Source organism: Phyllobates terribilis, unplaced genomic scaffold (genome assembly GCF_046119375.1).
Source record: "Phyllobates terribilis strain yellow unplaced genomic scaffold, ASM4611937v1 Scaffold_1__5_contigs__length_1240528914, whole genome shotgun sequence".
NCBI lineage: Eukaryota > Metazoa > Chordata > Amphibia > Anura > Dendrobatidae > Phyllobates > Phyllobates terribilis.
The window spans coordinates 35,620,967-35,742,862 of record NW_027362761.1 but is presented as its reverse complement, the minus strand read 5'-3'; the positions used below and the strand labels follow the sequence as shown (position 1 = coordinate 35,742,862).

At 43.7% G+C, this 121,896-nt stretch overlaps 1 protein-coding gene across 2 annotated transcripts; it reads left to right on the top strand.

The window, feature by feature from the left end:
• The first annotated feature begins 8,430 nt into the window (after nt 1-8,430).
• On the top strand, nt 8,431-76,464 carry CERS1 (ceramide synthase 1). Of its 2 annotated transcripts, XM_073651537.1 has the most exons (8): nt 8,431-8,766; nt 8,944-9,191; nt 23,403-23,562; nt 29,085-29,265; nt 33,754-33,915; nt 33,996-34,143; nt 56,111-56,259; nt 76,149-76,464. In XM_073651537.1, exons 2-8 carry the CDS (start codon nt 8,946-8,948, stop codon nt 76,189-76,191), a joined length of 1,089 nt encoding a protein of 362 aa, XP_073507638.1. In that variant the 5' UTR covers nt 8,431-8,766; nt 8,944-8,945; the 3' UTR covers nt 76,192-76,464. The 2 variants fall into 2 exon arrangements, with proteins under 2 accessions (XP_073507638.1, XP_073507631.1); XM_073651530.1 differs by having other exon boundaries at nt 8,432-9,191.
• The last annotated feature ends 45,432 nt before the right edge of the window (nt 76,465-121,896 follow it).

Genomic DNA, 121,896 nt, shown 5'->3' with positions numbered 1-121,896 from the left:
AAAGTACACATATTTGATATCATCACGTCCATAACGACCTTACCTATAAAACTGTCCCACTAGTTAAACCCTTTAGTGAACATGGTAAAAAAATATATAAAAATTGAAGCAAAAAGCAATGCTTTATCATCATACCGTCAAACAAAAAATGGAATAAAACACGATCAAAAAGACGAATGTAAATAAAAATGGTACCATTATAGTATAGAGTTATAGCTCTCAAAATAAAGCAATGCAAAAAAAAATTTTTTTTATATGAAATAGTTTTTATTGTGTAAAAGCGCCAAAACATAAAAAACTATAGAAATATAGTATAGCTGTAAATGTACTGACCCGAAGAATAAAGCTGCCTCATCAATTTTACCACGGCATAAAAAAAAAAAATCCTGAATTGTTGGTTTTTGTTCATTCTGCCTCCCAAAAATCGGAATAGAAAGCGATCAAAAATGTTATTTGCCCGAAAATGGCACCAATAAAAACGTCAACTTGTCCCGCAAAAAACAAGCCCTTACATGACTCTGTTGGCCGAAATATAGAAAAATTATTTTAAAAAAATAGTCTGAAAAAAAGCGTCTTTTCGTGTGTGACAGCTGCCAAAAATAAAAACCAGATATGAATCTGGTATCGCTGTAATCGCACCAACCCGAAGAATAAAATCGTCTAATCACTTATATCGCACGAGGAACAGCTTAAAAAATAAACTCTAGGGTTAGGGTTGTGTTGGGGTTGGGATTTTTTCAAAAGTAAAGAAAAAAAAAATTATGACGATATGGCGACTAGTGTTGAGTGCAAGTGCTCGCTATTTGAGTTTGCATCGGGTGCTTGGGTATGCCAAAAAAACCACTCGGGGATTGCCTGCCATGCACGAGCAATCCCCGCATGTTTTTTTTTTGAGTGTCTAACAACCGTGAAACATGCGGGGCGGGGACTCGAGCATGTCACTGAAGCACCCACTATACATGGTGCATACCCACTATACATGGTGCATACCCAAGTACCCAATGCAAACTCAAGTAGCGAGCACTTGCGCTCAAGACTAATGACAACTCATTCAATATGATGACCTAATGTTATCAAATTTTGTGTCATACCTCTGGGTTCAAAATGTTCACTATACCCATTGATAAAATCTTTGAAGGGTCTAGTTTCCAAAATGGGGCCACTTGTGGGGGGGTTTCCACTTTTTAGGTGCATCAGGGGCTCTCCAAACGCAACATGGCTTCCGCTCTCAATTCCAGCCAATTTTGCGTTTAAAAAGTCACACAGTGCTCCTTCCTCTCTGAACCCTGCCTTGAGCCCATACAGTGTATTTTCCCCACATATGGGTTATCTGCGTACTCAGGAGAAATTACACAACAGTTTTTGACATCCATTTTCTCCTCTTACCCTTGTGAAAATAAAAAAAATTGGGGCTAAAAGATAATTTTTTTAGAAAAAGTTTGATTTCTTTATTTTCACGGCTCTACGTTATAAAATTCTGTGAAGCACCTGGGGGTTCAGGGTGCTCACCACACATCTAGAGAAGTTTATTGAGGGGTCTAATTTCCAAAATGTGGTCAGTTGTGGGCGGTTTCCACTGTTTAGGCACATCAGGGACACTCCAAACGCGACATGGCATCCGCTAATTATTCAAAAAAAATTTAAATTCAAAATGTCAAATGGCTCCTTCCCTTCCGAACCCTGCCGTGCACCCAAACAGTGGTTTTCCCTCCCATATGGGGTATCAGCTTCTCAAAAGAAATTGCACAACAAATGGTATGGTGCAATTTCTCCTGTTACCCTTATGAAAATGCAAAATTGGGGGCTGAAAAACTTTTTTGTGGGAAAAATGTGAAAATTTTATTTTTACGGCTCAATGTTATAAACTTCTGTGAAGCACCTGGGAGTTCAAGGTGCTCACCACACATATAGATAAGTTCCCTGAGGGGTGTAGTTTCCAAAATGGTGTCACTTGTGGGGGGTTTCCACTGTTTAGGCACATCAGGGACTCCCCAAACGCTACATGGCATCCACTAATTATTCAAGCAAATTTTACATTCAAAAAGTCAAATGGCGCTCCTTCCCTTCTGAGCCCTGCCTTGTGCCCAAACAGTGGTTGTCCCCCCCATATGGGGTATCGGCGTGCTCAGGAGAAATTGCACAACAAATTTAGTGGTCCATTTTTTCCTGTTACCCTTGCAAAAATAAAAAAAAACATTAAAAATAAATAAAAAGTAGCATTTTTGTGAAAAAAGTAAAATGTTCATTGTTTTATTCCATATTCCAAAAATTCCTGTGAAGCACCTGATGGGTTAATAAACTTATTGAATGTGGTTTTGAGCAACTTGAGGGGTGCAGTTTTTAGAATGATGTCACTTTTGGGTATTTTCTGTCATAAAGGCCCCTCAAAGTCACTTCAAATGTGATGTGGTCCCTAAAAAATGGTTTTGTAAATTTTGTTGGAAAAATTAGAAATCACTGGTCAACTTTTAATCCTTATAACTTCCTAACAAAAAAATTTGGTTCCAAGATTGTGCTGATATAAAGTAGACATGTGGGAAATGTTATTTATTAACTATTTTGTGTGACATATCTCTCTGATTTAAGGGCATGAAAATTCAAAGTTTGAAAATTGCAAAATTTTCGCCAAATTTCCAATTATTTCACAAAGTAACACAAGTCATATCGAAGAAATTTTATCACTATCATGAAAAAAACAATCTCCGAATCAGGGGGATCCGTTGAAGCGTTCGAGTTATTACCTCATAAAGTGACAGTGGTAAAAATTGTAAAAATTGGCCTGGTCATTAACGTGCAAACCACCTTCGGGTGTAAAGGGGTTAAATGCCAATAATTCTCCAGTGTAAATGTACCCTTAGATCCAGGTGCCCTATAGGTAACCTATTGCTCTGATTAGAGTTGTTCTCATCCCATCCTTTTTATCTGGTCTTGATGTCATGATGACTTTTCACAGCCAGAGCTCCTGTCTGCAAACTTCTCTCATCTTTGGTCTGCAGAACACCCCGACGTGGTGCCCTTAAAAATTACAGTGTCTTTATTATGCCGCCTGAGTAAAAATAACTATCCATTATGTGCCCTAGGCCATGCCCCTGAAAAAATACTTGGTCCTCACTGTGCTACCTACACAAAAAATAACCCCCACACTGTCCATCTTATGGTACATGGCATTCACACTATCCTATAAAATATTCCCACCATACCTCCACCCTTAAATACTAAGACCGCCACACCATTCCCCTTAGATACTATGACCGCCACAATGTCCACTTTTGTGAACCATGACCGCAACATCGCCTCTGTAAGGTGTCTGCCGGACACGTACTTGATGGGAGGTATGTATCACAGGGGTGGTTGTCCTCTGTGATGTATACCTGGAATAATTCTCTGCAAAAAGTATTGAAATTAATCCAGCAGCTATGGGCAGTAGAATTTTTTCTTTTTTAAAAACGTTCAGTTTATTTAGTACCCATTAAAATACAGTACAGCATGTTGCAGCCACAGGCTAGACTTAAAGAACAACAATCCTATGCGTTTCAGCTATAGTAAACCTTAGTCATGGATGTCCATGACTGCGCATGCCCGGAAGTCAGGGAACACAGTGCACGTCACAGGGCCTGTCACAGGGCCCTGTGACGTGCAGGGGAGGGGGGATATGATAACTAAGCAGAGAGGCAGGGATTTGGGGGAATAATAAGCAGATAGGAGGGGATTTCTTGGCGTCCCCCGGATGCCAAGCCTGTGGAAAAAAGAATTGATTAAAGCACTTTACTCTGCAATCAGACCTCTAGTATGAGCCATACTGGTATGTATAGATTTACTTTTCTATACCCTGTATGGCCATAGTAGAGGTCTGATATCGCCCAGGGGGGTGACAGATTCCCTTTGAATAAACCGGTCGGACTTGTAAATAGAAACAGTTCTTGTGATACCTTATCCCACCCCCAAGTGAGTTGCATCACCACACCTCCTTATAAACTGAAATCTACATAATGAATTATATCCACCACACCTTCCTCAAGTATGAACTATGATCTCCACACTGTCCCCAACCCATGCTGCCTCTCTTCACACGGTCCCCCTCATGTTGCCCCCACTGACTGCTGAGCCCTCTTTTCAACTATCCCCCACACTGCCCCCTTTCTATACTGTGGCCCCACATTGCTCCCTCTTCATACTAAGCCTACTCTTCACATTGTGTGCCCCATATTGCCCCTTCTCCATACTGAACCCCCACTTCAAACCTTGACCCCCACACACAATCTATTCCTATGTCTAAATTGACTGCAGCATCTAAGGATTTACATGCGAGGGACATGAGCTATCAAACATTACAGCAGATTGTCAGCAGTTACATGCAGCTGACACTGACTGTCTATGGGGCAAGCTCAGCTACTGAGCACACTCCATTAACTACCTTGCACTGTAAATATATGGCAGATGGTGCCAATGGGTTAGAGTCACAGACAAGATAAAATATGGGAAGGGAATGGCTTGTTCATATAAACCGTCCAATACAGGACCATCAAGGACACAAAGTGAGTCTATCAACCATAAAAAATATGACACTCTACAGCAGTTGGGAAATGAGTTTTTGTCCTTTTAACCCCTTGCCACAAATTGATGTAACTGTACGTTTGGATCGCAAGTAGTATCCCGGAATCCGCTGAACAGTTAGTTCTTAGGAATGTCAGTTACAAGCCTTTGGAAATTTACCCTTAGGCCTCTTTACAAACAATTCTTTTCAGATTTTTTTTTCTTGAATTTTCTTACAAATGTGTATGTTTTTTTTTTAACTAACATTTATGGTAGGCATTTTATCTGCTGTTTTCTCATGCCTTATGGGAAACACAGGAAACAATAGTATAATATGCTATGTTTTGAAAAATAACCAACATGGATTGTATAAGCGATGGGTCAATCGCCAGTTAAAGTCTCCTGAGGGGACAAAAAAATAGAGTTAAAAATATAAATTATTTAAAAAATATAAAAATTATAACCACTCATTTTTTCCCCCATTAAAAAATAAATAATAATAAAGAAAATGTTTGTATCATTAGGTCTCTTCCAGTCTGATCTATCAAAATATATAAATAATTAACCTGATCTGTAAACACCGTAACAAGAAAAAATTAAACTGCCAGAATTGCAGTTTTTCGGTCTTTACATTTCCCTAAAAAATGCAATAAAAAGCGATCAAACTGTTGAATGTACCCAGAAAAGTATTAATAAAAACGTCTGCTCACCATTCTATAAAAAAGCTTTTATTGTGTAAAAGCCCCCACCAAAAAAAGAAAAACGATATAAATGTGGTACTGCTGTAAACGTACTGACCCGAAGAATAAAGCTGCCCTATCAATTTTACCACATGCGGAACAGCATAAAAAATTTTTTTTTTGAAAAAAAAAACAATTCCTGAATTGTTGGATTTTGTTTATTCTTCCTCCCAAAAATCAGAATAGAAAGCGATCAAAAAATGTCCCGTGCCTGAAAATGTCAACTCGTCCCGCAAAAAACAAGCTGTCACATGACTCTGTCGGACAAAATATGGAAAAATTATAGCTCTCAAAATATGGTGATGCAAAAACTAGTCTTTGCAAAAAAAAAAAAAGTGTATTTTAGTGTGTGACAGCTGTCAATCATAAATACCCGATATGATTCTGGTATCGCTGTAATCGCACCGACCCGAAGAATAAAGTCGTCTAGTCACTTATACCGCACGAGGAACGGTGTAAAAAATAAACGTTAGGGTTAGGGTTGTGCTAGGGTTAGGATTGTGCAAGGGTTAGGGTTGTGCTAGGGTTAGGGTTGGGATTTTTTAAAAAATAAAGCAAAAAAAATGATGACGATATGGCGACTAGTGTTGAGCGCAAGTGCTCGCTACTTGAGTTTGCATCGGGTGCTTGGGTATGCACTGAGTATCGCGGGTGCTCGAGTGACATGCTCGAGTCTCCGCCCCATATGCTTTGCGGGCAAAAACAACCTTGCGGGGATTGCCTGCCATGCACGAGTGATCCCTGCATGTTTTTTTTTTGGTGTCTAACAACCGTGAAACATGCAGGGCGGGGACTCGAGCATGTCACTAGAGTACCCGCTATATATGGTGCATACCTGAGTACCCGGTGCAAACTCAAGTAGCGAGCACTTGCGCTCAAGACTAATGACAACTTATTCAATATGATGACCTAATGTTATCAATTTCTGTGTCGTACCTCTGGGTTAAAAATGTTCACCATACCCCTTGATAAAATCCTTGAGGGGTCTAGTTTCCAAAATGGGGTCACTTGAGGGGGGTTTCCACTATTTAGGCACATCAGGGGCTCTCCAAACGCGACATGGCGTCTGCTCTCGATTCCAGCCAATTTTGTGTTCAAAAAGTCATACAGTGCTCCTTCCCTTCTGAACCCTGTCATGCACCCAAACACTGTATTTTCCCCACATATGGGGTATCAGTGTACTCAGGAGAAATTGCACAAAAGTTTTTGGGGTCCATTTTCTCCTCTTACCGTTGTGAAAATAAAAAGTTTGAGGCTAAAAGATCATTTTTGTGGAAAAAGTTAGATTTTTTTATCTTTACGGCTCAATGTTATAAACTTCTGTGAAGCACCTGGGGGTGCAAGGTGCTCACCGCACATCTAGATAAGTTCCCTGAGGAGTCTAGTTTCCAAAATGGTGTCACTTGTGGGGGGGTTTCCACTGTTTAGGCACACAGGAGCTCTCCAAATGCAACATGGCGTCCGCTAATTATTCAAGCAAATTTTGCATTCAAAAAGTCTAATGGCGCTCCTTCCCTTCCGAACCCTGCCGTGTGCCCAAACAGTGGTTTTCTCCACCATATGGGGTATCGGCGTGCTCAGGAGAAATTGCACAACAAATTTTGGGGTCCATTTTTTCCTGTTATCTTTGCAAAAATAAAAATATTGGGTGGGGTCTAAAGAAATATTTTTGTGAAAAAAAATAAATGTTCATTTTTTTCTTCCACGTTCCAAAAATTCCTGTGAAGCACCTGAAGGGTTAATAAAGTTCTTGAATGTGGTTTTGAGCACCTTGAGGGGTGCAGTTTTTAGAATGGTGTCACTTTTGGGTATTTTCTGTCATAAAGGCCCCTCAAAGTCACTTCAAATGTGATGTGGTCCCTAAAAAAAATGGTTTTGTAAGTTTTGTTGTAAGAATGAGAAATCACTGGTCAACTTTTAACCCTTATAGCTCCCTAAGAAAAAAAAATGTTGGTTCCAAAATTGTGCTGATGTAAAGTAGGCATGTGGGAAATGTTATTAACTATTTTCTCTTCTCTGATTTAAGGGCATGAAAATTCAAAGTTTGAAAATTTGCGAAATTTCTGATTTTTTCACAAATAAACGCAAGTGATATCGAAGAAATTTTACCACAATCATGAAGTACAATATGTCACGAAAAACAATCTCAGAATCAGGGGGATCCGTTAAAGCGTTCCAGAGTAATTACCTCATAAAGTGCAAATTTAATATCACCGTAATTGTTCTGACCTGAAGAATAAAGTTAGTATATAATAAATGCTGTAAAAACAAAAAAGAGTGGCAGAATTTTCTTTTTTTCATCTCATTTGGAATCTTTTTCTCATTATTCTGTACATTGTATAGTAAGATGATTGGTGTCATTAAGAACTACAGCTCGTTTCGCAAAAAAACAAACAAGCCCTCATACGGCTATGCTAAAGGGAAATGAAAGGAAAAAAATGAAAAGGTAAAAACCAAAAAATTGCCTTGGATGGGAAGGGGCTAAATGACCGCTGATAGGATTGCGTGTAGATGATCGTCAGTCGCCTAATAGCCGCAGCCAGCCATTCTAAATGGGCCTATGTGTAGGTCCACCGGTGAAGGATATGCTGTGGATTTTTCACATTTGGTGATGGAAAATCCACAGCGTATCACAAAACCAGTGCATTTTACCCAAACCCATTCACACAGAGCGTAATATACCTGTGGTGCAGATTTTAGGTCTGTAACGTGTCATAGGACAATAAGCCCTGAATAATCACTGTGTACAGCTTGCGGTTCTCTGAAGCGGATGCTTTTTGAATGAATATTCACCAGATAAACCACGCCGCGGTCGCTTTCTCACCAGCGGTTTTGATGATGCGGTTTTTGAAACCAAAGTCCTGAGTGGATTTGGAAGGGGGGAGTGGAATCTTTCTTATGGATGTCCCTTTCTCCACTAGTCATTCTTAACATTGGCGTCAAATACTGCATTAAATACAGGTCATGTGTGAGAGCCAAGGCTATTATACTCTGGCACTGAAGGGGTAAATGAAACGAGTGTGGCAGACACTAACGGCAGGTGTGGACGATGCCTGTGAGTGGAGGGCACGGGCACACGCATCTCATGCCCATTACATGACTGAGGAGTAACTTGAAGGATCTGACATCACTTGGGCGCCGGTGATTGGTCGCCCGACAATCCGTCCCTCTTCTCCCCTCCCTCCATTCAAACGTGCTGTGACTAGCTAGCTAGCAAGGCTGCGCTGACAGCTGTGCGGACCCCTGCGCCCTGATGCACCATCCTCTCCGGCGCCCGGTGCCCATCCGCGGCCATTCCTCCTAGTGGATCTGACCTCTCCTCCCTGCTGGATCCTGCCAATCAGGGAGATTCACTGCACCAGCTGCCCCCTCCTCCCCCAGCTCCAGAAAGCCTGGGGGCTGCTGCTGAGCGGAACTCCCCATCTTCCATAGGCATCATCCTGTCTGCCTGGCCCCCTGTATCACATATAGCCATCTTCCAGATGTGCAGAAGGTAAGGCCGGGAAGGGGCACCCACTTACTGCCCAAGGCAGCTGATGCCAGGGCCACCCCTCTATCCTTCATGCAAGGGTAGGTCTTCATGGACATCCTTGTCTTTACAGCAATTCATGTGTTAATCCTAAAAGGAGCGGGCGTTTCATAATAATATCATTCTAAATTCTTCTGCCAGTCATGGAGCCAGGACATAAAATACAACATGTGGAGATGCCATCTTCTCTGGGTTATGTGGACCTTCTCATTCAAAGTGGTAGACAATTCATTGGAGCCTTGCAGGAATGCAAAGACTGTGGCTTGGCATCATCATGGGACATATTACAAGCTCATGCCAATTTCACCTGGATGGAGCTGTTGGGTGTCATTTTATGTGCCCTGGCATGGACTGGTCTGCGCATGGCAACTACGACATGGATCTTCCAAGTAAGTGTGGTTATATGAGCCATGTGTCCGAGAGCTGAGAGTTCATGTGTGAGGACAGGAGCAGTAGGCACATGTGCCAACACAGAGCTTTAGGTCGCCATCCTCCTCAGTCACACTGGTATAGTACAGAACTGTATGTTTGCTTCTCTTATGTGTACCTGAAGAGTAGACCTTGGTGGCACACCCTACAATACCGCCTAATAAAACACTACAGTACTTACTGCCACCAAGCTCATTATATGACAGAACTCATGGAATTGCCCACTTCATGGCGCTCGGATGACTAAACACCTACTAATACAAAGTTACCAGGGCTTTGTCCATGTGTAGGCGCCATCTCACTAGCTACTTAATACAGACCTGGTCCTACACCTGTTATTTTCTGCTAGACACACATCGGGACTCCTTAGGGTATGTTCACACATGGTATTTTTGCTGCGTTTTTTACCTAAGTGTATTTGGTGTGTTAAATATGGAGTGTTTCACAGTACCAACATAATCAGATCTCAGAAATCTGTTTTTTTTTTCCCATATGTATTCCTCCCTGCTGTGTTTTTGCTAAGGCGCAGCATGTCAATTCTTTCAGCACTTTTCACTTATTTAAATGTATGGGTATAAAACATTGGGGAAAATGGAAAAACGATGCAAATAATGGATGTAAACCGCAGGAATCTTAATAACAAATTTTCCTGCCACCACTCAGATTTTTGGTGCAGACCCTCCTCCCCCACCAGCTTTAAAAGATTTCATATTTTGCATTTGACTGCAGACTTGTGAATCCTCACATTGTGCATAGCGTACGCTGTGAGGATTCTCCTTTGCCAGGAGCGGGCGGTCATGTAACTGAAAGTATGTGATGTTCGGTCACATTCCGACTAGACATGCACGGCTTCGCTCAATATAAGTGAATTGAGTGAGGCAGCACGTCTAGTCGGAATGAGGACAAAAGTATGCATATCTTTTATTTGCGGTCTCATGACCGTCCAGTCTCGCTGCCGGAACCGGAGATTCCTGACAGCATGCACTATGCACAATGTGAGGATTCACAACACTATAGTTACATACAGTGACTGAAGACTTTCGTGCTAAACCTGGACAACCCCTTTAATGCAGGCGTCACTGATGCTCCGCTGCATTTTACTATGGATGATTGTATGCCCTAAAGAATGCGGTCTCACACTAGCTAGTGGGAGCACAGTGTTTAGGGCAGAAAATGCTTTGGGGGCCATTGTTATACTTTATTAATACAAGTGTCACTGACGCTCCGCTGCTCTTCACTTTGCATGTCTGTCAATTAGAGATGAGCAGATAATTTTTGCAAGCTCAGTCCACGGTCCAGGTCAGTGCTCTCTGGCTGTGGACCGGAGTTGCCCGAATCACTTCAGGATCCCAGGCTGAGCTTATGATTAGCCGGGCTGGCGAGACACCACCTGTGCACCGTAGAGATGAGGTCATGCCAGGCCGGCGGATCAAACGCCATGATGGGGAATCTGGAAGCTTAGGAAATTTGCGCAGCTCCTATCCACAGCCAGAGAGCACTGACCTGGACCGTGGACCGAGCTTGCAATAATGATCTGCTCATCTCTAATTGACAGGCACAAAGCCATTCGCCCATATGTACACTCAATACTCTAAAGTGAGCTCTCGGCCTTTAACAGCGCGATCTCGATGTTATAACGTACAGAGCAGTGTTTAGAAGGGTGGCAAGCATCAGTGACACCTGTATTAGTAAAGTAAAACTATGGCCTCCAGCAGGGCAACAACTACTACTGTGTAGAACAGAGAGAGCGGTATTTGGACGAATGACAGGAGAAGAGTGCATGCGCATTAGAAGGACGCGCAGAGAAGAGAGAACCCGGAGAAGTTGTGCCAACCACAAGATACTTCTTTGGAAGAAACAAGGTGATATAAAAAAAGGGTTTTGGATAGATACTGACTTTCAAAGAGGCCTCTATCGATCCAAAACAACTAGTCAAAATAATGGATTAGTTACTACTAGAAAGTTACATTTGGTGATAGTTCCTCTTTAAAGGGCCTGACTGCTGAATCTTGACAGCATGTGGTGCACACTGTCACGATTCCTTGTGCTAGTTGTTGGTCATGTGACTGGATGTATGCGATTTACACACGTGCGGTCATGGGACGGCTTGTCTCACCCGGCTGCTCTCTATTGAAGTGAATTGAGAGAAGACGGATGAGAGTGGGCACGTGACCACATTCATGCGGGAACGATTTGGCACATAGAGTGACTGTAGATTTTTGTCTGAAGGATGGACGACCCCTTTAATAAGGTTCTCTATCTCTTGCAGCTTCAATCTATTCTGCACCTCTATTCTTCACTTTGCAAAAAAAAAGTGTTCCCTTCTTCTCAACCTTCACCTTAGTTCTGGTTTCAAAAGTAATGGACACCTGACAGAACTGACCATTATGATAGTGTGAACAGAAGCACCGGGCACATATATATTTTTTTAAAATGTGTCTATATATGTATATACAATGTAATGGATCCATTTTGTGATCTCATTTAGCTTGGATGTACACAGATTGCAAGAATGTTCTCTATTTTGATGAAGCCTTGTATTGCCATTCCGTACATACATGTGCCATCCATGTGTCGACTTGGCACGGGTCTGGTAAATTTGACATCATGTATGTGCCCCATTATCTCTCATGTATTACAGCAGAGAGTGATGCACAGATATTACACATCTAAATTCAGAACAACATCCTGACTCATTAGAAAACATGGCCAAGTATTTGTAATGTCATTGTCCTTTATTCAGTCTTTAAAACCCGGGCATGACTGTTCTTCCTTGTCCTCGCATAGACAAATGTGAATTCCTGCCCTCTTACTACTTTGTGCACAGAAGCATAGCAAGACTTTCACCTCCAGCCAAAATCACAGGGGGTGGAGAAGGGATTTAACAGAGGAGAACTAAATGGTTGCAGCTGCAGAACATTCACCCATAGCAACTTTAGCATCCCACAGGGTTTCTATAGTCACCTAGTGGTAGCACATTGATCTGTCGGAGGATGTGTAACTCTACACTGCTAAGCGTCTGTTCCTACCATACAAATACATCCAGCAAAATAGTTTGAATACAAGAGCAAAACAAGTCAAAACCTTGTAGGTCATCTCAGCTTGTAAATTAAAGGGGTTGCCTCACCTAGATAACCCTATATGAACTTACCTTATTTTGCGGTCCTCCTCTCTGGATCCCCTCACTGCAGAATGTGGCTCCTATTCGGCTAACCTATTACCTGTTTATATGTAAAGAGGACCTTTCAATTCAAGTACTGCTATTCCACTGATTCTGGAACAGTTTTTCTTCTGTGTCCGTCTGTTCCCATTCCCAAGTTATGCCCCCCAATAATAGAGAAGCAAATTTTCCCTTCATCCAACTGGGCATATATACTAAATAACTTCTGCTTTTTATCCTCCAATGCTGGCCAATCAAAACACAGCCATACCCCCAAATTTCCCCTCCCACATCATGAGGCCCCCAATGACCCCCAACACAGTATGATGCCCACAGTGACCTCATCTGCAGTATAATGACCCCCACATAGTTTAAAACCTCCACAGTTCACCACACAGTATGATGGCCCCCACAGCTCCTCCACACAGTATGCTTCCCCCTCCTCCCACACATTATGATGCTCCCACCACCTGACCACACAGGATTATGGCCCCCACGACATCCCACACAGTACTATGATCCCCCACACAATATTATGACAATCAGAGCCCCTCAAGAAAGTATGATGCTTTTTCACAGGCCTCCACACTGTATGATAACTCCCCACACGGTATGTCCACTTCAGCTCCCCACACAGTATGATGTCCCCCTCAGCTCCCCACACAGTGTTATGACCCCCACACACATTATGATGGCTTCTACACAGTATGTTAGACCCCACACACAGTATGATGGCACCCACAGCTTAGTAAGAGAGCCCCCCCCCACAGAGTATGATGTCCACCCCTCAAAACTCCATACAATATGATGGCCCCCCCACACAATATTATGATCCTAGCAGCCACCTACAGGTACTTACTAATAAAAAAAAAACGACCAACCTCTCTCCCATTTTCCCAACGCACTTCTCTAGTCTGCGCACTGTGAGAACTGAGGTTTTGTTCAGCAGGCATAATGTAGTGACACTTCACGCCTGCTGCGCTGTGACTGACGTAAGCACGCATGCAAGGAGTCCTGCAGATATTGATATTGTATCTTTACTGTAATCCTCCTGCTTTACGTAGGATGCTTTTTTTACATTCAAACCAGCCAGCATTGTGGTGGATCGTGTATAGATAGTGCACCTAATTCATTATTTGTGATTATTTTTTTAAGTTACTTTTTCTTGTCTTGACATATTCATTGACAGTATTGTGCGCCATATTCATAAAATTCAGTTCATGGATTTTTCGCAAAATTAAAATTGCTCTTTATCTCTGTTTTTAACCTGCTTTGCGGCTTTCTAGCGCAAAATGTTGCATATTCTGCTACAGTGTCGCAAAAATTGCACAAAAATTTCAGGTGGACATAAAATCAATACAGGAAGGAGATTAAAGTACATTTGCACCAGATTTTGCAATCTTTCAAAAAAAGTGGCATGATGACAAATTGGCCAAAAACATCTGGAAACCTTAAACTCTGCCCACAGTGGCACTAAAAGAAAAAAAACCTGGTGAATACATATAAAATTGACTTCAAAAAGTGCAAATTAAAAGATGAATACGATGCACACGAAGGAAAAGCGAGAAAAACAAAACTAGACAAAAAATAATTGCCAATGCAATAATGACGGTCACAAGTATGAGGTACTAGGACACATTGGACCAAAGATTTGTTCCAGAACTAAAGTATGTTGGGAAGATTTTTAACAATACAATGAATGAGCTTTTTATCAAACTATCATCTTCTGAAAAAGTTGTGTTTATTTGATATTTTTGTCCAATAGTAGTAGATGGCTGTATTTAGGTCACATAGCTAATGCACAAAAATTCTTTCCATGAAAGCTCTTTTGTCCTTTTAGATTTACTTCCGGACATTAAGTGATCTAACATGCAGTGCTCAGCATAAATGAGTATACCCCAACAGATTCCTCAGAAAACCTTTTAGTTTCCTTTCAGAATCAACATTTACTCTGGGATACCATTCTACAAAATACTCCCACAAATTTAGGCCATTGATTGCAAACAAGATTTGTTATTTTGCACACTCAAAAAAGCAATTTTTCTAACAAATTCATTCAAAACTGTGTTTCCAAAATGAGTACACCCCATTGAAAGTCATAGGAGCAAAGCCAACGTTTAGACAACAACATTCACAAGAAAGGTGAAGGCTACAAGAAGATCAGCAGAGCTTTACTTACACTGGTATACAGTGATTTTTGTGCCACTGATGTTTGAACGGTTTTATATTAAGTTTATGGTGCTGATTAAGAATATGACTTTGGTTTTGCCAGATTGGCTCTAGTTTCTGATATATTTAATAGTTAATTAATTACAGTAGAATTCTGGCTTTAAAAAGTCGATTTTATAGCATTGTAAGGCTACAAATTGTAATACAAAATTATTTTATGGGATATTTCATTACCTAAGACACTGTTAAACAATCAAAAGACAGACCAAAAGATATTGCATTTGTTATCCCACACAAGTCGCATTAGGGGCATGCATTATTTTCATGGATGAATTATCTTAAAAACTAGAACCAATTCAGCAAAAGTAATGGGATTTTTTAATTCAGCACCCTCAAGATACCCTAAATCCATTCAAAAAAACCTTAGCACCTGAAAAAAAAATTTTTGTAGACCTGTGTTATCAGTCAAAATACTGCAGCAAAAAAGAATCAAAAATTCAACAAAAATGGAACTGAAACAGTCTCACAGAGGCGTTTAGGCCAACCACGGAAGTTAGCACCTAAAAAGGAGTATCTTCTGATGAGAAGGGTTGAAGAAAATCGACATGCAAGTTCAGTGTAGTTAGCTATAGAAGTAGAAATCAAACGAGTGTTTCCCATGACAAAATACAGTGTAGACTGCAGAGGAATGGCATGCATGGGTGTCGTCTATGAAGGAAGCCTCCTAAAGCCCATGCACACAAAAGCCCACCTATAATTTGTCAGGGCCCATGCTGAAAAATATGAAAGCTATTGGGACTTTATGACCTAGAGCGATGAGACAAAGATAAATGTTTTTGGGACTGGTGGCTTCAAAACTGTATGGCGTCACAAAAGTGAGGGGTACAATGAAAAATCTATGGTCCCTACAGTGAAACATGGTGGTGGCAGTGTCCTTATGTGGGGCTACATGAGTGCTTCTGGTGTCAGGGAGCTACATTTCATTGATGGTATCATGAATGAACAGATGTACTGCTGTATACTGAAAGAGAAGATGCTACCATCACTCTGTGCCCTTGGTGGATGTGCACTTTTCCAACTTGACAATAATCCAAAACACACATCTAAGGTCACTGTTGCATTTCTGAAGATGAAGAACAGTGAAAGTGATTCCGTGGCCAAGTCTGTCTCCAGATCTGAACCCAACTGAACACCTATGGGAAATTCTGATGAGACAAGTTGAACATCACTCTCCATCCAGCATCCAGGTTATAAAATAGATCGTTCTTGAAAAATGGAAAAAGATACTTGTTCATTCCATGCCTAGAGGACTTGGTGCTGTCCTTAAAACTCACAGAGGTCATAGAAAATACTAGATGTAGTTGTTTTTGAAGTGGAGTATATTAATTTTTGCATCAGCAATTTGAGTAAAACTGAAAATTTTGTAGTGAAAGTTATATTATTAACCTTACTTTAATGTTATGGGTTGAAAAAATGTTTTCTCAAGCTTGTCAAAAGTTTGGAAATTGTTCTTGCGTTCAGTGAGATATTGATTGAAATCTTACTTCTCAAAGGGGGTGTACTCATTTATGCTGAGCACAGTATATGGATGCTTTGACTAGACAAACATTCAGCCAACTTTTATTTATTGTATATGACCACCCGTAAAGGGTTAGTTTTATTTCACAATTATACGGTGCTTTACAGTGAGCTCTTGCTCTGGGTTTTCCATCAAATCCCTGAAAAATGGGATTAAGATGGAACCCCCGACCGAGCCATTCTGTTTACCCTTCGTTTGGCCTCTGATCTGGTAGTGTCTGTCTTTATTAGGCAGACACAATAGCATGGTAGACCATACTTTTGTCTGCATAAAAAGATGGACACTGCTGGAACAGAGTCCAAAGTGCCTCTGCTACATTACACTAAATAGCTCCGTTGGGGATTTAATCTAAATTCAGTTTTTCTGGAATTTAGACGGAATCTCAGATGCAGTGCTCAGCGTAGAGCACAATGATAAATGTGAACCTGGTCTTATGTGCATCATTAAAAGTTATCATCTATGCTAACTAGGGTAAGACTGCTTTAGAAACACATGCAGTTTTGTATTCTTTTTAAATATATGGCTTGTATTTTCAGCTGTATAGATAGGCAGACAAACAGGAGGTACACAGATGTATCTTATTTAATCACATTGTTAGGTAATGAAGTTCTGTATACAGCACTGACATTGACTTTCAAAGCCTGATGTTTAACAACCTAACATCCTTTACCACTTAACAGTTTCCATTTGCAACAATGAGCCATTTGTTTTGTAAGTGACATGACCTAAAGTGACATAAGCTAATACCTTCCTTCTCACACGCTAACCGATATCTCAAGTCTTCTACTATATACCAGTGGTTTGGAGAGCGCACACTAAATACATTGCCAATGTTAGTCATGTAAAGTATATAAAGGGTTCCCCAAAGTTAAGGAGGCTGTCCACTATTATTATTATTATTTATTATTATAGCGCCATTTATTCCATGGCGCTTTACATGTCAAAAAGGGGGTATACATAGCAAAAACACTTACAATAATCTTGAACAAACCCTGCTTATTCAATTCAGGGCCCCATAAAAAAAACAATCTATACTCACCTCCCGCAGGTGCGCTGTTCCAGTGATATCGGTGCTGTTGTTACCGGCATGTGACATGACCTTGTTGGGTCATGTGACCGCTGCTACCAATCAGAGACCACTGATTGGCTGCAGCTCATCCATATTTCATCACAGCGGACATCTGCTCTGATGAAATAGTAAAGGCTGTATACACTATTTTTATTTTCAATGGATGCTGAATTAATTAAGCGAGGGTTGTCCAGTAGTGGAGAATAAGTTTTTGTCATGAACGAACATAAAGGAAAAAAGCAAATTAGCTAGCATGTCCAAACAAAATATGAAACAAGCGTTAAAGTTACCATGCCATTGGTAGATTGGGTCTCGCATTTTTGATCACTTATACTTAGAAACTCCTTAACATGTATAATAAATATAGCATTAATGAAAGTCACATATACAACTTGTCCACACATTGCTTTTTTTTTCCACATATTTTTACCGTGGAAAACATGCAAAGAGAATGAGATGTCTTACATCTCAAACACGTGCTGCTTATTTTTTCCTGCCAGATTTGAATCCTCATAGCATTTTTTCAAATTTGCAGCATGTCAACTTTTTCAGCGTTTTTGCCTCTTTTTTCAACTGTTCAATTGAATAGTAAAAACACAAGTAAAAACATATAAAAAGTACACAAATTTTTCCTGTTTTTACCTAAAACTGTTTTTTTTTTTTCCGCAGAAAAATATGCTGCAATACTAAATGTGGGCACATACATAGGGGCGTAATGACCACGTTCGCAAAGGTCGCGACCGAGCCCATGAAGGTGGGGGCTCACCAAAGTCAGCACAATCTTCAACTGGATGTGCATCCTTGGACGCGCATTCAGCTGAAGTGTATTGCAGCGCAGAGACCCGTCGGGTCCGTGCGCTGCAATATATGCTGACGGCCAATCAGAGGCCAGCAACTGACATCGGCATGCAAGTGACTGTGCAGTGATGTCATGCGCTCCCGTCGCTTGCACGCTTAAGTCAGCTGCCAGCTTCAGAAGAGAATGCCGTGTTGCGGGGGTGCGGATAGGAGGTGAGTGTAACGGTTTATTTTTTTTCAATGCATTAAAGCTGCAGAACGAGGGATATATACCAGGATGGAGGATATATATACCAGGATGGGGAACATATATACCAGGATGGGGGATATGTATACCAGGATTGGGGATATATATATAATACCAGGATGGGGGATATACAGTACAGACCAAAAGTTTGGACACACCTTCTCATTTAAAGATTTTTCTGTATTTTCATGACTATGAAAACTGTACATTCACACTGAAGGCATCAAAGCTATGAATTAACACATGTGGAATTATATACTTAACAAAAAAGTGTGAAACAACTGAAAATATGTCTTATATTTTAGGTTCTTCAAAGTAGCCACCTTTTGCTTTGATGACTGCTTTGCACACTCTTGGCATTCTCTTGATGAGCTTCAAGGGGTAGTCAGCGGAAATGGTCTTCCAACAATCTTGAAGGAGTTCCCAGAGATGCTTAACACTTGTTGGCCCTTTTGCCTTCACTCTGCGGTCCAGCTCACCCCAAACCATCTCGATTGGGTTCAGGTCTGGTGACTGTGGAGGCCAGGTCATCTGGCGTAGCACCCCATCACTCTCATTCTTGGTCAAATAGCCCTTACACAGCCTGGAGGTGTATTTGGGGTCATTGTCCTGTTGAAAAATAAATGATGGTCCAACTAAACGCAAACCGGAAGGAATAGCATGCCGCTGAAAGATGCTGTGGTAGCCATGCTGGTTCAGTATGCCTTAAATTTTGAATAAATCCCCAACAGTGTCACCAGCAAAGCACCCCCACACCATCACACCTCCTCCTCCATGCTTCACGGTGGGAACCAGGCATTTAGAGTCCATTCGTTCACCTTTTCTGCGTCGCACAAAGACATGGTGGTTGGAACCAAAGATCTCAAATTTGGACTCATCAGACCAAAGCACAGATTTCCACTAGTCTAATGTCCATTCCTTGTGTTCTTTAGCCCAAACAAGTCTTTTCTGCTTGTTGCCTGTCCTTAGCAGTGGTTTCCTAGCAGCTATTTTACCATGAAGACCTGCTGCACAAAGTCTCCTCTTAACAGTTGTTGGAGATATGTGTCTTCTGCTAGAACTCTGTGTGGCATTGACCTGGTCTCTAATCTGAGCTGCTGTTAACCTGCGATTTCTGAGGCTGGTGACTCGGATAAACTTATCCTCAGAAGCAGAGGTGACTCTTGGTCTTCCTTTCCTGGGGCGGTCCTCATGTGAGCCAGTTTCTTTGTAGTACTTGATGGTTTTTGCAACTGCACTTGGGGACACTTTTAAAGTTTGCCCAATTTTTCGGACTGACTAACCTTCATTTATTAAAGTAATGATGGCCACTCGTTTTTCTTTACTTAGCTGCTTTTTTTTTGCCATAATACAAATTCTAACAGTCTATTCAGTAGGACTATCAGCTGTGTATCCACCTGACTTCTGCACAACACAACTGATGGTCCCATCCCCATTTATAAGGCAAGAAATCACACTTATTAAACCAGACAGGGCACACCTGTGAAGTGAAAACCATTTCCGGTGACTACCTCTTGAAGCTCATCAAGAGAATGCCAAGAGTGTGCAAAGCAGTCATCAAAGCAAAAGGAGGCTACTTTGAAGAACCTAGAATATAAGACATATTTTCAGTTGTTTCACACCTTTTTGTTAAGTATATAATTCCACATGTGTTAATTGATAGTTTTGATGCCTTCAGTGTGAATGTACAAATGAAAATACAGAAAAATCTTTAAATGAGAATATGTGTCCAAACTTTTGGTCTGTACTGTATATACGAAGATGGGGCCCAGCATAAGGGACAAATACACTGTTCAAAAAAATAAAGGGAACACTTAAACAACAGAATATAACTCCAAATAAATCAAACTTCTGTGAAATCAAACTGTCCACTTAGAGAGCAACACTGATTGACAATCAATTTCACATGCTGTTGTGCAAATGGAATAGACAATAGATGGAAATTATTGGCAATTATCAAGACATCCTCAATAAAGGAGTGGTTCTGCAGGTGGGGACCACAGACCACATCTCAGTACCAATGCTTTATGGCTGATGTTTTGGTCACTTTTGAATGTTGGTTGTGCTTTCACATTCATGGTAGCATGAGACGGACTCTACAACCCACAGAAGTTGCTCAGGTAGTGCAGCTCATCCAGGATGGCATATTAATGCGAGCTGTGTTAAGAAGGTTTGCTGTGTCTGTCAGCATAGTGTCCAGAGGCTGGAGGCGCTACCAGGAGACAGGCCAGTACACCAGGAGATGTGGAGGGGGCCATAGGAGGGCAACAACCAAGCAGCAGGACCACTACCTCCACCTGTGTGCAAGGAGGAACAGGAGGAGCACTGCCAGAGCCCTGCACAATGACCTCCAGCAGGCCACAATGTGCATGTGTCTGCACAAACGGTTAGAAACCGACTCCATGAGGGTGGTATGAGGGCCCGACCTCCACAGATGGGGGTTGTGCTCACAGCCCAACACCGTGCAGGACGCTTGGCATTTGCCACAGAACACCAGGATTGGTAAAGTCTCCACTGGAGCCCTGTGCTCTTCACAGATGAAAGCAGATTCACACTGAGCACATGTGACAGACATGACAGAGTCTGGAGACGCCGTGGAGAGCGATCTGCTGCCTGCAACATTCTTCATCGTGACCGGTTTGGCAGTGGGTCAGTAATGGTGTGGGGTGGCATTTCTTTGGAGGGCCGCACAGTCCTCCATGTGCTCGCCAGAGGTAGCCTGACTGTCATTAGGTACCGAGATGAGATCCTCAGACCCCTTGTGAGACCATATGCTCGTGCGGTTGGCCCTGGGTTCCTCCTAATGCAGGACAATGCCAGACCTCATGTGGCTGGAGTGTGTCAGCAGTTCCTGCAAGATGAAGGCATTGAAGCTGTGAACTGGCCCGCCCGTTCCCCAGACCTGAATCCGATTGGGCACATCTGGGACATCATGTCTCGCTCCATCCACCAATGTCATGTTGCACCACAGACTGTCCAGGAGTTGGCGGATGATTTAGTCCAGGTCTGGGAGGAGATCCCACAGGAGACCATCCGCAACTTCATCAGGAGCATGCCCAGGCGTTGTAGGGAGGTGACACAGACACGTGGAGGCCACACACAATACTGAGCCTCATTTCGACTTGTTTTAAGGACATTACATCAAAGTTGGATCAACCTGTAGTGTGGTTTTCCACTTTATTTTTGGGGGTGACTCCAAATCCAGGCCTCCATTGGTTAATAAATTTGATTTCCATTGATGATTTTTCTGTGATTTTGTTGTCAGCACATTCAACTTTGTACAGAGCAAAGTATTCAATGAGAATATTTCATTCATTCAGATCTAGGATGTGTTATTTCAGTGTTCCCTTTATTTTTTTGAGCAGTGTATTTCAGGGTGGGGAACATACTTACCAGGTTGGGGGATATATATACCAGGATGGGGCCCAGGATAAGGGATATAATATATATCAGAATGGGGCCCAGGATAGGGGACATATATAGCAGGATGGGGCCCAGGATGGGTGATATATATATCAGGATGGGGGATATACTGTATATACCAGCATAGGGCCCAGGATAAAGGGACATGTATACCAGGATGGGGAATATATATACCTGGATGGGGCCAGGAAGGGGAACATGTATACCATGATGCCATGATATATATGTATTCCAGGATGAGGGACATATACACCAAAATGGAGCATATATATAATCAGGATGGGGGACCCAGTCCAAATCTTGGATCGGGGCCCATCGGACTCTAGTTACGATACTGCACATACCCATATAATGTTTTTTTTTCTCCCATTCCATTGTACTAGTGTACAAATACATAACTATGAAAAAAGCCAACAATATGTGATTAGCTTTTGTTCAAGTGCTTTTACAAATTTAATATAGCAAGTTTTACAAAGTCCTTTCATATTCAAAGGCTGAAAAGTAATTGGATGATTGACTGATCAGCTGTTTCATGATCCAATATGATCTGTTAAATGTACTAGATAAAGAGAGTTGATTCCTAGTGTTGAATTTGCATTTTCTAGCTTTTCATTAGAACTTTCAATATGCCGTCCATCCATTATTAAGCTGAAAATAACTGCAGAAGTAGATACTGTAGCAATACCACTGCAGGAATAGTACGTGTGAGAGAAGATAACATGTTTCCACGTAGTTGTAAAAAAAAATCTTTGCATGATTTACAATGGCCTGTGTCTGAAGAAAACGTGATGATCTGCAGTATGGCCGGGGAGTGCTGTGTCCCATGTTTATATCTCCTAGTAGCTAAATCCTAATTTTAGACCTAGGTCATAGAGCAGCACAGGGAAACTGCTGAGGGATACAAGAGGTATGATTACCTCCAATCCTAAACATAGCTACCAAACAGAAGAACACAGAACCCCCTTTAGGTCCACGTTATGTTGTTTCATTTTTAGATGTGTGTAATTCATGTGTAGTTTTCTTTGTAGGATTTTATTGCAGTTAGTGAATTATCTGCTTTTATCACCTATTCTCGTAGTCACTGCTTCAGACATTATTGCGTGTATTCTTTTATGTAGTTACCTTCTTATTGCATTTAGGCCTCATTCAGATGTCCGTGTTGCATGTGTGTGTGTGTCCTATGCTTTTCATGGATACAACACGTACCCATTATAGTCTATGGGGCTGTTCACACGTCAGGGTTTTTTAACAGAACGTGTGTCCATGCAAAACTCAAGGAGACATGTCCGTTTATTCTGGCAGCACAGATGAAAAGTGATAATACAAGTCTATAGTCTCTTTGAAAATCACAGATAGCGCACGGATGCCTTATGTGTGCAGTCCCTGTGCCATCCGTGTGCTGTCCGTGTTTAACATTACAAAGGATAAGAGAGGCTTTGTAATTTATTTATTTCTTTATCTATCCATGAAAAACCCTGATGACAAAAACGGACACACGGACCGTACACTGATGACACATGGATCCAAAACACTGATGACACAGGCACCATTTTTTGCATGCATGAAAAATACTGATGTCTGAATAAGGCCTTAGAGAGCTTTCAGAAACCTCATTTTTGCCATATGTTTTGACTCCACAGGTTAATCCAACAGGCACTAAATATTCCACACCATGACAGGTCCCTCCTTTTAAACGCATTAACAAGATTTCTGCCTTCCCCTACAGCCATTTATCAAATGGTGTCACCTGCGGCCAAAAGAAGCAGAAAAGGTCCCGGAGAGTACATGGAAACTCCTCTTCTACAGTTGTTCATGGTCTTACTGTTTCTACCTCCTTTTCTTCACTGAACACAACTTCTTTCATGACCCCCCTTCTACGTTTCATGGTACGTAAACCTTGTCACCCTAAAATGTAACAAAAGGACAGATTTGGTTTTAGTAAAAAAAAAGTAGATTTCAGCTACAAAATTCCATATCTATTTTGGTTACTAAAAGTATCAATCTGTAGATAATGAGATTTTCCGACTGTAGATGTTGGGATTTCCCATTGAGTGGCCATGTAAGATAATTACTCTGTAGTATCTCAATGATGATTTACATAAGGTCTATGCTGGAATGTGGCACAGTTCAGTCTATGTGATTGAACACATGCATGAAGACCTCTTTACAGGATCAGGATTTTAAGACTCATCTTTCCTAAGCAGCACAGCTGTTGAGGTCTACTGTCCATGACATCTGCCACATGAAAGATAGAAACCCACCAAGTTATGCCAGCAGTCAGCTGTGACTCTTTCTTACTGACATTCATGTATGAAAAGCTTTGTGTGAATGGCTGCACAGCTGTCAGACCTGCGCTCTTGGCAGAGAAGGTGTTGTGTTGAATAGTTTCAAATATCATCTGCCTCTCTTCGTAGAAGACTTCACCAGTGAGCATGTTCTGGTAGGTGATTCCTTTACAAATGACTTGCTTCCAGACCTATTGTTTTTTTTTCTGGCTAGGGCAAAAATCAAAAGCAGTCATGCACATAATGTCAGCCTAAATGATTGATTTGGACCATATTGGCCAATCACCATTTGGAAATGATACATTGTCACAGTCTGGAGACAAATAAGCAATTCAGAATCCTTACCTTGTGATGTGGGTCTTCTAAGCCCCAGGTCACGGTGGGCACATAGGTCCAAGACGTAGCAGCAGGAAGGCACGTATGCATCGAGGACTTGGAACACTGGAGGCCACAGCTGACATGAAGGAGAAAAGTCCACAACAACGCAGGCAAATGCTGGCCAGGAGTTAATAGAGGTGCACAGCAAGACAAACAGGATTGAAAGTCTTAATACCAATACAAAGGTGTGTGTCTTAGTGGGCCTTAAATAGGCCTAGGCAGATGATGTCATGGCAGCAGGCCGGGTGACTTGTACAGCCCTATATGGAGCACAGCACAGGGCAGCGGCCATAGGATAAGGTGGTGAAGCCCTGCCGAGCCGAGGCATATGGTCTTATGACCAACACCTTGAATCAAAATGCATGGCACTTTTTTTTTATTATAATGTTTATTAAAACAAAACAATTCACACTGGCCACTAGAGCTTTTTTAGATTCCCTCCTTCTGTTGTTTTAGGAAGAGTTTACAACAAGACTTTTTTAATTATCAGAGGCAGGATGCAATTTCAGGTAACCCCTCTATACACAGCTGATAACACAGGATCCACCAATCACAATAGGCAATGTCACAGCTGACCCTGCTCCCTCTTCCTTCGCAATGACCTTTGCGAACGCTCATTAGACACTTCAATACAAAAGATCAGGATCCAACCATTGACGCTATGTACATGTGTCAGTTTCTAAAAAAATGGAATATAGAGTCTAAAAAAAACCCAGTGGCCAACATCAAAATTGCAGGATTTCTATTTTTTATTTTAATATAGATCCTGATATGTAAAATACAAAAAAAAACATTGCCAAAAAAAAAAAAGAATTAAGGAAACCTGTGGCCTCGGAAAACACCATTTACCTGCCAGGAACTTATTTCCTCCCTGTAGCCGCTGTCTTTCAGTCATGGGGGCATGCATGGAGTGGCTGCAGTCACTGCTCGCAGCGCTGTTCACTGTACCATGATCGTCAGCTGTAATCACTCCCCAGCTCTTTGATTGACAGCTTGCTGTGCACATATGCACCGCTGAGTTGGCTGTCAATCAAAGTGCTGGGGCTTTATTACAGCTGATGATCATGGTATAGAGCGGTGATATGAGTGGTGACTGTTAGCCGCACCGTACATGCACCAATGACTAAAAGCCAGAGGCTACAGGAAGGAAATATGTTAATTTTATCTCTGCAGTTGCACTTTCATTAAAGCGGCCAGGAAGCATTGTAAAGCTATTTACCTGCAGATTAACCCTATATCTGCAGGTAAATAGTGTTTTCTAAGGTGACCAGGTTCCATTTAAGACGAAAAGCTGATATAATCAATAGTTCATTTTCTCATGGCCAGCTATAAGGCCTCCTTTAAAGGGAAGCTATCAATTATGAGGCTGATGAGATTATCTAATCACTGACCTGTCCTAAATACAGAGTAAAATCCTTCTGTTTTCACTCCAGACAACAGCAACTTCATTTTCTCCACCAAATTATGTCACATTTATCAGACTTTGTGTCAATACCCTCCATCCTTATATCTTCACTACACTGTGTGCAGAATTATTAGGCAAGTTGTATTTTAGAGGATTATTTTTATTATTGATCAACAACTATGTTCTCAATCAACTCAAAAGACTCATAAATATCCAAGCTTAATATTTTTGGAAGTTGGAGTGTTTTTTTTTTTTATATTTGGCTATCTTTGGAGGATATCTGTTTGTGCAGGTAACTATTACTGTGCAGAATTATTAGGCAACTTAATAAAAGCCAAATATAATCCCATCTCACTTTTTTATTTTCACCAGGTAAACCAATATCAGTGTACAAAATTTAGAAATAAACATTTCTGACATGCAAAAACAAAAACCCAAAAGATTAGTGATCAATATAGCCACCTTTCTTTATGATGACACTCAGCAGCCTTCCATGCTTAGATTCTGTCAGTTGCTTGATCTGTTTTCGATCAACATTGCGTGCAGCAGCCACCACTGCCTCCCAGACACTGTTCCGAGAGGTGTACTGTTTTCCCTCCCTGTAGATCTCACATTTTATGATAGACCACAGGTTCTCTATGGGGTTCAGATCAGGTGAACAAGGGGGCCATGTCATTATTTTTTCTTCTTTTAGACCTTTCCTGGCCAACCACGCTGTGGAGTAGTTGGATGCATGTGATGGAGCATTGTTCTGCATGAAAATCATGTTTTTCTTGAACGATACCGACTTCTTCCTGTACCACTGCTTGAAGAAGTTGTCTTCCAGAAACTGGCAGTAGGTCTGGGAGTTGAGCTTCACTCCATCCTCAACCTGAAAAGGTCCTACAAGTTCATCTTTGATGATACCAGCCCATACCAGTACCCCACCTCCACCTTGCTGGCGTCTGAGTCGGAGTGGAGCTCTCTGCCCTTTACTGATCCAGCCTCTGGCCCATCCATCTGGCCCATCAAGAGTCACTCTCATTTCATCAGTCCTTAAAACCTTTGAAAAATCAGTCTTAAGATATTTCTTGGCCCATTCTTGACGTTTTATCTTATGTTTCTTGTTCAAAGGTGGTCGTTTTTCAGCCTTCCTTACCTTGGCCATGTCCCTGAGTATCGCACACCTTGTGCCTTTTGATGCTCCAGTAATGTTCTAGCTCTGAAATATGGCAAAACTGGTGGCGAATGGCATCTTGGCAGCTTCACGCTTGATTTTCCTCAATTCATGGGCAGTTATTTTGCGCCTTTTTTGGCCAACACGCTTCTTGCGACCCTGTTGGCTGTTTGCCATGAAACGCTTGATTGTTCGGTGATCACGCTTCAAAAGTTTGGAAATTTCAAGACTGCTGCATCCCTCTGCAAGACATCTCACAATTTTGGACTTTTCAGAGCCCGTCAAATCTCTCTTCTGACCCATTTTGCCAAAGGAAAGGAAGTTGCCTAATAATTATGCACACCTTATATAGGGTGTTGATGTCATTAGTCAACACCCCTCCTCATTACAGAGATGCACATCACCAGATTTACTTAATTGGTAGTTGGCTCTCAAGCCTATGCAGCTTGGAGTAGGACAACATGTATAAAAAGTATCATGTGATCAAAATACTCATTGGCCTAATAATTCTGCACACAGTGTATTATACAAAGGGCAAAAACAAGATCTGTCACAATGCTGCTGTTGGGTGAAAATATAAATGTACAGCATGATAGGCCAAATATCGCCAATCATTTTGTGCAAGACCACTGTGTTATTCTTAATGACCTCTTCGCATGAAGACTCAAATGTGCAAATGATTGTCCACATTGTAGATGATCTTGTGTGTAGAGCTAGGTTAAGGCCACGGCCCCACTATCAGTATTTGGTCAGTATTTTTTCTCAGGAGTGGGAGCCAAAACCAGGTGAGGAACAATCAGAGAAAAGGTATAATAGAAACAAGTCACCAATTCTGCATTTATCACCCACTCCTGGTTTTGGCTCCCACTCCTGAGAAAAAATATTGACCGAATACTGACCAAATTCTGATAGTGGGGCCGTGGCCTTTAACTGTTGACCAAACGATTGTTTGACCTCAACGATCCCACCATATATATGCATGCTCGGCTTGGCAGGGCATGCATGTGTCCGCAGTAGGAAGAGGGGAGATTGCAGCTGTCAGACACTTCTTGGAATATGTTTTGGAATAAGGCAATAAAATTCAATATTCCCAATCCTTTTTATTCCTCCAAAATGTATCAATCAAAAAAGAGTCTGGAAGCCATCGCATATATTTGATAGTTCCCATGTGTATGGCTTCCTTTGGCGCTTACAAGATAACGTCACCAAGATAATCCATAATTGCTTAACTTTCTGCTATTTCTCTAGTTAATATTCATGAGGTCTGCCATGGTACTAATCTAATTACAATGTAGTAACATCTATATCATCCATCAATTGTGACAACCATGTTTATAAGTCTGGGGAAGGTGTGCAGTGTCTCACATGTTGCTAGAGTCGCTGAATAGACACATGATCTTGTTTAAGGGCTTGATCTGTAATGTATATTTAAAGTGTATAATTTTTATAACATCTGCTTAGTTTCCATGCTCTCTAACACTGGTGTTTAGATGAAAATGTAATGCAATATAATCAACATTTACTATTTCACTTACTTTACTGTGGATTTCAATAAACGCATTCTCTATTGCATCCCACCGCACTTATCCTCCTGAACAGTAAATGGGAGGTTCAAACCGCATCCTCTTCAGCTCTAATTAGAAACCATGTAAAGGTGCATTTATTCTGCATGGTTATCGTTAATGAGCACTCCTAGAATTGTCCATTCTAAACAGGCTGCTGAACACCCTACCTACCAGCATTTGGCATGGTTTGCCCAAAAGATGATTATTCTCAGCAGCACATTGTGCTGCCGAGAACAATGGTAGCCTATGCGAACTGAACAATTTATTCAGATCATTCAGTGTATACATGATAATAAACGACCGCCAACTAGCAAGCAAGTAGCAAATCGAAGGTACTTAAGTTCCGGCTGTCGGCTAGTGATGGAACTTTAGTGTCTATAGTGTCTATCAGCTGTCATTGATAGAACAGGAATCCCATAACTGAGGGGGCGATAAAGTGCCCATTTTCAGATTGGAAATAGATGATTTTTCTAAAAGGAACCTTTGTGAATGATTATGTCCTGTGAATACGTCTGTACTACCTGGTTTTCCAGTCATTATTTTTCCACTATAAAGTACAACTAATTTGCCTTTATTAATTTATATGACAGATTTATGTTTTCTCTTGGGTGGAGTTTAGGTTGGAAGTCGAAAGTAACTGTTCCCAAGGAAATCGCACTTGTATATCTAATCCAAGGCAGTTTCTATGCACATTCTACCTACGCTACTTTGTATATGGACGCATGGAGAAAAGACTCCATTGTAATGATAGTGCATCACGTGGTCACTTTCACTCTAATTTCTTTTTCATATGCTTTCCGGTAAGTCCCATGTCATATTGAGATATTAAATGAGGATTTGGTTGAAAGTACATCAAAATTTGGAATTTCCAGACCAGACATTTGGATTTTCTGGACTATTTGGACTATCTAGAGCAGGAGTGGGCAATTAATTTACCTGAGGGGCCACATGAGAGACCATGACTGTTGTGGAGGGTCGAACCAATAAGCTGAAATTAATTCTGCTCAATATTAATATTAACATATTAAACCCCTTAATGACCTTGGATGTATAGGTACGTCTAAGGTCATCTCCCTCATCTTTCCCGGCACATGACAGCTGATCTGATCAGCTGTCATGTGCCCCTAACAGCCGCGGGTGAAATCGCGATCCACCCTTGGCTGTTAACATGTTAAATGCCTTTGCTAAACTCCGACAGCGGCATTTAACATGGCTGCACCGGATGTGCGTCATAAGACCCGCCCATCATCGTGCCCGTCACATGATCGCGGGCCACGATCATGTGACGGGCACGCTGATGGGTTGGCATGATAACCTGGGGTCTGCAGGAGACCCCTGTGGTTGTCATGTTTAAAGCTTGCGTGATGGGGTGCACCAAAATACCCACTATGGTATCATATATACATAGATTAAAATGTGGGTGCTATATCCTGCATTGAAAACGAGACAATATTGGAAGGGAGAAAGGAGAGAAACAATGCAAAAAGGGATATGCACATCAAATAGCCAAAAGTATACAAATTTATTCAAAAAAGATCAATGCACACACGTGAAAACATTAAAAACATTTAAAAACTAATGACCGAAAAGACCATGTCCACAAAAGCTTGAAATAATATTGTAGGATAAACAGTTACATATTAACAGAATATACCAAAGCTTATACAAATAATGATCCAACCCACTCCTAAAGCATGATAACCAAAACTGCTGGACAGATATTAATGCATAGTAACATCACAACCCCAAGGCATCCCTATGGGGGAATGTGTGCAAGAAATGTGTCTCTTGCACACACTCCTGCCCTGTATACACTTGGAGCCCTGCTATGTATAACACAAGCAATCAGATGATTGCAGCTTATTGAAGCAAGTAAAAAAAATGTTTTAAAAAATATTAAAAAAATATAAAAGTTCCAATCACTCCCCTTTTGCCCCATTCAAAATAAAACAATTTCCAAAAAATTAACAATACACAAATTTGGTATCACCAAGTTTAGAATCGCCCAATCTATAAATATATAAAAATAATGAATATGATCTGTAAATGAGAAAAAAACCCTCTAAACTCCAGAATTATTATTTTTTGATCGCTGCAACATTGCATTAAAATGCAGTAACAGGCGATCAAAACATTGTATCTACCCCAAAATGGTATCAATAAAAACATCATCTCAGCGCGCAAAAAATAAGCCCTCACCCATTCCTAGATTCCAAAAAGTGGAGACGCAATGGGTCTTGGAAAATGGCGCCTTTTTTTTTTTTTTTTTTTACAAACTTTGGATTTTTTTCACCACTTAAATGAAAAAGAACCTATACATGTTTGATGGCTACAAACTCTACAAACTCATAATACCTGGAGAATCATAATGGCAGGTCAGTTTTAGCATTTAGTAAACATGGTAAAAAAAACAAACAAAAAAAACAATTGTGGAAATGCAGGTTTTTTTGCAATTTCACCGCACTTGAATTTTTTTCCCCGTTTTTCCATACATGATACGATAAAACCAATGTTTCGTCCGGCCACATTGACGGAAAAATAAAAAAGTTATGGCTCTGGGAAGAAGAGGAGTAAAAAACATAAACGCAAAAACCAACCCAAGTTGGTAAAGGGGTTAATTATAATTATTATTTTACATTAATATTAATTGTATCACTTAATATAGAGCAGAATTAAGTATGCTGACGTCCCCCTATATACAATATGAACCTGCACACAGCCCCCTATATAAAGTATGAGCCCACACACAGCCCCTATACAGAGTATGAGCCACCACACAGCCCCCTATATACAATATGAGCCCACACACAGACCCCTACATACAGTATGAGCCCAAACATAGCCCCTATGTACAGTATGAGCCACTACACAGCCCCCTATATACAATATGAGCCCACACACAGACCCCTACATACAGTATGAGCCCAAACACAGCCCCTATGTACAGTATGAGCCCCCACACAGCTTCCTATATACAGCATGAGCCCCACACAGCCCCTATGTACAGTATGAGCCACCAAACAGCCCGCTATATACAATATGAGCCCACACACAGTCCCCTACATACAGTATGAGCCCAAACACAGCCCCTATGTACAGTACGAGCCCCCACACAGCCCCTATATACAATATGAGCCCACACACAGCCCCTATGTACAGTATGAGCCACCACACAGCCCCCTATATACAATATGAACTCACACATAGTTCCCTATATATAGTATGAGCCCCCACATAGCCCCTACACATAGCCTTCCTAAATTCTGTATGAGCCCTCACATAGTTTCCTATATAGAAGCACACATCCCACAGACATATATATTAAAAAAAAGTAACACATACTCACCTCGCTCCCTTCCCTTGGTGCTCTGCTCCAGTCTTTGGTATGCGCACAGTAGACATGATATGGTAACATAATCACCTCTGCTGTCTCAGTTGCACACCCTGATTAATAGAAGAAGGAGCCGGCGGCTTGATCCTCCACCATTGTATTCAACGCTATCTGCATCCTGAGGCAGGTAGCGGTGAAATTGGGACATGAGTGGGGGAGGGAGGCCACATGGAGTGGCCCGTGGCCGTAGGCCAGTGTTTTCAGGCCTTTGGCTGTTTCAGTCTGCGGGCCAGACCGGAACAGCCAGGGGGCCGTATGTGGCCCGCATGTTGCACTTTGTCCAGGTTTGAACTAGAGGGATTATAATATTCAAAAAAAAATATAGTAATTTCAGTAGTGTGTCATTTTAGTCCAATTTGTTGGTTAAACATTTATACTTCATACTGCTTATACCATACATTTTACACTGCCACTATTTGCTCCAAGAATTGTAAGGCAGATCCAAGCACTTTGCAGTCTTTACTATCAGTCTATCTGCCTGTCTATTCTTTTATTAGTCAGTCTGATTGTTGATCTAGAAACCAGAAGTCCACTTATATGATCATGTTATTGAACCCATATGTCAGACTTTGTTATGAATCCATGAACACAGGCTGTATAGCTGCACAGTATGACCAATGTCAGCTATGATTCTACTAATTTGTATCACTGGGTGAAAATGTGATGGGAGAAAGTTCCACAGAGTCAACTATCACTGCAGCCCTCCACCAGTCGGGCCTTTATGGCAGAGTGGCCCGACAGAAGCCTCTCCTCATGAGCTCATGATTCTCATTTGGTCTGACATGCACTGTGAGCTGTGAGGTCTTATATAGACAGGTGTGTGCCTTTCCAAATCAAGTCCTATCAGTTTAATTTAACACAGCTGGACTCCAATGAAGGAGAAGAACCATCTCAAGGAGGATCACAAGGAAATGGACAGCATGTGACTTAAATATGAGTGTCTGAGCAAAGGGTCTGAATACTTATGACCATGTGATATTTCAGTTTTTCTTTTTTAATAAATTTGCAAAAATTTCTACATTTGTTTTTTTTCAGTGAAGATGGGGTGCAGAGTGTACTTTAATGAGAAAAAAATGAACTTTTTAGAATTTACCAAATGGCTGCAATGAAACAAAGAGTGAAAAATGTAAAGGGGTCTGCATACTTTCCGTACCCACTGTATAAACATCTGTTTTTAAAACATGACCAACTTTCTAATTTTCCTTATTTGAAAATCGCCTACTGTTCTCCCTACACAACTAATCCCTATATCTGTTTTTTCCTTCATCGGTATAAAGGCCTTGTGGTTCGCCGGTTATCCGATAAATTGCCTTATTCTAAATGCTGACATACAGTAGTATATTCTATTGTTATCACTTGAGCTTGGGCAGTCTCTAGTTTAACTGCTGCAACCTTAAAAAAACCCTTTCCTATATTAAACGGAATCTGTCAACTGCCCCAACTCCCCAAACCTGCCTCCATGTATTTATTGAATCAAAAACTGTATTTACTTTCTAAGAAGACAATTTCATGGCTTATTGATTGTTCAATCATCATAAAATCAATTTTAAAACTGTGCTTGTGAAATGTTCATTAGTGGGTGAATAGTCGTGGGGGCATTGATTTCATTGGACTAATCTTCTCATTAATGTGTATGTGACATGATTTGCAAAAGTGACGTCACTGCCGACTCTTTGAAAATTTTGCGCATGCCTCCCTGGCAATGGGCAGTGAAGCCTGGTGTACGCTCCCCGGCTTCATCAACTCGCTGCTCATGCCCAGGGAGACAGCTGTGACCCCGGACCCAGCCAGTCACGGAGGGCTTTCAGCTGCCGTATACTAAGAATGAAACGCACAACCCACAAATTTCACAAATTCTAATTGCACAATTTTCTGATCCCATATTTCTCTCTTCCAGATATCACAACATTGGAATTTTAGTACTTTTTCTTCATGATTTTAATGATATTTTATTGGAATTCACCAAACTTAACATTTACTTCAAAACACGAGGTGGAAAATACCATAAAATCAACGCCTTTATTACAGATATTGGATCCGTTCTCTTTAGTGTAAGCTGGTACGTAATTACTAGGAGATATGATCTATCCTGTAATTATGTGCACAGACAACTACAACCTCATGTTCTTCTTCCCTCAGGTTCTGGTTCCGACTCTACTGGTTTCCTATAAAGGTCCTTTTTGTTACGTGCTGTTCCAGCCTTGAATCTAATCCAAACATCCCGTTTTATTTCTTCTTCAACATCCTCCTATTCTTATTGACACTTATGAATATTTATTGGTTTTTGGTGAGTATGTGATTTTAGTTAGATTCAAACTGTATATTCAATATTTGATCTGTACACTAAACTATATTTTTTGAAGATGTTTTAAAGGGAGTTGTACATTTGACACTTCATATACTGTAAAGCTTTACTGTTATAGTTTCTTATTAAAGAAGATGTCCACTACTTTTTACAATGACCCCAATGTATTTACCCTGGGCTGATGATAAGTGTTTTTGTAATTAACTTTAGTTGTCCTTCTTGCCTGTGAGCGGCGCTAGCACTGGCCGCTCACAGGCATCACGTGACCCCCCCCCCCCGCTGCAGCCTCCTCTAGCATCCGCTGATGTCACGTTAAGTGTGGCGTGACATCAGTGACGCACTCCCCGCGGTGGACGCTGGGTTGTGGGGGGGGGGATAACCCCACCCACAACTCATCACTTTCCGTGTAGCGCATCACTGAGTCACCCCCGGCTGCAGCCGGAACTTGACATGACATCAGCGGATGTCAGAGCCGGCTGCAGCCGGAGACACGTGATGCCTGTGAGCGGCCAGCGATCGCGTCACTCACAGGCAATAAGAACAGCACAAGGTAATTAGAGATAATCTTATTTCCACCATAAAAATACACTGGGGCATTATCAATAGTAGTGGACAACCCCTTTAAGGTAAACTAGCGTAGATCTGATTACATAATGAGGGTAGCATGGTAGCTCACTGGTTAGCACTAAATCCTTGTACCAAGGACATCTGCAAGGAGTTTGTATGTTCTCCCCGTGTTTGCTTCGGTTTCCTCCGGGTTCTCCCACACTCCAAAGACATACTGGAAGTTGAGCCCCAACTGGGTTAGTGATGATAATGTCTGTAAAGTGCTTTTTATATATAAGCAAGTTAAATACACTGAACAAAAATATAACCACAACAATTTTGTTTTTGCTCCCATTTTTCATGAGCTGAACTTAAAGAGCTAAGACTTTTTCTATGTACACAAAAGGCCTTTTTCTCTCAAATATTGTTCACAAATTTGTCTAAATCTGTGTTAGTGAGCCCTTCTCCTTTGCGGAGTTAATCCATCCAGCTGACACCTGTTTGTGAACAATATTTGAGAGAAAAAGGCCTTTTGTGTACATAGAAAAAGTCTTAGATCTTTAAGTTCAGCTCATGAAAAATGGGAGCAAAAACAAAAGTGGTGTGGTTATATTTTTGTTGGATATTAAAGTCGGACAGCAACAATTCCAGCATGTAAATCATAATAGTGGTGGGATTAGAGACATTTAGCCCAGAAACTTTGCACTATTCTTCTGAATGTTCTATTTCTATGTAGTGAGCACAAGTATTCTTGTATCTACCCACTACATACAATAGATATACACTGCTCAAAAAAATAAAGGGAACACTCAAATAACACATCCTAGATCTGAATGAATGAAATATTCTCATTGAATACTTTGTTCTGTACAAAGTTGAATGTGCTGACAACAAAAATCACCCAAAAATCATCAATGGAAATCAAATTTATTAACCAATGGAGGCCTGGATTTGGAGTCACCCCCAAAATTAAAGTGGAAAAACACACTACAGGCTGATCCAACTTTGATGTAATGTCCTTAAAACAAGTCCAAATGAGGCTCAGTATTGTGTGTGGCCTCCACGTGCCTGTATGACCTCCCTACAACGCCTGGGCATGCTCCTGATGAGGTTGCGGATGGTCTCCTGTGGGATCTCCTTCCAGACCTGGACTAAAGCATCCGCCAACTCCTGGACAGTTTGTGCTGCAACGTGACGTTGGTGGATGGAGCGAGACATGATGTCCCAGATGTGCTCAATCGGATTCAGGTCTAGGGAACGGGCGGGCCAGTCCATAGCTTCAATGCCTTCATCTTGCAGGAACTGCTGACACACTCGAGTCACATGAGGTCTGGCATTGTCCTGCATTAGGAGGAACAGAGGGCCAACCGCACCAGCATAAGGTCTCACAAGGGGTCTGAGGATCTCATCTCGGTACCTAATGGCAGTCAGGCTACCTCTAGCGAGCACAAGGAGGGTTGTGCGGCCCTCTATAGAAATGCCACCCCACACCATTACTGACCCACTGCCAAACCGGTCATGCTGAAGGATGTTGCAGGCAGCAGATCGCTCTCTACAGGGTCTCCAGACTCTGTCACGTCTGTCACATATGCTCAGTGTGAACCTGCTTTCATCTGTGAAGAGCACAGGGCGCTGTGGCAAATGGCAAGCGTCCTGCACGGTGTTGGGCTGTGAGCACAACCCCCATCTGTGGACGTCGGGCCCTCATACCACCCTCATGGAGTCGGTTTCTAGCCATTTGTACAGACACATGCACATTTATGGCCTGCTGGAGGTCATTTTGCAGGGCTCTGGCAGTGCTCCTCCTGTTCCTCCTTGCACAAAGGCGGAGGTAGCGGTCCTGCTGCTGGGTTGTTGCCCTACTACGGCCCCCTCCACGTCTCCTGGTGTACCGGCCTGTCTCCTGGTAGCGCCTCCAGCCTCTGGACACTACGCTGACAGACACAGCAAACCTTCTTGCCACAGCTCGCATTGATGTGCCATCCTAGAGGAGATCCCACATGAGACCATCCGCAAGCTCATCAGGAGTGTTGTAGGGAGGTTATACAGGTACGTGGAGGCCACACACAATACTGAGCCTCATTTTCACTTGTTTTAAGGACATTACATCAAAGTTGGATCAGCCTGTAGTGTGTTTTTCCACTTTTATTTTGGGGGTGACTCCAAATCCAGGCCTCCATTGGATAATAAATTTGATTTCCATTGATGATTTTTGTGTGATTTTGTTGTCTGCACATTCAACTCTGTACAGAGCTAAGTATTCAATGAGAATGTTTCATTCATTCAGATCTAGGATGTGTTATTTGAGTGTTCCCTTTATTTTTTTGAGCAGTGTATATTCTGCTGTCGTTTGTTAGCCAAGGCTCACTTTATATTTCTAGGCCTGTTGCCAAATAACATTACAAAAATTACCTTTATAATCTGCAGTCTCCAACGGTAGTTAATTACACGTGTATTTATTTGAAAAAGACTATGAATCTGTTCCATTGGCTTTGGACTACAGTAATACGGCTGCACGGCGTCAATGACTTACAGTCATGGCCTGGCACCCTTGAAATTGTTCCAGAAACGGAAGTATTTCTCCCAGAAAAGTATTGCAATTACCTATGTTTTGTTATACACATGCTTATTTCCTGTGTGTGTATTGGAACACCAGAAAAAAAATGAGAAAAAAAGACAAGTTGGACATAATTTGACACGAAACCCCGAAAATGGGCCAGACAAAATTGTTGACACCCTCAGCTTAATATTTGGTTGCACACGCTTTGGAATAAATAACTGCGATCAATCGCTTCCTATAACCATCAACAAGCTTCTTACACCTCTTTACTGGAATTTTGGAGCACTATTTTGCAAACTGCTAATATTTGAAGGGTGCCTTCTCCCAACAGCAATTTTAAGATCTCTTCACAGGTGTTCAATGGGATTTAGATCCGGACCCATTGCTGGCCACTTCAGAACTGTCCAGTGCTTTGTTTCCATCCATATCTGGGTGCTTCTTGAAGTATGTTTGGGGTCATTGCTCTGCTGGAAGACCCATCACCTAGGACACAAACCCAGTTTTCTGCCACTGGGCACTACATTGCGACCCAAAATCCTTTGGGAGTCTTCACAAATCTTTGGGAGTCTTCACAGTAATCTTCAGATTTCATGATGCCTTGTACACAGTCAAGGCACCTAGAGGTAGAAAAGCAACCCCAAAACATCTTTGAACCTCCACCATGTTTGACTGTAGGTACTGTGTTCTTTTCTTTGTAGGCAACATTCCATTTTCAGTAAACAGTAAAGTGATGTACTTTACCAAAAAGCTCTATCTTGGTCTCATCTGTCCACAAGATACTTTCCCAGAAGGATTTTGGCTTACTCATGTACATTTTGGCAAACTGAAGTATATTTTTTTTATGTCTCTGTATCAGCATTGGGGTCCCCCTGGGTTTCATGCCATAGCATTTCATTTCATTCAAATATATAATATATAAATCCTATAAAAATATGGAGTATCACAGCCAAATTTGAATATCATGTACATTTTGTTAAATAACATACAATACTCTAAATACAATTAAAAGAAAGAGGAATAAAATGAGATACTAAAACAGAACTGGATACCACACTGTATGCCTAATAAACAAGATTGATATCTACCAGAATACAAGCTAGGCCATTCATTAGATGCACCAACTATATTAATATCCAGAAGGGACATACATAGATTTACAAGTATGATATTCAATAATTGCATCCATATACTAGGTACTGAAATATAGTTTGCATATACATTAGGCCCAGAGAGATGTGGAATATTATATATACTGTATAGTATTGTACTGAAAGCATACATGCTAAATCAAATTAATTAGAACAACAAACCTGCACACTATATACAATTTGAAAAGACACTAATCTATATCTACTCAGTAAGGAAAATGTCTAAAGTAGACAGCTTAAGTTGCAACAACTATGTAAGTGTGCATAGGAACCCATAGGGAACTACATAATGTACAAAAATGCCCATACCTGAAGCCACATCAATATACAAAGCAGCATAATGCAAGTAGATAATGAATTATAATAAGAGGCAAACTAGTGTTTCGCCGTCAAGCTTCTTACATCTTCTCCATTCTTCTGCAGCACATCCCCACACGATGCCCTTCAAAATAGCAGTGTCATTATAATGCTCCTGAATAAAAATATCTGCCCTATGCTGTGTCCCTGAATAAATGATTGCCCTTCACTATATTCCCTGCGCAAAATATGACCCACACACTGTCTCTCTTATAGTACATGCCCTCCACACTGCTCCCTCCTTACCATACTGTGCCCCCTCTTCACACTATCCTCTCACACTGTGTCCCCCCTAAAGGGCCCAGTCTCTATACTGTGCCCCCTCATCACACTCCCACTCCTTGGCATACTGTTCCCACCTGGCTGTGCTCTTACACTGTCCCCCCATGCTAACCCCACACACTACTCAGTTTCTATTTTTGCACCCACTCACACTTTTCTACCCTCATACTGTCTCCTCAAACTATTCTTCTCAATAGTCTCCTCACACATTTCCCCATCTCTCCTCATACTGTCTCTTCTCAAATCCCCACTACTAACCATACTGTCTCCTCATATATTTACCCCCTCACTCTCCATACTGCCTCCTCTCACATCCCCCTGACTCCCCATACTGTGTCTGCACACATTCCATCAACCTTGCATCCTATACTGTGTCTGCACACATCCCATCACTCTCGCTTCCTATACTGTGTCTGCATACATTTCCCCCATTTGCTCCCCATACTGCATTTTCACCCATCCTCCCCATTCTGTATCTGCACCAATCCCCCCCTCACCATACTGTGTTTGCACCCATCCCCCCTCATACATTCTCCCCCTTGCTCCTCAGTGTCTGCACCATCCCCCAACTCACCATACTGTGTCTGCACTCATTCCCCACTCACCATACTGTGTCTGCACCCATCTCCCCCACTCACCATACTGTGTATGCACCCATCCCCCCATACTGTTTCCTCATACATGCCCCCCATTTTTCCCCTTGCTCCTCATACTGTGTCTTCAAATCTCTCCTGCTCCCCATATTGTGTCTGTACATGTCCCTTCCTTGCTCTCCAAACTTGTGTCCTCAAATCTTCCCCACCCCCATTACACTAAATCTCCACCACACACTAAATCTCCTCACACACACTAAATAACCCCATCCCCACACTAAATCTCCCCACACACACTAAATACTGCCATGCCAGCACTAAATCGCCACACAGAGGCCATTAACACAAGGGAAGATGCTTAAATCAGATCAGATTGCAAGCAGATTTGAAGAATACTATAGAGAACTTTATAACTCCCAATCCAATCACACTATAGAGGAAATTGATGAATACCTAAATCAAATAGAATTCCCTAAACTCTCTTGTGAACATCGAACGTTCCTGGATGGAGATATCACTTTGGAAGAAATAAGGGAAGCAGCCATGTCTTTATCTAATGGGAAGGCACCGGGACCCAATGGCATACCCATAGAATTATATAAAAGATACATAGACCTAATTGCTCCAGTTCTGTTACAAACCTTTTCTGAAGCACTTTCGGGACGCTCTCTTCCCCAATCCTTCTATGATGCTACTATAGTATTAATCCCCAAGCCAGATAAACCAATTGAGGAATGTAGTTCTTATCGCCCTATATCCCTATTGAATACAGATTACGAAATACTTACGAAACGCATAGCCAATATATTAAAAACAGTAATATTAAACATTATACATGAGGATCAATCTGGCTTTATGCCGGGAAGGTCTACTTCATCTAATATTAGAAGAGCTCCAGTGTTGACACAGATAGGCCATAAATATCAGAAATCCTGGGCTATAGCTTCTTTAGATACGGCGAAAGCCTTTGACTCCTTGGAGTGGACGTTTCTACAGTGTGTGTGCTCCTGAAATTTGGGTTTTCTGATACATTTTCTAGCTGGATTAAATTGATCTACTATATGCCAAGGGCTAACATTGTAGTAAATTGAATACTATCGGAATACTTTAACCTGGGTAGAGGAACTAGACAGGGTTGCCCCTTATCTCCAATGCTCTTCGTTCTAGCGATAGAGCCTATTGCCCTTAAAATTAGGCAGGACCACCTTGTGGAGGGCATTAGTATAAATTCTAGAATAGATAAAGTGGGGTTATATGCAGACGACCTGATCCTCTTTCTAAACAAAATAGAGCAATCCCTTCCAAGAGCAATTTTATTACTTACTTTGGGGAATTATCGGGCCTTAAAATCAATTTGAGCTAATCTGTGGTTATGCCACTTATAGATAACATAACTGAACGTTTTTTTTTTGATTACAGGTAGTAAAAAAATTCAAATATCTAGGCATTATAATTAATCAAAATCCAATTATGGACCTGAAGGACAATGTGTACCCCATAAAGGATATGATGAGGAAAAAATTTGAAAGCTGGTCCCAACTTCCATTGTCTGTGGCGGGAAGAATTAACCTAATCAAAATGATTATCCTTCCAAAATGTCTGTATGTATTAGAACATTCTTCCATTAAAATCCCCAAAGATTTTTTTCGGAAACTGCACAGCATGATGGAGACATTTATATGGGGCTCAACAAGGCCCAAACTAAGTATTAGATCTCTACAGAGACCCAAGTATCAAGGGGGTAGCGCGGTGCCTGACCTATTTCTCTATTATTTAGCTGGTCAGATACGATATTTGAAGTGCTGGATAAGCAGTGATAAACTAACCAATGCAGAAGCGCATCTTATACATTTATTAAATGAGAATACACCATGGGCTATATTAGAAGGCTCTTACAGACCACCACAGGGCTTATTATTTGCACATAACCTAGCGATGCAGGTGTGGCGCGAGAGTAAGCGTATCGTGGGGTTTACTGATCAAATGGGAGAAACCCAAATACGGGATAATCCTGAATTTCCACAGCTTAAAAACCCACTGGACACAATCTTCTGGAAGCAACACGGAATAACAACACTTAATCAGATTTTTGAAAACAAAATTTTATTGTCATTTGATCAAATTCGTGTAAGGTTTGGAATCCCTCATAGGAATTTATACAGATATCTACAAATGAGGCATGCCATAACACACCAATTCCCACATCCTAGGAGGCGAATATCTACAGTAAATACCCGTTAATAGGAGTACTTAAAACTCAAGGACCTACAGGCGTGGTATCTTCTCTATATACCTTTCTACTGAACTCTAAGATCGCTTCTACCCAACTTGTTGTTGGGAATAAATGGCGGCAATTAATCACTTCTATAACTGATGATCAATGGATTGATGTGACGGAGGCGCATATGGTGGTGTCACCAGCCGCCAATAATAAATTAATTCAATTATATATACAGTGCCTACAAGTAGTATTCAACCCCCTGCAGATTTAGCTGGTTTGATAAGATGCAAATAAGTTAGAGCCTTCAAACTGCAAACGAGAGTAGGTTTTATGAACAGAAGCATAAATCTTACAAACCAAAACGTTATGTTGCTCAGTTGAATTTTATTAAATTTTAAACATAAAAGTGTGGGTCAATTATTATACAACCCCTATGTTTAATATTTTGTGGAATAACCATTGTTTGCAATTACAGCTAATAATCGTCTTTTATAAGACCTGATCAGGCCGGCACAGGTCTGTGGAGTTATCTTGGCCCACTCCTCCATGCAGATCTTCTCCAAGTTATCTAGGTTCTTTGGGTGTCTCATGTGGACTTTATTCTTGAGCTCCTTCCACAAGTTTTCAATTGGGTTAAGGTCAGGAGACTGACTAGGCCACTCCAACACCTTGACTTTTTCCCTCTTGAACCAGGCCTTGGATTTCTTGGCTGTGTGCTTTGGGTCGTTGTCTTGTTGGAAGATGAAATTACGACCCATCTTAAGATCCTTGATGGAGGAGCGGAGGTTCTTGGCCAAAATCTCCAGGTAGGCCGTGCTATCCATCTTCCCATGGATGCGGACCAGATGGCCAGGCCCCTTGGCAGAGAAACAGCCCCACAGCATGATGCTGCCACCACCATGCTTGACTGTAGGGATGGTATTCTTGGGGTCGTATGCAGTGCCATCCAGTCTCCAAACGTCACGTGTGTGGTTGGCACCAAAGATCTCGATCTTGGTCTCATCAGACCATAGAACCTTGAACCAGTCTGTCTCAGAGTCCTCCAAGTGATCATGAGCAAACTGTAGACGAGCCTTGACATGACGCTTTGAAAGTAAAGGTACCTTACGGGCTCGTCTGGAACGGAGACCATTGCGGTGGAGTACGTTACCTATGGTATTGACTGAAACCAATGTCCCCACTGCCATGAGATCTTCCCGGAGCTCCTTCCTTGTTGTCCTTGGGTTAGCCTTGACTCTTCGGACAAGCCTGGCCTCGGCACGGGAGGACACTTTCAAAGGCTGTCCTGGCCGTGGAAGGCTAACAGTAGTTCCATAAGCCTTCCACTTACGGATGATGCTCCCAACAGTGGAGACAGGTAGGCCCAACTCCTTGGAAAGGGTTTTGTACCCCTTGCCAGCCTTGTGACCCTCCACGATCTTGTCTCTGATGGCCTTGGAATGCTCCTTTGTCTTTCCCATGTTGACCATGTCTGAGTGCTGTTCACAAGTTTGGGGAGGGTCTTAAATAGTCAGAAAAGGCTGGCAAAAGAGATCTTTAATCCACACATGTGAAGCTCATTATTCTTGGTGCCTGAACTACTTCTTAATACTTTTGGGGGACCAAACAGAATTCTTGTGGTTTGAGGGGTTGAATAATAAATGACACTCTGAATTAACTTTTAACGTTTTTAAAAAAAAAAACAAAAACAAAATTTGCTGCAGTGCATTTCCCACTTCCAGGCTGATCTACAGTACAAATGTCACAATGCCAAGTTAATTCTGCATGTGTCAACCAGCTAAATCTGCAGGGGGTTGAATACTACTTGTAGGCACTGTACTACATCAATCTTACCTAACCCCAGTGAGAATGTATAGATTTGGTAGACTGGCATCTGATGAATGCCACAGATGTGGGGAATCAGGAGTGGATTTCTGGCAGCTTATTTGGAATTGTGGGATAATACGAAGATATTGGGGTGAAGTGATAACTGCATTGGAATGAATAGTTGGGATGCCAATTGAATGTAGTCCAGAGTTTCGTGTCTTGGGTATTGTGGATGAGGAAATGTGGAGACACTATGATTTGATATTCCTTCGAGAGGTTATATTTATGGCCAGGAAAGCGATAGCACTAAGATGGATGGTGTTATGATCTGCAACATGTACTAAGGAAAGATAGGGGAAAGCTGTCCCTACAGTAAGACTAAGCTGAATCCCTACGATGTAGCGGGCTGCCTGTTCCAAGCGAACAGACCCGCCTTAGTCCTCAGCTAGTCTGAATGAAGACCTATAGCATAAGGGGAGGGGTCCCTAAAAGAACTAAGGACTGGAACAAAAATCGGACACCTCCTAAACAGAGAAGTAGTTGCAGAACACAAAAAGGCAAACAAACAAAAAGGTACTAGAGGTCCCAGAAGGACCAAGCGAACTGACAGGGATAGGCACAGAAGCACCTGGCTAGAAAAACAGTCAACAACACTGAAGTCCAGCACAGCCAGAAGGGCGGAGCTGGAATATAAAGGCAGGTGGTCACGTGACTGCAAAACACAAGATGGAAAAAATCGACCTCGACCAAAAAAGGCTTGGTCTCATCAGTCTGCATAAGGATAGGGGCAGAACTGAATCTCTCTTTGAGATACTAAAACGCTTCAATGGTCTCAGTAGTCCACTGGACCGTATTTGCAGCTGTCCTGGTGAGATCGGTTAGAGGCTTAACAATTACAGAAAAATTCTTAATGAATCTCCTGTAATAATTGGCAAAACCCAAAAATCTCTGTATAGATTTCAAACCAATAGGCCTAGGCCATTCCTGCACAGCCTGAACCTTCACCGGGTCCATCTCAAAGCCCTCGCTGGAGACAATGTAGCCCAAAAAACTAATTTTCTGCACAGCGAACTCACATTTCTCCAGCTTAGCAAAGAGTGAATTATCACTCAATAACTGCAAAACTTCACGTACACTCTGCCAATGGGACTCTAGATCTGGTGAATAAATCAAAATGTCATCCAAATACACAACCACATTCTTACCAATCAAAGTTCTCAGGATGTCATTAATAAGGTTCTGAAAAAATGTAGATGCATTGGTAAGACCAAAAGGCATCACCAGATTCTCAAAATGACCTACCGGAGTGTTAAATGCAGTTTTCCATTCATCACCCTCCTTCACTCGTAACAAATTGTATGCCCCCCCCGGAGATCAATTTTAGAGAACCACTTGGCCCCCACCAACTGGTTAAACAAGTCAGGAATTAACGGCAATGGGTAGGAATTGCGTACGGTAATCTTATTAATTTCACGAAAATCCAGACGTGGACGTAAACCCCCGTCCTTTTTTTTTAACAAAGAAAAAACTAACTGCCACAGGCGACTTAGAAGGTCTAATGTGACCAGCAGCCAGGCTAGTCTGTATGTACTCCTCCAAGGCCTTTCTTTCAGGAATAGTCAGATTAAACTAGCGACTCTTGGGAAGAGTAGCTCCCGGAACAAACTCAATGGCGCAATCATAATCCCTATGAGGAGGTAAAACTTGCGACTCCTCCTCTGAAAAAACCCTCCAAAAAATCTTGAATAGGTACCGGTAATTCCCTTTTTCCACAGCTGCATTGCGACCATTACAACATTTATCATAGCACTTCGGACTCCAAGACTTTATCACATTAGTAGACAAGTCCAGTAAAGGATTGTGCAGTTTTAACCAAGGCAAACCTAGAATGACCGGAGAGGGTAAATTATCTAATACAACCAAGTCCAAAATTTCTTGGTGAACTCCATTGATAGTGAGAGGAAATGCAGCAACCTTGTGAGTAATACATTTCAAGGGAGTGTTATCAATTGCAATCACAGAAATTTGTGATGACAAAGGTTTGGATCTCAATTTAAGTTTTTCCAAAAACCCTTTATCAATCACATTAAGTGTTGAACCACAATCCACAAATACCTGAAATTCAATCAAATTTTCCTGCAAACTAGTACTCCCTGAAAGAAATACTCCTGCAGAGCGCAAACAAGCTATACGGGCGTACCTAACCTCTTTTTTTTCTTTACTTAAACGAAGCTCACAATTCTTAATCAAATGGTCAGCTTTACCACAATAAAGACACAATCCCTCGGCGAACCTCCGGTCTCTTTCCAGAGATTTTCTGGGGACTAGGACCTGGCATTACAGGAGTCTTTACCTCATTCTGTCTAAATCTCAGCCTCCTGTCCACATGAACAGCTAATTGCATGGCATCCTGCAGAGTCTCAGGTGCAGGGAATGCAATTATCAAATCCTTAACCCTTTCGCTCAGACCAGCAAGAAATAAACATTTCAGAGCAGGATCATTCCATTTGACTTCTGAAGCCCATCTTCTTAAGTGTGTGCAATAATTTTCAACATCACCTGACCCCTGATTCAAACACCTGAGTTCTGCCTCAGCAGATGAGATTCGATCAGGTTCGTCATATAATAAACCCATAGCCGAAAAAAACTCTTCTACAGACCTTAAGCATGGATCATTAGGTTGGAGAGAAAAGGCCCATCCCTGTGGTTCTTTGCGCAAAAGTGACATAATAAAACAAATGCGCTGTGATTCATTCCCAGAGGACCTTGGTCTCAAACGAAAATATAACAAACAAGCATTTTTAAAGGAAAAAAAATCTTGCTGTTTACCATAAAAAACATCAGGCAGTCCTACCTTGGGTTCCACAAAATGCGCTCCAGAACAGCTACTCACGTGTTGCTGGAGCTCGGCCACCTCCAGAGACAATCCCTGCAAACGTTGAGCCAAATCCTGGATGGAAACCATACTGATCCCCAAATTTCTTTCCTTTTAGTTTTTTGGGCTGGACTTACTGTTATGATCTACAACATGTACTAAGGAAAGATAGGGGAAAGCTGTCCCTACAGTAAGACTAAGCTGAATCCCTATGATGTAGAGGGCTGCCTGTTCCCAGCGAACAGACCCGCCTTAGTCCTCGGCTAGTCTGAACGAAGACCTATAGCATAAGGGGAGGGGTCCCTAAAAGAACTAAGGGCTGGAACAAAAATGGGATACCTCCTAAACAGAGAAGTAGTTGCAGAACACAAAAAGACAAACAGGCAAAAAGGTACTAGAGGTTCCAGAAGGACCAAGCGAACTGACAGGGATAGGCACAGAAGCACCTGGCTAGAAAAACAGTCAATAACACTGAAGTCCAGCACAGCCAGAAGGGCGGAGCTGGAATATAAAGGCAGGTGGTCACGTGACCGCAAAACACAAGAGGAAAAAAACAAACAGGAGGGTTCTAACAGATGGGAGGGAAATCTCCTACTATCAACCAATGGAAAAAACTAGTGAATGATACAATACTGTATGAAAATATAGTATACAGAAATAGGGGATGTCCCCAGAAATTAAAAAGGATATGGGAAAGATGGTGTGACTCACCCTTAACACACTTGTCCCCTGGTGCCATGACTTCGTTAATCTCACGTTATGAGTCCTGATATATGCCCTTTTGAGTGCATGGGAAATGACATATGATGTATATGGGCTGTAAGAGTGTACCTCCATTGCGTCTATAATTGATATAGACTGAATTCTGATAGGGAATGGGCCGGTTTAATAAAGAGTACAGTGCTCCACAATGAAGCTTATGTTTCAAACTATTTGTTTTCTTCTAACTGTTTACTCTGATTATTGAGAACGTGATGTAAATTGTATTAAACTGAGAATGGTTAATGTTTGGATTACCCTGACCTTATATTATGACAGAATCTGTTTGTAACCATTATCCTGTGGAATTTTTCAATAAAAAGAGTTTAAAAAAAAATCTCCACACAGACGCTAAATACCCCCATCCCACATTAAATCCCCACCCCATGTTAAACTAAATCCTCAGTGTCTTCAGCTCCACTGGTCTGGAGCACTTACCACCAATGATCTTCACGCCTCTGTGCGCCAGTGAGTGACATCAGCAGTGTAATCACATGACCTGATCACGCTGCTGACGTTGCCCAGTGGTCAGAGCTTCAATTTTACTCGAGTCTGAAAGGCACAAGTACAATTGTTCACTAGGAGCCAGCGCGCTGCACCTTCTGGGAGCCGGTTGTCACCTTGACAGCCGGCTCAGAGAACCGCAGACTCCCAGTCTAGGGGGCGACAAAATGCAGCCGCTGGGGGAGACACTTCAAACCTCCGCATTAGGTGGCCCGACGGCGCCCTCCTGCCGGCTGTGCCTAGGGAAAATGCTCCTCCTGTTCTCCCCCTGATACACCTCTGGACATGTGTATAACAAAACATGTGTAATTGCGATATCATTTTCTTGGTGAAATACTTGATATTTTGAAAATAATTTCAAAGGTGCCAACACTTTTGGCCATGACTGTATCCGCAACTTGTTTTAGCTTTCCTGCAATTTGAGCCACACTAATTTCTTTATCTACAAGAGGTCAGCTGAAAAAACTGTTTCTTAGGGCTCTTTCACAAGTCCGTCTGTGATCAGTGAGAGCAGGGGACAATGCTGACAGTTGTATTCTGTGTCCAGCAAGTGTAAAATAAGAATAAAATAAAAAAACACATTATACTCACTTTTACACCTAATTCCCTAATTCGTCTGTAGTGGCTTGAGGCAACCACACACGCTGAGGAGCAGAGGAGAATGACTCGCTCCAACGAGTGGGACCCAGGACTGTGCTGAGCTTAGTGAGTGACAGGAAACTACTCAGTGAGCTCAGCACAGGACAGGGGCTCACTCGCTGGAGAGAATCAATCTCCTCTGCTACTCAGTGTGTGCTGTGAGATGGATTACAGCGTGGGACACTTATTTAATCTTCAGACAGGTGAGTATAAGGATTTTTTTTTTGTATTCTTATTTTTACACTAGGAGACAGTGGGAGCAGAATACTACTCTCAACATTGTCCAATGCTGGTGCTGATCACAGTGCCGGCAGGGGACAATGATGAGGGCAGTATTCAGCACCCGGCGTTTGGGAATAGCGCTAACTGTACTGCTGATTCCCAGGCGCTGGTACGTGTGATACTGATTCAGCACACAAGTGGCACACGGTTATCACACGTATGCCACACGTTTTTCCAGCACCGGAAATATCCGGACGTGTGAAAGAGCCCTTATGCATATTTTCTACTGAATTCACACAGATCGTTCATTCTTATGGAACATGACTATCTTGTAACTGCTCATGCTGCTTACCATCCAGCTACAAAATAAGACAAATCCTAAAAAAGCAGCAGTAAAACACACTCCTAATGCTGTAGTAGCCCATTAACAAAACACAAGAATATATATGCAAAAGTTACATGAACTCACTGGAACTGAATACTTGCAACAATACTGTGATTCATGGCGAACCTCAGCATGTACATCCTACATGAACAATGCCCATTCTGTGATCCAAGCATTGAATTCTGAATCTGGTATGTGGTGGTATGTGGCCTCGAGTAGTGCACAGACCATTTACACTGGAAGTTGATTATTTTATTTGGAAGTCTCCATGTTTCTAAACTTTTATCGTAACATGGTTTCTATTAAAAGGATAGAGTTTGGAGGTTTTTCTTCCCCATGAAAGCTGAACGGCACCCAAATAGATAAAATTATATATTGTTGAGACTGTATTTCACATCAGTACTGAATCAAGCAAATAAAATGCTTAAGACAATCATTTATATGTTATATGCAGCACCTTCCAAAACAGCAGGGTGGGTTTAAAGTTGGTAGAGGAGGTGGACAAAAATATGGTGAGGGTCCCATTTACAACATTAAGCCATGTGCACACATTGAGGATTTCAGCATTAGTAAGCCAAAACCAGGAGTGGGTGAAAAATGCAGAAGTGGTGACGTGTTTCTATTGTACTTTTCCTCTAAGGCTATGTTCACACGTTGCCTTTTTGCTGCATTTTTTTCCTGCAGGCAAAACCTGCTCTTTTGGCAGTAAAGAAGCTGCTTACAACAAGCATGTTTTGCCGAGTTTTTGCTGCATATTTGCCTCTTTTGTTGCTGCATTTTTGTCAGGTACAATTGGCTCTTGTTCATGCTTATAAGGTTTAGTGCATAAAAAAAACATAATTCAACTTCAGCAGGTTTTTGCACCAAAAACGCAGCAAAACCTGATACCTGAATTTTTTTTGCTGTATTTTGCACTCACCCATTGCTTTCTATGGATGAAAAAACACTGCAAAAACACTGAAAGAAGTGACATGCTGCAGTTTTCAAAAACGCAGTCGTTTTCCAAATCAATCAGGAAAAAAACCCAAGGTGTGTGCATGAGATTTCTGAAATCTCATAGACTTTGCTGGTACTGTAAAACGCAGCTTAAAAGTTGCAGCAAAAGCGCAATGTGTGAACAGATATTTATATTTATATTATTATTATTATATTTATATACAGATATCTGTATTTAGCATGTGTCCTCATATTATACTTTATACAATTTTGGGGTTAGGATTGATAATATTTAAATGCACTGGCACTTTTACTTATGTTTTCAATTTTATGTCTGCATATTGATTATTTACAATTATTGTCCATTTTGTGCATCTTCTTTATAGTTGGCTATTAATCTATTCATTATATTTTTTACTTATTTTCATATATTATATTTTTATACACTAGTATATTATTCATTATTCGTTTTTTTCTTACATCCATTTCTCACATGAATTGTACACCATCCGGATACGCGCCCCTGTTTTTAGATGTTTTTAAGTTATTTTAATTGATGTAGGTAATCTGTTATTCGTTGTTGTCACCTGTTATCAATAAATATACTATTATTCACCATATTTGACATCTGGGACTCTATGGTCGGTTCTCTTTTTCTCTCTTTTTTCATCCATTGATTTTTCCGATTGTCCCCTTTCGCCTATACTGGTCCTCCTATTTCGGCTGGTCTTTAACTTTATATACTCTAGGCATAATATATTTTACTTATTACCGCCGGATTTATATTTCTTTTTTGGTTTTTCTTGTATTGTTCTATTAATGTGTGAACATAGCCTAACTGTTCCACTCCAGGTTTTGGCTTACAAATACTAAGGTAAAAAACCTCACCAAGTACTCAAAGTGTGCACGTGGCCTCATAGGAAAATTAGCTGTGCGTCCATATGGCCCTCTCTTCTGAATTCTAAGGGTAAGGGTAGACGCTGGCACACCCGCCGAATTTTCCCAGGCAAAGCTGCTTCTGCAAAACGCTGGGGGTCGTTTTCTTACAGTGGCTATGTTGTCATTTTGCCATCTTCTTTGCGGCAGCTCCATCGCTGGTGTCTTTTACTCTATACTTTCAAATGGTTAAAAGACTAACATAAAATGGAAAAAGCATGTAATGCCGTTTTGACAGTGCTGTGCATTTTATGTGGCGCTTTTTCTGGTGGACTCCAGGTGAAATCCTACTGAAAAAGACTCTGTGTGCATATACTCTAAGGAGACAGCCGAGCCATCGACCCCCTTAAATAGCAATGCCTGGGAACCTTTCTGCCATTTCGGGGCTAGATAGAATAAAGATCCTCATGTTTTCCTGTTAGGTGGTGTGGTGCTATAGATTTACCAATAGTAATAGTTAAAAAAAACATGTCTAGTTCAACCATGTTATTGCAGGATGGAGTAGGATAAATGAAATATAAACACATGCGATCAAATAAAGAGCTGCAGACAGATAGGGATAAGTGAATTACTATACAGTGGCATATACAAGTTTGGACACCCCTGATCAAAATTACTGTTATTGTGAACAGTTAAGCAAGTTGAAGATGAAATGATCTCTAAAAGGCCAAAAGTTAAAGATGACCCATTTGCTTTGTATTTTAGGCAAAAAATGTATATGTTTTCATCTTTTACATTTTAAAAATTAAAAAAAGGAAAATGGGCAGATGCAAAAGTTTGGGCATCCTGCATGGTTAGTACCTAGTAGCACCCCTTTTGAAAGTATCACAGCTTGTAAACGCTTTTTGTAGAAGGACAAGAGTCTCTCAATTCTTGTTTGAGGGATTTTCATCCATTCTTCCTTGAAAAATTCTTCCAGTTCTGTGAGATTTCTGGGTCGTCTTCCATGTACTGCTATTTTGAGGTCTAGCCACAGATTTTCAATGATGCTCAGATCAAGGGACTGTGAGGGCCATTGTAAAACCTTCAGCTTGCTCCTTTTGAGGTAGTCTATTGTGGATTTTGACGTGTGCTTAGGATCATTACCAACTTGTAGAAGCCATCCTCTATTCATCGTCAGCTTCTTTACAGATGGTGATATGTTTGCATCAAGAATTTGTTGAAATTCCATTGAATCCATTCTTCCCTCTATCTGTGAAATGTCCCCCGTGCCATTGGCTTAATGGTTGGCGAGATGTTCTTGTCCTGAAATTCTGTTCCCTTTTTTCTTCACACTTATCTTTGATCATTGTGGCCAAAAGAGTTATTTTTTAACCTCATAAGTCCACAGGAATTGTTTGCAAAATACATCAGGCTTGTTTAGATGTTCTTTTGCATACTTCTAATGGTGAATTTTATGGTGAGGATGCAGGAGAGGTTTTCTTCTGATGACTCTTCCATGAAGGCCATATTTGTGCAGGTGCCTCTGAACAGTAGAACAAAGTACTACAACTCTAGAGTCTGCTAAATCTTTCTGTAGATCTTTTGCAGTCAAGCGGGGGTTCTGATTTGCCTCTCTAGCAATCCTACTGTCACGATTCCTCCGCCCAGTGAGTGATTGTTTTCCTGTCCTATGGAAACTGGGTCATGCTGAGTTGTCAGTGTTTTGATTGACATCTCGGCTGTTTAATCTTGTGATGGGCGTGCTCAGGTGTCGGTGCTTTTATTGACAGCTCAGCTGTCCAATCTGGGACTGGGAGGTGCAGGACTTTCTCCAGGTGTTCTCTGTTCTGGAGATTGCCAAAGCTATCTAACTGAGCTGTTTGCCTCTGATTCCTGTCAGATGTAGTTTGTGCTTCCTGGTGTTTGCCTGATTCTGTTGTTCTGAGTTCTGATGTTTCACTGCCTGACCTTTGGACCATGTTCTGACTATCCCTCTGTCTCTTCCTTTTGCTTACATCCGCTATCTCTTGGTATTTTGACCCTGGATTGTGACCTGACTACACCTTTGTCTTTTCCCTTGGTTTTCTATGTGCTCTCTTGGTACTGACCCCGAAACATCTGAATTCTCTGCCTCACGGTCTGTCCATGAGTAGTGACAAGTGTCACACCTACGAGCCGCTCTCACTGAAATTTTGCTTGGTCTTCCAGACCTAATCTTGACCTCCACTGTTCCTGTTAACTGCCATTTCTTAATTACATTTCAAACTGAGGAAAGGACAACTTGAAAACCATTAGCTATCTTCTCATAGCCTTCTCCTGCTTTGTGGGCCTCCACCATTTTCATTTTCAGAGTGCTAGGCAGCTGCTTAGAAGAATCTATGGCTGCTATTTTTGGCACAAGGTTAGTGGAGGCTGGGTTTTTATAAAGCTGGGAAATCTGCGTGACCTGGCCTTTGCTAATGATGATAGTGAACAAGCCATAACCCTAACAGGCAAATTAAGGTCTGAAACCTTGGTCAAAGTTACCTGAGCACACAAATCTCCAAGGGTGCTTAAACTTTTGTATTGGCTTATTTTCCTTTTTGTAATTTTTAAAATGTAAAAAATTACAATATTTTTTTTTTTGCCTAAAATACAAAGGAAATGTGTCATCTTTAACTTTATGCCTTTTAGAGATTATTTCATCTTCAACTTGCTTAACTGTTCACAATAACAGTAATTTTGACCAGGGGTGATCAAACTTTTAAATGCCACTGTACGTGTTATAGGAAGGCCTGCCGCAATTGTTCAGTTCCCCTACAATACCATCAAAGGGATAGTGAAACATTACAAGGGTCCCATAGAAATTAATAAACCGTCTGTGCAATCTACATATATTTCATATTTCAAAGACGACTCTGTACATTCTTCACGGCAAGTAGCCTTTTGGTTTGGTCCATGAGAGTAGAATGTATTGAAAGGTCGGGTTCACATAGCGTTTACCACTACATTCAGTGGCTCTTTCGGGCTTAGGTCCGAACCCCTGTAAATGGGATTCGTGTATATGCGCCAACGGGGCCAATGACTAAAATGATGCAGTCACTGTGCTCTGTCATGCATCATTTTTGACTGTATGCGACTATTGGAGGCTGACAGCAAAACACAGTCGACCATGTCTTACTGCCCGCCTCCAATAGGTGTAATCGGCCAAAAATGATACAGAACAGAGATCACCATGATGCCTTCTTCATCATTGTAGTCAATGGCTCCATCGGCCCATACGCCTGAATCTCGTTTTGTGGGGGTTCGGACATAGACGCCTCGACAGAGTCCCTAAACATAAAGGCATACACTATGTGAACCCAGCCTAATATCGAGCAGTCCTTGAGCTATTCAAATGGGTATCAGATTAAGGGGTAAATGTGCCTGGTAATATGCCTGGCAGTGCTGGCACTATGCTCAGTATGAAACGTTTCACACTGATTGGTTGTTCACCAGGAGATGGTCTACTTTTCCACACCAACAATAATAATAATAATAATAATCTGCCTAGATTTTGTAAGCATGCCCAATACTTTTACCTATGACCTACCAGATTTCTTAGCTTGTTAAAATACAGTACAGACCAAAAGTTTGGACGCACCTTCTCATTTAAAGATTTTTCTGTATTTTCATGACTTTGAAAATTGTACATTCACACTGAAGGCATCAAAACTATGAATTAACACATGTGGAATTATATACTTAACAAAAAAGTGTGAAACAACTGAAAATATGTCTTATATTCTAGGTTCTTCAAAGTAGCCACCTTTTGCTTTAATGACTGCTTTGCACACTCTTGGCATTCTCTTGATGAGCTTCAAGAGGTAGTCACCGGAAATTGTCTTCCAACAATCTTGAAGGAGTTCCCAGAGATGCTTAGCACTTGTTGGCCCTTTTGCCTTCACTCTGCGGTCCAGCTCACCCCAAACCATCTCGATTGGGTTCAGGTCTGGTGACTGTGGAGGCCAGGTCATCTGGCGTAGCACCCCATCACTCTCCCTCTTGGTCAAATAGCTCTTACACAGCCTGGAGATGTGTTTGGAATCATTGTCCTGTTGAAAAATAAATGATGGTCCAACTAAATGCAAACCGGATGGAATAGCATGCCGCTTCAAGATGCTGTGGTAGCCAAGCTGGTTCAGTATGCCTTCAATTTTGAATAAATCCCCAACAGTGTCACCAGCAAAGCACCCCCACACCATCAAACCTCCTCCTCCATGCTTCACGGTGGGAACCAGGCGCGTAGAGTCCATCCGTTCACCTTTTCTGCGTCGCACAAAGACGTGGTTGGAACCAAAGATCTCAAATTTGAACTCATCAGACCAAAGCACAGATTTCCACTGGTCTAATGTCCATTTCTTGTGTTCTTTAGCCCAAACAAGTCTCTTCTACTTGTTGCCTGTCCTTAGCAGTGGTTTCCTAGCAGCTATTTTACCATGAAGGCCTGCTGCACAAAGTCTCCTCTTAACAGTTGTTGTAGAGATGTGTCTGCTGCTAGAACTCTGTGTGGCATTGACCTGGTCTCTAATCTGAGCTGCTGGTAACCTGCGATTTCTGAGGCTGGTGACTCGGATAAACTTATCCTCAGAAGCAGAGGTGACTCTTGGTCTTCCTTTCCTGGGACGGTCCTCATGTGAGCCAGTTTCTTTGTAGCGCTTGATGGTTTTTGCAACTGCACTTGGGGACACTTTCAAAGTTTGCCCAATTTTTCAGACTGACTGACCTTCATTTCTGATGGCCACTCGTTTTTCTTTACTTAGCTGCTTTTTTCTTGCCATAATACAAATTCTAACAGTCTATTCAGTAGGACTATCAGCTGTGTATCCACCTGACTTCTGCACAACACAACTGATGGTCCCAACCCCATTTATAAGGCAAGAAATCCCACTTATTAAACCTGACAGGGCACACCTGTGAAGTGAAAACCATTTCCGGTGACTACCTCTTGAAGCTCATCAAGAGAATGCCAAGAGTGTGCAAAGCAGTCATCAAAGCAAAAGGTGGCTACTTTGAAGAACCTAGAAAATAAGACATATTTTCAGTTGTTTCACACTTTTTTGTTAAGTATATAATTCCACATGTGTTAATTCATAGTTTTGATGCCTTCAGTGTGAATGTACAATTTTCATAGTCAAGAAAATACAGAAAAATCTTTAAATGAGAAGGTGTGTCCAAACTTTTGGTCTGTACTGTAGATGTTGCCTTCCACTTAATATTATTTCTGTCTTTTCTCTCAGTACATAGTAATGTTCGTTGTGAAAGTAATTACAGGCCAGGTTAAAGAAGTTAATGATGTTCGGGAGTATGATATTTCTGAAGATGAGAAAATGGGGGTGCAAGATCACAGCAAAACATCCACAAGGCACAAGGATACCATGAATAACAAGTGAGTACAAGCAACTCTCCCCAGTGGGTGTCATATCTTTTTTACTGCCTCACTTGGTACTTTATGTGTTAATAATGCAGAGTCCTTCTAGCCTAACCTGTTTCTTGTGTAAAGTGAAATCTGATATATCTCCCATGTGTGAATTTAGCCTGGTAAGTATATCAATCCCATTATAAGTGTTTGGCCACAGCCCCACTCTCAGTATTCGGTCAGTATTTTTTCTCAGGAGTGGGAACCAAAACCAGGTGAGGAACAATCAGAGAAAAGGTATAATAGAAACAAGTCACCAATTCTGCATTTATCACCCCATTCTGGTTTTGGCTCCCACTCCTGAGAAAAAATACTGACTAAATACTAATAGTGGGGCCATGGCCTAAGGCTCCCTTCAGTGGTGTCTAGCCTGCGGTTTTTTCCTCTCCAGCCTTGAATAAAAAGCAGCAAAATGGAAACATTTTTTGCATCAGTTTTATGCCTCAGTTTTGCTGCCAGTCATATCATTGAGCCACAAGAAAATAAACCATACATGCAGCTTTGTTGTTATTTGACATCTGATATCCGCCAGCTGATGCAGAATTTCAGCGACTTACCAGCTGATAAAATACTTCAATCCTTGAAGGCTACGTCTACACTATGTGTATTTGGTGAGTTTTTCATGTTGCAGATTTTCTGCACCTATTAAATAATTTTGGTTACTTACAATTTTTTTTATTCATTGTGTTTTTTTGCATACATTTTTATCACATTTTTGACGCAGCATTTTTTGTCTCTTGTTGGTATGTTATGTTTTAAATAAAACTGCTTTTTGATACTTCCTCGAATTTTGGCTTTGGTAAAACTTTATTGATATAGTCAATTGTGGATTATATGCGTTTTTTGTACATTTCCACCTCGGAAACGCACTACAAATACATATAGATTTTTTACCTGCAGATTTCCTGCATCTATTGTAATTCTATGGGGAAAATCTGCACATAAAACTGCGTACTGGCAAGAGAAATAAACATTCTGGAGTTCTAACACAGTAAGTTCAAGCTACGTAAAAAAAAGGTGCAGTGGGCAAGAGATTACTATAAATCCCATCCACTTTGCTGAAACGGCAAGACCCTGCATTTTTAGCGAAAAGACGCAGCATCAGAAACTCACCAAAAAATCATTGCGCAAACTTATAAAAAGCATATCAATGACTTATAGGATCCTTTTGCAGCCAGCAGACTGGTATATCAGTATACCTTTTTATTTAGCTTAATGGAAAATGTATTCTATGGATGACATGATGTAACTCAATGTCACATGGTTGCCAGAGGCATACAGGGTGTTAGGAGTATTCATCTAGCAAATGCTCCAAATGCAATGTATATAAAGCCTTGGCAGTCTTTAAAGGGAATATGTCAGTTTTTTTGTACCCCATCTGAGAGTAGCATAATGTAGGGACAGAGACCCCGATTCCAGCGATGTGTCACTTACTGGGCTGCTTGCTGTCATTGTGATAAAATGACTGTTTTATCTGCTACAGATCTACTAGTTATCTGAATACTGAGCTCTGAATAACCCCTCCCACACCATTGATTGGAAGTTTTCTATGTACACTGTGCATAGTCACAAAGCTGCCAATCAATGGTGTCTGCGGAGTCATAGGGAATTCATGAACATGCTTGACTACATAGCAGCAGGTTTACTAGTCCTTAAGTAATAATCTTCTGCTGATAAAACACTGATTTTATATAACCTACACTAAGCAGACCAGTAAGTGATCACTGGAATCACGGTTTCTGCCCCTATATTATTCTGCTCTCAGATTACGGTAGGAAGCAAATGCCTTGCGACAAATTCCCTTTAAAGCAAGTCAAATGTGTATAATTTCAGAATTTTAATTCTGCAACCTCTCAGACCTTATTAGTGTACTTGTCCTCGACAGTAGAGTTCAGCCAATAAATTTGCAGGACCCATCTTCTACGTACCAGAATATCCAGTGTCTCTTCTCTTTTATGGGCCCGGCACTATGTCATTGTTGCAGCACGATACACACATGGCATCACAAATCGGAAGCGGCATCAGAGACACCAGAACATAGGAGGCAGTTCACAAAGCTCCCTTCCACCAGCCAAGGACTACTGATGTGGCCATTGGACCAAGATCCTGCTTATTGATTCGCCCATTTTTACTCAACAGCTATGTGCTCTTCTAAGCAGCAGACTGGGAGTCTGAAAATAGGGTTAATAGACACTCAACAGAAGAAAGCTGTTAAAATGTGAATATTCTTGCACACTCATATAATTGTTTGTCAAATTGCTAGTACATGCCACAGACTTAAAAATAAAATCTGAAACTTAAAGGGGTATTCCCATCTCCAAGATCCCATCCCAATATGTAGTAGGTGTGATAATAATAATAATATTAACAAATACCTCCAAGTAGAAATGTAGTATAGTTTTTCTGATTCGCTATGTCTCTTTCCTCATGTGCAGGCATTGCAGGACCTTAGGTATCCATGGTTACAATCACTAGCAACTAGCTAACTGTCACTATATCAGTGGTCGTAACCATGGATACCTAAGGTCCTGCAATGCCTGCACAGGAGAAAGAGAGAAATCAGAAAAAACATACTACATTTCTAATTGGAGATATTTGCTAATATTATTATTACACCTACTACATATTGGGATAGGATCTTGGATATGGGAATACCTCTTTAACATAAACCCTTTAAGCAAAATCTGGTGATTTACGTTCACAGCAGACCATAGAAAGTTACAGATAATAGTTCCTGTTTCCAAATCTGGTACATATAAAAAGACATTGCCAGCTACATTCATCATGCCAAATCTGATACCCATTTAACCTCTTAATGACCAGGCCAAATTTTTCAAATCTGACCAGTGATCACTTTATGTGCCAATAGCTCTGGAATGTTTCAACATATCCCAGGGATTCTGAGATTGTTTTTCCGTGACACATTATAATTTATGGTAGGCCTCTTTTACACGTCCTGATATTTCCGGTACTGGAAAAACCAGTACTGGTGCTATCCGTGTCCGTGTGTCACATCCGTGTGCCATCCATGTGCAGCAACAATGCGACACGTACCGTCATCTGGGATAAAGCAGTACAGTTAGCGCAGTTTCCAGGAGACGGGTGTGGAATCAAACTCTCATCATTGTCGCCTGGTCTCCCTGCGATCAGCAAGACCAGGCACCGCTAATGAGACTTGTAGTCAGCACCTGCCATCTGTGTATCGCGCGTATTAAATAGATAAATAAAACGGCATTGGGTCCCCCTTATTTTTCCAAACCAGCTGAGGGAAAGCCAAAATTTGGGGGCTAGTGTTAATATTCTGGGAAGAGGCCAATAGCCATAAAGGTTCCCAGGCTATTAATAACAGCTCACAGCTGCTGGCTTAGCCTTTACTGGTTAATAAAAAGGGGGGACAGAAAAAAAATGAAATGTGATCCCCCATAATTTTACTAACCAGCAAAAGCTAAACAGACAGCAGCGGGCTGATATATACTTGGAAGGGGCCATGGATTTTGGCCCCCTCCCAGAGTAAGAACATAAGCCCTCAGCCGCCCCAGAAATGGCACATCCATTAGATGCACCAATTCTAGTGCTTAGCCTTGGCTCTTCCCACTTGCCCTGATGCAGTGGCAAGTGGGGTAATAGTTTTGGGGTTGATGTCAGCTGTTTTATGTCCGCTGACATCAAGCCCAGGGGTTAGTAATGGAGAGGCATCTGTCAGACACCCCCATTACTAATAACCCCTTAGTCAATATTAATAAAAGACACACACAAAGTCCTTTAATTTAAATAAACACTCCCTGCCCCTTTTTTACCCATTTATTAACATAAAAATAAAAAATCAAAGTCATCCTCACCTGTCCTCTGTTAATCCATAATGCTGATGTCCCACGACGATCCCCAACTCTGCTACATGCAGATGGTGTGGTGAATACACTGAGATGAGCGTGAGAATGCACCTGCAGTGACGAGCAGTGACGTCATTAAGGTTACCGCCGGTCACAGGCAGCGGCTTGCACGCTCAGCTCAGTGTATTCTGGCTGGTGTGGTGAGCGGTCGCATCACTGATGTCACCGCTCACCACACCATCTGGACGTAGCAGACTTTGGGATTGTCGTGGGACATCAGCATTATGGATTAAAGGCGGACAGGCGCTGCTTCAATTCCACAACATGTCAATATTTCTTGCTGGTATGCTGAGTTTTCTGTGTGGAATTTCCCCATGGACTTGCATTTGGTGCAGAATTTTTATAGGTAAAAAAATGCACGTGTGTTTTTAGTGTGTTTCTGTGGCAGAAACACATAAAAATGCAACGAATCCGCACCAAAGTGTGTCAATAAAGTTTTGTCAAAGCCAAATACCAGGAAGTATCAAAAACAAAGCATCTTTATTTAAAGCATGACATACCATACAGAGACAAAAACTGCAGAGTCAAAAACGCGATAAAAAGGCATGTTAAAAAAAGCGCAATGAAAAAGCGCAAGTACCCTAACTTAAATAACAGGCGGAGAAAAAACATTAAAAACGCATCAAAAGCTCATTGTGGGAACATAACCTTAGGCGATCCTGGTACACAGTCTGCAGTAGTGTGACACATAATATATACACAGTTGACTGTGTGTATATGTAAGGTGAAGTAGGATTTTTACTCTAGACACTTATACTGTGCTCTATGCTAAGCACTGCCTCGTTTTTACGCATCTGAAAAAGATGAATACTGCCACGAAAGGAAGCCAGTGTCCACAATTACACCATCGGCTTCATTCAAGGTAATAACTCCATCACGTCCTTGTCGAGGTACCCGTAGGAGTACAGTTTTTGGGGGATTCCGATGTAAACCCCAAAAAACGTCAAATTCAGAGTCGGCACCATCAGTATCAGGTTTCAGCTGTATATTATAGGTGACACTCTGCTGCTAGTGCTAGTTCAAGTTTCATGGTGGGATTAAGCAAAAATAAGTCGAATTAAATTTTGAAAAAAATAAATCCATAAATATTTATTGATATAAATAACAAGTTCTTATTCAGTTAGAAACAACAATACTCATGTTTTAACTCAGTAAGAGTTCAGAAATCAATATTTGGTGGACTAACCATGATTTTTAATCACAGCTTTCATGCGTCTTGGCTGCTTTCCACCAGTCTTTCACACTGTCAGTGGAGAGTCGCTTTCGCCCTCTGCCGGTCTGTAGCTTTGCTGTCCCCAATGTCTGCTGCTTGACCTTGTTGTAATGGACTGCCGTCTACGAAATTTTAAGGATGGAGGCAACATGACGCTCACTGTATCTCTCTGCTAGTAAAGCCAGAATTGAGCCCTTCTTTTCCTCACTCAAGACTTTTCTTTTCAACTTCTTTGGCATGGTTGAAAGTTATTTTTTCATTCAAATTACTTTTGGGCTATTCCTAGCACTTGTTTTGCCATCCAACTTGTCCTATTGCAAGAGGATTATGAAGACCACAGCAGTGTTTTTTATACTTTCCCTCGTTACATAAGATTTGGTTCAGGTGATCACCTAATCAGAAGCACATTAAGTAGAATGAGGTGGACTTTGGTTGGAATTCAACTGACACTGGAATGGAATGGCTGTCAGACATGCAGAGATGGGGATTTTTAGAAAACTGTGCAGTGGTCTCTTAATTTTTACCAGAGCTGTATATATATTGTATATACAGTACAGACCAAAAGTTTGGACACACCTTCTCATTTAAAGATTTTTCTGTATTTTCATCACTATGAAAATTGTACATTCACATTGAAGGCATCAAAACTATGAATTAACACATGTGGAATTATATACTTAACAAAAAAGTGTGAAACAACTGAAAATGTCTTATATTCTAGGTTCTTCAAAGTAGCCACCTTTTGCTTTGATGACTGCTTTGCCCACTCTTGGCATTCTCTTGATGAGCTTCAAGAGGTAGTCACCGGAAATGGTCTTCCAACAATCTAGAAGGAGTTCCCAGAGATGCTTAGCACTTGTTGGCCCTTTTGCCTTCACTCTGCGGTCCAGCTCACCCCAAACCATCTCGATTGGGTTCGGGTCTGGTGACTGTGGAGGCCAGGTCATCTGGCGTAGCACCCCATCGCTCTCCTTCTTGGTCAAATAGCCCTTACACAGTCTGGAGGTGTGTTTGGGGTCATTGTCCTGTTGAAAAATAAATGATGGTCCAATTAAACGCAAACCGGATGGAATAGCATGCCGCTTCAAGATGCTGTGGTAGCCATGCTGGTTCAGTATGCCTTCAATTTTGAATAAATCCCCAACAGTGTCACCAGCAAAGCACCCCCACACCATCACACCTCCTCCTCCATGCTTCACGGTGGGAACCATGCATGTAGAGTCCATCCGTTCACCTTTTCTGCGTCGCACAAAGACATGATTTGGACTCATCAGACCAAAGCACAGATTTCCACTGGTCTAATGTCCATTCCTTGTGTTCTTTAGCCCAAACAAGTCTCTTCTGCTTGTTGCCCGTCCTTAGCAGTGGTTTCCTAGCAGCTATTTTACCATGAAGGCCTGCTGCACAAAGTCTCCTCTGTTACGGGTCCGGGAGGTGGAACCTCTGTGCTACGGTGCAAGGAGGGACCCAGAGCGGCGTAACTAAGTATCAACCCGGACCGACCCTGGTCGTACGGTGGCTAACGACTCCGTGACCAGGGAGGGACCGACCCGAGCGACCAGGTGCTACTCTGGGGACAACCTTGTAAGGGAGCAGGTGACTCCCACGGTACAGATGGCAGGGACTGACCGGAATAGCAGGTAGGCACAGCAGGCGGGCTGGCGAGCGGAAGCCTCCAGGTAGGCTATCAGGTAGACACGGCAAGTGACGGCAGGAGTCTCTAGGTGGGCTGGCAGGTGGTCACGGCAAGTGACGGCAGGAGTCTCTAGGTGGTCACGGCAAGTGAATGCAGGAGTCTCTAGGTGGGCTGACAGGTGGTCACGGCAAGTGACGGCAGGAGTCTCTAGGTGGTCACGGCAAGTGACAAGCGGGTAACAGGCAGGTCACAGGCAAGTGCTACCAGGTGAGCGGGCTGGCAGGCACGGCAGGTAACAGGCAGGCAACAGGCAAGTGCTCCCAGGTGAGCGGACTGGCAGGCACCGCAGGTAACAGGCAGGTAACAGGCAAGTGCTCCCAGGTGAGCGGGCTGGCAGGCACGGCAGAAAACAGGCTGGTAACAGGCGGGCGGGCAAGACTGGAAGTCAGGCTAGCAGCGGGACTTGAGGGCTGAAGCAGAGGTCAGAAACACTGTGCAACAACATTGCTCGGGCACCTCCATTTTGGAGGAGGTGCCTTATATATGGGAGGACCCTTGGCAATTGGCCGGGGACTCCTTAGGACGGCACGCACGGCCCTTTAAGAGGGAGGGAGCGCGCCCTAAGCACAGTGCCCGGGGAGCTGCGCGCGCCGGCAGCAGGAAGAGGAGCGCTGGTGAACGCAGAGCGGGGAGCGCGGGGAGCAAGGAGGTGAGTGGGACGGCGTCTCTGCCTGGCAGGGGGCAGAGACGCCGATGCTACAGTACCCCCCCCTTTACGCCCCCTCTTTTTTAGGCCAGAAAGGAATTTTTCAAAGAGAAGCGGGGCATGAATGTTCTCCCTGGGTTCCCAAGTTCTCTCCTCTGGGCCAAACCCCTTCCAATCCACTAGAAAAAGGGTATTTCCTCTTACCCTCTTAGTGGCCAAAATGTTCTCTACCTCAAAAACGTCCTCAGCGGAAACCGGAGCAGGGGGAGTACCTAGATTTGAAAAAGAGTTAAACACAACTGGTTTGAGGAGAGATACGTGGAAGGAGTTGGGAATACGTAAGGTGGCCGGGAGTTTTAACTTGTAGGCCACTGGGTTGATTTGTTTGAGAACTTCAAATGGACCGATAAACTGAGGACCCAACTTATAGGAGGGTATTTTAAGTCGGACATGTTTGGAAGAGAGCCAGACTTTATCTCCCGGGCGGAATTGAGGCGGATGCAGACGTCTCTTGTCAGCATGTCTCTTCATCCGCTCGGAGGACTGAAGAAGTGCGGACCTAGTATTTTCCAAAATGGTGGAGAATTCGCTGACAAGAGCTTCCGCGGCAGGGTTGTCCACCGAGGCGGAGACGGGAAACGGAATCCGGGGATGTTGACCGTGGACCACGAAGAACAGGGATTTAGAAGTAGCTTCGCTCTCATGGTTGTTGTAGGAGAATTCGGCCCATGGTAGGAGCTCCACCCAATCGGTATGGTGAGCGTTAACAAAGTGCCGGAGGTAGCTGGTAAGGATTTGGTTGATACGCTCCACTTAGCCATTGGACTGTGGATGGTAGGCGGAGGAGAAATCCAGGGTGACATCCAGTAGCTTACAGGTAGCTCTCCAGAAACGTGAGGTGAACTGAACCCCTCGATCCGACACAATGTGGAGGGGTAGGCCATGGAGACGGAAGATATGACGGAAAAAATCCTTGGCCAGCTCCGATGCAGACGGGAGACCAGGCAGAGGAATGAAGTGGGCCATCTTAGAGAAGTGGTCGGCGACCATCCAAATGACTGTACAACCGGCAGAAACAGGGAGATCAGTAATAAAGTCCATGGCAATGTGCTGCCACGGGGCAGCAGGTACGGGAAGAGGCAGGAGGCGACTGGCTGGAAGATGTCTGGGAACTTTGTTGCGGGCACAGGACGAACAGGCCGAGACGAAGTCTACCACATCCTTGCGCAGGGTAGGCCACTAGTAATGCCGGGTAATGAGTAGGAAGGTCTTCTTTTGGCCAGCATGACCGGCTAGTTTAGATGAATGACCCCAGTGAAGAACCTTCTCACTATCTGGTACCACTACAAACGTCTTACCGGGTGGAAGACGAGTCAGATCCAAGGGGGCCACATTCATCACTTTGGAGGGGTCAATGATGTGCATAGGCTCCTCCTCTTGATCGGAGGGCAGGAAGGATCGGGACAAGGCGTCGGTTTTGACATTCTTGTCCGCCGGGCGGAAATGTAGGACGAAGTCGAAGCGGGTGAAGAACAAAGACCACCGGGCCTGACGCGGATTGAGTCTTTGGGCATTCTGGAGATATGCCAGGTTTTTGTGATCCGTATAGATGATCACCGGGTATAGAGCCCCTTCAAGCAGGTAACGCCACTCCTCCAGCGCAATTTAACGGCTAAGAGTTCTCGGTCTCCTATGGAGTAGTTGCGCTCAGACGAGGAGAAGAGTTTGGAGAAGAAGCCGCAGGTTACCATTCTCCCGGATGAAGACTTTTGGGTGAGCACTGCTCCGGCTCCGGAGGAGGAAGCATCAACCTCCAGGTAGAACTGTTAGTTGCTGTCCGGACGGTGCAGCACTGGGGCAGAGGAGAAGGCTTGCTTTAAGGAAATGAAGGCCTTCTCAGCTTCGGGCGACCATTCCTTGGGATTTTCTCCCTTACGGGTGAGCGGAGATATGGGAGCAGTCCGGGAAGAGAAGTGCGGGATGAAGAGACGATAGTAGTTGGCGAAGCCCAGGAATCGCTGAATCGCCTTCAACCCCTCCGGACGGGGCCACTTTAGGACAGCAGAGAGCTTCTCGGGATCCATTCGTAGGCCTGTCTGGGAGATAACATAGCCCAGGAAAGGAAGAGAGGTCTGCTCGAAGAGGCACTTCTCGAACTTTGCATAGAGGTGATTCTGCCTGAGCCTGAGCAGGACCTGACGAACATCCCTCCGGTGTGTGGGAAGATCCGGAGAGAAGACCAAGATATCATCCAGGTACATCACCACGTAAGAGTAAAGAAGATCACGGAAGATGTTGTTGACCAATTCTTGGAAGACGGCAGGAGCATTGCAGAGACCGAAGGGCATCACACGGTATTCATAGTGACTGTCCCGGGAATTGAATGCCGTCTTCCACTCGTCTCCTTGACGGATTCGGACCAGGTTATACGCCCCACGTAGATCTAGCTTGGTAAAGATCCTAGCTCCCTTAAGACGGTCAAACAACTCGGAGATGAGCGGCAGGGGGTATTTGTTTTTTACCGTGATTTGGTTGAGTCCTCTATAGTCAATACAGGGGCGTAATGAACCATCTTTCTTCTTGACGAAGAAGAATCCGGCTCCAGCCGGGGAGGTAGATTTCCGGATGAATCCCCTGGCCAGATACTCCTCGATGTACTCCGACATGGCCCGGGTTTCGGCCGACGACAATGGGTAAATACGCCCATGGGGTGGAGTGGCGCCGGGTACCATGTCGATCGGGCAATTATAAGGCCTATGAGGTGGCAGTGTCTCTGCTTCCTTTTTACCGAAGACATCTGCATAGGGCCAGTAAGGTGCCGGAAGACCGGGTAAATTAGCTGGGGTAGGTGGAGGACGAGCCGGGCGAACTGGAACCAGGCAGGTCCTATGGCAGTCCTGCCCCCACCGGAGTACTTCACTGGATTGCCAGTTCAGCCCGGGTTCATGTGTCTGGAGCCAGGGTAGACCTAGCAATAGGGAGTAAGAGAGTCCGGACAGCACATGGAAGGAGATCTTCTCAGAGTGCAGCATTCCCACCTGCAGGGTTATGGGTTCAGTGACGAGCAGGATTGTCACCGGAAGGAGTCTTCCATCCATGGAGGCAACTGACAATGGTTCAGCCAGAGGTTTGGTGGGAATCCGGTATCTCTCTACCAGGGACTGGGAAATGAGGTTTCCAGCAGCTCCAGAATCCAGGTGAGCAATTTCAAAGTGACGGTTCTCTCCCCAGGAGATAGAGACAGACAAAGTCAGGGACGGAGAGGGCTTACTTTTGCCTAGGACGACCTCTCCGAGCGGTCCTAGACACTGGAGTTTCCCGGCTTCTCCGGGCAGGAACGGATGAAGTGCTCCTTGCTGCCACAATAGAAACAGCTCCCCTCGGCTCGGCGTGACTCTTGGAGAGATTTGACCATCTTGGTCTGGTCGATCTGCATAGGTTCGGGCGAGTGCGCCCGGGGAGTGACTGGTTGAGAGGCAGGTCTCTGGAAAGTAGGAGCAAGGCGAGGAAACTTTCTCTACCGGGTAGTCTCTTTGGTACGTTCTTGGAAACGGATGTCAATCCAGGTAGCTAGTGACACCAGGTCATCCAGGGTGGTAGGAATGTCCCGACCGGCTAACTCGTCCTTAATCCGACCGGAAAGACCCTCCCAAAATACGGACACCAGACCCTTGTTGTCCCAGGCAAGCTCAGAAGCGAGGGTACGGTACCGTATGGCATATTGGCCCACGGTGAGACTCTCTTGGCGAAGACGTAGCAGAGAGGAGGCTGAAGAGGATTTTTGTCCTGGTTCATCGAAGATTTTCCGGAAAGCAGCGAGGAAAGACGATAGATCGGACACCAGGGGATCCCCTCTCTCCCACAGGGGGTTTAGCCATGCCAGTGCTTCCCCAGTGAGATGGGACATGATGAATGCCACCTTGGCCCGGTCGGAGATGAACTGATGTGCCAAGAGTTCGAAGTGCAGGGTGCACTGGTTTATGAAAACTCGAGCCAAGGCGGGGTTGCCAGCAAAACGTGGAGGTGCCGAGAGCCGGTGTCCAGGGCTGGATGCCGTGGTATTGGTGGGCAGTGGTGCTGCCGGAGCGGAAGTCACACGACTCGAGGTGGATACAGGTGGGACAGACAGCGTGTCCAGTCGGGAGTTGACATTCCGCAGGTAGTTCAGAATGGTCTCCTGTTTGGATCTCTGACGAGAAACCTCCTGGTACAGGTCCATAAACGAGGGGGCTTGGGGGCCACCGGGTTCCCTGGCCCGAGCAAACTGTTACGGGTCTGGGAGGTGGAGCCTCTGTGCTACGGTGCAAGGAGGGACCCAGAGGGTCCTGCATGAAAATCATGTTTTTCTTGAACGATACTGACTTCTTCCTGTACCACTGCTTGAAGAAGTTGTCTTCCAGAAACTGGCAGTAGGTCTGGGAGTTGAGCTTCACTCCATCCTCAACCCGAAAAGGTCCCACAAGTTCATCTTTGATGATACCAGCCCTTACCAGTACCCCACCTCCACCTTGCTGGCGTCTGAGTCGGAGTGGAGCTCTCTGCCCTTTATTGATCCAGCCTCTGGCCCATCTATCTGGCCCATCAAAAGTCACTCTCATTTCATTAGTCCATAAAACCTTTGAAAAATCAGTCTTAAGATATTTCTTGGCCCATTCTTGACGTTTTATTTTATGTTTCTTGTTGAAAGATGGTCGTTTTTCAGCCTTCCTTACCTTGGCCATGTCCCTGAATATCGCACACCTTGTGCTTTTTGATACTCCAGTAACGTTGCAGCTCTGATATATGGCATTACTGGTGGCGAATGGCATCTTGGCAGCTTCACGCTTGATTTTCCTCAATTCATGGGCAGTTATTTTGCTCCTTTTTTGCCAACACGCTTCTTGTGACCCTGTTGGCTGTTTGCCATGAAACGCTTGATTGTTCGGTGATCACGCTTCAAAAGTTTGGAAATTTCAAAACTGCTGCATCCCTCTGCAAGACATCTCACAATTTTGGACTTTTTAGAGCCAGTCAAATCTCTCTTCTCACCCATTTTGCCAAACGAAAGGAAGTTGCCTAATAATTAAGCACACCTTATATAGGGTGTTGATGTCATTAGACAACACCCCTCCTCATTACAGAGATGCACATCACCAGATTTACTTAATTGGTAGTTGGCTCTCAAGCCTATGCAGCTTGGAGTAGGACAACATGTAAAAAAAGTATCGAAGTGATCAAAATACGCATTTGCCTAATAATTCTGCACGCGGTGTACAGAATGAGGTGTGTCCAAACTTTTGGTCTGTACTGTGTGTATATATAAATATATATATATATATATATGTGTGTGTATATTATATATATATACAGTCATGGCCAAAAGTTTTGAGAATGACACCAAAATTATATTTTCACATGATCTGCTGGCCTCTGGTTTTTATTAGTGTTTGTGTGATGTTTATATCACATACAAAAATATAATTGCAATCATATTATTAGTACCAATAGGTTATATTGACAGTTAGAATGAGTTAATGCAGCAAGTCAATATTTGCAGTGTTGCCCCTTCTTCTTCAAGACCTCTGTAATTCTCCCTGGCATGCTCTCAATCAACTTTTGGACCAAATCCTGACTGATAGCAGTCCATTCTTGCATAATCAATGCTTGCATTTTGCCAGAATTTGTTGGTTTTTGTTTGTCCACCCGTCTCTTGATGATTGACCACAAGTTCTCAATGGGATTAAGATCTGGGGAGTTTCCAGGCCATGGACCCAAAATCTCTATGTTTTGTTCCATGAGCCATTTAGTTATCACCTTTGCTTTATGGCAAGGTGCTCCATCATGCTGGAAAAGGCATTGTTGGGCGCCAAACTGCTCTTGGACGGTTGGGAGAAGTTGCTCTTGGAGGACATTTTGGTACCATTCTTTATTCATGGCTGTGTTTTTAGGCAAGACTGTGAGTGAGCCGATTCCCTTGGCTGAGAAGCAACCCCACACATGAATGGTTTCAGGATGCTTTACAGTTGGCATGAGACAAGACTGGTGGTAGCGCTCACCTCTTCTTCTCCGAATAAGCTGTTTTCCAGATGTCTCAAACAATCGAAAAGGGGATTCATCAGAGAAAATGACTTTGCCCCAGTCCTCAGCAGTCCACTCCCTGTACCTTTTGCAGAATATCAGTCGGTCCCTGATGTTTTTTCTGGAGAGAAGTGGCTTCTTTGCTGCCCTCCTTGAAACCAGCCCTTGCTCAAAGAGTCTCCGCCTCACAGAGCGTGCAGAAGCACTCACACCAGCCTCCTGCCATTCCTGAGCAAGCTCGGCACTGCTGGTAGTCCGATCCCGCAGCTGAAACAGTTTTAAGATACGGTCCTGGCGCTTGCTGGTCTTTCTTGGGCGCCCTGGAGCCTTTTTGACAACAATTGAAGCTCTCTCCTTGAAGTTCTTGATGATGCGATAGATTGTTGACTGAGGTGCAATCTTTGTAGCTGCGATACTCTTCCCTGTTAGGCCATTTTTGTGCAGTGCAATGATAGCTGCACGTGTTTCTTTAGAGATAACCATGGTTAACTGAAGAGAAACAATGATACCAAGAACCAGCCTCCTTTTAAAGTGTCCAGTGATGTCATTCTTACTTAATCATGACTGATTGATCGCCAGCCCTGTCCTCATCAACACCCACACCTGTGTTAATGGATCAATCACTAAAACGATGTTAGCTGCTCCTTTTAAGGCAGGACTGCAATGATGTTGAAATGTGTTTTGGGGGTTAAAGTTCATTTTCTGGGCAAATATTGACTTTGCAAGTACAGTAATTGCTGTTAAGCTGATCACTCTTTGACATTCAGGAGTATATGCAAATTGCCATTACAAAAAATGAAGCAGTAAACTTTGGAAAAATTACTATTTGTCTCATTCTCAATACTTTTGGCCATGACTGTATATATGTGTATATGTATATATATATATATATATATATATATATATATATATATATATATATGGTGGTCCAAAAGTAGGTGGACAGAAAGTGTAATAAGGTTATGAAGGGGGAGATTTATCAAACATGGTGTAAAGTGAAACTGGCTCAGTTGCCCTTAGCAACCAATCAGATTCCACTTTTCATTCCTCACAGACTCTTTGGAAAATGAAAGGTGGAATCTGATTGGTTGCTAAGGGCAGCTGAGCCAGTTTCACAGATCTAGTTTTCACAGATAGATCTCCCCCAAATCTGTTTTCTTTTCAGAGAATTCAGATAACACATAATGGCAAATAATTTAAATACAGATCAAAGAAAATGGATTTTAACAGAGTATTGGAAATCTCAAAATGCTGAAACTATTAGAGCAAATTGGGTTGAAACATTTGGTACTCAACCCCCAACGAGACAAACTATTTACCGCATTCGTGACAAATTCAATGCCACTGGCTCAATCCTTAATGCTCCAAAAACTGGTCGACCCAAAACAGTCAGTACGGAAGATAATAAACAACTTGTTGCTGAAACATTTGTTCAGAGTCCAAAAAAGTCCACCAGAAGAGCCTCTTTGGAATTGGGAATTTCACGAGCTTCTATCATGCGAATCCTGAAATCTATTGGGTGGAAAGCTTATCGTCCACGTCTAATTCATGGTTTATTGGAGGATGATCCAGACAGGCGGCTGCAATTTAGTGAGAATATGCTTAATGAAATTGAAGAAAATCCAGTAATTTTAGATAACATTATGTGGAGTGATGAAGCTTCTTTCAAATTATCCGGCCATATTAACAGACATAATTGTATTTACTGGTATAATGAGAACATGCATTTAACATTAGAGCCACAACTAAATGAGCCTGGTGTCAATGTTTGGGGTGGTATTTCAAGTTTTGGTGTTTTAGGATCAATATTTTTTGATGGAACAGTCACAGGAGATAAGTATCTTGAAATTCTAATGAATCAAGTTGTTCCCCAGTTACAGCAACAGCCTAATTCAAATGACCTTTATTTCCAACAAGATGGGGCCCCTCCACATTATTCAAGAGTGGTCCGCGAGTATCTTGAGGAAACATTTCCTAATAAATGGATTGGCCGAAGAGGCCCACTTGATTGCCCGCCACGTTCACCAGACTTGACCCCAATGGATTTTTTCTTTTGGGGAGTACTCAAGGACAAAGTTTATAGTCGAAAACCAAAAAGTGTCAGTGATTTGAAAAATGACATAAGAGATGCATTTCAAGAAATTAATACCCAAAGAGACTTGTGCAAAAAAGTTTGTCATAGCATAAGAGGCAGACTTCAAAGCTGTGCAAATTGTAACGGAAAACAGTTTGAGCACCTGCATTGATAAAATTGAAGGGCTTTTGTATTATTGTTCAGAATAAAATGTTATTGTCAATGTTATGCTTGTGTTAGTAAATATAATTTTATATATAAATCAAAATAAATGTTATTATTTTCTGTTGTCCACCCACTTTTGGACCACCCTGTGTATGTATATATATATATATATATATGTGTATATGTGTGTGTGTATATAGATATATATATATATACATACATACATACACACACCGTGTATATACATAAAGTAAAAATGTTTCACCATTAGAAAAACTTGTTTTTCTTTTAAAAGAAAAGTAAACAAAAAAGTACCCATAATTGTCCGGAAACAACCAAGCTATAAAACTGTCCCATTATTTAAATATTGTTTATTTATTATTTAAAACCGTATTGTGAACACTGTAAAAAAAAAAGAAAGACATTGCAAAAATATAGTTTTTTCATCATACTGAAACAAAAAAAAGTATAGAAAGTGATCAAAAAGTTATATGTAACGAAAAATGGTATCAATGAACATGTCATTTCATGCCACAAAAAAATGAAGCTCTCATATGGCTCTGCCAGCAAAAACAATAATAGTTATTAGAATATGACCTTGAAAAAGAAATCATTTGTTGTAAAATACAGAATAGTTTTTAGTGTCAAAAGTAGCAAGACAGCAAAAAACGAAACCGGTACTGCCATGAAGTTTTACTTTTTCCACAGAAGGAATGGCATAAAAAATAAACAAATATAATTCATGAATTTCTGGCTTTTCTTAACTCTTCCACATAAAAATTAAAAAAAGAAATGTTACCAATAAAAATTTCAACTCATCAAGCACCAAGACCGCTTTTTGCAAGAAAAATAAAAACATTCTAGCTCTTAGAATATGGTGATGCAAAAACAAGTACATTTGTTGAAGTTTTTTTAGTATGCAAATATAGGAAAAAATATCTGTATGACCCTGGTGTCGCTATAATTATACTGACCCAAAGCATAAAGCCGTTTTATCATTTTTACTGTTAACAATGTAAAAAGGGCATAACCAAAATTAGAGGCAATCTTGAATTGTCCTTCATTTGTTCTATCTGTCTCCCAAAAATTAGAGTAAAAATCCATCAAAAATGTTATGTAACCCCAGATAGTACCAATAAAAGCTTCAACTCTTCGCAAAAAATAAATGAAGCTTCTAGTCTGTTGTCTGTCAATAGATGTTTTCCACGTTATTAGTAGTACAATGGTGCTGGAAAAGTGACTGGGCTCATGAAAACCATTCCAGTAAAATCCATGCTGACAAACCCAAATGATTCCCCTTCTGTGCCCTGCAGCATTCCCAAACTATAGTTAACATCGACAGGTATAGCATTGCTGCAGAATGGAGAACCCACTTAAAGGGATTCTCCAGAATCTAATTATTGATGACATATCCTTTGGACAGGTCATCAAGAAGAAATTGGTGGGAGTCCGACACCTGACACAGATCAGCTGAACTAAGCTATATATGCGTAGAACACAGCTGCCCCGCACATTGCTTAGTGGCCATTGACGAGTACTGCTCTTTAGTTCCCATTGAATTGAATGAACTTCAGCTTCCACAAAGCAATGTACAGTTAGGTCCATATATATTTGGACAGAGACAACATTTTTCTAATTTTGGTTCTAGACATTACCACAATGAATTTTAAACAAAACAATTCAGATGCAGTTGAAGTTCAGACTTTCACCTTTCATTTGAGGGTATCCACATTAAAATTGGATTAAGGGTTTAGGAGTTTCAGCTCCTTAACATGTGCCACCCTGTTTTTTAAGGGACCAAAAGTAATTGGACAATTGACTCCAAGGCTATTTCATGGACAGGTGTGGGCAATCCCTTCGTTATGTCATTCTCAATTAAGCAGATAAAAGGCCTGGAGTTGATTTGAGGTGTGGTGCTTGCATTTGGAAGGTTTTGCTGTGAAGTAAACATGCGGTCAAAGGAGCTCTCCATGCAGGTGAAACAAGCCATCCTTAAGCTGTAAAAACAGAAAAAACCCATCCGAGAAATTGCTACAATATTAGGAGTGGCAAAATCTACAGTTTGGTACATCCTGAGAAAGAAAGAAAGCACTGGTGAACTCATCAATGCAAAAAGACCTGGGCGCCCACGGAAGACAACAATGGTGGATGATCGCAGAATAATCTCCATGGTGAAGAGAAACCCCTTCACAAAAGCCAAACAAGTGAACAACACTCTCCAGGAGGTAGGCGTATCAATATCCAAATCTACTATAAAGAGAAGACTGCATGAAAGTAAATACAAAGGGTTCACTGCACGCTGCAAGCCACTCATAAGCATCAAGAATAAAAAGGCTAGACTGGACTTTGCTAAAAAAACATCTAAAAAAGCCAGCACAGTTCTGGAAGAACATTCTTTGGACAGATGAAACCAAGATCAACCTCTACCAGAATGATGGAAAGAGAAAAGTATGGCGAAGGCGTGGTACAGCTCATGATCCAAAGCATACCACATCATCTGTAAAACATAGCGGAGGCAGTGTGATGGCTTGGGCATGCATGGCTGCCAGTGGCACTGGGTCACTAGTGTTTATTGATGATCTGACACAGGACAGAAGCAGCCGAATGGATTCTGATGTATTCAGAGCCATACTGTGTGCTCAGATCCTGCCAAATGCAGCCAAACTGATTGGTCGTCGTTTCATACTACAGATGGACAATGACCCAAAACATAAAGCCAAAGCAGCCCAGGAGTTTATTAAAGCAAAGAAGTGGATTATTCTTGAATGGCCAAGTCAGTCACCTGATCTCAACCCAATTGAGCATGCATTTCACTTGTTAAAGACTAAACTTCAGACAGAAAAACCCACAAACAAACTTTTGGTCCCTTTAAAAACAGGGTGGCACATGTTAAGGAGCTGAAACTCCTAAACCCTTCATCCAATTTTAATGTGGATACCCTCAAATGAAAGCTGAAAGTCTGAACTTCAACTGAATCTGAATTGTTTTGTTTAAAATTCATTGTGGTAATGTCTAGAACCAAAATTAGAAAAATGTTGTCTCTGTCCAAATATATATGGACCTAACTGTATGGGGCCGTTCTGTTCCGCCCGTACATATCTTAGTTCGGGCCACTGCCTGAGCAGTTTTCAGTATATTGGACCCCCACCGGTCTCATATTGAGATCCTAGACAACCCATTTACCAATTTATGGGTTGCATCTCTCCAGTAGCACAAGCTGGGCACTAAAATGGCATATATCTAGTTTTCACTCTACTACATCCACTATAATTTTTGGATAACACTGGTGAGTGTGAAAATAATCACCATACCCATGGATTTTCTGAGTGTAATTTGCAAAATGGGGTCACTTTTTGTGTATTTCTGCTGTTTTAGAAGCTTAGAGGCTCTGCAAATGGTGCTCACAACTGACTCCAAGAAACTCTGCGCCCCAAAAACCAAATCAAGCTCATTCTCTTCTGTGCCCTGCTGGGTGGCCAAACAGTAGTGTATGAATAGAAATACAGTATTGTCATACTTGGTAGGAACAGCATTGTAAATTACACAGTCATTTTTTTTATTAGTAGTGATAAAAATGAAATATTTTGAGCTAAATCCACTTATTGTAACAAATGTAATTTTTCATGTTCACACAGCCCAAAGAAATTGGTTTGCGTTTTGATATTTATATCTGCTGATAACGATATCACGAAGTAAGACAACTTTGAATCTATGTAAAGTTAATGCTACTTACCTGACTAAATATCTTATTTCAAAAATAAAATATAGCACATATAACATAATATAAAATAGCATAATATTGTTCAACAGACGACTTTAGAATTGGTAATAGTTTGTGTCTGGGCCTCTTGAATGTTAGGGAAGTAATGCCTTTTGTAGCCCGAAAGTTAGACATGCAAGTTCTCATCTTTACCATAAGGCTTCCAGACATGACTGTGTGTGGTCAGAGCTGCCAGCAGCAGGACAGGGCGGTAGGTATGCAATGACATGTTTCCTCATCTGAATACAATCTTATCTCTGCTTCCGTCTGATACATTCTTGGTGACTTTTTAATAATATTTTTACGTTTATTTTTTCATGTAACATAGTAACACTTTGTTTTTTCCTCTTTCATCCAGGCAATACATGTCAAACGGATACTTAAAGAAAAAGAGAGTATAACAGGGGTGCAATGTGGTCCCATGGGCAGTGGTCTTTTTTCATCCAACAAAGATTTATCCAGCCTTGTATTGTCAGCGATGTGTTGCAATGAACTGATTTTTTTTTTAAATTTAACTACTGTATTGTCCAGAGACTCAACATAATTCAACTCAACCTTATGTATTTAACATATTATTGGTAATTAACGTCTCCTTATCGTTTTAAGGTACAGTTGATGCTGAAGCTAACAGTGTTCAAATATTTCTTAAATATAATAAAAGCTAAAAGAACAAGCGTGCTTTCAATTTAAGACCCCTGACTTTGACGGTTTTAATGTATATTACATATATCGGATTGACCTTTTAGAATAATATCTATGCCTCGTTCTTAGTCATATAGACTCACATTGAGATGATGCTGTGTGAGCTGGCAGGTCACACATGCCGTCAGGTGAACCCAGAGAAGACTGGCGCACCATTGGAAATGGTAAAAGATGGCGATGGGTAAGTATGTTATTACACCCATTACACAAACACTTCTGAATGTTAACAAATGAAAAATAAAAAAATGCCAGAAAGCTCCTATAAAATAACTCAAGGGAATCTGCCAGGTTTCTGCTATGCAATCTGAGGGCAGCAGATAGTACAGCACACTGACCCATCTTATTCAAAAGTGCAGTTCAGATGAACGATTTTTCTCTTGGTTCAACTGACCATCAGAAAAAAATGCAGTATGCAATAATCTCTTTCGAGTCTCGGGTGAGACTCATCAATTTAAGTCTATGGGTACATAAAAAAAAAAAAAATTGGATCCCACACAGAACATCTGGCATCCTACTTTTATGGATGCATTTCTACACTGTGTTCCAAATTATTATGCAAAAAGTGTTCAGGAGTGATAAGGTAAGAATTTTTTTATTTGTCAGTTAAACTCATTGATGGTGATGTGTGTCAGGGCTCTTTATATCACTGTAAGCAATTGCAGACACCTGTGCTAATTAGTTTGGCAGGTGTGTCCAATGAAAGGCAAGACTACTTAAGAAGGCTGTCCCACATTATTAAGCAGCCTACATTTTCTGGTAAAATGGGAAAGAAAAAGGATGTGTCGGCTGCTGAGAAGCAACAAATTGTGGAGTGTTTAGGTCAAGGCATGACTACAATCAACATTGCCAAGACACTTCATCGTGATCATCGCACAATCAAGAAGTATGTAGCTGATTCACAGTACACACGTGTGCGTGCTGATAAGGGAAAATTGAGGACTCTTTCCTACAGGCAATTACGTCAGGTTAAAAGAGCAGCGGCAAAAAAGCCTTGTCATAGCAGCAGACAAGTTTTTGAAGCTGCTGGTGCCTCCAACGTCCCCCGAACAACAAGATGCAGGGTCCTTCAGAGGTTTGCAGCTGTGCTTAAGCCATCCTGTCGACCTCCTCTATCCACTGCACACAAGCAGAAACGGCTCCAGTGGGCCAAACAATACATGAAGACTGACTTCAAAACTGTTTTGTTCACCGATGAGTGCCGTGCAACGCTCGATGGTCCAGATGGATGGAGTGGAGGATGGCTGGTTGATGGACACCCCATGCAAACACGGCTACGGCGCCAACAAGGAGGAGGTGGAGTAATGTTTTGGGCTGGAATCATGGGGAGAGAGATTGTCGGCCCCTTTAGGATCCCTGAAGGGGTAAAGATGAACTCCATAATGTATGTGGAGTTTCTCAAACAGCACTTCCTTCCATGGTTCAAGAAGAAGAACCGTGCATTCCGCAGCAAGATCATTTTCATGCATGATAATGCACCCTCTCATGCTGCACATAACACATCTGCATCTCTGGCTGCTATGGGCATAAAAGGGGACAAACTTATGGTGTGGCCCTCATGCTCCCCTGACCTCAACCCCATTGAGAACCTCTGGAGCATCATCAAAAGGAGTGTCTATGATGTCGGGAGGCAGTTCACATCTAAGCAACAGCTCTGGGAGGGTATTCTGTCCTCATGCAAAACAATTGAAGCAGAAACCATCCAAAACCTGACAAATTCAATGGACGAGAGAGTTCAGAAGCTCCTTTCGAACAAGGGGTCCTATGTGCAAATGTAACATCACCTAGAATAAAGTTTTGAGTTGGAAACTGTTTGATTTCAGTTTGTAATAACCTGCTAATGCTTATAATTTCAAAAATGACCATTTTTTTGTTCTTTATTAAAATGAAAAGGTTGAAAACTCTGCTGTGCATAATAATTTGGAACATGCATTTTGAGTGCAGTTTGAGTGTTTTATTTTTTAAAAAATATACTGTTATCATAGGCAGGTGTTACAAAAAACTTTCAATTGTACTCTAATAGTTATTTGACTGGAAAATTACAATGACTGCAATTCATATAGGTAATTTGGGAAAATCTGAGAATTTTATTTGCATAATAATTTGGAACACAGTGTATTATAAATCTAGGAAATTGTATTTGATCCCGTATATTTTTTAACATTGATGTATGAAAACAGATCGCAAACGGATGTCACAATGACGTAAAAAACAGACACACAGATGGGACACAGAGAAAAATTGGATTCAACTTGGACAATTTTTCATATGCTCGTCTGCCGCCTCCCTTAGTCTGTTCATTGCTGCTAATGTACATGTGTATTTCATGAAACAACACAAAGTATGGGTCTAAAAAAACCCCTTTGGGTAGTGTGAAATTGCAAGTTTTCTTTTTTTTAATTTTAATACAGATTATGAAATGAAAATAAATTAAAAAAATACATTTAGCACAAAAACCTGATTTAAACAACAAGTAATTTTCTGACCATGGCTTCCCTTTAAGTATAAAAGAATGAAATTAAAATTTGTAATAGACGTCGAGTGATATTGTGGCGCCCCCGAGGGTTCGGTCGCCACAGAGGTACTGCATCTCTCCCAGAGGTGTGGTATCTCACTCTCAGGTAAGGAAGGAGTACAGCTCAGGACCCTAACACCAGCATTCATTACACCACATTTCCGGGGGACAGGGCGAGATTGCTCCTACGGGAGAGCACAGTCCCTGGTTCCTGGCTGGAGTGGGGAGGAACCACAAGTGAGGGGGAACCATGTGGTGGATGGGGTGGAGGAAGTAGATCCTGGGAGCACTTGAGTAGGAGTATATAGAGGGAAGCCATCTTGGGATGTGAGTCCAGACACAGTGTTCAGTCAGAGGAGGAGAAGTGAAGGAGCAGAGGCTCTGCAAGAGCTCTGCTCTGGAGGCGGGCCTAGTGAGAGGCCCAGGACTGAGAGAGAGAGAAGAGAGGAGTGGGAGCAGGAAAGGCTCCAGGAGAAGAAGAGAAGGGATCCTAGGGGTACGGGCAGTGCTGGAGGCCACCCGTACGCCCGAATCTGCAGGAACGTGGAAGGATCAAGCTGCAGAGGGGACCGGCCCCTTAACTAGTCAAGATACTGCAAGTCTAACTAGCAACCGGAGGTGGCTGTACTTTCAGGGTGCAGTTGCCCACTACCACAGTTAACAATCGCTGAAAAGGTGGCCACATAGGGCCCAGGGGACTGCAGGTCGCCCGCCAAGACCCGAGGCCACCGGCTTGGGACACTGACTGTGAGGCGCAGGGCAGGAGGGAGAGAGTCAGCGCAGGAAGACGACTGAGGAAGGCACATAGAAAGGGGTCCTGTTAAGTGCTCTGGAAATACCTGAGAGTGGACTGAGCCCCTCACTGAGTATGCACAGCACGACGGGGGAGATTGCTCTGGTACCTGTAATCTGGACTGCAACAACTGTGAGTAAAGACCCTGGGACTGCACTATCTGGTCTCTGTGTTCCTTGCTGTGCCATCCCTCACTGCACTACAATGCCCAGCACAACCACCAACACCCACACTCACTGCCCTGAAGCTAACTCTTCCTGTGGGGAGTTATACCACCCTTGCTGCAAAACCACTAGCTTCAGAGGACTGTTCCGCAGCGGCGGTCTCCACTAGCCGCACTCCACATGTGGCGTAGTCGGACTCTTTATAAATCCCAATAAACAATTCCCCTTGGATTGACCGCCCTGGGTCACGGACCGGATCACTGCCACTGTGACTACAACCCCCAGCGTCCACCGGCCCGGCACCGGGTACCCCACGGCCCAGGGGGCACGTCAATATGTTATCACTTTCCTAGTACTACTTCTACTACCACCCAATTGTATTGCAATAGCTCGAGACACAAATGTAGGTAGATTTTATCTACTGTAATTGTATCAACTTTTGGATGTCCTAATTTAGTGCAGCTCACAGTTTTCTCTATATTCCTTAAAGGGGTTTTCCCATGAACAAAGTTAACCTTAATCAATATATCTTGGAATAATAATAAGTTCCCCAATTGGATGTGCTAAAATAAAATGTTCCTGTGCTGAGATAATCTTATAAATGTGCCCCTGCTGTGTACTGTGTAATGGTCGTGTCTGACTGTGCAGGTACATGGTCTGATCATACCACATCTCCTGGTCAGGGGGGAGAAAAAGAGAGTATACATACAGTGCAGACCAAAAGTTTGGACACACCTTCTCATTTAAAGATTTTTCTGTATTTTCATGACTTTGAAAATTGTTCATTCACACTGAAGGCATCAAAACTATAAATTAACACATGTGGAATTATATACTTAACAAAAAAGTGTGAAACAACTGAAAATATGTCTTATATTCTAGGTTCTTCAAAGTAGCCACCTTTAGCTTTGATGACTGCTTTGCACACTTTTGGCATTCTCTTGATGAGCTTCAAGAGGTAGTCACCGGAAATGGTCTTCCAACAATCTTGAAGGAGTTCCCAGAGATGCTTAGCACTTGTTTTTTGCCTTTTGCCATCTCGATTGGGTTCAGGTCACCTCCTCCTCCATGCTTCACGGTGAGAACCAGGCATGTAGAGTCCATCCGTTCACCTTTTCTGGTCTGTACTGTATATGACAGCAAATAATTCTTTCTTTGAGGTAAAACATTTTTTAAAAACAGGCAGGGAAATGCTTTACCACACAGAAAGAATCAGCTGTGATCCCGTGCTGTCCTGTCTGTATTCTCTTTTGCTTCCTCCTTTGCCCAGGAGATGTGGTATGATCAGACCATATTCCTGTACGGTCAGACACAGCCATTACCCAGTATATAGCAGGGGCTCATTTCTAAGATTATCCCAGCACAGGAGCATTTTTTTTAAACACATCTAATATTGGAAGTTATTATTATTCCAGGATCTATTGATTAAAATCAACTTTAAAATGAACTTTGTTCTTGGGAAAAACTCTTTAAGCTTCATTTACATGTCCGGTTTTTCATATGACTGATTTCAGTATTTTTTATTCACAGCACACTAATACAAGACATTCAGTGGGGCTATTCACATGAGGACATATTAATAGTTCACATAAAATATGTCACGAAACGTGTTCAACTCTGGTCAGATTTGTGGAATTGGTCCATGAAGGCCAGCCAGCACACGGCTGATTGGAAGAAGTTGGGAAACCTCCATCAGTTTTTTGTGCATATGAGAAAAACAGATGACACATGGATGAACAAAAAACAGACACTAAAACCAAAACTGGATGAAAAACGCATGTCAGCACACTCGAAAAAGGATCCATTTTTTGCGGATGTGAATCATCACCTACATGTGAATACGTTGTTTTTCTGCTACTGAGAGCAACTGCAGAGATGCTGGGTGGAGGACTGAAAGAACATCCCCAAAAGAAAGGAATAGGGTGCAGTTCTTCTGTTAAACATAAGCAGGGAACACTTGTGAAGACAAATGCAGAGGAAAATTGGTTTGGCATAATAGTCAATCAAGTTTCTGGAATCTTCCACAGGTCTACAAAAATGAAAATTGCAGGACTGATTTTAATGTGTTGTAGACCAGGACCAGTAAGTTGGTAAGATATGTTGATAGAAATGCCCACCACTCTCCATTTATAGTAATTAGGCTTCTGATCACAGGCAGGGGAAAATCTGGAGAGATGGGAATCGTAATATACAGGACATAAAACAGGCAAATGAAGAAGAAAGAGCTCCTCATAGTGGTGGTGAAAATACCATATTGTCTAGGTACAAGATAATTACATACTTGCTTCTAACTGATGGAATGCCAATATCCAAATGAACCCATGTACCACGTAATGGGATATAACCTCAATGACTAGGTTGTGTTCGGACTGTGTTCGAGATGTACGTAGAAGGATTTTTGGACATAAACCCCCAATGGAAAACTCCAATGTATGCCACTGTACGCAGGAACACAGTTGCATACATTGCCCAACTTATACCTCGTGGTATACATATTTTTACAGGATGTCTTGGCATAGAAAAGTGTAGTTAACTATGCATTTCTATATAGTAAAAAAAAGATATACAAATATATAACATCTCTACGGTGGCCAAAATACGCTCTTTTGGCACGTGGGAGGTAAATTGAAGTCAATGGGGACAACTAAGCTATACGTCAGTAGTTTTCTGGCGGTCAACTACACAAGGCTCCAAAGTACGTCCTTGTGTACAGTGCCATACATTGCCAATAGGATTCTATATAAATAAATGTGACCATTTTTTTATTTTTTACGTGGCTATTTATGCAAGATTACAAATAAATATTTGGCAATTATTGGTGTAGCATGCTAATTACCAAAATGACAATGATGCTGTAATCAGGGCCAGCTTCAGGTGTGTACATACAGGGTTGTAGATTCACTCACAATTTTGCCTATGAACACTGCCATGAAAAAATAATGGTCCAAGAGCAACTTCTCCCAACGATCCAGGAGCAATTTGGTGATGAATAATGCTTGTTCCAGCATGATGGAGCACCATGTGCCAAGGCAAACGTGATAACTAAAGGCAGAGGCGTAGCTAGGGCTTGGGTTCAGGGGTGCGAAACTTCTGAGTGGGCCCCTAACCAGGTAACCCTGATTACAGCTATGGCGCACCTTAATAGTGGATGTAGGAGAACCTCAGCAGATGACCGCATTGTTACTAAAAGAAATCTCTACAAAGACCAACACTGATATTACTGTCATATGGTGACATATAGAGGTAGATATCAGTCCTGCAGAACATGTCAGAGATTACAGTACAGTTATAGATGGTAACTTACAGCTGATGTTCTTTCTGGTGGCGTCGTTCACTTTTCCCATCTTCTCCATCTGGCCCAGACCGACATGACGACTTCTCCAGCCAGGACTTGGCTTCAGAGATTACAGCAAAGACACATTTGACTCCTCATATTTCAGGCACCATCTCCATTTATCCCCAACCTGCACAAACTCCTTATCCTGATGATACCCCAATGCTGAACCGCTGCTGCCATATGTGTCCCTATTATTGCACCTACTGTGTGGTACTGTGTGCCCTCTAATTTTCCTCCTACTGGATCCCTAGATGGCCCTACTATACCCCACCCTTCAACTGCCCCGGAAAAGTATGGTCACTCCCCCAACTGTGACCACGCACAGCCCTCCATGTAGTATAATGGGCCTACATACAATATAATTGCCCTACGCCTCTCCACATTGTATAATGGCCCCCACACAGCATGATGGACCTTAACACTGTATAATTGCTTGCATATAGTTTAAAGCCCCTCACATAGTCCTCCATACAGCATAATGCACCCCATAGCTCATTCAGTATAATGCACCCCCATATAGTATAATGCACCCCATAGCCCATTCAGTGTAATGCACCCCATAGCCAATTCAGTGTAATGCACCCCCATATAGTATATTGAACCCCATATAGTATAATACACCCCATATAGTATAATGCACCTCATAGCCCATTCAGTGTAATGCACCCCCATATAGTATAATGCACCCATAGCCCATTCAGTGTAATGCACCCCCTTATAGTATAATGCACCCCATAGCCCATTCAGTGTAATGCACCCCATAGCCAATTCAGTGTAATGCACCCCCATATAGTATAATGCACCCCCATTCAGTATAACGCACCACGTATAGTATAATGCACCACCCCTATATAGTATAATGCACCCCATATAGTATAATGCACCCCCATATAGTATAATGCACTCCCATGTAGTATAATGCACCCCCCATATAGTATAATGCACCCCCATATAGTATAATGCCCCCAATTAAGTATAATGCACCCCATTCAGTATAATGCATCCCCATAGCCCATTCAATATAATGCACCCCATAGCCCATTCAGTGTAATTCACCACCATAGCTCTCAATACAGTGTAATGGCCCCCACAATGTTCTAAAAAAAAAAAAAATACAATACTCACCTCTCCTCCTCGCTCCCCGCTAATTCGGTATCCGCAGCTTGTGTTCTGAGCGTCGCACATCTCATCGTAGAGGACGCCACGTAGTGACATTATCGCGCTGAGATGTCAGACGCCAAAGAAGAATAATGAGGGAGGAAACGTCAGCTTACAGTCCCTCCTCCATCGCTTTCAACTATCGTATCGGCAGAGGCCAATACAGTTGAACTTGTGGGCCCCCCTCCCCCCAGCTCAGGGGCCCCATAGCAGCAGTGCAGGGAGATCCTGTCTCCCTGCTCTGCCGCAGAGTTTAAGTGTATCGGAGCACCCTGATACAGTTAAAAGTAGCGTAGCTCCAGGTGGGCCCCTCAGAGCGCGGGGCCCGCGCCGGCCGCACCCTCTGCCCCCCCCTCGGTAGCTACGCTACTGACTAAAGGCCTCCATACACATTAGACTAATGTCAACCAAACCCACCGATATCAACAGGTTTGGCTGTCTAATGTGTCTGTGGTGGTGGTCAGCTCATGGTGTAGTACATGGGTAGGGAACCTTTTTTCTGTCAAGGGCCATTTGGAAATTTCTACTATCATTAGGGACAGCACAAAATTATCAACTTGAAAATTATTCTTCTATATTTGGTCAAACAATTAATTAACTCACCACTAATGTGATGGCTGGAGCTGCTTCTCTTTGGTTCGGCTTTGATGTTAGGTGATATTTAGCATGTTATTTCTCACAGCTGCTTTTGCAGCTTTGCGGTGGTCTGGAGCGCAGTCAACTCTTTGTGATAATAAGTTTTGTAAAACATGTACATCACATAGGAGATGCTGGGACTACTGTAAATACATCACATAGGAGATGCTTGGACTGCTGTATATACATCACAGATGACGCTGGGAGGGATATACATCAGAGGAGACGCTGAGGTGATATACATCACGGAGGAGGGCTGGGGGGTGTAGACATCACTGGGGAGGACTTGTAGGGCATAGACATCACCGGGGAGAGCTGGGAGGCTTATACATCACTGGGGAGGCTGGGGGGCATATACATCACTAGTTAGGGCTGGGGGGCCTATACACTACTGGGGTGGGCTGGGGGCATATACATCACTGGGTATGGTTGGGGGGCAAATACATCACTGGGTATGCCTGGGGGGCATATACATTACTGGGGAAACTGGGGGCATTTACATCACTGGGAGGCATAGACATCACTGGGGGGCATATACAGTGGGTACGGAAAGTATTCAAACCCCTTTAAATGTTTCACTCTGTTTCATTGCAGCCATTTTGTAAATTCTAAAAAGTTCATTTTTTTCTCATTAAAGTACACTCTGCACCCCATTTTGACTGAAAAAAACAGAAATGTAGAAATTTTTGCAAATTTATTAAAAAAGAAAAACAGAAATATCACATGGTCATAAATATTCAGACCCTTTGCTTAGTATTGAGTAGAGGCACCCTTTTGAGCTAGTACAGCCATGAGTCTTCTTGGGAATGATGCAATAAGTTTTTCACACCTGGATTTGGGGATCCTCTGCCATTCTTCCTTGCAGATCCTCTCCAGTTCCGTCAGGTTGGATGGTGAACGTTGGTGAACAGCCATTTTCAGGTCTCTCTAGAGATGCTCAATTGGGTTTAGGTCAGGGCTCTGGCTGGGCCAGTCAAGAATGGTCACAGAGTTGTTCTGAAGCCACTCCATTGTTATTTTAGCTGTGTGCTTAGGGTCATTGTCTTGTTGGAAGGTGAACCTTTGGCCAAGTCTGAGGTCCAGAGCACTCTGGAAGAGGTTTTCATCCAGGATATCTCTGTACTTGGCCGCATTCATGTTTCCTTCAATTGCAACCAGTCATCCTGTCCCTGCAGCTGAAAAACACCCCCATAGCATGATGCTGCCACCACATGTTTCACTGTTGGGATTGTATTGGGCAGGTGATGAGCAGTGCCTGGTTTTCTCCACACATACCGCTTAGAATTATCACCAAAAAGTTCTATCTTCGTCTCATCAGACCAGAGAATCTTATTTCTCATAGTCTGGGAGTCCTTCATGTGTTTTTGAGCAAACTCTATGCGAGGCTTCCATCGGGCCATTCTGCCATAAAGGCCCGACTGGTGGAAGGCTGCAGTGATAGTTGACTTTGTGGAACTTTCTCCCATCTCCCTACTGCATCTCTGGAGCTCAGCCACAGTGATCTTGGGGTTCTTCTTTACCTTTCTCACCAAGGCTCTTCTCCCACGATTGCTCAGTTTGGCTGGACGGCCAGGTCTAGGAAGATTTCTGGTGGCCCCAAACTTCTTCCATTTAAGGATTATGGAGGCCACAATGCTCTTAGGAACTTTGAGTAATGCAGAAATTCTTTTATAACCTTGGCCAGATCTGTGCCTTGCCACCTTGCCACAATTCTGTCTCTGAGCTCCTTGGGCAGTTCCTTTGAGCTCATGATTCTCTTTTGGTCTGACGTGCACTGCTAGCTGTGCGGTCTTATATAGACAGGTGTGTGCCTTTCCAAATGAAGTCCTGTCAATTTAATTAAACACAGCTGGACTCCAATGAAGGAGTAGAACCATCTCAAGGAGGATCACAAGGAAATGGACAGCATGTGACTTAAATATGAGTGTCTGAGCAAAGGGTCTGAATACTTATGACCATGATATTTCAGTTTTTCTTTTTTAATAAAATTGCAAAAATGTCTACATTTCAGTTTTTTTCAGTCAAGATGGGGTGCAGAGTGTACTTTAATGGGAAAAAAAATGAACTTTTTAGAATCTACCAAATGGCTGCAATGAAACAAAGAGTGAAAAATTTAAAGGGGTCTGAATACTTTCCGTACCCACTGTACATCACTGGAGAGGGCTAGGGGGCATATACATCACTGGGGAAGGCTGGGGGTCATATACAGTGCAGACCAAAAGTTTGGACACACCTTCTCATTTAAAGATTTTTCTGTATTTTCATGACTATGAAAATTGTACATTCACACTGAAGGCATCAAAACTATGAATTAACACATGTGGAATTATATACTTAACAAAAAAGTGTGAAACAACTGAAAATATGTCTTATATTCTAGGTTCTTCAAAGTAGCCACCTTTTGCTTTGATGACTGCTTTGCACACTCTTGGCACTCTCTTGATGAGCTTCAAGAGGTAGTCATCGGAAATGGTCTTCCAACAATTTTGAAGGAGTTCCCAGAGATGCTTAGCACTTGTTGGCCCTTTTGCCTTCACTCTGCGGTCCAGCTCACCCCAAACCATCTAGATTGGGTTCAGGTCTGGTGACTGTGGAGGCCAGGTCATCTGGCGTAGCACCCCATCACTCTCGTTCTTGGTCAAATAGCCCTTACACAGCCTGGAGGTGTGTTTGGGGTCATTGTCCTGTTGAAAAATAAATGATGGTCCAACTAAAACCGGATGGAATAGCATGCCGCTGCAAGATGCTGTGGTAGCCATGCTGGTTCAGTATGCCTTCAATTTTGAATAAATCCCCAACAGTGTCACCAGCAAAGCACCCCCACACCATCACACTTCAATATTATTATTTTCATATTATTTTCAATATATTTATTATTTTTTCTGTTGATTTCATTATTGCAGAGTGTTCTGATGAAGGTCTATCTGACCGAAACGTTGTTACCTAAGCACTCCTGATTGAATAAAAATTTTTGTCAATTTTTGAAATATTATCTTGAGTGCCGAGTGTTTAAATTATATATTCAGTAGGACTATCAGCTGTGTATCCACCAGACTTCTGCACAACACAACTGATGGTCCAAACCCCATTTATAAGGCAAGAAATCCCACCTATTAAACCTGACAGGGCACACCTGTGAAGTGAAAACCATTTCCGGTGACTACCTCTTGAAGCTCATCAAGAGAATGCCAAGAGTGTGCAAAGCAGTCATCAAAGCAAAAGGTGGCTACTTTGAAGAACCTAGAATATAAGACATATTTTCAGTTGTTTCACACTTTTTTGTTAAGTATATAATTCCACATGTGTAAATTCATAGTTTTGATGCCTTCAGTGTGAATGTACAATTTTCATAGTCATGAAAATACAGAAAAATCTTTAGATGAGAAGGTGTGTCCAAACTTTTGGTCTGTACTGTACATAATTGAAGTATGGGTGCAAATATATCACTGGGGAGGGGTGGAGGACATATACATTACTGGTAGGGCTGAGGGGCATATACATCACTGGGGTCTGGGTGCATATACATCACTGGGAGGGCTGAGGGCATAGATATAACTGAGGACGGTAAGGCTGCCAATGCTCTCTTCATCTGTGAGACGGGAGCACATTGTGCGCTAATTCCGCCCAGAAAGTACGTCCTCGCACTGGCACTGGCCAGTGTGAGGAAGTAATCCTTCAATGCATGTATACGCAGTGTTCAGTAGTGAACACTGCGTGCTCATGCTCGCAGTGTAAGTGGGCATTTAAACAGCTGGCAGCCAGCAAAACGTGGCTGGCACCCCGAGGACTGCGGTATGTAAATAGGATGTACGTCACTCTGTATAAAAATATGGTGCCAGGATAGGATACCACTCCATGTACTCAGTGAGGAAAAAATCCGTCACTCAGAGTTGCATAAAAAAATCTGATTTATTAGAAAAGCAATCTTAAAACAGTGACTAGTGTTGAGCGAGCACTAAAATGCTCAGGTGCTCGAAGCTCGGGCCGAGCTCACCGTGATACTCGGGTGCTCGACCCGAGCAACGAGCCCAATGTTAGTCTATGGGAGACCCGAGCATTTTTGCGGCGGCACCCCCGGCAGACTTTTAAAAGCCTAACAAGTGCCCAAAACGATAGTGACAGTGCTCAAATGACATGGGGACAGCATGGGGATCGCCCCAGGAAGCATTTCTGACCCCCAGGTCACTGCTGTCAACAACGTGGTCAGAGGTATTAAACCACTTTTAAGGGCTCACAATAAAACGTTCAAAAACTAAACTGAAACTGCTTTCCTGTGAAATATGTTAAGGAAGTTCCTTTCCAGGGTAAAGACTTGTGTATAAGGTAAAATAAATACCCCCCCCCAAAAAAAAATACTCCTCCACACCTTGGGCTATGTTCACAAGTAGCATTTTTTATGCGTTTTTGCACTTTTGTATTGCTTTCAACCGTGACAAATGCATTCACCGGGAAATGTCATTTTAACATTTTACAACCTTATCTGGCCATGTGCTGTGTGACACATGCATACAGTGCTGAAAAGACATGGGAACAGCATGGGGAAGACCCCTGGAAGCATCTCTGACACCCAGATCACTGCCTAAAGGTGTGCCCTTCAGAAATCATCCTTGCCGCATCAGAAGATGCGCAAATATGCAGCCAACCACCCACCCAACCCCAAGGCTGCAATACCATACTGCTTGCTTGCTTGCACTTGAAATTGGGCCTTTTAGGCATGTGGAGGCGGAATCTGGCCACCACGTCATGGCTGTGTTGGCGGCCTGGAATCCATACTCAGTCCCCAGCCGCCCGGCGGCCGGGTGTCCACACTCGGTCCCCAGCCGCCAGGGGGCGGCCGGGTGTCCATACTCAGTCCCCAGCCGCCCCGCGGCAGGGTGTCAACACACGGTCCCCAGCCACCTGGGGTCAGCCGGGTGTCCATAAACGGTCCCCAGCCGCCCCTAGTTCTCCTTGGAACATCCCCCCACACACTTTTCTTAGCCCGGCCTGCTTTAGGGCAGCATTGGACGAGCCCTCCAGAGAACCAGACTCCTCCGGTGGGCCCTGGCTTCTCCATCAGGGGAGTTGAGAGTGCCAAGGTGAGGAGCATGATGATGATGATACAAGTTAGCATCTGCTTTGTTTTCTTGGAATGCAAGCGCATGTATACAGTAGCAGCTAGGCCTGTGGTGGTCAGCGTTTTGGCGCATATCCTACCTCCTCTGAGGATTGCTGGATGTTTTCCTGCTACTATCCCAGTTCTATGACTCCCGTTAAAACAAAGCTTCAGGTGATAAATGATGGATGAGGTAGTGGCAAAGGAGAAAGAGCAGGAGGAACAGGGACCATTCACATCAATATCAGGCCAGTCAACCACATATGTCTTGTAGGATATGTTTCTGTAACAAAATGAGCGGTTCGGCTACACAGTTTTAGGGCATACAGTGAGTGCAATGCCTACCAAAAATTTTGAGGCACTCCAATGCCCCTTGGAAATGACATGGAGGTCAGAGGGCCTTAACTAAGCCGTTTTTTCCATTTATAGCAACTGGGTCTCCTGTACACTGTTGGCCTAAGCAGTGAATGGAAGGCTTTCCAAAAATTATGAGGAACTGCAATGCCGCTTGAAACAGACATGGATTACAGCGTACTAAAAACCTTCTACCCATTATTGGAGAGTGGGTCTCCCTTAGTTTTCGCCTTTTCATTGAAAAGCAAAAGCTGACTAAAATTAGGAGGAAATGCAATGTCCGTTGGAAGAGTCGTGGAGGTTAGAGGTAATTAAAAACAACATTTCAATGCCCTTTGGAAGAGCTGTGGAGTTCAGAGTGGCTTAAGAAGACGCTTTTAATGCCCCTTTGAAGAGACGTGAAGGTCACAGTAGCTTAACAAGACGGTTTGAATGCCCCTTGGAAGAGACGTGGAGGTCCCAGTAGCTTAACAAGACGGTTTTAATGCCCCTCGGAAAAGTGGTGGAGGTCACAGGAGCTTAACAAGACGCTTTTAATGCCCCTCAGAAGAGACGTGGTGGTCCCAGTGGCTTAACAAGACGCTTTTAATGCCCCTCGGAAAAGTGGTGGAGGTCGCAGTAGCTTAACAAGACGCTTTTAATGCCCCTCAGAAGAGACGTGGAGGTCCCAGTAGCTTAACAAGACGCTTTTAATGCCCCTCAGAAGAGACGTGGAGGTCCCAGTAGCTTAACAAGACGCATTTAATGCCCCTCGGAAAAGTGGTGGAGGTCGCAGTAGCTTAACAAGATCCTTTTAATGCCCCTCAGAAGAGACGTGGAGGTCTCAGTAGCTTATCAAGATGCTTTTAATGCCCCTCGGAAAAGTGGTGGAGGTCCCAGTAGCTTAACAAGATGCTTTTAAAGCCCCTCAGAAGAGATATGGAGGTTCAAGTAGCTTAACAAGACGCTTTTAATGCCCCTCAGAAGAGACATGGAGGTCCCAGTAGCTTAACAAGACGCTTTTAATGCCCCTCAGAAGACATGTGGAGGTCCCAGTAGCTTAACAAGACGGTTTTAATGCATCTCAGAAGAGACGTGGAGGTCCCAGTAGCTTAACAAGACGCTTTTAATGCCCCTCAGAAGAGACGTGGAGGTCCCAGTAGCTTAACAAGATGCTTTTAATGCCCCTCGGAAAAGTGGTGGAGGTCACAGTAGCTTAACAAGACGCTTTTAACGCCCCTCAGAAGAGACGTGGAGGTCCCAGTAGCCTAACAAGACGCTTTTAATGCCCCTCAGAAGAGACGTGGAGGTCCCAGTAGCTTAATAAGGCACTTTTAATGCCCCTCAGAAGAGACGTGGAGGTCCCAGTAGCTTAACAAGACGCTTTTAATGCCCCTCGGAAAAGTGGTGGAGGTCACAGTAGCTTAACAAGACGCTTTTATTGCCCCTTACAAGAGCCATACAGTACAGCATCTTAAAAACATTATTCCCATTATTGGGGAGTGTGTCTCCCATAGTATTTGCTTATGCCTTCCAAGCAAATGCTGCCAAAAATTAGGACGGAGGAACTTGCAATGCCCCTTACAAGAGCCATGCAGTACAGCATATTACAAACATTATTCCCATTATTGGGGAGTGGGTCTCCCATAGTCTTTGCTTATGCCTTCCAAGCAAATGCTGCCAAAAATTAGGACGGAGGAACTTGCAATGCCCCTTACAAGAGCCATGCAGTACAGCATATTACAAACATTATTCCCATTATTGGGGAGTGGGTCTCCCATAGTCTTTGCTTATACCTTCCAAGCAAAAGCTGCCAAAAATTAGGACAGAGGAACTTGCAATGCCCCTTACAAGAGCCATGCAGTACAGCATATTACAAACATTATTACCATGATTGGGGAGTGGGTCTCCCATAGTATTTGCTTATGCCTTCCAAGCAAAAGCTGCCAAAAATTAGGACGGAGGAACTTGCAATGCCCCTTACAAGAGCCATACAGTACAGCATCTTAAAAATATTATTCCCATTATTAGGGAGTGGGTCTCCCACAGTCTTTGCTTATGCCTTCCAAGCAAAAGCTGACAAAAATAAGAACGGAGGAACTTTCAATAATGGCAACACGGACCATGGTCACCCTGGTGGTATAGTGGTGGTGGAGGCTGAGGATAAGAAGAAGAACATAAAACAACCGAAATGAGGAAGCGTATACCCATTTGTGGGTGTGAAGCGGTGCATGTGAATACACCTTCCGAAAAAACACAGTGGATTTGACTTTATGTTACTCTGCTGTCATTTGGTGGTAATGAGAAGTCTGGCCCAATCCAGCCCTTGTTCATTTTGATAAGGGTCAGCTTGTCAGCATTGTCAGTTGACAGGCGAGTGCGCTTATCAGTTATAATTCCCCCAGCGGCCCTAAAAACACGCTCCTATAACATGCTAGCGGCAGGGCAGGCCAGAACCTCCAAGGCGTACAGAGCGAGTTCATTCCAAGTGTCCAGCTTGGATACCCAATAATTAAAAGGCACAGAGGAATCACGGAGGACGCTGGTACGGTCGGCAAGGTACTCCCTCACCATCTTTTGAAACTTTCCACTCCTTGTGAGAGTACCCTTCGCCTCAGGGCCTGTAAGCTGGGCGGGTCTCAGAAAACTGTCCCAGAACGTTGACAGTGTTCCCTGCCTCTTCCTGGATTGGAGTTGCCGCTCTCTCGCTTGTATGCCTTGGTTGGTCAACGAACTGTGACCTCTGCCGTTAGCGTGTTCAGACGGGAACTTGTTTTAACAGTTCTGCAGCAAGGGCCTTCTGGTACTGCCCCATTTTTGTAGACCTCTCCACCTCAGGAATAAGAGAGTGAAAGTTCTCCTTGTAACGGGGGTCTAAAAGTGTCACCAACCAGTAATGGCTGTCACCCAACATTTTGACAAAGCGAGGGTCACGGTTAAGGCAGCGTAACATAAAGTCAGCCATGCGTGCCAGACTGGTAACGGGCAAGACTTCCGTGTCCTCACCAAGATGACGACTGACCATGCTCTGCTCCTCCTCCTCCCCCCTGTCCTCAGGCCACCCACGCTGAACCAATGGTATGACAGTTGTACAGGTACTACCGTCTACAGCGCATGATACAAGCTCCTGTTCTTCCTCCTCCTCCTCCTCCTCTCCCTCATTGTCCACCAATGCACGTTGGGATGAGATGAGGCTGGGCTGTGTGTAATCGACCGCTACGGCTTCTTGATCCATCTCATCATACTCTGGCTGCAATGCCTCCTCTTTAATTCTCTGCAGAGAGCGTTGCAAAAGACAGACAAGTGGAATGCTGACGCTAATGATGACATCATCGCCACTCACCATCTGGGTGGACTCCTCAAGGTTTGTCAAGGTGGTACAGATGTCAGACATCCAGGTTCACTTCTGAGATCTTATGTTTGGAGTCTGACCTGAATATCGACGGCCTTGTTGCAGCTGGTACTCCACAACTGCTCACAAATCCTTTGCAACATGTGGAGGGTAGAGTTCCAACGTGTGGGGACATCACACACCAGTCGGTGTGACGGAAGCTGCAAACGCTGCTGCAACACAGCAAGGGCGGCGGAAGCTGTAGCCGACTTGCGAAAATGAGCTGACAGGCGGCATACTTTGACGAGCAGATCTGGCAACTCGGGGTACGATTTAAGAAACTGCTGAACCACGAGGTTAAGCACATGAGTCAGGCATGGTACGTGTGTGATCTCACCTCGCCTCAGAGCTGCCACCAGGTTACGCCCATTGTCACACATGACCATGCCTGGATCTAGGTTCAGCGGTCTTAGCCACAGATCTGCCTGCTCTTTCACAGCTGTCCACAACTCACAAGCAGTGTGAGGTTTCTCACCTAAGCTTAGGAGTTTCAGCACAGCCTGTTGACGCTTGGCGGAGGCAGTACTGCAGTGCTTCCAGCTTGTATGTGGTGATATCTGAGATGGAGGCTGAACATGAGGAGGAGGAGGAGGATGATGCGCAGGAGCTGTACACTGTGGGGGCAACTCTGACTGACATAGGGCCCGCAATCCTCGGTGTGGGGAGGATGTGTTCCGTCCCAAGGTCCAACTGGGTCCCGGCTTCCACTATGCTTACCTAGTGTGCCGTCAGGGAGATGTACCGTCCCTGGCCACAAGCACTTGTCCACGTGTCCGTTGTCAGGTGGACTCTCTCAGTAACTGCATTGTTGAGGGCACGGCAGATGTTTTGGGACACGTGTTTGTGTAGTGCGGGGATGGCACACCGGGCAAAATAGTGTCGGCTGGGGCCCGAGTACCGAGGGATGGCCACCGCCATAAGGTTGCGGAAGGATTCCGTCTCCACCAGCCTAAAAGGCAGCATTTCCAACGCAATCAGTCGTGAAATGTGCGAATTTAGGACTGTGGCCTGTGGGGCGTTAGCTGCGAATTTCCGCTTTCGTTCAAAGGTCTGGGATATGGACAATTGAACGCTGCGGTGGGACGTGGATGTGGACGTTGATGCTGTTTCTCGAGAAACTGCCATAACAAGTGAAGACTGAGAGGAGGGGGCATCTTTGCATGCAGTATGGACAGGGGATTGCCTTGCACACACAACAGGGGGTTCTATTGCACGCACAACAGTGGAAGAAGCAGTGGTGACACCTGCTGACACTGGTCGTGGACCCTGGGGTTCACCCCACAAAGTCGGGTGCTTTGCTGCCATGTGCCTGATCATGCTGGTGGTGGTCAGGCTGGTAGTTTTGTCACCCCTGCTGATGCTGGCATGGCAGGTGGTACAAATGGCCTTTTTGGGGTTATCAGCAGAGTCTTTAAAAAAATTCCAGACTCTGGAAGACCTACCGGTTGTACTGGCAACGTTCCTCGTGTTGGTGTTACGGGGAACGGTTGCCCGCCTTCTGTGTGCGGCCACCACACTGCTTCTTCCTGCCTGTTGGGGTACTCTGTCTCCCTCCCCCTGTGTGCTGCTGGCCTCACTCTGCATGTCCTCCTGCCACGTTGGGTCAGTTACTAGATCATCCACCACCTCCTCCTCTTCCACTTGCGCACCACGATCCTCCTCCTCACTTCCTGGCAATTGTGTCTCGTCATTGTCCACCTCTTGTGACAAATTGCCAGCGTCGACTTCCTTTGGCCGTGGCTGTTCAAATATTTGGGCATCGCTACATGGGATCTCCTCTTCCACCACTTCAAGCGGAGCAGGCGAGGGGCACAAATCTGGAAATGGACCAGTGAACAGCTCTTCAGAGTGTCCAAGTGTGGGATCAGTTGCTGTCTGACGACACTCGGCATGGTGGGAGGAAGGAGCATCAGGGTGAGGAGGAGTATGCGGTCGAGACTTACGGTTACTAAGAGTCGACCGTGTGGAAGACAGGCCGGAGGTGGTGGTGCCCAGGTAACTGGAAGTATTATCTGCTATCCAATTAATAACCTGTTCACACTGATCAGTTCGCAATACTGGTGTTGTTCTGTGCTTCCCTAGTAATTCGGTCAAGAAGTGGGAGCGAGAAGATGTGGCTGTTGGTTGTGGCACATTTTCACCTTGGCCACGGCCCCGTCCTCTGCACGCACCATCACCAGAACGTCCACTTCCACGTCCCTTGCCACGCGCCTTGCCCATTGTAAAGTATGTAAAATAGCTTGCACTCGCACTATCAATGGAAAAAGAGTAATAAAAAGTAGATTAGAACCGTGGAAGAGGAAAACCACAGTTCTATTTCTCTGGCCTACACCCAACTCTTTTAAACAATCTGAACAATCAGGGAGAAAATATTACTGTTTTTCTTTACGGAAAAAATACCTAAAGCTGAATAATAGAGATTTCTTACCGTGGAACAGCAAAACCACAGTTATAATTTACTGGTGTATGTATACCAGACTTTTTTAAATATAAATATTTGCGGCTGAACAGTGAGCCACACACTCAAACTGTTTTTTTTTAGATACAAATGGCCCAAAAGTGGATAATACAAAGGTTTAAATCGTGGAACTGCAAAATCACACTTGTATATCTCGTTCCTACACCAGACTATTTTCAACAGATATATAGTTATATGAAAAAGTTTGGGCACCCCTATTAATCTTAAGCTTAATGTTTTATAAAAATTGGTGCTTTTGCAACAGCTATTTCAGTTTGATATATGTAATAACTGTTGGACGCAGTAATGTTTCTGCCTTGAAATGAGGTTTATTGTACTAACAGAAAATGTGCAATCTGCATTCAAACAATATTTGACAGGTGCATAAGTATGGGCACCCTTATCATTTTCTTGTTTTAAATACTCCTACCTACTTTTTACTGACTTACTAAAGCACTTTTTTTGGTTTTGTAACCTCATTGAGCTTTGAACTTCATAACCAGGTGTATGCAATCATGAGAAAAGCTACTTAAAGTGGCCACTTGCAAGTTGTTCTCCTGTTTGAATCTCCTCTGAAGAGTGGCATCATGGGCTCCTCAAAACGACTGTCAAATGATCTGAAAACAAAGATTATTCAACATAGCTGTTCAGGGGAAGGATACAAAAAGCTGTCTCAGAGATTTAACCTGTCAGTTTCCACTGTGAGGAACATAGTAACACAGGGACAGTTCTTGTTAAGGCCAGAAGTGGCAGGCCAAGAAAAACATCAGAAAGGCAGAGAAGAAGAATGGTGAGATCAGTCAAGGACAATCCTCAGACCACCTCCAGAGAGCTGCAGCATCAACTTGCTGCAGATGGTGTCACTGTACATCGGTCAACTATACAACGCACTTTGCACAAGGAGAAGCTGTATGGGAGAGTGATGCGAAAGAAGCCGTTTCTGCAAGCACGCCACAAACAGAGTCGGCTGAGGTATGCAAAAGCACATTTGGAGAAGCCAATTTCTTTTTGGAAGAAGGTTCTGTGGACTGATGAAACCAAGATTGAGTTGTTTGGTCATACAAAAAGGCGTTATGCATGGCGGCAAAAAAACACAGCATTCCAAGAAAAACACTTGCTACCCACAGTACAATTTGGTGGAGGTTCCATCATGCTTTGGGGCTGTGTGGCCAATGCCGGCACCGGGAATCTTGTTAAAGTTGAGGGACGCATGGATTCCACTCAGTATCAGCAGATTCTTGACAATAATGTTCAAGAATCAGTGATAAAGTTGAAGTTACGCAGGGGATGGATCTTTCAGCAAGACAATGATCCAAAACACCGCTCCAAATCTACTCAGGCATTCATAAAAAACCAAGCAATGTGAACTGTGGTCTAAGATGGTACACATGCAAGAAATAGGAGCATGTTCACACTAGCAAAAAGATGCAAAACCTACAAAAGACAAAAAATATATCTCATACCCTACCATCATTATATATAAATGTAAAGCAAAGTTGCATATGAAATATAGGGTACTTAGTGAACTATTTTTGATCAAAAAAAGTATACAAGCCGTCCCACCAGCGACAAGGTGATCCTAAATTGGGACGGTCCTACACTGTCTATATTAGAAACCTTACTGTATATCAAAGTTGAAGTAATGCATGTAAAAGGGTAGACAAATAGAACCGGGTCCCAATATCAGACCACCTAAGCCCGTGGTAAGCTACATACAGTGCCTACAAGTAGTATTCAACCCCCTGCAGATTTAGCTGGTTGACACATGCGGAATTAACTTGGCATTGTGACATTTGTACTGTAGATCAGACTGGAAGTGGGAAATGCACTGCAGCAAATTTTGTTTTTGTTTTGTTTTTTTTTGTTTTAAAAACGTTAAAAGTTAATTCAGAGTGTCATTTATTATTCAACCCCTCAAACCACAAGAATTCTGTTTGGTCCCTCAAAAGTATTAAGAAGTAGTTCAGGCACCAAGAATAATGAGCTTCACATGTGTGGATTAAAGATCTCTTTTACCAGCCTTTTCTGACTATTTAAGACCCTCCCCAAACTTGTGAACAGCACTCAGACATGGTCAACATGGGAAAGACAAAGGAGCATTCCAAGGCCATCAAAGACAAGATCGTGGAGGGTCACAAGGCTGGCAAGGGGTACAAAACCCTTTCCAAGGAGTTGGGCCTACCTGTCTCCACTGTTGGGAGCATCATCCGTAAGTGGAAGGCTTAAGGAACTACTGTTAGCCTTCCACGGCCAGGACAGCCTTTGAAAGGGTCCTCCCGTGCCGAGGCCAGGCTTGTCCAAAGAGTCAAGGCTAACCCAAGGACAACAAGGAAGGAGCTCTGGGAAGATCTCATGGCAGTGGGGACATTGGTTTCAGTCAATACCATAAGTAACGTACTCCACCGCAATGGTCTCCGTTCCAGAGGAGCCCGTAAGGTACCTTTACTTTCAAGGCGTCATGTCAAGGCTCGTCTACAGTTTGCTCATGATCACTTGGAGGACTCTGAGACAGACTGGTTCAAGGTTCTATGGTCTGATGAGACCAAGATCGAGATCTTTGGTGCCAACCACACACGTGACGTTTGGAGACTGGATGGCACTGCATACGACCCCAAGAATACCATCCCTACAGTCAAGCATGGTGGTGGCAGCATCATGCTGTGGGGCTGTTTCTCTGCCAAGGGGCCTGGCCATCTGGTCCGCATCCATGGGAAGATGGATAGCACGGCCTACCTGGAGATTTTGGCCAAGAACCTCCGCTCCTCCATCAAGGATCTTAAGATGGGTCGTAATTTCATCTTCCAACAAGACAACGACCCAAAGCACACAGCCAAGAAAACCAAGGCCTGGTTCAAGAGGGAAAAAGTCAAGGTGTTGGAGTGGCCTAGTCAGTCTCCTGACCTTAACTCAATTGAAAACTTGTGGAAGGAGCTCAAGAATAAAGTCCACATGAGACACCCAAAGAACCTAGATAACTTGGAGAAGATCTGCATGGAGGAGTGGGCCAAGATAACTCCACAGACCTGTGCCGGCCTGATCAGGTCTTATAAAAGACGATTATTAGCTGTAATTGCAAACAAGGGTTATTCCACAAAATATTAAACATAGGGGTTGTATAATAATTGACCCACACTTTTATGTTTAAAATTTAATAAAATTCAACTGAGCAACATAACTTTTTGGTTTGTAAGATTTATGCTTCTGTTCATAAAACCTACTCTCGTTTGCAGTTTGAAGGCTCTAACTTATTTGCATCTTATCAAACCAGCTAAATCTGCAGGGGGTTGAATACTACTTGTAGGCACTGTATATACTAATGAGCTCAACAAGGGGGATGCCACACCCCTAATTTGCACAGAATGCAAACAAGACAAAAAACCAAGCAATGTGAACTGAGGTCTAAGATGGTACGCATGCAAGAAATAGGAGCATGTTCACACTAGCAAAAAGATGCAGGCATTCATGCAGAGGAACAATTACAATGTTCTGGAATGGCCATCCCAGTCCCCAGACCTGAATATCATTGAACATCTGTGGGATCATTTGAAGAGGGCTGTCCATGCTCGGCGACCATCAAACTTAACTGAACTGGAATTGTTTTGTAAAGAGGAATGGTCAAAAATACCTTCATCCAGGATCCAGGAACTCATTAAACGCTACAGGAAGCGACTAGAGGCTGTTATTTTTGGAAAAGGAGGATCTACTAAATATTAATGTCACTTTTCTGGTGAGGTGCCCATACTTATGCACCTGTCAAATTTTGTTTGAATGCAGATTGCACATTTTCTGTTAGTACAATAAACCTTATTTCAAAGCAGAAACATTACTGTGTCCAACAGTTATTACATATATCAAACTGAAATAGCTGTTGCAAAAACACCAATTTTAATAAAACAAAAAGCTTAAGATTAATAGGGGTGCCCAAACTTTTTCATATAACTGTATTTGTGTCTGAACAATTAGGAGACACTATTTATTTTTTACGGAAAAAAATGCCAAAAGCAGGATAATAGAGATTTTTTACCGTGGAACAGCAAAACCACAGTTATAATTTACTGGTGTATACCAGACTTTTTAAAATATATACAGTACAGACCAAAAGTTTGGACACAGCTTCTCATTTAAAGATTTTTCTGTATTTTTATGACTATGAAAATTGTACATTCACACTGAAGGCATCAAAACTATGAATTAACACATGTGGAATTATATACTTAACAAAAAAGTGTGAAACAACTGAAAATATGTCTTATATTCTACGCTCTTCAAAGTAGCCACCTTTTGTTTTGATGACTGCTTTGCACACTCTTGGCATTCTCTTGATGAGCTTCAAGAGGTAGTCACCGGAAATGGTCTTCACTTCACAGGTGTGCCCTGTCAGGCTTAATAAGTGGGATTTCTTGCCTTATAAATGGGGTTGGGACCATCAGTTGTGTTGTGCAGAAGTCTGGTGGAAACACAGCTAATAGTCCTACTGAATAGACTGTTAGAATTTGTATTATGGCAAGAAAAAAGCAGCTAAGTAAAGAAAAACGAGTGGCCATCATTACTTTAAGAAATGAAGGTCAGTCAGTCCGAAAAATTGGAAAAACTTTGAATGCGTCCCCAAGTGCAGTTGCAAAAACCATCAAGCGCTACAAAGAAACTGGCTCACATGAGGACCGCCCCAGGAAAGGAAGACCAAGAGTCACCTCTGCTTCTGAGGATAAGTTTATATAAGGCAAGAAATCCCACTTATTAAACCTGACAGGGCACACCTGTGAAGTGAAAACCATTTCCGGTGACTACCTCTTGAAGCTCATCAAGAGAATGCCAAGAGTGTGCAAAGCAGTCATCAAAGCAAAAGGTGGCTACTTTGAAGAACCTAGAATATAAGACATATTTTCAGTTGTTTCACACTTTTTTGTTAAGTATATAATTCCACATGTGTAAATTCATAGTTTTGATGCCTTCAGTGTGAATGTACAATTTTCATAGTCATGAAAATACCGAAAAATCTTTAGATGAGAATGTGTGTCCAAACTTTTGGTCTGTACTGTACATCATTGAAGTATGGGTGCAAATATATCACTGGGGAGGGGTGGAGGGCATATACATTACTGGTAGGGCTGAGGGGCATATACATCACTGGGGTCTGGGTGCATATACATCACTGGGAGGACTGAGGGCATAGATATAACTGAGGACAGTGAGGCTGCCAATGCTCTCTTCATCTGTGAGACGGGAGCACATTGTGCGCTAACTCTGCCCAGAAAGTACGTCCTCGTACTGGCACTGGCCAGTGTGAGGAAGTAATCCTTCAATGCATGTATACGCAGTGTTCAGTAGTGAACACTGCGTGCTCATGCTCGCAGTGTAAGTGGGCATTTAAACAGCTGGCAGCCAGCAAAATGTGGCTGGAACCCCGAGGACTGCGGTATGTAAATAGGATGTACGTCACTCTGTATAAAAATATGGTGCCAGGATAGGATACCACTCCATGTACTCAGTGAGGAAAAAATCCGTCACTCATAGAGTTGCATAAAAAAATCTGATTTATTAGAAAAGCAATCTTAAAACAGTGACTAGTGTTGAGCGAGCACTAAAATGCTCGGGCCGAGCTCACCGTGATACTCGGGTGCTCGACCCGAGCAACGAGCCCAATGTTAGTCTATGGGAGACCCGAGCATTTTTGCAGCGGCATTCGGCAGTCTTTTAAAAGCCTAACAAGTGCCCAAAACGATAGTGACAGTGCTCAAATGACATGGGGACAGCATGGGGATCGCCCCAGGAAGCATTTCTGACCCCCAGGTCACTGCTGTCAACAACGTGGTCAGAGGTATTAAGCCACTTTTAAGGGCTCACAATAAAATGTTCAAAAACGAAACTGAAACTGCTTTCCTGTGAAATATGTTAAGGAAGTTCCTTTCCAGGGTAAAGACTTGTGTATAAGGTAAAATAAATAACCCCCCCAAAAAAATACTCCTCCACACCTTGTGCTATGTTCACAAGTAGCATTTTTTATGCGTTTTTGCACTTTTATATTGCTTTCAACCGTGACAAATGCATTCACCGGGAAATGTCATTTTAACATTTTACAACCTTATCTGGCCATGTGCTGTGTGACACATGCATACAGTGCTGAAAAGACATGGGAACAGCATGGGGAAGACCCCTGGAAGCATCTCTGACACCCAGATCACTGCCTAAAGGTGTGCCCTTCAGAAGTCATCCTTGCCGCATCAGAAGATGCAGACTTGCAACTATCCCCGTGCAAGTTTTTGTCCCAGGGCACTGTTTAATTGTACCTCCCCCATTCCTTGCAATGCAAGCGCAAATATGCAGCCAACCACCCACCCACCCCCAGGCTGCAATACCATACTGCTTGCTTGCACTTGAAATTGGGCCTTTAAGGCATGTGGAGGCGGAATCTGGCCACCACGTCATGGCTGCGTTGGCGGCCTGGAATCCATACTCAGTCCCCAGCCGCCCGGCGGCCGGGTGTCTGTGACGCTCGCAAGCCCTGCCCTGGGAAGATGGGGGATACTCGGAGCCGGGTCAGATGTTGAGGGGGGATGCAGCCGTGGCCTAGACCCGTTCCGTGCCCAGGGCCGTCACATTAAAAATTATGTTAGGGCTTTCCGGGTTGAGTGGTAATTGTCGACTACGCCACTTGTGGTGTCTGGTGATGCGCCACCAGCGCCGCTACAGTCCGCTGAGGCCCGGTGTCATGGCGGCTAAAGTTCTCGCTGCTCCCCACAGGCGGAGCGCGGCCTCAGGGCAGGCAAGGCAGGATAGAGGGGGGGGGGTTAGTAGTGCGGGAAGAGTACGGGCACCCCGTCGCGTGGTATGGCGCGTAATGAACAGTCCGGAGGCCATAGGGGTGAACTTCCAAGGCTTTACTCACAGTTCTTTCAAGCAGCGCAAGGCTTCTCCCTGCTCCTCGCGGAGTCCTGCGGCCACCAGGGACGGGGGTCCGACTACCTCCAAGGAAGTCCAGTGTGAGGTAGCATCCCTACACCAGAGTGTTCCTGCACTACAGACTTTACCCTTTCCCATCTGTGCGTGTGTAGATAGGCCGGGTCTCCCTCTGAGCTCCTCTCAGGTGTAGGGCTCGGGTGGCAATTCCTCTCCATCCGAAGCCCGGCGGGATCCTCAGGGCCTAACCGGGCTTTCCCGTCCTGGACATAGAGTATGAAGTCGAGTGTCGGGGGCCGGTACCCCTCTTGCAGCCGGAATCCCTCTGAATAGATCAGGTAGGCGAGGACAGGTGGCGTGCTCCGCTCCGTCTGCATCCTCCCCGGGACCCATTTGCTAGGGAGCCACACTCTAAAGCTCCCGGGCCTTCTTGATCCTGGTGCTTGGCCGGGTTGAGACATTCCTTGTCTGCAACCTTCCTCTCGTCCCATAGATCGGGGTACGAGGGCTGTGTCCCAAACGGGTGCAGGCCCACACAGGATCTGCGCTCCCGGAGGGAAGTCACTTTACACACAGTATTTTGACAGCACAGTACGACCACCTGACAGAAAGACTGCCAGAGACCAACCGAAGAACAGAAGACCAAGATCAAAGATGGCATTCTATTAAATATGAAATTAGAAGTGTCACTAACTAACTGTTCCTCCACCCACACCCACTAACTGGTTCCTACCACTTTGTGTTCCCAAGTCACCCTGTAACCAGGGGAGCAGCACCTAGTGCATACTAGCTCCCTCTGGTGGAAATGTGGTGTTGGATGCAAAAGGCTAGGTAACTACCATCACACTGGCCTTACCTCAGAGGAGGAACTCCACACTCCATTAAAGAAGTGCAGCATTCCTGTGGCGGTAGAACCCTCAGTGGCGCCACATGTCCACACTCGGTCCCCAGCCGCCAGGGGGCGGCCGGGTGTCCATACTCGGTCCCCAGCCGCCCCGCGGCCGGGTGTCCACACACGGTCCCCAGCCGCCTGGGGGCAGCCGGGTGTCCATAAACGGTCCCCAGCTGTCCCTATTTCTTTTTGGAACATCCCCCACACACTTTTCTTAGCCCGGCCTGCTTTAGGGCAGCATTGGACGAGCCCACCAGAGAACCAGACTCCTCCGGTGGGCCCTGCCTTCTCCATCAGGGGAGTTGAGAGTGCCAAGGTGAGGAGCATGATGATGATGATACAAGTTAGTATCTGCTTTGTTTTCTTGGAATGCAAGCGCATGTATATAGTAGCGGCTAGGCCTGAGGTGGTCAGCGTTTTGGCGCATATCCTACCTCCTCCGAGGATTGCTGGATGTATTCCTGCTACTATCCCAGTTCTATGACTCCCGTTAAAATAAAGCTTCAGGTGATACATGATGGATGAGGTAGTGGCAAAGGAGAAAGAGCAGGAGGAACAGGGACCATTCACATCAATATCAGGCCAGTCAACCACATATGTCTTGTAGGATATGTTTCTGTAACAAAATGAGCGGTTCGGCTACACAGTTATAGGGCATACAGTGAGTGCAATGCCTACCAAAAATTTTGAGGCACTCCAATGCCCCTTGGAAATGACATGGAGGTCAGAGGGCCTTAACTAAACCGTTTTTTCCATTTATAGCAACTGGGTCTCCTGTACACTGTTGGCCTAAGCAGTGAATGGAAGGCTTTCCAAAAATTATGAGGAACTGCAATGCCCCTTGAAACAGATGTGGATTACAGCATACTAAAAACCTTCTACCCATTATTGGGGAGTGGGTCTCCCTTAGTTTTCGCCTTTTCATTGAAAAGCAAAAGCTGACTAAAATTAGGAGGAAATGCAATGCCCGTTGGAAGAGTCGTGGACTTTAGAGGTAATTAAAAAAAACATTTCAATGCCCTTTGGAAGAGCTGTGGAGTTCAGAGGGGCTTAAGAAGACGGTTATAATGCCCCTTTGAAGAGACGTGGAGGTCACAGTAGCTTAACAAGACTGTTTTAATGCCCCTCAGAAAAGACGTGGAGGTCGCAGTAGCTTAACAAGACGGTTTGAATGCCCCTTGGAAGAGACGTGGAGGACCCAGTAGCTTAACAAGACGCTTTTAATGCCCCTCAGAAGAGACGTGGAGGTCCCAGTAGCTTAACAAGACGCTTTTAATGCACCTCAGAAAAGACGTGGAGGTCCCAGTAGCTTAACAAGACGCTTTTAATGCCCCTCAGAAGAGACGTGGAGGACCCAGTAGCTTAACAAGACGCTTTTAATGCCCCTCAGAAGAGACGTGGAGGTCCCAGTAGCTTAACAAGACGCTTTTAATGCCCCTCGGAAAAGTGGTGGAGGTCACAGTAGCTTAACAAGACGCTTTTAATGCCCCTCAGAAGAGACGTGGAGGTTCCAGTAGCTTAACAAGACAGTTTTAATGCCCCTCGGAAAAGTGGTGGAGGTCCCAGTAGCTTAACAAGACGCTTTTAATACCCCTCAGAAGAGACGTGGAGGTCCCAGTAGCTTAACAAAACGCTTTTAATGCCCCTCAGAAGAGAAGTGGAGGTCCCAGTAGCTTAACAAGACGCATTTATTGCCCCTCGGAAAAGTGGTGGAGGTCGCAGTAGCTTAATAAGACGCTTTTAATGCCCCTCAGAAGAGACGTGGAGGTCCCAGTAGCTTAACAAGACGCTTTTAATGCCCCTCGGAAAAGTGGTGGAGGTCCCAGTAGCTTAACAAGATGTTTTAATGCCCCTCAGAAGAGATGTGGAGGTCCCAGTAGCTTAGCAAGACAGTTTTAATGCCCCTCGGAAAAGTGGTGGAGGTCCCAGTAGCTTAACAAGACGCATTTAATACCCCTCAGAAGAGACGTGGAGGTCCCAGTAGCTTAACAAAACGCTTTTAATGCCCCTCAGAAGAGACGTGGAGGTCCCTGTAGCTTAACAAGACGCATTTATTGCCCTTCGGAAAAGTGGTGGAGGTCGCAGTAGCTTAATAAGACGCTTTTAATGCCCCTCAGAAGAGACGTGGAGGTCCCAGTAGCTTAACAAGACGCTTTTAATGCCCCTCGGAAAAGTGGTGGAGGTCCCAGTAGCTTAACAAGATGCTTTAATGCCCCTCAGAAGAGACGTGGAGGTTGCAGTAGCTTAACAAGACGCTTTTAATGCCCGTCAGAAGAGACATGGAGGTCCCAGTAGCTTAACAAGACACTTTTAATGCCCCTCAGAAGAGACGTGGAGGTCCCAGTAGCTTAACAAGACGCTTTTAATGCCCCTCGGAAAAGTGGTGGAGGTCACAGTAGCTTAACAAGACGCTTTTAAAGCCCCTCGGAAAAGTGGTGGAGGTCACAGTAGCTTAACAAGACGCTTTTAATGCCCCTCAGAAGAGACCTGGAGGTCCCAGTAGCTTAACAAGACGCTTTTAATGCCCCTCAGAAGAGACGTGGAGGTCCCAGTAGCTTAACAAGACGCTTTTAATGCCCCTCAGAAGAGACGTGGAGGTCCCAGTAGCTTAACAGGACGATTTCAATGCCCCTCAGAAGAGACGTGGAGGTCCCAGTAGCTTAACAAGACGCTTTTAATGCCCCTCGGAAAAGTGGTGGAGGTCACAGTAGCTTAACAAGATGCTTTTAATGCCCCTCAGAAGAGACGTGGAGGTCCCAATAGCTTAGCAAGACGCTTTTAATGCCCCTCAGAAGAGACGTGGTGGTCCCAGTAGCTTAACAAGACGATTTCAATGCCCCTCAGAAGAGACGTGGAGGTCCCAGTAGCTTAACAAGACGCTTTTAATGCCCCTCGGAAAAGTGGTGGAGGTCACAGTAGCTTAACAAGACGCTTTTATTGCCCCTTACAAGAGCCATACAGTACAGCATCTTAAAAACATTATTCCCATTATTGCGGAGTGTGTCTCCCATAGTATTTGCTTATGCCTTCCAAGCAAAAGCTGCCAAAAATTAGGACGGAGGAACTTGCAATGCCCCTTACAAGAGCCATGCAGTACAGCATATTACAAACATTATTCCCATTATTGGGGAGTGGGTCTCCCATAGTCTTTGCTTATGCCTTCCAAGCAAAAGCTGCCAAAAATTAGGACGGAGGAACTTGCAATGCCCCTTACAAGAGCCGTGCAGTACAGCATATTACAAACATTATTGCCATGATTGGGGAGTGGGTCTCCCATACTATTTGCTGATGCCTTCCGAGCAAAAGCTGCCAAAAATTAGGACGGAGGAACTTGCAATGCCCCTTACAAGAGCCATACAGTACAGCATCTTAAAATTATTATTCCCATTATTGGGGAGTGGGTCTCCCACAGTCTTTGCTTATGCCTTCCAAGCAAAAGCTGACAAAAATAAGGACGGAGGAACTTTCAATAATTGCAACACGGACCACGGTCACCCTGGTGGTATAGTGGTGGTGGAGGCTGAGGATAAGGAGAAGAACACAAAACAGCCGAAATGAGGAAGCGTATACCCATGTGTGGGTGTGAAGCGGTGCATGTGAATACACCTCCCGAAAAAACACAGTGGATTTGACTTTATGTTACTCTGCTGTCGTTTGGTGGGGATGAGAAGTCTGGCCCAATCCAGCCCTTGTTCATTTTGATAAGGGTCAGCTTGTCAGCATTGTCAGTTGACAGGCGAGTGCGCTTATCAGTTATAATTCCCCCAGCGGCACTAAAAACACGCTCCGACAACACGCTAGCGGCAGGGCAGGCCAGGACCTCCAAGGCGTACAGAGCGAGTTCATTCCAAGTGTCCAGCTTGGATACCCAAAAATTAAAAGGCACACAGAGGAATCACGGAGGACGCTGGTACGGTCGGCAAGGTGCTCCCTCACCATCTTTTGAAACTTTCCACTCCTTGTGAGAGTACCCCGTGCCTCAGGGCCTGTAAGCTGGGCGTGTCTCAGAAAACTGTCCCAGAACGTTGACAGTGTTCCCCTGCCTCTTCCCGGATTGGAGTTGCCTCTCTCTCGCTTGTACACCTTGGTTGGTCAACGAACTGTGACCTCTGCCGCTAGCGTGTTCAGATGGGAACTTGTTTTAACAGTTCTGCAGCAAGGGCCTTCTGGTACTGCCCCATTTTTGTAGACCTCTCCACCTCAGGAATAAGAGAGTGAAAGTTCTCCTTGTAGCGGGGGTCTAAAAGTGTCACCAACCAGTAATGACTGTCACCCAACATTTTGACAAAGCGAGGGTCACGGTTTAGGCAGCGTAACATAAAGTCAGCCATGCGTGCCAGACTGGTAACGGGCAAGACTTCCGTGTCCTCACCAAGATGATGACTGACCATGCTCTCCTCCTCCTCATTCTCCTCCCCCCTGTCCTCAGGCCACCCACGCTAAACCAACGGTATGACAGTTGTACAGGTACTACCGTCTACAGCGCATGATACAAGCTCCTGTTCTTCCTCCTCCTCCTCCTCCTCTCCCTCATTGTCCCCCAATGCATGTTGGGATGAGATGAGGGTGGGCTGTGTGTAATCGACCGCTACGGCTTCTTGATCCATCTCATCATACTCTGGCTGCAATGCCTCCTCTTTAATTCTCTGCAGAGAGGGTTGCAAAAGACAGACAAGTGGAATGCTGACGCTAATGATGACGTCATCGCCACTCACCATCTGGGTGGACTCCTCAAAATTTGTCAAGATGGTACAGATGTCAGACATCCAGGTCCACTCCTGAGGTCTTATGTGTGGAGTCAGACCTGAATATCGACGGCCTTGTTGCAGCTGGTACTCCACAACTGCTCTCTTCTGCTCACAAATCCTTTGCAACATGTGGAGGGTAGAGTTCCAACGTGTGGGGACATCACACACCAGTCGGTGTGACGGAAGCTGCAAACGCTGCTGCAACACAGCAAGGGCGGCGGAAGCTGTAGCCAACCTGCGAAAATGAGCTAACAGGCAGCGTACTTTGACGAGCAGATCTGGCAACTCGGGGTACGATTTAAGAAACTGCTGAACCACGAGGTTAAGCACATGAGCCAGGCATGGTACGTGTGTGATCTTGCTCGCCTCAGAGCTGCCACCAGGTTACGGCCATTGTCACACACGACCATGCCTGGATGTAGGTTCAGCGGTCTCAGTCACAGATCTGCCTGCTCTTTCACAGCTGTCCACAACTCACAAGCAGTGTGAGGTTTCTCACCTAAGCTTAGGAGCTTCAGCACAGCCTGTTGCCGCTTGGCGGAGGCAGTACTGCAGTGGTTCCAGCTTGTATGTGGTGATATCTGAGATGGAGGCTGAACATGAGGAGGAGGATGATGCACAGGAGCTGTACACTGTGGGGGCAACTCTGACTGACATAGGGCCCGCAATCCTCGGTGTGGGGAGGATGTGTTCCGTCCCAAGGTCCGACTGGGTCCCGTCTTCCACTATGTTTACCCAGTGTGCCGTCAGGGAGATGTACCGTCCCTGGCCACAAGCACTTGTCCACGTGTCCGTTGTCAGGTGGACTCTCTCAGTAACTGCGTTGTTGAGGGCACGGCAGATGTTTTGGGACACGTGCTTGTGTAGTGCGGGGATGGCACACCGGGCAAAATAGTGTCAGCTGGGGACTGAGTACCGAGGGACGGCCACCGCGATAAGGTTGTGGAAGGATTCCGTCTCCACCAGCCTAAAAGGCAGCATTTCCAACGCAATCAGTCGTGAAATGTGCAATTTAGGACTGTGGCCTGTGGGGCGTTAGCTGCGAATTTCCGCTTTCGTTCAAAGGTCTGGGATATGGACAGTTGAACGCTGCGGTGGGACGTGGACGTGGACGTTGATGCTGTTTCTTGAGAAACTGCCATAACAAGTGAAGACTGAGAGGAGGGGGCATCTTTGCATGCAGTATGGACAGGGGATTGCCTTGCACACACAACAGGGGGTTCTATTGCACGCACAACCGTGGAAGAAGCAGTGGTGACACCTGCTGACACTGGTCGTGGACCCTGGGGTTCGCCCCACAAAGTCGGGTGCTTTGCTGCCATGTGCCTGATCATGCTGGTGGTGGTCAGGCTGGTAGTTTTGTCACCCCTGCTGATGCTGGCATTGCAGGTGGTACAAATGGCCTTTTTGGGGTTATCAGCAGAGTCTTTAAAAAAATTCCAGACTCTGGAAGACCTACCAGTTGTACTGGCAACGTCCCTCGTGTTGGTGTTACGGGGAACGGTTGCCCGCCTTCTGTGTGCTGCCACCACACTGCTTCTTCCTGCCTGTTGGGGTACTCTGCCTCCCTCCCCCTGTGTTCTGCTGGCCTCACTCTGCATGTCCTCCTGCCACGTTGGGTCAGTTACTAGATCATCCACCACCTCCTCCTCTTCCACTTGCGCACCACGATCCTCCTCCTCACTTCCTGGCAATTGTGTCTCGTCATCGTCCACCTCTTGTGACAAATTGCCAGCGTCGACTTCCTGTGGCCGTGGCTGTTCAAATATTTGGGCATCGCTCCATGGGATCTCCTCTTCCACCACTTCAAGGGGAGCAGGCGAGGGACACAAATCTGGAAATGGACCAGTGAACAGCTCTTCAGAGTGTCCAAGTGTGGGATCAGTTGCTGTCTGACGACACTCGGCATGGTGGGAGGAAGGAGCATGCGGTCGAGACTCACGGCTACTAAGAGTCGACCGTGTGGAATACAGGCCGCAGGTGGTGGTGCCCAGGTAACTGGAAGTATTATCTGCTATCCAATTAATAACCTGTTCACACTGATCAGTTCACAATACTGGTGTTGTTCTGTGCTTCCCTAGTAATTCGGTCAAGAAGTGGGAGCGAGAAGATGTGGCTGTTGGTTGTGGCACATTTTCACCTTGGCCACGGCCCCGTCCTCTGCACGCACCATCACCAGAACGTCCACTTCCACGTCCCTTGCCACGCGCCTTGCCATTGTAAAGTAAGTAAAACAGCTCACACTCGCACTATCAATGGAAAAAGGGTAATAAAAAGTAGATTAGAACCGTGGAAGAGGAAAGCCACAGTTCTATTTCTCTGGCCAACACCCGACTCTTCTTAACAATCTGAACAATCAGGGAGAAAATATTACTGGTTTTCTTTACGGCAAAAATGCCAAAAGAAGGATAATAGAGATTTTTTTACCGTGGAGCAGCAAAACCACAGTTATTATTTACTGGTGTATACCAGATTTTTTTAAATATATATATTTGCGGCTGAACAGTGAGCGACACACTCAAACTGTTTTTTTTAGATACAAATGGCCCATGGAACTGAAAACCACACTTCTATTTCTCTGGCCTACACCAGACTATTTTCAACAAAGGATTTAGATGAAAAAAAAAGGATTTTTCCTGGCCCCCGAGACCGGGAGCCAAGTCCAGCAATTTCAGCAACAGGAGCACACAGGACTGTAATGCAGCTTTTGCTGGTATAACCACTGCGTCTCCTATACAGCCTGAGAAGGACTGTTTGTTTGATCTGGCAGCCTTTACAGACCCTACACTAACTATTTCGCAGGATATATCTCTCCCTAAATCAGCAGTGCTGTCCCTACACTGTCTGATCCGGAACGACTGTGTCCAAGACGGCGGCGCCCGGTTTTAAATACTCGAGGTGACGCTGTGCCAATCACTGTAATGCCAACAAACAACATGGCTGCGGCATTATAGTGACTGGCTGGCAATCCCTGCATGTTCATTAGCTCTATAAAGAGCGCCAAAGATGCAGGGCGGAGACCCAAGCTCCAGCCCGAGTAACCCGGAAATGCTCGGTGCTCGCCGAACATCCCGAGTAGCGTGATGCTCGGGCGAGTACCGAGCAGTGTCGAGCATGTGACCTATTGAACCCCTGTTCTCCACAGCGCTGTTACATATGCAATCTATCTGAAGAAGTTCTTTTAGACCGAAACATCACTGTTTTTGGATTGCTTTTCTAATAAATCTAATCTTTTTATGCAACTCTACGAGTGTCGGATTTTTTCTTCATCGAGGACTGCGGTCCCCGGAAATGTGCCCGGGGGCCACAGAAAAGGTTCCCCACCCCTGGTCTAGTGAGATGTCGATCGCGCCATTGTTCTCCGGCCGATAAGCTGCTGGCCGACGTGTCAGTTGGCGGCTTTCTCATAGCAAGCACTCCTGTGTATGGGAAAATCTGCTGACATGTCTGCTGGCTGAACGAATTATGCTTCGGCCGACTCCCATCTAAGGCCGGGGTCCCACTAGTGTGACGCTCTCAGCCCTCACCCTGGGAAGTTGGGTTACTCGGAGCCGGGTCTGATGTTGGGGGGTTGGGAGGCAGTCGCGGCCCGGACCCGGTCCGTGCCCAGGGCGGTCACATAAAAGATTGAATGGGCTATCAGGGTTGAGTGGTAATTTTCCGACTACGCCACCTACGGTTCCCGGTGATGGACACCAGCGCTGTTTCAGTCCACTGAGGCCGGTGTTACGGACAGCTAAGATGGGACGGCTCCCCGCAGGCGGAGCAGGTCTCAGGGCAGTGCGAGGAAGGATGATGGGTGCAGTGCCGCGCAGAAAATAACAGGCTGAAGCGAGGTGTGAAGTCATCCAGGTTTTTTTTACTCACATTAAGATGAACTTTAGCCGCAAAGCTTCCCTCTGCTCCTCGCGGCGTACTGCGGCCACCAGGAAGGGGGGGGGTTCAGTACTTTCCAGATAGATCAGGAGCACCTGTCGAGACCCCTCTGGTGTGTGTGTTCCTCTCCCAGGTAAGTTCTCCCACTAAGTCTCCTCTCGACTGTATGTGTGGTTAGAACTAGGTGTAAGGCCGGTTCCCACTGGATGAACGCTGGTAGAGAGGTACAGGTGGCGTATACCGCTCCGTCCGTATCCCTCCTGCGATCCACTAAGCCGCCGGGCTTTTCTGACAGAGACGTGAAGTAACAAAGTAACATATCGGGGGCCGGTCACCCCTCTTGCAGCAGGAGTCCCTCTGGCTAGGCCAGAGTAAGAAATACAGGTGGCGTACGCTGCTCCGTCCGTATCCCCCAGGGATCCTTTTGCCTGTGGAGATTTTCTCCTCCGCTCCCCTCCAGGCCTTCTTAGGTCAGGACCTTGACCGGGTAGAGGCAGTGGTTAACTCAGACCCACTCCTCGCCTCAAGGCCAGAGAACGAGGACCGTGTATCTTCAATAGGCTGCAGGTTCTATCAGAAGGCCACAATCAGCGGTGAAGATCACAATCAAAGACCTTGAACTTAAGATGGCCGTTGGTTAAATATGAATTGGTAAGAGTACCCTTAAAGTGTGTCCTCCACCCTCACCCACTACATGGTTCTCCCTATCTTTGGTTCCCCCCACCTCCTATATCCCGGGCCGGGGCAGCACCCTGGTGCATTTAGGCCCCCTTACAGGACAGGAGTGGTGTAGTGTTGAATGATGAAGTAGGGTCCTGAGAAGTGCTCCATCCTTACCCGGAAGCGGAGATACCACACCTCTACTGAGGTGTAGTACCCCTGTGGCGACTGAACCCTCAGGGGCGCCACACTAGCGTATGGCATCCGATGCAATAGCATCGGATGCGGTATGCTAATGACATTCGGCTCCCACTCTGCTGCGAGAAAGTAATTTCTCCATCTCCTCTGTTGTTGGAATCAGCGGGAATCGCACCTCACTCGGGTGATATCCGAGTGCAGTGCGATGTTTCACACACACCCATAGGCTTATATGGGTGCGTGCAATCCAAATGCAGCATGCAATCGCAATCCGATCGGCGCTGGAAAAAAAACGCCACTGCACACACCATCATAGGATTAAATTGGTCTGAATGCAATCCGATTTTTCATCCGATTGCATTCGTCCAATTTAATCGCAAGTGAGAGCGAGCACTATTGTGTATGGCCAGCTAAAGTGTCTAGCTGAACAAAACATTGCAATTTTGGGTCCATGGCCGGGCAACTCCTGTGGTCAATCCTCAAAAGGTTTGTGTAATTTATGATAAATTCCAAGCACTGATTAGGTAAGAATGGGTTGTCATCATTCATGATTTGGCTCAGAATCTGATATCCAGCATGTCACCATGAATGGCAGAAGTCTTGAAAAATAAGGGTCTACACAGTGAATGTTGAGTTTTTACATAAACTTGATTTATTTGGGGGGCGTGGCCTGGACCTCGAGCTGAGAGGACGCATGGAGGATCTGCTCCTCCAGCTCTTACAGCTTCCAAAAGTATAACTCCTAAATAAGCGGTAAAACACATCTCCTACCCAATCCTCCCTGACCCCGAGGCTTAGGACCGGCCGACAGAGATCTCATAGCTCTCAGATCCCTGGAGATGGCGGAGCCGAGGAACCGAGAAGACGACCAGGGACGAGGGCGCCATTTTTGTGTGGGCTCTCCATCTGGCGCTGCACCCAGCTGGTGCAGGTCACTGCTCATGTGAGGACCGGCACTGGCGGCGGATTCCCAGCAGCGGACAGCACCCTGACCTCGAGAAGAGGACCCGGGGTAGAGCCTGGAGGACCCGAGGAGCAGAGTTGGAGACCGGGACAGGCGGAGGGATCCAGGTGTGGCCGCGTCGCAATCTTGATTCAAGGCTGTGCGCCCTTGCAACGAAGGAAGGTGAACAGAGCCTGCAGGAGCGAGGTGGGATTTCCAGCACAGTTACAATTCCCCAATTCCCCTTCTCCCTATAATACCCCCGTGCCCCAGACATCATACCCATTAGTATAGCTCAACAAGGTCAAGTTATCACTCCCAGAGTAATTTTAAATAAACAAAAAAACTCAAGCTGTATAGGCCAAGTTTAAAGGAAGATAAATAGACACATATAATATCAATATAATTTATTTCAATAGTTTTAAAATATATTTTTTTATATAAAAAACAGGTGCCTTCAAAAATTACAAGAACCAAACCTCCAACATAGTTATATTAGTACATGAAAATTAGCCCATCCATGGCAATTTTGATTCATAGATCCAATATTGCACTAACCTTATTATAAAGTGCTGTTGCCAATTAATCCGTGAATGAAAAATGCATATAAAACTCCCCTGAAACAAGGTAAAGTGCAAAAAAAAGGGGGGGGGGGGTTGTTTTAAGTATGTGGAAAGATTAGCATCAAAGTAGCAGCACAACACAAGAATATTTTACAAACAGAAGTTCAAATATTGGAGCATATGGCCCCTATATGCTATAAGTAAGTCAGCAGATAAGTACAAGGTATAAAGGCATCAGGCTAATGCATACTAAATGTACCAATTACTAAGACTGTGCATATAGTATAGCTACATATAGGGTGTGTTATGACAAAACATTAAAGCCAGTGGAGAGTACTCACATATAGTAATTCAATAAGTTGATCAGAGGAGGGATGGTGAAGTTAACCCCATCCCTCCTCTGATCAATTTATTGAATTACTATATGTGAGTACTCTCCACTGGCTTTAATGTTTTGTCATAACACACCCTATATGTAGCTATACTATATGCACAGCCTTAGTAATTAGTACATTTGATATGCATTGGCCTGATGCCTTTATACCTTGTACTTATCTGCTGACTTACTTATAGCATATAGGGGCCATATGCTCCAATATTTGAACTTCTGTTTGTAAAATATTCTTGTGTTGTGCTGCTACTTTGATGCTAATCTTTCCACATACTTAAAACAACCCCCCCCCCTTTTTTGCACTTTACCTTGTTTCAGGGGAGTTTTATATGCATTTTTCATTCACGGATTAATTGGCAACAGCACTTTATAATAGGGTTAGTGCAATATTGGATCTATGAATCAAAATTGCCATAGATGGGCTAATTTTCATGTACTAATATAACTATGTTGGAGGTTTGGTTCTTGTAATTTTTGAAGGCACCTGTTTTTTATATAAAAAAATATATTTTAAAACTATTGAAATAAATTATATTGATATTATATGTGTCTATTTATCTTCCTTTAAACTTGGCCTATACAGCTTGAGTTTTTTTGTTTATTTATCATACCCATTAGGCCTGGAGTCCAGTCTGAACTAGTGTGCCTCCCTGATTTGATAAGAAGGGACTACTTTTTCCTGACACCAAACTCCTGAGTGAAATGGTGTCATATATCAACCTAGCCACCATTATCAAGCACTGACATTGCTCAATATTAAAACAGGACCAAAGGTGGATACTGTCCACGCCCCCAACAAAAAGCTACCTTAGACCCAAGGGGGGCGGTTGCTGATGGAGGAGTAGGTATAGCAGACGGTGGCTCCACACTCCATTTTCCCCTATGACCGCCTCTAAGTAAACACATCAATTGGTACACATGGGCAAAACAGAAGGACATACCAAACAGAACATAAGTCTAGAGGACAATTCAGATGTGATGGACCGTTTCCTGAGTACATGTTCCCAAGATAGGAAAACAAGATCTAGTATGACATCTGTAGCTCCAAGGGAAGGCTCATCAACTAGAGAATCTAAAACATCCCAGGGCTCCCCACGCAGACCAACGGAGAAATGTGGTAGGCTCCCCACGCAGACCAACGGAGAAATGTGGTGGAGGCAGTGAAGGATCAGACGACATGAACATCTCTGAACTAAGCAAATATATTAAAGCCCTACCCACTAAGAAAGACCTAGAGGGGTTTATATGCAGACTAGAGAATTCTTACAAAAAAGAACTGCACACCCTAAAAACAGAGTTTACCACACGGGTGGAGGAAGTAGAGAAATCCCAGGAGGAAATACTCCAAAAGCTACAAATCCAAAGGGAAATCATAACTATCCATACTCTTAAATTGGAGGAAATATCTTCAGGAATGGAGGATCTGGAAAATCGTAACAGACTAAATAACATCCGTATACAGGGCCTATCGGAGTCTATAACGACAACTGAACTAGATTCCACAGTCCAAAAACTGTTTCTGGTCCTTTTAGGTGATACTGCAGCCCTAAACCAGCTACAAACTCACGTTCCAGAGACATTATATGCAGAGTACACTACCTAATAGTCAAAGAAGCAATCATGGCCGCCGTAAGACAAAAAGGAACTATAACTTATCTAGGATCCCAGATCCTTTTGCTTCCAGATTTATCCAGACGTACATTTAAGCTGAGAAGAGCATTAAAACCCTTAATGTCACTTCTTAAAGAAAAAGATATCCCTTACAGATGGGGCTTTCCTTTTCAATTGACTGCCTTCAAGGAAGGGAAATCTGCCGTATTTCACAATCTAGGAGACTTGGCTAATTCTCTGGGAGTATTTGAACTTCCATTGGTTGCCCTCCCTGATTGGCCACAAAGTCCTCAGTTCCCAGCAGCTCCCCCAAGATGGCTCAATTCACAACAAGCTAAAAAGCAGAAGAGGATGGGAAACCCCCCTCAATGACACTTGAGAGAAACTAGTCCGTATTTCTCTCCTTTACTTCCCCTGGATTCATCTGTTAGACAACTGAGTGGGACGAACTTGAATTATAAATCTTGTTTGGGTTCCTCATGTCCCACCTCCACAATTTGCTCTTGTGTTGCCACACAGAACTTGAATAGTTATTTGTTATTGTTACTACAAAACCTTTTATTAATAACAACCTAACGTTAGAAGAGAATATAGATGTTTAGTCATAGCGTAATTATATCTATCTACCATGTTTAAATTCAAATATCTAAAGGTTTTTGTCCTTGCAAACAACTAACTGTATTTTACTCACGGACCACCACCCATCCATTCTTTACTATACACCAAGGTTGGAATGTTATTGAATATATCTTAACAAAGTCATACCACTAATGATCTAAACATACTTTAAAACCACTCTCCATAGATGGTCGGGGAGTATGGAGGGAGCACCGGCTCCTCCGCGGCTTCCTCTTCTCCATATTCTGGTGCAGAAGCTAGCGAATTTCACCAAACTACTGCCCCAATGGCACTTGTTACCAGGTATATGTAGCGACCCGAGGGTTCGGCCGCTACAGGGGTATTGCACCTCAACCAGAGGTGTGATATTCCACTCCCGGGTAAGGATGGAGTGTGGACCAGGGCTCGTTTAGCTGCATGCATCACACACACCCCATTTCCGGGGGACAGCTCAACGGTGCTCCCATTAGACAGTAATGCAGGCAAGACAGAATCTGTCCCTGGCTGGAGTGGGGAGGGGGGAGGAAAACCCAGTGATGTAGGAGCAGGAGGGGACAGTTTCTGCGCATAGGCAGGAGCTCATTGGTTGCAAGTCACCTGGGCTGATACTCAGAGAGGGAGGCATATAAGGTGGTCACCATCTTAGTTCAGTCAGTTCAGTGAGAGAAGGAGTTCAGCCAGAGAGGGCTGACAGTGGAGCTGTGGCTCAGTCTGGGCCCAGCTCCACGAGGCAGGCCTGGAGTGGAGGCCAGAACCAGCAGAGAGGACAGATACAGAAAGGAACAGAAAGGAAAGGAAGAAAGGAACAGAACACCCAGAGAGGCCCAGAGACACGAGGGCAGAAGGAACCCCAAAGGCCCAGGAGATTGCGGGTGACGGGTTGACAGAACAGGGTACCGGATCCCAAGTTGGTGGAGGCGACTAATCCTCAGCCAAGGACCGGCGGTCGTGATCATATCTTGGTGCGACCCCTCGCTACACCTACTAGAAAGGCACACCACATAGGGTCAGGGAGGTGAGCACGAAGCCCTCCCAAGAGAAGGCCCGCGGGAGCTGGACAGACGTAGTGCCACTGGTGGGGCACGGCCAAAGAAAGGAATAGAAGGGAGTCCTGTGACACACTCTGGAATTACCTGGGGGTTGACCGAGCCCCCTGCCTGGTGGACGCAGTACGGCTTGGGCAGTCATTGCCGGCGGAATGACTAAGAATATAAAGAACTGTGAGTAAAGGATTTGAACTGCAACCCCACGTCTCTGTGCTTCATCGCCGCGCCAGTACTACTAGTGCTGGGACGCCCGTGCACCACCACCCCCATCATCCACACTCACTGCCCTGGGGCTGCACTCTTCCTGTGGGGAGTCAGACTACCTCAGCTGCATACACCATAAGCCCCAGCGGTCTACCTTGCAGCGGCGGTCCCCACTGACCGCAATCCACGGGTGGCGTAGTTGGACAATTAACCTAGAACCCCCACAAAATACCGCCATTGGCCTGACCACCCTGAGCCACGGGACCGGGTCACCGCCACGGATACTACAACCCCCAGAAGCCCGGTTCGGGTGCCCCTCAGCCCAGGGGGCGCGTCATATACATGTGCCACCTTTGTCAATCTCTCACTTTCTTCCACTCTTCTTTCTCTTCCTTCTTTCCTCTCTGCCATTCCTTCCCTCCCTTCTTTCCTTACCCCCCACAAACTCTCATTGGTCTCTCACCTAAGCAGGCTTTTACCTACAGTACAGATCAAAAGTTTGGACACACCTTCTCATTTAAAGATTTTTCTGTATTTTCATGACTATGAAAATTGTACATTCACACTGAAGGCATCAAAACTATGAATTAACACATGTGGAATTATATACTTAACAAAAAAGTGTGAAACAACTGAAAATATGTCTTATATTCTAGGTTCTTCAAAGTAGCCACCTTTTGCTTTGATGACTGCTTTTCACACTCTTTCCATTCTCTTGATGAGCTTCAAGAGGTAGTCACCGGAAATGGTTTTCACTTCACAGGTGTGCCGTGTCAGGTTTAATAAGTGGGATTTCTTGCCTTATAAATGGGGTTGGGACCATCAGTTGTGTTGTGCAGAAGTCTGGTGGATACACAGCTGATAGTCCTACTGAATAGACTGTTAGAATTTGTATTATGGCAAGAAAAAAGCAGCTAAGTAAAGAAAAACTAGTGGCCATCATTACTTTAAGAAATGAAGGTCAGTCAGTCCGAAAAATTTGGCAAACTTTGAAAGTGTCCCCAAGTGCAGTTGCAAAAACCATCAAGCGCTACAAAGAAACTGGCTCACATGACGACCGCCCCAGGAAAGGAAGACCAAGAGTCACCTCTGCTTCTGAGGATAAGTTTATCTGAGTCACCAGCCTCAGAAATCGCAGGTTAACAGCAGCTCAGATTACAGACCAGGTCAATGCCACACAGAGTTCTAGCAGCAGACACATCTCTACAACAACTGTTAAGAGGAGACTTTGTGCAGCAGGCCTTCATGGTAAAATAGCTGCTAGGAAACCACTGGTAAGGACAGGCAAAAATCAGAGGAGACTTGTTTGGGCTAAAGAACACAAGGAATGGACATTAGACCAGTGGAAATCTGTGCTTTGGTCTGATGAGTCCAAATTTGAGATCTTTGGTTCCAACCACCGTGTCTTTGTGCAACGCAGAAAAGGTGAACGGATGGACTCTACATGTCTGGTTCCCACCGTGAAGCATGGAGGAGGAGGTGTGATGGTGTGGGGGGGCTTTGTGGTGACACTGTTGGGGATTTATTCAAAATTGAAGGCATACTGAACCAGCATGGCTACCACAGCATCTTGCAGCGGCATGCTATTCCATCCGGTTTGCGTTTAGTTGGACCATCATTAATTTTTCAACAGGACAATGACCCCAAACACACCTCCAGGCTGTGTAAGGTCTATTTGACCAAGAAGGAGAGTGATGGAGTGCTACGCCAGATGACCTGGCCTCCACAGTCACCAGACCTGAACCCAATCAAGATGGTTTGGGGTGAGCTGGACCGCAGAGTGAAGGCAAAAGGGCCAACAAGTGCTAAGCATCTCTGGGAACTACTTCAAGATTGTTGGAAGACCATTTCCGGTGACTACCTCTTGAAGCTCATCAAGAGAATGCCAAGAGTGTGCAAAGCAGTCATCAAAGCAAAAGGTGGCTACTTTGAAGAACCTAGAATATAAGACATATTTTCAGTTGTTTCACACTTTTTTGTTAAGTATATAATTCCACGTGTTAATTCATAGTTTTGATGCCTTCAGTGTGAATGTACAATTTTCAAAGTCATGAAAATACAGAAAAATCTTTAAATGAGAAGGTGTGTCCAAACTTTTGGTCTGTACTGTACATTTTACCAAATACTGAAACAACTCCATTATCATGGATAAAATAAAGTTTTGCTCCTTTAATGTAAAGGGGCTAAACTTACCAGAAAAAAAGGAGACAAATAGCCTATTCCTGCCATAAACAACAGGTCTCCATATTAATGTTACAAGAAACGCATTTTAAATCCGGGGCAATACCCAATTGCACCTCAAGATATTATCCTACTTGGCATCACAGCTCTAACTCAAATTCCAAATCCAAAGGAGTCTCTATAGCCTTTCATAAATCCTTCGTATCTGAGATACTTGATTCTCTTATTGACACAAAGGACAGATATATTTTCTTGAGAGTCTTGTGGGCGACACGTAAATTTGTAATTGCAAATGTGTATTTTCCAAATCAGGGGCAACATAAATTCGGCTCGGAGTGCAAGAGTCTTCTGGAGGACTTTGCTGGCTCCTGTCCAATGATACTTGGTGGGGACTTTAATCTCCCCATGAATCCCATAATGTATCTTCTGGCAAATCTTCTTACCCTTCTTCCATTATACAACAGGTAAAAAAGAAGATGCAAAACATGAGGTTGGTGGATATCTGGAGGGCTCTTAATCCGGATACCAAGGACTACAATTACTACTCACAGGTACGCTCCATTTACAGTAGAATTGATTATTTTTTGTATCCCATAGCTTGCTAGATCTTCAAGTTGAGGCAGGGGTGGGGTCCACGCTGTGGTCAGACCACGCACCTATCTATTTCTCAATGCAAATAAACCGGCGCTCTAGACCCAG

What these genes read in the sequence shown, in the direction of transcription:
- CERS1 (XM_073651537.1), top strand. Translation starts at nt 8,946, where the DNA reads ATGGAGCCAGGACATAAAATACAACATGTGGAGATGCCATCTTCTCTG. An exon ending in GTTCTCTTTAGTGTAAGCTG is followed by an intron (nt 33,916 to 33,995) that starts GTACGTAATTAC and finishes TTCTTCCCTCAG; the next exon opens with GTTCTGGTTCCGACTCTACT. An exon ending in TGAATATTTATTGGTTTTTG is followed by an intron (nt 34,144 to 56,110) that starts GTGAGTATGTGA and finishes CTTTTCTCTCAG; the next exon opens with TACATAGTAATGTTCGTTGT.